Source organism: Quercus lobata, chromosome 12 (assembly GCF_001633185.2).
Source record: "Quercus lobata isolate SW786 chromosome 12, ValleyOak3.0 Primary Assembly, whole genome shotgun sequence".
NCBI lineage: Eukaryota > Viridiplantae > Streptophyta > Magnoliopsida > Fagales > Fagaceae > Quercus > Quercus lobata.
This window is the reverse complement of record NC_044915.1, coordinates 27,329,918-27,474,096: the sequence shown is the minus strand read 5'-3', so window position 1 is coordinate 27,474,096 and position 144,179 is coordinate 27,329,918. Positions and strand designations below refer to the sequence as shown.

Here is a 144,179-nt window from a genome sequence, read left to right as displayed (position 1 = left end):
CCTCCAAATGCCTTTCAGACATTTTCCCCGAACTTGAATCCCTCTAAAACCACAGTGTCGTAGGAGAGCTCCATGATGGGCGCCAATTGTAGGCTCCAAAGACGGGCTTGCTAGGCCAAACCACTATTTGGGCTCACAATTTATTTATCTGGTAGGTCTAGGTATCCTACCTTGGGTTGTTCTAGGCTAAGGGACCCAATAAGATCATTTTTCTCTCTTTTTCAATGTTATCTTCTTCTCAGATCCTCTCCTGCTCTCTCTCTCTCTCTTTTCTTTCCTCAAAATTGCATCCCTTTCCTATTCATTCGTTTCTCCTATTTATAGCCTTTGTTAATGGGGTGATCATCATTATCTTCTTCCTTAGTGCAAAGAAAGGTCCAATGTCGATGAACTAAGTGGATTTTTAGGTACGAGTGGCTTTGGGAACGGTTTCCACTTCAGTAAATGTGTTCGGCAGCGGAGTTTCCTAAGGTTCTACCGAGCATTTAAATGGCAATGTGACCGGACATGTATCTAGTGCCCGGAAATGGTTTCCCAAGCAACCTGTGAGCGAGGCGTACGCAATCCACTTTTTAAGTATCTGGACAACACTCAGATTGGTAGTTATTGTGGGTTTAGGCCGGGGCTTTTGTTGATGTGAAAGTTGGAGCCCCGGCCCATATCATTGATTCATGGTCCAAGGCCCAATATGAACTTGGACATTAGGTGCCATACAGTAACTATCCCTCAAACTTAAAAAGTTTTTTTCCTTGATTAAAAATTGTTTAAAAAATAATCTTTTTAATTTTTTTTTTTTTTATGAATAGAATATTTGTAATTCTGAAAATTCTCCCCCACACACACCATATAAAAAGGCTTCAACAATATTGCAAATTTCATATACATCCGAAAGCAAACCCTTTACCAATATATTGAACAATGTTTATTACAAAAATCCATTCCTCTTTTTACTTGCTAACCTTTATTTTCCTTACGCAAAGTGCTTTTGGATTGGCCTATAAATGTTTAAGCGTGCAAAATTCCACAATCAGTGACCTTTATGGTACAAATTTGAATGAGCTTTTCAGTTATCTTTCCTATGAAGTCCCTGCCAATGGTTTTGCACGCGGCACAAAGGGTCATGATGCAGACAAAGTTTATGGGCTTACCATTTGCAATGTTGATATCGAAGAGAAAGATTGCCAAAGTTGTATTGCTAATGCAACAAACGAAATTCGGTCACTTTGGCCATATTGACCATGAGACATGGTTCTTCACAAAGGACCCGCAAAACTTGACTAATTGCCAATCGATTCGCCAAAAGAAAAGTGAGTGGTTGACCCAACTTGCTGGCCAAGCTTCTATAAACCCACCAATGGTTTTATTCGGAGAATTGGATATTGGAGAGAATAACAAACTCAACGGGTCAGTTCAATGCACTAGAGACTTTTAAAGCTTAGACTGTATGAAGTGCCTCAGTGATTCAATTGGGTTTGTTCCAAAATGTTGTGACTCGAGTAAAGCAGTGCGGTTGTTTAGTGGGACTTGTGAACTTAGATTTGAGGCTTACTATAACAAAGCTTAAAGTTGGAAGTTGGAGTATCCTGGGATGACAATAATAAGATGTAATGTGTATTTGGAATATACTACAACTATAATATATAAGATGGTGGGTGATGAACTTTAGTACTTTAAGATACGGTTGGTGATAAACTTTTTTCCTATATTGCTTGTGTTTCAAGTTTTATCTGAACTAGTGCACAATTGAATAAGATTTGCTGTAGTTCCTTTAGTTTTATTTCTCACGAATCATTAACCAGTTCAATGTATGAAAAAATTCAATAAAATGCTTGTTTGGCCTTATTTTTCACTAATCATTAACCAATACGAAGGAAAAAAAAGAAAAATCAACAAAATACTCGTTTGGCCTTGTGATTTTTTAAGGTAAATGCTTGTTATTCTTCTATTCCATTGTTTGGAAGTTTTAATGGAAAGAACATTCGTTCCTCTGTATTCTCTCAAAAGAGTCAAACTCTCAAATTTTCAATGAATTTTTTACTAAACCTTCCAAAATACACTTATATATTCAGCTCTTTTATTTTAAAATAGAGATCTAATAGTAATATTATTATAAAATAATTTCATTTATTTTCCTCTATATTACTCTCAAACAATGTTACCTACGCTTCATTCTTTTCCATTCTTTTATTTTAAAACATTCAAATAAGAGTACTTAATTTCATTACATTCTCTTAAAAGTTACTATGGCTTTGGAGTAGAGTTATGGTATGTCTTTGTGTTTGAATCTTTTTCCCTCTTCCTTGTATGTGTATGTGTGTGTTTTTCTCCCCCCCCCCCCCCAAAAAAAAAAAAAAAAAAAAAAAAAAAAAAAAAACGGTAATTGTCTCACATTGCTTAAGAGAATGTGTTGTATGTAGTATAACTTGTAACTTGTCTCACTCTACCTTAACAGTTATCATGACTTTTGAATAGAGTTGTAGTGCGACTTTGTGCTAGAACCACTTTCCCTCTCCCTTGTGTGTGTGTGAAAGTTTGTTTCTCAAAAAAAAAAAAAAAAATACATTACATTCTTTTATTTTCCATTCATTTCCCTTAATTAAATACAATTCATTCTATTCCATTACATTCCTTTTTATGAATTTCCAATTTTAAAGGAAGTGTGAGTGCCATGTGTTCTCCCAAATACCACTTTTTTTTAAGACTACCACGTAGATTACCTAAAGCATGTATGATTGAAAGTATAATTCTTGGCCTTTCTATGTAGAAAATGAAAAATAAAATTCATCATCGGCCAATTAATATATTTCTTGATTAGTATGGATATTGTTGGTTGTGAACATTTTAACGTGTTTCTCTCTTTTTTCTCAAAAAATAAAAAGTGTTTCTCTCTATAAAATTAATAGTACCGTCATTAATAATAATAATAACAATAACCTTAACAATATAATCAAATTATTTTTGGTAATTTATTCCAAAAAGAAGTATTTTTAGACCAATATTATCCTAATAGGCAAACACTTAACTGTGCTTTCAAAAATAAAAACCATATTTTTCACTTTTTTATCAAACACTACTTATTTGTGATTTTAAAAATTAAGTTTTCAAAATGTACATTCTAAAATTACTGTTTTTTTAAATTGCACATTTTAAAACAACTAATCCAATCGGACCGAAAATACAATATGCTCTAGGTTGGTATCAATTAATTCAAATAATAAAGTCTCTTGTTATTATAAATTTTAAAAATTTTACGACTTTCCTATGTCACACTCTTGGGGATGTTGAACTTCATTGATGGGCTATGTGGGGATGACAGTATCTTTGTATTCACTACCTACCACAAGGATCAACTTGACCCTGCGTTGTTAAATCCTGGTCACATGGACATGCACATTCGTTTGGCCTATTGAACCATTAAGGGGTTCAAGCTCTTGGTTTCCAATTATCTTGACATTCATCACCCACTCTTTTGGAGAGAGTGAAGTGAAGTGAAGGCCTAATAGAGAATGTAAAGGTCAGTCCTGTAGAAGTGGCTGAAGAACTCATGAAAAGTGATGATACTGACGCTCTTGGTAAACTCTTAAGGGCATCTTTATTATAAGAATAAAGTACAAGTTATGTGTTACAATAAACCCAACATTGATATGTATAGTAGGTTAAACCCGAGACTAACTATACACTTAACTACAATTAATGAACTTGTAATACAAATAGGAGACTTGACCTTTGCACAAAGAACGATTAAACTTGGGTCTATAAGGCTAACATATCTCTAATAATATGAAATTTGCCGATATATTTTAGTTCACAAATGACTTTTTTTTCTTTTCTTTTCTTTTTTTTTTTTGTAAAAGTAAGGTGTACGGTAGGATCATGTATTCTAGACTTACCCAAGGAGCATATAATTTACATATTAAAAAAGAAATTTGGTTATAGTACAATTACAGTACTTAATTTTGAAATTATAGTTGCCTTGGACCTTAATTATAAATTTTAAAAAAACACGGTATAGTTGAAATCGTTTCTGAGTTTAAATCTTAAAGAAAAAGATAATTAAATATTGCATCCCATAATTTGAGGTTGGTTGTAAATTAAACTCTTTACATTTGACTCTCCAATTTTAAAAATATTTCAAATTTAAACCATAAACTAGTGACAATGTCAATGTTCCTTTTTTTGTCAAGACTCATTAGAATATTGTCATTAACACACCCCAAAAGACATTGTTTAGAACAGATGCCATCGCTTTTTAGGCGGTTTATTTAAATTTAAATTTTTTTTAAAAATGACAGCCTACAACAAAAATGACATTGATTATTGTTAGAGACGAAGGTATAAATTGCATGTTTTGAAAATCAAGGGACTAATTTAAATTATCTCAAACTTAAAGAGTATATAAAATTATAAGGCTAAAGTGTAAAGCATATTCCTAAAGTTTAGGAGTCACTGAATTTTGCCTCCTAATGTTTCAAAATTTTGATCCGAATCTCTAATGCAATGGGACATTTTGATTGGTAATCCCACCATGAATTTTTTTTGCTAATGTTTCTGTTAAGTAGCTTAAACTTGTGACGTGTTATTTGATCTAATTAAATTGTGACATGTAAATTTTATTATTTTATGTTGAATAAATAACCTAAAAACTTTAAATAATTAAAATTAAATTCTATAAATTCAAAATTATATAAACTAAAATATTAAAAAATAAAACAATTCAATTTTTTGTACTTAACATTTTTTAGGTATCCAAAAAAAATAAAAATAGAAATCTCAACATAAAATCCAACCCAATTCCATCTCAATTAATCCTCAAACAAAAATAATCAAAATAATTAAAGAACAAAAATAAAACAAAAATCACAACTACACCATAAACCATAGAAGTTGAATATGTTCTTTGCCGGGCTTCTTTGGAATTTTAATCTCTACAGCTGGATAATAAAGTGGATGGGATGGCAACATCCCATTAAAACAAAAGGAGATCTACCGCTAATTTAGTAATGGATGCAAGTCAAAAATTTATTCTAAATAGCTTTCTAAGCTAATAGTCAACTATTATGTTGTATGTTAATATTGAACAACTAAGCTAAATGCATATTTGGAAGAGTTAGTAGAATAAGGATGCATTAAGATTCAGATCAAGTAAATTAGAAGGGCTTCATTGTTATTGCACTTTATACATTTTATAAAATTCTTCTCTAAGAAGTTTAGTTCTAAGACAATTTGATTACTGGAAATGCTAAAATAAAAGGTTTGGGGTTTTTGAATAACATAACTTTAAAGCCATAATAAAGATACAACTTGATTTTTGAATTTTGTATTGAATTTTTATCAACCATTGATTTAGACCAAAAGCTTGCATCTCCCTATTATTTTTCATTTAATTTTGGGAATTTGAGCCATAATAAAGATACAACTTGATTTTTGAATTTTGTATTGAATTTTTATCAACCATTGATTTAGAGCAAAAGCTTGTATCTCCCTATTATTTTTCATTTAATTTTGGGAATTTGAGAGGCACTAAAATGTGAGTTCTATTCAGTTGATTTACCTAATTAGTAGAAGCTTTCAATCATGAAATTGATTTTCTTTTAATGTATGTTATTTCTTACCTTTTTTTATTTCATGCTATATTGAGATAGGAGTTTGGGAAGAGTGAAGAGCATTGAAGAGAAGGATTTTGTCCAAGTTAGCTAGGAGATTTTGGCTGAGCATGGGAGTGCCTCAAGCTCTAAATGATTTCCTTTCTCTTGATCTTATGGGCTGGTTGAAACATAACTGCTTGTGCAGCAGCAGTATACATGCTAATGGCCTTCCCTGGAATGCCCAATTTCCTTTTGCTGTGTGGCTGTTATGGAAACAGAGAAACAAGGAAATTTTTGATAATTCCCTCCTCAACCCGAAACTAAAAAACCTTTGCATTCAGACTACAAGAGAATATTTCTATTGTGTTAGCAAAGGCCAGAAAATAAAGTGACAAATTTCTATTCAAGTGCGATGGAACAAACCGCCAATGGGCTGGTTTAAATTGAATACCGATGGTGCCTCTTTTGGCAATCCGGGCAAGGCAGGTGGGGGTGGTCTTATACGTGATCATCATGGGAGTTGGGTAAAAGGCTACATGAGGAATATTGGGTTTACATCCAATATTATAGCTGAGTTTTGGGCTTTAAAAGATGGTCTGATGCTTGCTTCCCAACTAGGCATCACCCAACTGCTTGTGGAGCTAGATGCCAAAGTAGTTGTAGACCTGATGTTTTCTTCAAAATTGGTCAATAACTCCTACTCTGCTCTGCTCAACGACTGCAGGTACCTTCTTCGTCATTTCAGCCAAGTCAGGATCAGCCATGTTTACCGGGAAGCGAATAGATGCGCCAATCATCTCGCTAAAGGAGGCTGCAACATGATAGGGACTTTTGTAGTTTTAGATGCTCCTAACTCGGATGAGCTTTGTATCAAATTAGAATCTGATGCTTATGGTTTGTACTCTTTAAGGCTTTTAGCCAATACTTCGCCTTTTATGGCTAGCTAATCAATGCATATTATCCTTTTCAACCAAAAAAAAAAAAGTTCCCCAAAAAGACCAATTAAATCATAATTAATTTATTAGTAAGATTCAAGTGATTCATTATATATCCACTTATATTATTTTCCTTATTGGTTTATTTAAAATAATCTAATTTATTAAATTTGGATATGCAATAAAAAGCAAATAAAATCTATGAAAGCTAAAGGCATTGTCAATAAGATAAGCGTAGCTATAAGTTGAATAATATATATATTTTTAAGGTAATTGTTATTATTTAATTGGCATATTCATGAACATATTACTTGAGTATGAATATCTAACATTACAAGTTAAGAATAAGATTAAAGAAAAGTTGAGATATCTTGACAAAGACTCTAAATTAGAGTTCAAGAATGAGCATGTGAGAATTCTAAAAATTATGCCAATTTGACAAGTAACATTCATTGGAAATCACATAAAGTATTTACCTTTGAAACTTTTAACATGCATTACTATATAGTAAATTTCGTTATGAAACCACTTTTGTTCATCATATAATGCTAGTTTCAATAGATACTTAGTGTACCCCTGTTCGTGTTCATATAATGGTTAACAATTTAAATGAAAGACAAAAATTTGTCATTCAAGAGTTGGGTTTAGAATTTTTTGGATTTAATGTTTATAACACTAGATAAATATTTATGCAAATGGTTAATTGATAATTTTGACCTAAATTTGTGCAAATTGGATCTTTGTGGTAAGATGTTACCGATATCCATTGGAGATGTAGAATATAATCTAAGAACAAAATCAAAGGGGGTTGATGTAACTACTATTGCAAGTCCAAAAGAGATAAATCATATAAGCCAAAACATGGGCTAAATTGGAAATGGATCTACCGATTAACCTTTTAGAGGGAAGTTGTAAGAGATGGAAACATCAGGAAATGAATTTGTGGGTTATTTTTTGTTATTTGTATTAGTTACTTTATTATGTCCCACAACAAAACCTTATGTCAAATGGTCTTTTATATCAATACTCCATAATATTGAAGAGATTAAAAACTTGAATTGAGCAAAGTTTGTGTTGGATTTTCTCAATCAAGGTGTGGGTAAATATAAAGACAAGAATCGTGTTAGCATTAATGGTTGCGTGCTACTCTTAATGGTAATTTGTAACAAATAATTACATTCAAGAATACGATGTTGTTTATTAAATTTCTATGACTCTTTTGATTAAATTTCAATGACCATTTTATACATATTGCAGTTGTTTTATTTTGAGCATGTTAACCTTGAAATGAATGTTGAACAATTGTCCAAGTGACTTTGGCCATGTTTTATTACTGGGGAAAATAAGAAGTTAAGCAAATACATGGCCAAAGTCGTTTGGACACGTGTTCAACATCCATTTTAATGTTAACATGCTCAAAATAAAACAATTGCAATATGTATAAAAGGATCATAAAAATTTAATAAACAAAATCATATTCTTAAATGTAACTATTTACTACAAATTACCATTAAGAACAGCATGCAGCCATTAACGCCAACATGATTCTTGTTTTTATATTTGTGCCCACCTTGAATGAGAAAATCCAACGAACTTCGCCCAATTCAAGTTTCTAATCTCTTCAATATTACGGAGAATTGAAATAAAGACCGTTTGACATATGATTTTGTTGTAGGACATAATAAAGTACCCAATAAAAATAGCAAAAAACAACCCACGAATCCATTTCCTAGTGTTTCCATCTCCTTCAACTTACCCTCTAAGAAGTTAATCAGTATACTCCCTTCCACATTTGGTCCATGTTGTTGGCATATATGATTTATCTCTTCCGTGCTCACAATAATAGATACATCAACTCCCTTTAAATTTAATCCTATAAATATTATACATCTCCAATGAATATCAGTCACATTGAACCAAAAATATCTAATGCATACAAATTTATGTCAAAATTATCAATTGACCATTTGCAGATATCTCCATCCAATTTTATAAAACTTAAATCCAAAAAACTACCAAACCCCAACTCTAACTAACATATTTTTGTATTTCATTTAAATTGCTAACCATTATACAAACACAATTAGGGGCACACTAAGTATCTATTGAAACTAGCCTTATATAATGAACAAAAAAGGTTTCATAATAAAATTTAATACGTAGTAATGCATGTTAAAAGTTTCATTGGTAAATACTTACTTTACATGATTTGCAATGAATGCTATGTGTCAAATTGCCATAATTTTTAGAATTCTCACATGCTTCCTTTTTAAACTCTAATTTAGAGTCTTAATCAAGATTCCTTTACTTTTCTTTAATCTCATTCTTAACATGTAATGTTAGATATTCATACTTAAGTAAGATGTCCATGAATATATCAACAAAACAATAACAATAACCTAAAAAATTTAAGTATTATTCAATTTACAGCTATGCTTATCTTATTGACAGTGCCTTGAACTTTTATAGATTCTATTTGCTTTTTACTGCAAATCCAAATTTAATAAATCAAATTATTTTAAATATAACAAGAAAAATAATATAAGTGGATATATAATGAATCACTAGAATTTTAATAATAAATGAAATATGATCCAATTAGTTTTTTTTAGGGGACTAACTTGGACAACATCCTACTCTTCAATGTTTTTCACTCTACCCATACTATTAACTCGATATGGCATGAAATAAAAACAACATAAACAACAATATATGTTAAAAAAAAAAAAATTTCAATTTCACGGTTGAAAGGTTCTACTATTCAAATAAATTAGCTGAATAGAACTCACATTTTAGTGTCTTTCAAATTGCCAAAAATTAGATGAAAAATAATAGGGAGATGCAAGTTTTTGCTCTAAAAAAATGGTTGATAAAAATTCAAAAGCCAAGTTGTATCTTTATTATTGTTTTAAGGTTACGCTATACAAAAAGTCCAAACCTTTTATTGTTGCATTTACAATAATGAAATTGTCTTGCAACTAAACTTCTCAAAGAAGCATTTTATAAAACATATTAAGTGCAATAATAAAGAAGTCATTCTAATTTAATTGATCCTAATCTTAATACATACACATTATTCTACTAAGTCATCCAAATAAACATTTAGCTTTGTTGATCAATATTAACATATAACAGAGTAGTCAACTATTAGTTTAGAGAGCTATTTAGAATAAGGGTCCGGTTTGCATCCAATACTAAATTAACAATAGATCTCCTTTTATTTTAATAGGATATTGCCATACCATCCACTTTATTATCCAGCTATAAAGATTAAACATAATTCCACGTCATTTATTCTTTTTCTTTTCTTTTCTTTTTGGTTTTTGATGATGTGCTCATTTTTTCTTTAACTTTATTATCCATCTGTTAACCTTTTAAAAAACATTAATAATAACAACAAAATAACATTGTCAACAATGTACTTGCTAACAAAACATTTTTATTATGAGTTACAAAGTATTCTTTTAGTCTCCAAAGAAACTCAATAAGTAAAAAAATTAGGAATTAGGTTATAGGAAAATAATGCTATTACTAATGCTTGACTGCACTCAATGGAAAGTAACCGAAACAAACTCAACTCATAAGAAGTCATAGGGCCATAGGCACTACCAAATATATCCCCAAACAAATTTTTAACAAGTTTTGGCCCCAAGTGGAAGGGCAGGGGAGATTCAAACTAATAAATAGTCACCAAATATATTCACAAAGTGAAATTTCCATTGATGTAAAAGAAGATTTACAAAGACATAAATGCAACTAATTGTATCAAATTGCAATTGTTAGCAAAACATTCTTATTATGAGTCACAATGTCCTACTTTATTCTCCAAAGAAACTCAACAAGGAAAAAAAAAACAGGAATCTTGTAGCAGTAAACAACTTCCTTGGTTTAGGCGGTTGGTCTTGGTCCTAGCATATGCCTATTGTTGTTGTTCCATTATTGTTGCAATTTTGTGATTATGTATGACTACCTTGGTTGTTTTAATGAGTTGGCATGCTGTTTGCTAGGACAACTCTATCATGGGTTTAAAAAGAAGGCATGCCAAGTACTTGAGGAAAGTTCTCATTGAATTTCAAATAAGAGCTTCTCTGTTTGGACCATGTTTTGGTTCTTAGTTGTTGTTACATCATAGCATAGTTTGATATTCAGAAACCTCATTATGGACATTCTTCTAGTGTTTGGGTTTTTTTTTTTTTTTTTGCGTGAATATTCAATCCCACATCTTCAATGAAACTCAAAATCTTAACAGACTCTCATAATCCAAATCAACTTTCAAAACAAAGTTAACAAACAACACCTAAATCAATTAATAACATTGGCGGATCAGTAACAATGAATAAAAGTTGAGAAAATTCACTGTATCTCATGCGCTAATAGTATAAAATAAAATAAAAAATAAAAAATAAAAAAACACCTTAATAATCCGTTCATTGATACTAAATCAATTTAGTCGAGGAAAAAGAGAAAGAGAAGGGACCTTTTTGACGGACTCAACGCTCTAGGCTAACACAGTCGCCGGGGCAGTGAGCGGCTGAAATTGAAAAGTACTCTGTTTTTTCCTCTTTTGTTGGTCTTGCTCGCGCCTCTGGGTTCTTATGATTGATTTTGGAAGAGAGGAAGTACATAAAAAGAGAAGAAGCGTAGAGAGACAGAAGCGTGGAGAGAGTAGACGACTATAAAGCGTAGAGAAAAAAAAAAGTGGGGTAGAAACCACATGGTTTGTTTTTTATTTTTTATTTTTTTAGGTTTTAATACATGACCTGCTTTACATGTAACTAGCCTCGTCATATGCATTTCGTGCGTGTGAGTAGATTTTTTTTTTTGGGGTCATATTTTGTAGAAAAAAAACTGTGTTTATCTTCTGTATATATTAAGAGGGTTCAAAAAGTTAATTATTACTTTTTTTCCTGTAAAAAATACCACTAAATTAATTAACCAACAACTTAAAAATGGGGTTAAAATAGTAAATTGACAAAAATAATAAATTTCTACTTCTATGTTGAAATGTCTTCCTATTTCTAATAAACTCCTACTTTTATGTTAATTTAAATTCCTACTTCTACTTTCTAACTCCCTACAAAATAGAGTCACTCGTTTGTTAGTTTTAAAACTCCTCCAATCTACAAAACTCACCTCACATATTCATTTTTTTTTTTTTTTTTGTAATTGGAAAAAGTAAAAATCTCAAATTATAATAAATTCATATTATTAATTTTTACCCAAAAAATAGAAGAGTCTCTGAGCACGCGCGCAAGCGCGTGCTCAGAGGCTAGTTTTATTTTATATGTATATAATTTTTATTTTGAAAATCTAATTTATAAGTGAATAAATTGATAATTCCTTGGATATCAGTAGGTTGACGTGTCTCGAACGATGGTGATCTTTGGGCTATTTCCTGTAAAACAACACTAGGTCAGAGGAGACCGATGGGGACCGGCCAAAAGTCCTCCGATGATTAAGTTAGTCACTTTCTCCTCTCTGTAAGGAAGGAGTAATTTCTTAGAATAAAATTTTCTGAATCTCTTACCCTTCATCGGTGAATTCTTATATAGTGTGTGGAGAACGATTATCTGTTTAATAACCGTTCCCAATGTCTCGGAGTCCGGAGAATTGGGGATAACTTCCATAACCGCTATGGAAGTTACCTAGGTGAGACGGGCCATTCCATGATGAACTCGTCCATCTTATATTGGAGACGGACAAGATCGTCTTGGACGGCTTGCCCTTGCCCGCATGATGATGGGTAAGATTACCATGGGATCTCGTCCGTCCAAAGACGGACGAGGTCGTCTAGGACGCTTGGAACGACCACTTCGCCTGTGGTTTGTCATATCTTCTCTCCTTTGGACAAGACATATGGACGAATTATGGAGTTGGATGTTTTTCGTGACACCATCAGTTGCCCCCTTGTCCATGTGGGTCGTCCAATGAGTTGGGTGAACTGCTGACACGTCCTTGGACGTATATAATTGGCGAATAAATCAGTGCTCTACGTGTCATTTTTCTATTAGTGACTGATCCCGTCGATTAGCTTTCCGAGGTAGATGACACGTGTCGTTCTTGTATTGGTAGAGTTGTTTCAAATGCCCAGGTCAGCATCCTATAAATAGTGGAATGCCTCCTTTAACCCTTCTCATTTCAGAGATTTTCTTCCTTGACATCTGTCGTCTATAGCCTCGTCTAGGAGTTCCTCCGCGTCTAGAGTTTTCTTCTGTCTAGAGCCAGGTATTCTTCTGCTCTCCGTCTTTAGGTTTTTAAGTTTCTTGTCAATGTCTGCTGCTTCTTCGTCCACTGATAGCCTCAATAAGGTTATAGACGAGTATTATGAGGACAGTAGTGATAGATCTAGTTCTAGCAGTGCTAGTGACAGTAGTGGAGGAAGTACGGACGAGAATTACTCTTCTGGGGCTCTTGGGTTCCCTATTGAAGTCGTCCAGGAACAACTTAGAAGAGCTTTTGGCTCTCAAGCTGGCACTCCGTCCAGAGCGCATCCGTCCAATACTACGGACGAAGAGGAGACCGTCTTTAGTTGTGCTGTAGGTGTTTATTCTAAGACGGATGAACAAAGATTGAACAGTCTTAAATCTTGGTACCAAATTCCGGACGAGTTTAACCCTAGGCTACCCGTCCATGGAGAGTGGTGTTGTGACCCGCGTTTTGGAATAGGCGTCTATGAGTCTTACTTTCTGGGTGGCCTTAGGTTTCCTTTAAACGCCTTTGCTAGGGAGCTGCTAGGTAGGTTAGGCTTAGGTGTTTGTCAATTTAATCCTAATGCGTGGAGATTTGTTATCTCCATGCAAATTTTGTGGAAGGAGGTTTTTGGTGAGGATCGTCCTCTTACTGTGGACGAGTTCCTTTATTGTTATAAACCTTTTGGAATTAGTCAATCTGAGGGTTTTTACCAGTTCACTGCTGGGGGGAATGATTGCAGGCTGATTAAGTCCCTAGCTTCGTCTGATAGAAAGTGGAAAACAGAATTTATCTTTATTTCAAGCTTCTGGGCAGGGAACCCTGTGGACGTTGGCAGGGATCCCTTTCCTCCTTACACCGAGGACTTAGGGAACCTTCGTCTAGAAGGTACGTCCCTTCCCCTTGTTTATTTTTTATTTTTTTATTTGATCCGTTTACAATTTCTAACCTTTATTTACTCGTTGTGTTGCAGCTGCTGAACGTCCGTCTTTGAGCAAATTCCATCGTGACCGCGTCCATAGGGCTCGTCTTTATACAGACAGGAGCTTTCGTTCTCTTGTCACCCTCAGACGTTTAGCTAAGTGGGGTTTAGGTCCTGAGCCGTCAGACGAAGCTATTGCACACGAGGTTACTGTGCGCAAGAGTAAGTTTTCAGCTAAGTTTGTTTTAAGTTTTTTCTTTAAGTATACATTCATGATCTGTTTGTTATCTTGTTTTAGGAATGTCTACAATGAAAGAAAATAAAGGGAAAGAAGTCCTAGGTGAGGGGAAACGTCCTGAGGTTCAGGTACGTCCAGCGGCTGGGGACAAAAGGAAGTTCCTGCCCAAGAACATTGATTTGGAAGGGCTCCCCAGTGGTCGAGGCAAAAGAGTCAAGCAGGGCTCGTCCAAGGTAGCTAAATCCAAACCTTCAGAGTCTTAGCCTTCCATTCAGGTAGTTGATGTTGACTCGTCCACTCCGGTTGAGTCCACTCCGTCCAAGACTCCTCCGCCCAAAACTCCTTTGTCTAAGCCAACTGGGCCTGGCTCGTCCCAGCCTTCTACAAACATTATTGAAAATGAGGATTTGGCTTGGGAGCGCTTTCAGTTGGCCGTCCTGGACGAGGACATAAACATGTGTTATAACATGGGCTTGAAGGAGTTTGAGCATTCTGGCGTCCATGACCTCTTCAAGGTATGTAAATAATTTCTCGTCCTTGTTCATTTAACAACCTTTCTTCATTTAAGCATCCTATGTTGTTTTATCTATTCGTAGGCCATGTCAAAGTTTATAGCGACGTCCAGACAGGCAACAGAGCTGGATAAGACGAGGATCTTGTTGGAGACGAGAATTCAACAAGTGAATGCTGACTGTAAGAAATGGGCTGGGGTTGCTGCAAAAGCTAAGGACGAGGTCAATGAGCATAACAAGCTGATTGAGGAGCTGAAGACTGATGCATTGGAGAAGGATACCCGCATTGATCACTTGCAAAAGATGAACGACGAGCTGAATGCTCGTCTCTCCAAGGCAAAAGAGGACGCTGTGGCTAAATTCAAGTCGTCCAAAGTGTATACAGACACTCTGGATCGCAATTATGCAGCTGATTTTGAAGATTTCAGAATGGACGCTATTGAGAACTTCCCTGAAGTTGACTTTAGCTCAATCAAGCTTAACCTTGCTGCTGCCACAAGCTCTCTTCTTCAGACCGGCTCTGATGACATCAATGTGGAAGATGACGCCAGTACTTAGCCTCCCTAGGACGAGCCTGATGTCAATGCTCCCCCTGCTTAGGATGAGACCTTTAAACTTAGTAGCCTTTGTTTTCTTTTTTGTTTGGTTTCTATTTGGTCCTCTGTTTTAGGACCTTCTTTATGTAACAAGAATACACTATCCACGTCCATGGTTTTAGGACGGGTCTTTTAAGCAAACCATTTCAGTTTTTTGAACTAATCAAGGGTTTTTGGACGTAGGATGTCCACCCTTTGAATGAAGTTTTATTTTCTTTGCATGGACAAGTGATCTCATTTTCTTTGCATGGACGAATGCTGCTAAGCTATTTTAAGTCAACCCCAGCTTTAGCTCGTCCATGTCGAGAATACATATTCCTCATATTGTTAGTCTAACTCGTCTTAGTAGGTAGTATTTTTATCCAGCTTGATTCGTCTTAAGACTTACAAGCTGATTTTACATACCATCCTACTTATTTTGCCCAACTTTTTTCTCTCGTCCAGAGTTTGGATTGTTTCTGTTGGCTTTGCCTCGTCCATGATTTGGACGAGTGTAGTTATGGTTTTTTCCTTGCTTTATTCAAGAAAATTTAGACGTTACATCTCTGCGTCTAGAGATTTTATTCGTCTTGGATCTTTCAATCCTCTTGAGGATTGGCTTGGACTACAATATCATGGAGATGTAAAATTCACACAACATTTTGTACATAACATATATATTGTTTACAGATAAGGCATATGCACACTGATGCCTTTTTATTTAATAAGTACATACTTCATAACTTCGTCCATAACCATGACACAACCATAATAAGTAATAAGGTAGTAGTTTCAAACTTCAAACACAAATAGCATCAAACATAGTAGTATCAAACACAAACGGCATCAAACATAAGTAGAACGTAAGTAGACAGACAAGATCCAGGCTCGTCCATAGGTCCACTTTTACTGATAGTACCTCCTCAAGTGTTCCACATTCCAAGGATGTTCCAACTTTCTCCCGTCCAGGTAGTAGGATCCTTACCTTTTACAGTTGATAACTCTATATGGTCCTTCCCAGTTTGGGCCCAACTTCCCATGTGTTGGGTTTTTGGTTGACAAAGAGACCTTTCTTAGGACGAGATCTCCTATGTTGAAACGCCTAGGCTTCACCATCGCATCATACTGCCTAGCCATAAGGTTCTTGTACTTTGCTGCCCTGTGTTCTGCGTTTGCTCTTACCTCACCTATTAGATCGAGGTTCAGACGGAGTTGGTCCTCATTATCCTTGTCTTGATACATCATCACCCTGTGATTAGCCATATGTACTTCTGCAGGTATGACTGCGTCGCTTCCATAGGCTAACTTGAAAGGAGTCTCCCCTATAGGGGTTCTCACTGTGGTCCTGTACGCCCATAAAACTCCTGATAATTCATTTGGCCATACTCCCTTTGCCCCCTCAAGCTGAGTCTTGATGATTTTCAATAAGGATCGATTTGCAACTTCAGCTTGGCCTTTGGCTTGGGGATGTGCAGGCGAGGAATAATGGTTCTAAATTCCAAAGTGTAAGCAAAAGTCCCTGAAAAGTGCATTGTCAAATTGTCGTCCGTTGTCAGACATTAATACCTTCGGCACTCCAAATCTACATACAATGTTCTTCCACACGAAATTTTTCACATTTTGTTGTGTGATATTTGCCAATGGTTCAGCTTCCACCCATTTGGTGAAGTAATCGATGCCCACCACTAAAAACTTTATCTGCCTTGTGCCCAGAGGGAAGGGACCCAAAATGTCCAGTCCCCATTGTGCGAAGGGCCACGGTGCCACCATTGGGGTGAGGTATTCCGATGGTTGCCTGGGGACGTTACTAAACCGCTGGCACTGGTCGCAGACCTTAACGTATGCTTTAGCATCAGCTTGCATGTTTGGCCAGTAATACCCTACACGGACGACTTTGTGGACAAGTGATCTGGCTCCTGAGTGATTGCCACATGCCCTTTCATGAACTTCTCTTAGTACGTAGTTTGTTTCGTCCGGAGCTAAGCATCTAAGGTAAGGTTGAGAGAAGCCTCTCTTGTATAGCACTTCATTCATAAGGACGTATCTAGTTGATCTCACCCTCAACTTCCTGGCTTCGTCCTTCTCTTCTGGTAGTCATCCGTCTTTCAAGTATGATATAATGGGGGTCATCCAATTTTCTCTGCTATCCACCTGTTGTACTTCCGGGACATCTATACTTGGCATATACTGAACTTCACCTGAGTTGTCCATTAATTCATTTGCTGAGTCTTCTTTTGCTATAGTATCAACTTCCACATTCTCCTCCCTTGGGATTTGAATGAAGTTTTCAAATCTTTTTACCAGGCGCATTACCCTACTAAGGTATTTCTTCATTCGTTCTTCCTTCACTTCATACATCCCATTTACTTGCCCCATGATCAGTTGAGAATCCCCCAGGACACATATGGACTTGACTTCCACAGACTTAGCCAATTCTAGCCCTTTGAGGAGGGCTTCATATTCGACTTCATTGTTAGTTGCTTGGTACTGTAGACGGACTTTATGTTTCAGTTTATCTCCTTTTGGGGATTGTAGGATCACACCAATTCCTCATGCATGCCGTGTAGACGAACCATCCACGTGGACGACCCATCTCTTACTGTCCTCTGTCTCATTATGACTTGGGGTAAACTCTGCTATGAAATCCGCTAGTGCTTGAGCTTTTATGGAACGCCTTGGTCGATACCTAATATCAAACTCACTGAGCTCTACAGCCCACTGGATTAAACGTCTAGCAGCTTCCAGTCTATTCATTGCCTTCTTGAGCAGGTGATCTGTCATAACATTAATGACATGTGCTTGAAAATAATGCCTCAGCTTCCTAAAAGCGGTGATCAGTGCGAAGGCTAATTTCTCCATTTGTGGATACTGTCCTTCCGCTCCCCTCAATGCCTTGCTTGTATGGTACACAGGTCTTTGCACTTTATCTTCTTCTCTTATCAATGCTGAGCTCATAGCATGCGGGGTTACCGTTAGGTACAAATATAACTCCTCTCCCTCCACTGATCGACTCAGCAGCGGTGCCACGATAAGGTATGCCTTCAAATCTTCGAAAGCTTTTTGATACTCGTCGGTCCATTCAAATGCTTTTTTAAGACCCTTAAAAAATGGCAAACATTTGTCAATGGCTTTAGAGACAAACCTGTTAAGTGTGGCTACTCGTCCAGTTAGGGATTGGATTTCCTTGGTATTTTGCGGTGGCTTCATGTCCAATATTGCTTGAATTTTATCTGGATTTGCTTCAATTCCCCTGTAGGAGACCATAAAGCCAAGGAATTTCCCTGACGATACTCCAAAGGCACATTTGCTAGGATTCAGCTTCATGTGATACTATCTCAGTGTGTCAAATGTCTCCTGCAGGTCGTCTAGATGCCTTCCCTCGTCTTGACTTTTCACCAGCATGTCATCTACATAGACTTCCACATTCCGCCCAATCTGCAGATAAAACATGTGGTTGACCAACCTCTGATATGTCGCCCCTGCGTTCTTTAAACCAAATGGCATTACCTTATAGCAGAATAAGTCTTGACTGGTGACAAAGGATGTCTTCTCTTGGTCAGCCTCGTCCATCCTTATCTGATTGTATCCCGAAAAGGCATCCATGAAGCTAATCAATTTGTGGCCTGCAGTTGAGTCTACTAACTGGTCAATGCGTGGCAGCGGGTAACTATTCTTAGGGCAAGCCTTGTTCAGATCAGTGAAATCTACGCACATTCTCCACTTGCCATTTGCCTTTTTGACCATTACTACATTGGCCTGATGATTTCGATTCTAGGTCGTTGGGTTTCTTAGAAGTTGTTTGGTTCCTGTGGAAATGAAGGGGAAAGATGTGAAAATCAAATTTGGATGTGCTTTAGATTTTTTTGGTTATCCAAATGTTGAGAATTTATTCATTTATTTTAGTGTGTAGATGGGTTTTTGTGGATCGTCTGAGAGCGCTTTTTTTTTTTTTTTTACATTTTCTTATTGTTGATTTTGATGCTGGGTTATTCGGTTTTTGTTCAATTTCATAGCCTTTGTTTGGTTCCTAAGAGAAAATGAAGGAAAAGTTATGAACATCAAATTTGGAGTTTTAGTAAACAGAAGGGTTGTTTTGGGCTAAGTTCACTAGCTTTTTATTGTTATTATGATTCTCTTTTGATTTATGACATATCATCTTCATAGAAGCGAGGGAGTTGATAGGAGTTAATCGTGAATTGAAAAATGCCAATTTCATTGTCTGCATCATAATTAATGAGTAATTATTTATTTATTTATTTTGAGAGTAGATGGAGTTTATGGATGATACAAGAGTGATTTTCATTATCTTATGGATGATTTTGATAATGGGTCATTCATTATTTGTTCAATTTCATAGCCCATTACCTCTTTTTCAATGAATGCTATGAAATTTGAAAGGCATCTCTCAGGATCAATGATGAATGATTTTCAGCTATGACTATTCTTATTTAATATTTTCTGGTTATTCGTATTTTTTTATTTCAAGTATTTTAGATTTATATCTATCAATTCCTTTCTCTACAGAGATGAGGTGGGTTCTTTCTAAAATCCTTGACAGCTCTTTCTCTCTCTGTCAATGGCAGACAAGAAATTAGGGTTCTTCACTATAAAAGAAGAGGATTATGGAGGCATAAAGAGAGGGGAGGCATGTACTACTATAGAAAGAAAGGGCACCAAAGGGTAAGACCTTTCTTTTATTTTGCACTTTTATTTAGTTGTTTTCTAAAATTTAATAATTTGTTAAGATAAAGAGAGGCTGGAACCACTACCAGTGAGTTTTTATCTTCGATTTAAGTTTGTTTATTAATTGTGATTAGGTTTTGATATTTTGTTTGGATTGGTTTCGATTTTGGTATTCAAATTAAGTTTTTCTTTTCGCTTTTCAGTTTGACATTTTGATCAGCACGCCCTTAAGTTCAGCTAGGTACCAATTTCGAATCGATCAAATTCCAGATCGCTTAGATCTACTTTGATTCTTTTGTTTTTGTTTTTGTCGGATCTAGGGTTTATCATCTGCTTTTTTGATGAATATATTGCTTTTGTTTATTCGTGGTGTTAGTACTCTACTTTGAATGTTCCAATTTCAATGTATTTCTCCCTCAATTGTTCACATTCTAGATTTCGGAATCCTAATGACTGTGTTACTCGCTAATGGTGAAATAAGCCACATCACTTCCAATGAAAACTTCAAAGTCATTGTAACTGAGATCTGCTCTTCCGCCCTGTTCCGTTTCTTCTCTACAACTCCATACACACAAGGTCAGAATAGCGTGGTTAATTTTCCTCTTTCGGATACTCTCTTTGATGATTTGGCCCACTTTTTTACTATTTGCATGTTCCATTCCAAACCACAGAGGAAAAAAGAAAATCCAAAAGGAAGTGCAAAAAAAAAAAAAAAAAAAGCGAAAACTGAAAAATTTGTTCGTTCTTTGCCCTGTCAACAAACTATTCAGAAGCTATCCCATTCCTTCTCTGCAACAACAGACAATTGAGAAGGTAAGCATGCTTTTTTCTTTTTTCTTTTTTCTTTTTTTTTTCTGTTCAACTACCGTTTCAAATTGTATAAACTACCCACAGATCCTTTTTCCTCTGCTAAATCTAATTTTATAGGGTTCTTCTTTTTATTTTTGGCTACCTTTTACCTTAATTTCCCATTTATTTTTTTTCCCAATTTATTGAGTGAAGTTTTCTTCAATTGTTGTATTGGTTAGATTTTATTTTTGTTTGGCAGATTTTTGTTAGGTTTGCACTTTTTTTGTTTGCCTTTATGTTTTGTCGATTACTGTTGAGTGTAGATTTATTGATGATTTCTCTCAAAGTAAAATTATGGTTTCACTGGAATTATTTATTGCATTTTTTTAATAGAAACAAACAGATAGATAACAAAGATTTTGTTAAATACTGTTTTGCCACATGGTTTAAGGTTTGGCTACCTTTTTCCCTAATCTCCCATTTATTTTTTCAATTTCTTGAGTTCTATTTTGTTCGATTGTTGTATTGATTAAATTTTTGTTTTTGTTTGGCAGATTTTTGTTTGGTTTGTGCTTTTTTTGGTCAGCCCCAAAATTTGAATTGATTTATGCTTTTGTACAGATCTATGTTTTGTTGAATCATTCTCAAAAAAAAAAAAAAAAAAAAAAAAAAATGATTACTGAGAGTACAGTTATTTATAAATTTTTTAAGTAAAATTATTGGATTTTTTATGTTAATTACCGAGTTTTTGCAGATTGAACCACATTTTCTCTGATCGCCTTTGTTGTTTTTCTTCTTGATATTTAATTTTATTATTATTTCTCTATTGATTTATGTCTCTATCGATATATATTATTTCATCGTTTTGCACCTTTTTGGCTTAATTTATGTGGTATCATTCTATTTTTATAGATTAGTCCTTAAAATTGTTGGAAATTTGGAATTGCCTTAATTTTTTTTTTTACCCTTTTTTCCAGTAGCCTAAAAGAAGGTTGGAATTCTCCTTAAATTTTTTTTCACTATGCTTTGTAATCGATTTGACTTATTTGTGTTTCTAAGGTTTTACTCAATTTCAAGCCAGTTTTGTATATTTTGTTTTTGGTCCCTAGCATAGTGTTTCATGTACTGTAATTGTTGATTTTATAATTCACATGATTTTTCATATATGCGTGCACCCACCCTTTGCTGTTAGTTCTTAAGTTTTTATTGAGAATTTTGCTTCGCAACCCAATGAAGAGATAAAAAGAAGGTAGTGGGCTGATTTTCTATAGACAAGTAATGGAATTCTCAGGGATGTGCTTTAGCAATACAACATTTTGAATCAAAAGAAGGGGTCACATATTAGGTTTTACTTGCTCATTTATTATATTTGTCATTTGCTCTATTAAGTTTGACTCTTGAAATATTTAAAATACCTTGAACTACTCAAATGTATTTTTTGATTGGGATCCTTGGAGGAGGGTACCAACTGTAGGTTTCACAATAGTAACTTTTTGTAATACAGTTTCTAGAATTTCAAAGGCCACTATTTTACGAGCTTATGATTTACAAATACTATAATGAAATGCAAGAATAACCTACTAGGGAAAGCTTACAACAAACCAATACATTATCAACATAAACTTGCTAGAATTATAATCTTAACTTCAATGTTTGTGACTAGACTAGCACATGAGATACCTAATACATCAATTAAATAATTCTGCGCATTGAGCGGGTTAAAGACTATTAGTATAATAGCTGTGTTGTTAATAGAATCGAATTTTGTTGCTCCAAATTGATTTTCTTGCCAATTATAGTCTGCACAATCCACCAATATTATAGAAGAAAGTGGCCTCTGTGATGCCTAGAAGGTAGAAACACTGTATTATTTATTCTAAATTCCTAATACATACATTAGTTAAATCAAATATTTAGTAATTACTTGAGTTCTATTTGACTTGGTTTCTATTAATTTTTGTATTGCTCAGACTTTTAGGCACAGTTTATTGGCAAGGTTTTTTTTTTAAATGTTGTTGTTATTAGCTTTGTTTATTTTGTTTATTCATTTGTTTTTATTGTGTATGTCTTAGTGTCTTGGATTTGAGTACTTATAGATGATTTACTTTTATTTATTTATTTTATGAATAGATGATTACATAATAATGGGTGGAAAGATTCATGAATTCCGTAACTTTGGTGTGCATATAATTTAATATATCTCCTTCTGTAATTTTGAAGTAAAGCCTAATAAATTTGAGGAACCTTTGTGTAATTAATCTTGATTCTTGCTGTCAAAATTAGAAACTGTTATCAACTTCCTTTTAATGACTATTTTTGACTTTTTCCTGTAGTCTCTCTTTACACTATTCCCCTATTTTTACTATCCCTTATTGAGTACTTATATACGAAATAGGACATAGAATTATTTTAGTGTTATTAAACTTCAATTTGGTTTTATTAGACATTCAGATTTCTTGTTGTTTACTTCAAATAAACCTATTATGTTTTTTGTTTTCAATGATATTTTTATTCTCATGTGCTATTGTAGATTTATCACTGCTTTGTTTAGGATATTTGTGTCACATTTGGTTTGCTTTTGTTTAGAGTATTTGGGTTAATTAGTTTTGGATATTTGCCAATGATGTTTTTGAAATAGAGAAAAAGAAACACAATCATGCCTTACTTTTCCTTTTTCTTAAGAGATGAATGGTGATAGTCTTAAGTTTGGAAGACACAGTATATTTTTTCCACAGTGTTACCAATTGAGATAACCTTAATAGAAGCTTAAATTAGAGATATGCACATGTTTTTATCCTAGCCATTTTGAGATGTACATATATATTCTTGATTACCTTCTTGATATGTAGTTGATATTTTTGCTATAACTGTTAAAATTATGCTTTAATCTTGATTTGGTGTACTTTACTTTCTATTGCATTCATCTTTTAAGTTGTATTGTAACTATTGTAATTTGATATTGTGGTTAACATAGTTCTATGGTGCATAGACTTATATTAAAAAATGATAAATTATACTATTTCACAATGTTAAAACAACGTTTTGTTTTATAGTTCTTTCAATAAATTGAAAACTAACTATTTGAAATACATAGCAAAGGCTTGCAATACAGGATGAAAAAAAAAAAAAAAACTTGTGATACAAAGATAGAGAAGGAGAAAAAAAAAAATCCTTATGACATAGATATAGACCACCATCCATTCCCTCGTTGGACTTAGACATTTTTATAGATTATGAAGATTACAAAAAGATTGGTTACAATTTTGGGTCTTCACTGTAAATGAACGGAATTAAAAACAGTTATATGTAACTAATCTTAAAGATGTTGTTGGGATCAAATCAATATAATATTGAACATTGTGCTGATATTTAAGTTTCTGTTCTTAGCAATTTAGTTTTGATGCTGTTTGTTTTGTAATAAATACGTGTTGTTCATTCTGTTATTCGTGTTTGTTACTAGTGTTCTTAAAAAATTCTATCACGTATAACTAATTGGCAAATACAATTTTTAACAACATTCTATGTAATTTTTATCTATTTGGATCAGTACATCAATTTTTTGCATCCACATCCAATTGAGGGTTCCCTAGCAAGTGTGTAAGTGATTCTGCTGATCACTGCTAAGTATATAAAAGATCTTATACTCTACTTATAAGTAGATTAAAGTTCTTTTGAGCTATTAGCGATGCTTTCTCTTATTAACCAATAACTTTATCAGTGTCACATACATTCCTTTAGACCATTTTAAACCTGGCAGATTTAAGGTGTTGTTAGTTTCATTAACGTTTGTAATATGCCATTACTAAAATTTAATTGTATTGTATAAACTACATGCCTATAATATAATTGACAAATAACTAATTGATCTATCAACAAATATGCCTAAATATAAATTATATTGCATAAACAACAAATATAACTAACATATTGGTTTGCCAAAAGGAATGATTATTGATTGTGGAAAATTCAAAGTGTGATGAACCTTATCCTTGTGATTATCAAAAATTTGTCGTTACGTTTCATTAAATATATAAAAAAAATTAAAAAAATAAAAACAAAAACAAAAAAATTCCTTTTTAAGATTTCAAATTTTCATCCCTTAAATTTTGAATCATCTACATTTTCTAATAAAATTTGCTAAATTATAAATTAGAACCATCATTTCTAACTGAAAGTCCCCGCATTTCTACATCTAATCTACCAAACAATACTTGCTAAATAATAAAGCACAATCTTTCTTGTCCAAAACATATTTTATGTCACTGTGATGAGAGTGAACCATACTTATGTGGAAGCAAACAATATAATAAAATAAAAGTAAAGCATCCACTGATGACACATCTCATAGCTCCCACAAATAAATTATACAACTTCAATCAAACTATACTCATCTAAGCTAGAAGATAGACAATACAAACAGTATTTCTTATACGCTCAACGCATAATTCACCTATGCACACAAACCACTCTTATGCCAATTATTTATAAGCACTTACAAGTAAAAACCCAGTTGATAAGCCATATCATATAAGGTTTGCTAGCCTGCTCGACTGAAATTGTGCATAATCATCATCTCCGCTTCCCCTCCTCCTTTCATCTGCTCTATCTTACCCTACCACTCATTCTCATCAACAAATATATATATATATATATATATATATATATATATGTATATATATATATATATATATACTACTAAGTTTTGTTAATGAAATTTTCTGGTTAATAATATGAATTTAGACTTAACTGAGCCTTTTAAACATGAATAAACTCATAATTAATAATATATCTACATACTAGTTTTTATAAAAATGGAGAACAATTTGATCATTCCATCTATTTTGACTAATAGAATGCTGAAGCACCAAATTTTTAGGAATTAAATCAAATTAACAACATTTTTAAGAGATCAAAATCAAACTAACCCAATATTTAAGGGACTAAAATCAAACCATTCTCATATTTAGGAGACCATAATCAAACTTATTCCAAATTTTAGTGACCAAACATATACTTTTCTCTTTTTTTTTTCCTAAAAAGAAGTATATTTGTATATATTTAAAATATACATCAAAATATATATGAACATGTAAGTGTATATATAATAAGTGTATCCATTTCGTGCATGTAAACGTGTGTGCTCGCATGCATGAACTATGTTTGTATATGTAATGCATATTTTACATATTTAGAGATACCAGGTTTAAAGACAGAAGGAGATGGTTTGGCTTGGACGATGACAAGCCTGAAAATAGGGTTTGAAGCAAAGGGAGTGAAAAACTGCTTCAGGGTCCAGTCCAAAGCAAATGTGCTGTGTTCTTTATCATCAATACCAACCACCATCACTTGCTTCTCAACAATGGCCATTGCAATTATGTTGGTTAAGTTGTTCTCTTTGGCAGTCAAGAGTGCTTGGACTAGCTCAGTTAATTGAGGATTTGATGAATGAAGGCAATGAGAATACTGAATAGAGATTACTAGTCAGACTATTTATACAAAAACTGAAACTTGTGTTTGTACCTTTTGGATAAGTTTATAAGTACGAAAATATTAGTTGTAGACAGGTAGACCTTACACTTGTGTATGCTTTTAATTGTATATTTAATTTGAATAAGTTTTCAACAAAAAAATTTGAATAAAAGTTATTAAATTATAAATATGACAACTAATTATGATATTACCCATTAACAATTTCACATAAAAGTGCTAAGTATTTAGTTTTCTTATTCAGCAAAATAAAACTAAATACTTAAAAAAATATTACAGTTTTTCTATTATGCTTAAGTGGGTTGCAGATATTGGACTTTTTAAAACCATTACACTCAAAAAAATATTACAGTTTGTCTATCTGCAACCCACTTAAATTGTAAAGAATTTAGTTTATTTAGCCTCTAATTTAAGACTGATTCAGTGATGTAAAGGATTCCTTGTGAGTTGTGACAATCAAATTCTCAAATTAAGTTGTTTATTATTCTAGCTAGAGAAGAATGTGTCACCTTTCATATTGTTGTCAATTTGTCTATTCCCATTGTTAAACTTGTAGCATTGCCATATGTCAAAGAACACTAGTATTCTACTATATTCAAGTGATATAACCAACAATATACAATTTTTTAAAAAGAAAAATTGTGAAAATTTTAGCTTCTTATTTTGCCCCCACTTTTCTTGAAGCTGCATACATGAAAATATCTGACAGTATATCTCAAAGGCATCTCTTGGCTCTTGCTGCTTGTGAAGGAAAATATATTATAGTAGAAGAATGGATCTTGAAAATGAGAGCTAAATAAAGTACTCAATGTTTGATTAAATCTTTATGGCTGTGATTAAGTGTTTAATTATATGGTATTAAATTTCTTAACGTATTTTTTTTTTAAATTATAATTATATTTAAAAAGAACAAGTGGTTTGCTTTGATTTTTCTAGTAATAGTTGATCAAATCTGCTGGCTCATTACCATGAGGGCTATAAAATAATACAATGTTCAAACCCTTTTCTCTGTCTCCCTTTTTTTTTTAATTGTATGCTTAAGGTCTTTATATATATAAAAGAATTTTTTTTTTCGCAAACTAGAACGACACTAAAAAACACTGTCAAATACTCCAAATGAAGTATATATAATTGATATCGGATGTAACTTAAATATAAAAAGAGCAAGTAGTTTTCTTTAATTTTTGTAATTATGATTGATCAAATCTGCTGGCTCATTAGTCATTACCATGTGTATTATATGCATGTAATATTCACAATTGATCATATCCAATATAAATGACATGAAGGTGAAATTAAAAAAGGGTATCATTATCAAAGTCACTTTTGAAAGAATGAATTAAACGAGAAATAAAAATGTCACCTTCAAAATAAAAAATTAATAATCGTAGAAGGAGGGGTGGAGAAGAAAATAGTTGAATGTGTCTAAACTTTAAAAAGGTCAAAATTTTACACTTAATTAATCACTTGAGGCAATTTTTCCCCCTATTTTCAAGTTTATATAACTATTCAACCTCCACTAGATGGAGAAGTACCACTTTTGAGTGAAGGAGGAGCAGTAGAATGCCCTCGATATGCCATCCACTTGGAGTAGATGCTCCTTCCCCCCACAATATTCAAATAGAATTGTTCATGTTAGGGGATTTAGGCCCTAGTTTTGCTAATTAACCAATTAATAAGCTGAGCATATTAATTAGTCCAACTATAAATGTTCAAGGATTGGTCAATGTAATCACGCATAATATTTCATAAAATAAAAAATAGTTGAAACACATGAACATGCAATATGATAATGTAGGGAAAACCAATGGAACAACTATTTCTAAGTAAAAATTACTACAAGTCATGAGGGCTTAACCACCAACTCCAAGAAAAACAAATCCACTATATAAAATCAAAGTTTACAAATAGAATAGTTATATTCTAATCTGATACCTTGTATAGAACTTATTGACGTTACCCAAAATAGCTCTAAATTCACAGACTCTTCTATAGATTTGTGACTTTTGATTGATGAGTCCAAATCTTCTGTCCCACTTTTCTTGCTCCACTTTCTACTCCACCAATAAAAACTTGTCACATATTCACCTAACTAATTAAATATTACCATTATTGACTTATTAATACTACCATTATTAATTAATGGTAGTAATTAATTAATTAAGTGAACATGTGGCAAGTTTTATTGGTGGAGTATAGGGTGGAGCAGGAAAAGTGGGATAGAAGATTTTGACTCTTGATTGATCTGAGCTAGTATCAAAATTCAAGAAACTTCAATTCTTGTTGGGCTTGAATCCTCGGTCTTGTCTTGGACTTGAACCAAACTTCAAACACACTCAACACTCACTAAACACATAAAACATGAATACATTTTATCATGACTTGCTAAATTAATCCAACGGACTGAACAATTCATCGACACAAAATTCATTGTAAATATGGTATAAACTATAAACATAATGAACACAAACTTTCAAAGAAAAATATTACAAAGGAGTTGTAAACCTATTAAGAAGAAGATTAAGGGTGCAATTGAATTGGAGAAGGGTAAAATAGAATTGTAGAATGGAAGCAAGTGTGGTTTGAAGAAAACAGTTGCACAAACAAGGCAGTGTGATCAAAGCAGAAACCAGAAGAGGCTTAAGGTGTGGTTGAAGAAATTACTTGCAATGTTGAAGAGTTAAGCAAAAGCATGTGAGTTACACGTGTGAGAGAGTAGTTAGTTAGTTAGTTAGATGTAGAGTGACACTTATCCTAATCTTATTGGAGGAGAGTTTTAGGGAATTCTGTTAAAGTTTGTTAGAGTTTTTCTAGCACTTTTGCTCCTTTTTTGATCTGTAGCTACTAGTATAAATAGATGTTAATGTGTGTAAATTAGTTAGTCTTTGTAATTCATAGAATTTAGCAATAAAAGTTTCTCTTTTTCACTCAAAATTTTCTCTCTATTTTCTAGAGCTTTCTTGAACTTTCTGTAATTTTCTTTCTTGATTTGAGGCTTCTTGTTTTAGCTTGTGATTTTAACATGGTATCAGAGCGTTAAACAAGTTCAGATCTTTTTTTTTTTTTTTTTGCTTGAATTCTTTGAATTTCATCTTGTTCTTCTTCAAGCTTCAAAGCTCCATTAGTGGCATCCACTGAAGAAGCTTCAAACAATCAATCTTCTTCTACTATGAATGAAGATTCTGTCAATCCATTCTTTCTTAGTAGCAGTGATAACAACATAGTTCAACTAGTGTCTTAGAAGTTGATTGTTACTGATGTGTTATGTGTTCCTTCTTTTATTTAACCTCATATCTATTAGTAAATTGAAAAAATCACAATATTGTTACCTTATTTTTCTTGGATCATTTTGCTTCATTCAGGATCTTGCTCTCTGGAGCACGATTGGTCTGGGTAGAGAGCAAAATGGAATGTATCTGCTGGATAACAAGTACAAGGATTTGTCTTCTATCCCAGCCTCTACTCACTATCATTCAGTTTCTACTCATTTTGACCTTTGGCATTTTAGACTAGGGCACCCTTCAAGTGGTAAACATGAGCTTGTAAATAAGATTGTGTCTTTTGTACAGTGTAATAAGACTGCTCATTATGACATTTGTCCAATAGCAAAGCAAAAGAGATTGCCTTTCTCTTCTGGCACTCATGTTTCTAATTTACCTTTTGATCTAATTCATTGTGATTTGTGGGGTCCTTTTTCCACTCTTATTGTTGATGGATACAAGTATTTTCTTACTGTTGTTGATGATTTCTCTAGATGTACTTGGATTTATTTGATGAAAACTAAATCAGAAACTCGAGTTCTATTGCCATAGTTTTATGCTTTTGTTAAAACTCAGTTTAATAGGAAAATAAAGTGCATAAGAACAAACATTGGCACTGAGTTTCTACTAAGAGGTTTTTTTAAATCCAAGGGCATAATGCACCACTTGAGTTGTGTTGAAACCTTTCAACAAAATTCAATTGTAGAGAGAAAGCATCAACACATTTTAAATGTGGCTAAAGCACTTAAATTCCAATCAAATATTCCTTTAGAATTTTGGGGAGATTGTGTGCTCATAGTTGTTTATACCTTATCAATTGGTTACCTTCTTCTGTTCTTGCAAATAAGACACCCTATAAAGTTTTTTTTTGGATGGTTACCTTGTTTTTCACACCTTAGGGTGTTTGGATGTCTTTGTTATGCATCTACACTAGCATACAACAGGCACAAATTTTTACCTAGAGCCACTAAATGTGTGTTTCTAGGTTATCCTTTTGGTGTTAAAGGTTATAAACTAATGGATCTTGCTACACATTCAGTATTCATCTCAAGAGATGTGCACTTTTATGAGTCCATATTCCCTTTTCAATCTCATGTTCTTCCTCAGAACCTTGATCCTTTTGATTCTAATCCTTTGACAGATGTGCTTCCTTCCTTTGAAACTAATCCTTCTTTTATCACACCTATCTCCTTAGATTTTATTTCCTCACCTACTTTTTCTAATAAGCATCTTCCCATTACTGTTAGTGATTCTGCCGTAGATACTATTGCTACTACAGAATGTGTTCCTCTAGTTGCTTATGTTAATGATGTTACTTCACCATCTCCTGCACTTGATTCACCCATTGATCCACCTCCTCCAATTACTACTATACCTTCCACTCAACTTAGAAAATCCACTAGGGTCCATAAACTACCTTCTTACTTGCAGGACTATTCTTGTTCTTTGCTTACCACTAAACCACCTTCAAGTAGTCCTTATGATATTGCATAGCACCTTTCTTATGCTAACCTTAGCACTTCCCATCAAGCTTTTGCTCTTGTTGCTAGTGTTGAAGTTGAACCTAAGTTTTACCATCAGGCTATGCTTTCAAAGGCTTGGCAGGAAGCAATGGATAAGAGATTTCTGCTTTGGAGCTCAATCATGCTTGGGATGTTGTTCCTTTACCCCTTGGGGAGGCTCCAATTGCGTGTAAATAACCTTGATGGTTCAGTGGAGAGGTACAAAGCCAAATTAGTGGCTAAAGGGTATACTCAGCAAAAGGGGCTAGATTACTCCGAAACCTTTTCACCAATTGCTAAATCAGTCTCAGTTAGGGTGTTGTTATGCATTGCTGCTATCAAAGGTTGGTCTTTGCATCAGTTAGATGTTAACAATGCCTTCCTTCATGGTGATTTAGATGAGGAAGTGCATATGTCTTTACCCTAGGGATTTCACAACAAGGGGGGCTGCTCTAATGCTACTATTAGACCTCTTGTATGTAGGTTGAGGAAGTCTCTTTATGGCTTGAAGCAAGCCAGCAAGTAGTGGCATGCCAAATTGTCAACAACAATCATTGAGTTAGGATTTGTGTAGTCCAAATCTAAGTATGCTCTTTTTGTACACTCAAAGGGTTCTTGTTTCACAACTCTTTTAGTGTATGTTGATGACATATTGATCATTGGAAATGATTCACAATGTGTAGCTGATTTGAAGAAGCTTTTAGATATTAAGTTTGGGATAAAAGACTTAGGAGCCTTGAAGTATTTCTTGGGTTTAGAAGTGGCCAGAAATGGGAAGGGTATAAGTCTTAATCAAAGAAAGTATGCATTAGAAGTGCTATCAGATTCAGGAATGTTAGGTTGCAAGCCCATGAGAACACCTATGGAACAACATCTCAGATTGTCCAAGGATGAGGGTGAGTTAATTGATGATCCTTCACAATATAGGAGGTTAATTGGAAGGTTGATGTACCTGACCTTGACCAAACCTGACATCTATTATGCTATGAACAAATTTAGTCAATTCTTGAACAAGCCTAGGCAGCCTCACATGTTGGTAGTAGTTAAGGTTTTGCAATACAGTATGCATACTCCAGAGTAAGGTTTGTTTTTCTCAGCAAAATTAGATTTCAAGTTGAAAGCATTTTGTGATGCAGATTGGGCTAGTTGCCCGAATACTAGAAAGTCAAACAAGATATTGTGTATTTCTTGGAGAGAATTTGATTTCTTGGGGATCAAAAAAACAAAATACTGTGACTAGGCCTTCAGTTGAGGCTGAATACAGGTCAATGGCTTCAACTTGCAGTGAAATTACTTGGTTTTTCTACTTGCTTGAAGATTTTAGAATTGAGCATTCAAAAGCTACAATTCTCTATTGTGAGAACAAGGCGGCTTTACACATAGCTGCAAATCATGTGTTCCACGAGAGGACTAAACATATTGAAGTGGATTGCCACTTGATTAGGGAGTAGATATAGGTAGGTATGATCAAAACTTTTCATGTGAGAACTAATTTGCAATTGGTTGATGTATTCACTAAAGCACTTGGTGTACCTATCTTCATTGACCTAATAAGTAAGCTAGGCTTGATCAACATTTTCAGTACCAGCATTACTTATCCAAAGTCACTACAAGACACAGAAGTTATTTCTACAATAGAAGCAGCTTTGGTCTTGAGGGGGAATGTTAAGAAGAAGATTAAGGGTGCAATTGAATTGAAGAAGGGTAAAATTGAATTGAAGAATGGAAGCAAGTGCGGTTTGAAGAAAACAGTTGCACAAGTAAGGCAGTGTGATCAAAGTAGAAACCAGAAGAGGCTTAAGGTGTGGTTGAAGAAATTACTTGCAATGTTGAAGAGTTAAGCAAAAGCATGTGAGTTACACATGTGAGAGAGTAGCTAGTTAGTTAGTTAGTTAGATGTAGAGTGACACTTGTCCTAATCTTATTGGAAGAGAGTTTTAGGAAATTCTATTAGAGTTTGTTAGAGTATTTCCCGCACTTTTGCTCTTTCTAATCTGTAACTGCTAGTATAAATAGAGGTTATTGTGTCTAAATTAGTTAGTCTTTGTAATTCACAGAATTTAGCAATAAAAGATTCTCTCTTTCACTCAAAATTTTCTCTCTGTTTTCTAGAGCTTTCTTGAACTTTTTGTGATTTTCTTGATTTGAGGCTTCATTTTAGCTTGTGATTTTAACAAAATCCACAAATGGATATTTGTTTTTTCTTTAGGCTGCCTTAGAAAATGCATAATTAAGAAGTTAATGTCGGCGGGTGAGAGGACAAACTTGTGTCAACTTTAACAGTTCTCAGCATAACAATTTATCTAGATGCCATTAAAAAAGTTTTTTTTTTTTTTTCGAGGTGCCATTGATTTTTATCCAAAGTCACCTTAACAAGTCCGACAATAGTTTTAGAAGCAATACAGCTTTCCACTTATTCTATTAAATACAAAATTCTTTTTAATCTCATGCAACTCTTAAAGAATTTTTTTATGAGAATGAATGGAGAAAATTGTAAGTAATGGCATCTAAATTTTTAAAGCTGATAACATTGTTCTCCGTAGTTGGTTTTAATTTCTTATCTAAAACAACAAAACACAGATCAAACCAAACACAGAGATCAAACCCATAAACCAACACATATCAAACCCAAATCAAACCATACAAGCATAAACCAACACAAACCCAGTTATCTAGAGTAAACACAACCCAACCACAGCCACTTGACCCAATTTTGAAAATGGAGCCACAACCACCTGAGCTAATCTAAAGAGAGAGGGGAAGATGAGTTCAAGAGGGTGAATGAGTTCAAGGAGCTCAACCATGGAGGTCCAGAGAAAGAGACAGAGAGAGAATAATATAAAATTGTGTGTTGATGAACATTGTCTTTTTTGACAAATTGTGACGCAGGACGGTTTAAGTTGAGTTTAGCTATATGTTTTGTGAGAAGCTAAGTTGTTGAATTTGGTGTGAATGCCCACATTATGTAGAGGAGCTATGCTAGCTCACCCATGATATTTGATTGTATGGTAAAAGGACTGGGAAAGTGCTTTGGTCCTTTCATGATATGTTTATAGTTTCACAGTTGATGACCATGGAAACATGCCTTGCTTCAGAGATGCTGTTATCAATGTATAAAAATAAAATACACCTGCTCTTTTTGACAGTTGGAACTTGGAATGCTTTTGTTATGGGAAACAAATTCCTATCAAACGCTTACAATGAAATATCAGCATATCATTCAAAGTTGAGCAGAGTAAAACATGCCAGTTCAAGAGTAACTGTCAAATGCGAAGATAGAAAGACACTTTGTACATCATCAAATTTGTTTTTAAGTACAATCCCTTGACTGATCCAACTGCAATACATTTTTATGTGAAGCAGGTATGGTGGCTTAGTGTTTGATATTGCGCCTCTTCACAATCATCACCGTGCAGTGGGCATGATGAGCACAGTAGTCACTGACACTGCCTAAAACAGCCCTGCATGAAAATTAAATTGATTGTTAAGACTTCAAAGTTTCATGGATGAGCAACATATTTCCACCAAAAGTTTCTAAGAAGCAAAAAATGAATCATAAGTAGTAAATGGTAACATGTTATTGAATTCTTGCTTGTTAGAGTTAACAATAGAAGCACCTGTTTTGATCAAGATCAAATATCAGACTAATGGCAGAAAATAAATAAAAAAGTTCACTGCTAACTTCTTTACAATTTAACAGTTGTAAACCATGACAGCAAAAATAAGAATAAAGGTTTAGAGCAATACCTCTTGATAGCTCCATAGCCATGACTACCCACAACCAAAATGGATGCATGGTGTTTCTCCACTGCCTCACAAAGAACATTCCTAGCATCTCCTTGCACCACCTCCACTTTCACATCATGCACCTGCATACATTTGGAAACTTTAAAAGAAGTTGCCCGGGCTGGGCTCAAAACTCTTGAGTTTCCATGTGTAAGACATGACAATTTCAGCATAAGATACCAAAACACTGGTATTATGTATGAGTATACTCACAAGTATATATGTATATGTGTATATATACATACTTTTAGGGATGAACTCACTATTATAATGTGAGCATTATATGCCATTTGATAAACCATCCACCACTATCACATTGCCTCCAGAGTGCTTAACTTTGAAATTACAAAATTTACTTAGATGTTGGTCAATGGATTTCTGGTTTTTGTGGGTTTCTTAGGTGAAGTGACAAACAGTGGTATCAGCATTAACATCTTGGTTTGAATTGAGTCAATGTGCATCCCTTTCATTTGTGATCAGATTCCTCTGCTATGATCTCTCTGTTTCCTCAACTCCCCAAGCTACATTTGTTTTTCATTTTCTATGCCTGGATTTTGTGCACAAATTGACAAGTTGACCATGTACAGTGATTGCGCACATCCACTCTTTCAGATGACATTCTTTAATTGCTTTCCATTACTTGAATTTTGATCTTTTACTTTTGTGAGAGGGGTTTGAATTAGAAACTCATTGAGAATCAGTTTTCTACTTGTCAACCTAGCTAGTAAATTTTCCAAAGACCCTTACCACCGGGTTAGATTCCTAGTATTAGATTATTCAGCTTAATCAATATATGCATAAAGAAAAATCACTAAAATTTCATTTATTATTATCATTATTATTTTTTTAACTTTTTAAAGCCATTGAATTGTTCAATGATAAAATTTTGAGACCAGCATATGATCAAACGTATCATGTCAGCATTATATAAACATGGTAAAGCAGATATCCGTAATATTGACTTTTAATATTGCCAAAGTGCTTTGTAACACATCTGTCATCTCTTAGCGTTTAACGCCAAGATTCAAATCCTTTCATCCCCAATTATCGAGTTAAAAAATTTTAATTAAAAAAAAAAAAACCTATATTTGAAAATTTTAATAATTCAGGAAAAAAAGATTAAAGTCCCAAAATAAAATTAAAAATAAATAAATACCGATTTTCTGTCGCAAAGTCCCTTGGCCGTTTCAATAATTCGAGCAGTGATCTTCTTCAAATCAGCCTCCACCATCGGTAAAATTTGGGCGCCTCCTAAAAATTATCCATCACAATCAATAACAATTCACTCAAATAAACCAAACTTACCCAAAAACAAAAACAATATTCCACGTCTATAAATCCATTTCTAGCTATATAATATCATTTCGAATCATTTTTGTTGTTGGGTATTTGATGAAATAAAACATGAAAAGGATGGAAGTTTTATTTTATACCAGGTCCGGCGAGACTTACGGCAGAGGAAACAGTGGGTTTGGCGTGGACGAGGACGAGCTTGAAAGGATGGTTGGAGGCGTAAGGTGTGAAGAAGTGTTTCAGAGTCCACCCCAAAGCGTAGGTGCTTTGCTCGCTATCGTCGATACCTACCACCATCACTTGCTTTTCTGCTACTGCTACTGCTTCTGCTTCTACTTCTGCTGGGCTTGCCATTTTCGAATCTCTCTCTGTTGAATTGAAGAGTGACAATCAGAGCTTTTGCTGATTATTTATTTCAACTAATTTTTAGAATTAGTTGGCATTTTGCTTTATAGAAAGAGAGAGGAGACATATCGTGCGTTTGGAACAGGAATATAAATGGAAATTAATTTGACCGTTAAAAAGTTTATTTTTACTATTATTTATTCTATTTTAATTAATTTTTTAGTAATAATTTTTTAATTCCAACAAAATAATTAGTTTCGCTGGAAGCCACTGCTGACAGCTAATGAGGAAAACGACGTTGTCGTTTTCTGGTTATCCACGTAACTCATTCGATGCTTTCATGATTCCCGGAAGCAAGTTGCTATGAAAATTCGGGTGAGGATTGGGTTAGCGGCCACTTGTTCTGGATGGTTGAGATTATAATATGTATCAACTTTTCAACACATATCATCATCTAACGTTCATGTATACTATATGCACTGAACCTAGCCTTCAACTGAAAAATTCTATTGCATTTTGTCAAAGGATATATTTTGCCAGCTCAGCTTCCAATCAGTCCCCTATATTGGAAAACGCAATCTGCGTGCTCGCTGTTTGTTTTCAATTTTCCTACATTTAATTTATGAGAAAAAAACATTTTTTTATTATATATTTTACTTAAAACATTAAAAAGCAATTGTTGGGTTTTTAATCTCCGAAATAGTTTTTATTTATTTATTTATTTATTGGGCACAAGAGATTAATGGAAAAAAAAAAATAGTTAAAGATTCATTTAGAGAGGTCAACTCTTATTATTTGGCTAAGATACCGATTATTTTATTTTACTCTATATTTTGTGTGGATGGGATTTAAACATTGGAGTTTCTCAAAAAAAAAAAAATTTAATATTGAAAAATGCTAAAAACACAACCTATTTTACAAATTGATAATAGTAAATTTATCTAAAAACCAAAAGGAATTGATTACATCAACAGTTTGTAAAAATATTGTAAAATAGTTGTGACTATAAGGTTACTCTTTAAACCATTTAGGAAAACCTTATTTGTTGTAATATCCTATCTTTTCAATTACTTAGTTACTAGTATCCTATCTTTTTTCAATTAGTTAGTTACAATTGACATAAACAAATTCCTTATTTAGGACATTTCCTTTGTTGAGGGTGGTGTGAATTCTCACATTATGTAGAGAAGCAATGCTCAGGGGCGACACCACCTTATGGCCAGGGTGGTCCCAGGACCACCTTGAATTTTATATTTATCTACCTGGAAAAAAAAAATGTATACATAATAATTTAAAATTTTATATTTATCTACCTTTAAAAAAATTTTGGGAACACCTTGAATTTTTTTATGCCAATAAAATTAAATTTGGTCCATAATTTGAGTAACTTAACAATATATTAGGGTCTTTCCAGCAAAAAGAGCCACATGCTTTTATATTCTTTTAAGCCTATACTACAACTTTACTTTTAGTTTTTGCTTTACATGACACACTGTCATTGTACGACTATTTTTCCTCAAAAACATTATAATATATATTATACAGCTAATTGGTCAAAGTCACGTAATTTAGCTTTTTTCACTGTACAACTACTTTTCTTTTTCTGATAATTTTGATTAGAAAAAAAAAATAGTAATTTTAGTTAATTAAATGAATAAACTTAAAAAGTTACTTAATTTTTATATAACATCAATTAATTCATTATATATAAAAAAAATAAACTTTTTATTTTTATGATTATAATTAAACATGTGATTATTGTCCATTCTAAGGAAACTTGATCAAATTTACACGAAAAGTGTCACTAAATATTATATTTTTACATTTTGCTATCATATTATTAGTAATTAACCTATTATATTTTAATTTATATAATTTAAAATTTTATTAATTATATTATTTATGATGTCACCGGTTCGACCAATGGTTGGATCTCGGACCAACCAAAAAACCAATAACCAGTCCCAAAACCAGTTCTTTTACCGTACTGGTTTATAAAACCATGGAAAAAAACAAAAACAAATAATAATAATTGAACGAAAATCTAAAAAATATATATATAATAAAACTACTAACAAGGCCCAAACCAAATGCCAATAGAAAAGCTCAGTACAAGTTCAATCTTATCTCAGACTAAGACTATCACTACTCCAACACCAACACAATTACGTTTTTAATTCAACAAATATTATAAAAAAAAAAAAAATCCTCACTGCCTTAGTGCCTCATGGATTCACAAGTCATTAAACAATTTAAACTAAAACTAAATCAAACCTAAAGGCTAAAAGGAAATAAGAAACTTATTTACTCTCCACAATCATCGTTGTCCATCCCTGTTTAGCAACACTAACAACAACCACAACTGAACTCTAGAAGTTTTATGTTGTAAAACTTTATGTATTTGTGTTTTTTTTTATTATTGTTGTCAATATATAAAATTTTCTTTTTATTGGATTGTGTAATTTATGCTGGTTGAGAGGAAAAAATGGGCTTTTGCCCTTTTCGAGCAAATTAATCAGCCTTTTGCCCTTCTTCCCAAACTAATTAGGGAAATGCCCCTCTTTTGAAACTCGACTTTTTTAAAATCGAATTAAACCTTATAGTGACATTTTCAAGGACCTATAGTGACGTTTTTAAGGACTTATAGTGGCGTTTTGTAATTTGATATCCATGAAATCGAGTTATAGGCAATTTTATTGCCTATAACTCGATTTCATGGATATCAAGTTATAAAACATCACTATAGGTTCTTAAAACGTCACTTTAAGTCCTTAAAAAATGTCACTATTGGGCTCTAGATTTTTTTTTTTTTTTTTAACTCGATTTTGAGAAAGTCGAGTTTCAAAAGAGGGGCATTTTTCTAATTAGTTTGGGAAGAAGGGAAAAAAGCTAATTAATTTGCCCGAAAAGGGCTGAAGCCCATTTTGTCCCTGGTTGAGAAACACCCTGAAAAAAATTCTTGGAACCGCCATTGACTATGCTAGCTCACCCATGATGTTTGATTGTATGGTAAAGGACTGAGAAAGTGCTTTGGTCCCTTCGTGATATGTTTATAGTTTCACAGTTGATGGCCATGGAAACATGCTTTGCTTCAGAGATGCAGATATCAATGTATAAAAAAAATGCACCTGGTCTTTTTGGGCAGTTGGAAACTTGGAATGCTTACTTGCGAGTGCAAGTATCACTTACGGGAAACAATTCCTAATTGAACGCTTACAATGAAATATCAACATATCATTCAAAGTTGAGTTGAGTAAAAGATTCCAGTTCAAGAGCAACTGTCAAATGCAAAGATAGAAAAACACGTTGTACATCATCAAATTTATTTTTTATTATGTATGATCCCTTAACTGATCCAACTGCAATACATTTTTATGTGAAGCAGCTATGGTGGCTCTTAGTGTTTGATTTTGGGCTTCTTCACAATCATCACCGTGCAGTGGGCATGATGAGCACAGTAGTCACTGACACTGCCTAAAACAGCCCTGCATGAAAATTAAATTGATTGTTAAAACTTCAAAGTTTCATGGATGAGCAACATATTTCCACCAAAAGTTTCCTAGAAACGGACAATGAATCATAGGTCGTAAGTGGTAACATGTTCATGAGTTCTTGCTTGTTACAGGTAACAATAGAAGCACTTGTTTTGATCAAGATCAAATGTCAGACTAATGCAAAAAAAAAAAGTTCACTACCAACTTCTTTACAATTCAACATTTGTAAACTATGAAAACAAAAATAAGAATAAAGGTTTAGATCAATACCTCTTGATAGCTCCATAGCCATGACTACCCACAACCAAAATGGATGCGTGGTGTTTCTCCACTGCCTCACAAAGAACATTCCTAGCATCTCCTTCAACCACCTCCACTATCACATCCTGCACCTGCATACATTCGGAAACATTAAAAGATGTTGCCTGGGCTGGGCTTAGAAGCCTGAGTTTCCATGTGTAAGATATGACAATTTCCGCTGAAGATACCAAAACACGGGTATTATGTATATACTTGCAAGTATGTATGTATATTTGTATTTATAGATACTTTCAAGGATGAACTCACTATCATAATATGAGCATTGTGTGCCATTTGAGAGACCATCCACCACTATCACATTGCCTCCAAAGTGCTTAACTACGAAATTGCAAAATTTAATTCGGTGCTGATCAATGGATTTCCGGTTTTTGTTGTCCGCTTAGGTGAAGTGCAAACAGTGGTATCAACATTAATATCTTTGCTCGAATTGAGTCAATGTGCATTAGTGCATACCTTTCAATTGTGATCAGATTCCTCTGTTATGATCTCTCTGTTTCCTCAACTCCCCAAGCTACAATTTTTTATTTTTTATTTTTCATTTTCTATGCCTGGATTTTGTGCACAAATTGACAAGTTGACCATGTACAGTAATTGTTCACATCCACTCTTTCGGGTGACATTTTTTAATACTTGCGCTCATCCCATCCGAACCGCTTGACTAATATGCTAGCTTTTCATTACTCGAATTTTGGGTGCTTGGATATCATTTATTTGCTAAAAACTAAAAATTTATTACTGAAAATATTATAACAAAATAATTTTTAAAAATATGAATAATGCTATCGGACCCATAAAATACTGTTGCTGCGTTTGTTGAGGGTGGTTGATCCATAAATAATGTCATGAGACCAGCCAAAAAAACACAAAACGTATATTCATCCCTAAGCAAACGCACATTTAAGGCCTGTTTGGATACGTTTATTACTAAAAACTTAAAATATAAAATTTATTACTAAAAATACTATAGTAAAATATTTTTAAAAGGTGAATAATACAGTAAAATCTAATTTTTGAGTCGTATTTGCAAATTTTATAAACAGTGCACAGGACAATAAAAAAGGCAAACGTACACGCAAAAAAAGGCAGTACGCAAACGCATACTTATCTTTTAATTTTATGAGAGTCCCATTCATTGAGAATCAGTTTCCTACTTTTCAGCCTAGCTAGCAAGTTTTCCTATGACGCTTCCCACTGGGTCAGATTCCTAAGGCAACAAGAACCAATAAATGCTTAAAGATAAAAAAAAAAAAAAAACAAGATTAAGATTCTCAAAATAAAATTAAAAAAAATACCGATTTAGTAAAGCAAAGTTCCCTAGCCTTTTCAACAACTCGGGCAGCGATCTTCTTCAAATCCGCATCCACAAGCGGTAAAACTTCGGCGGCTCCTGCAAATTTCCATCACAATAAATAACAATTCTCACTCAAATTAACCCCAAACAAAAAAAAAAAAAAAAAAAAAAAAAATCTCCGAAAATAAGAATTTATACCAGGGCCGGCGATGCCTATGGCGGAGAAAGGAGTGGGTTTGGAGTGGACGAGGACGAGCTTGAAAGGATGGTCGGAGGCGTAAGGTGCGAAGAAGTGATCCAAAGTCCACTCCAATGCGTAGGTGCTGCGTTCGCTATCGTCGATACCTACCACCATCACTTGCTTTTCTGCTACTGCTACTGCTGCTTGGCCTGCCATTGAGAATCTCTCTGTGTGAATGAACTTAACTTTGCTGTTTGTTTGTGGAGTGTAGTTTAGAGATTAGGAGTAGTTTGAATTTATAGAAAGAGAGCGAGAAATGGACGCTTTTCTCTTTCTGAAAGCCACTTTAATGAGGAAAACGACGGCGTCGTTTTCAAGCTATCCACCACGAAACTTCATTCGATTCCCGTAATGTTAATATTAGTGCTATGATATGTCATATGATATAAAAATTGCTATTGCTTTTCCTTTTTGCCAAAAGATTTTGCCAACTCAGCTTCCAATCTCGATCAGGCTCCTATACCGGAAAACGCAAACTGCGTGGACGCTATTTGTTGTCCACTTTCTTTTCCTACGTTTAATTTATGAAAAAAAACAAATACTATAATAAGAATTAAGAAAGGATATCTTTCTTTAAAAACATTATTTTGCTGGCTCCTCCGAATTCATTTTTAATGTGTTTATTGCACTATTATATTATATTGCCCTTCTAAGTTAACTCCAGAGTCCAGCCCCATTTATTCTTTAGGATGGATTGTACTTATATATTTTTCAGGTTATTTCTCAATTCTCACTCACTAGTTGATTTACTCCTCCTCCCAACGTCACAAACTAAATACAACCAAGATTGAACCAATAAAAGTGCTAACATTGACCCATTAAAAATTGATCTCTGATAACTAAATTACAAATCCTAAGGCCAAAAAATAACTAAATTGCAACCTAAACACAACACAGCACTATATATATATATATATATATATATATATACCACTCACTCAAAGACAATTCGAATCTTCCATCCTCACAATTTGAACCTTGAAAATGAAACCTCTATTGCACTACATGTTATTTACTTGTCTATAGAAGTTGATTTCAGATTTTTTTTTTTTTTTAAACAATATTATTTGAATTTATGGTATCTATTTTATAATGATTGTTTTTAATTATTTGGCCAAAACACAATTTTTTTTAATAATTCGATAATCACACCTTACAACAATAAAAGGGAGCAAATAATGCCAATAAACATACCAAGAGCGATAATTATTCGGTGCAATAATAAAAATCTGGAGTTGTGGTTGTAAATGTGTATAACCAACACTAGGGGTGTGTTTGGATAGAACTTATTTTGTTGAAATTGAAAATTGAAAACTGAAAACACTGTAGCAAAATAATTTTTAAATGTGTAAATAGTGCCGTGAGACCCATTTTTAAAGAAAAAGTTGATAAAAAGTGAAGTTTGTGAGTCCATAAACAGTACATCCGTGCACTGTTCATGGAAGAAAAGTCAACATAAGCTGCTAAAAAAAAAAAAAAAGTAGAAAACGTAAGAGAAGAAAACGCAACCGTAAATTAAGTTGGATCCAAACATGCACTAGATAAGCATGCCAATAATTATCAAAAAAAAAAAAAAATTGTGTGCAGGTGTGTATGTATAGTATACCATAGAATGAATCTAAGAACCAAGATTTTGCATGTGAGTTAAATATAAGTGATGTACCATGACTTTTTAGTAGAGTTGTGGTGTGCTTTTGTGTTAGAATTCATTTCTCTCTCCTCTATGTGTGTGTTTGTTTCTCAAAAAAAAAAATATTTATATATAAGAGGTGTTGGTCCTGTTGGATTAATGACAGGTTTGCTTAGACATCTCCTTTCCATAACCAACAAGCATTGAGCTGGACCATGGCCCAAAAAAAATCTTTTTTTCATAGGTAGGATAGGCCCTAGAAAAGGCCCAACACTTCAAATGACGCAAAAACGATTAAGAATGGAGATACTCTTCCAAAGACAAAGCAAGTGGGATAAAAGTAAAACAATTGTAATCATAAAACAGCATTTCCTATCAAAACTTTTTAATATCAGTTCCTTAATAGATATTCAATAAACATTTTTTTTTTTTGGAAGGACAAAATTTAATTATAAAATTGGTCGTAATTTAAGACTACAACTTTACTCAATATTTTTTATTGGGGCTAAATTTTGAAAAAATTACCACTGAATTACATTTTTTTCTTGTATCCTCTATGTTTATGAAATTTCTAAAAAATTAAAGATGTTCGTATGTATATAGGGGTTGTCTTGATAAATATATTAGTGCTGCAACTTGGCCCCCCAAACAAAAATTCCTGGCTCTGCCCTTGAGCCTAAGATTACAACTTTATTCAATAAAATAAATGTTACTACATATTTTGAAAATTTAACCATTGAATTGCATGTTCAACATGCTCTTAATACACATGCCAAATTTCATGTCAATCAGATATTATTTACTATATAATCTATAAACTTATATATTATGCATAATTTTAAACTATAAAAACTTGCAATTTAAATAATTTATTGATGGCATAGCTATTGTACATATATATATATATATATATATATACATATACACACATACATGTTTTTTTTTTGTTTTTTTTATACACACATATATATATACACACTTTTTTATTTGATAAGTTATATATATACACAAACCTAGCAAAAAAAAAATATATATATATATATAGAGAGAGAGAGAGAGAGAGAGAGAGAGAGAGAGAGAGAGAGAGAGAGAGAGAGAGCTTAGTATTTTCAATCAAAATTATGTTTGATGGTGATCTTTCATAAAATAAAATTCATTTTTTCCATTTTCATAGTGAAATTCTTAGAAAATTTCATTTTAAATACAAATTATAAAATTTTATATTGAAGTAAGTAAAAAATCTTTCAATCGAACTAATGAAATTTTCAAAAATATGAATGATCCAAAACTTGGAAGAATAAATTAGTCTCCAAACATATTTGAAGCGATCTTGCTCTAACCTATTATGTGGCAACTAAAAACACATTTCATGTATAGTTTTAATGACAAGATTTTTTTAATGAGTCAATGACTTATTAGTCGCCACATAATGGGTTAAAAAAGATAGATTCAAACATGTTGGATGCCAAACTTTATTAAATATTTAACAGATATAAGAGCACATTTTACAATAAAAAATAAAATTACGAAAAATAAAGTTATATCTTTATTACTATTAGACCAATTTTTTTTTTAAGAGCATCATTGGACTAATTCAAATATTTGGGGCGGGGGGGCTAACTCTTATTTTTATAGACTAAATTTTGAAAACATTAAAATAATTATATATATTTAAAAAAAATTCAAAAATTGTTTATATAAACATTTCAAAACTCTAAAATTTTATTTTTCTACTTTTACATATCTTGTTTTTTAAACAAAACAAACTAAGGAAAAATAAGCTATACCCAACGTACATAAAACCATAAAACAAACAAACAAAAAGTAATATCTTTGGGAATGCCCAAAAAAATCCTAATTCATATCATCAAGATTTATTTCATTCTAGTTCTGGGCCTTTCTACCTTTTTCTCTATTGGGCCACCTATGAAGTCATTGGCGGACCTCAGATTTATGAAATAAGTACTCCTGGGCTTTTGGTCTGAATTAAATATAGGCCCAAGTGGTAGTGAACAGAACCACATTGACAAAAGGATAAACCCCCAATACAAGCCCAAAAGCCCGTCATATCACCAAAAAAAAAAAAAGGGTATCCCATCAAATACCACCCATATATCAAGTCAATGTACGTAGCACAAGTTTAACAATCTTCATTAGGCTCAGTCCCTCTCACTACTCACATCAAAGATCAAACCTAAGGCAGTGTAATATTTTAATCTGTGTTTCTTTTCCCATTTACAATTTTTCTTTGTTGGCCATACTTATCCGAAGTCAATTTCTCTTTGTAATCTCTTTGTTGGCCACAATTATCTTATAGTCAAGTTTTCTGAAATCACCACTGAAATCCAATTAGTCATCAGTGCCTCAGTGGTTTGCTTAATTGAATCTTATCTCCCCCACCCACTGGCGGCTCTACTTGAATGTGAGGGTGGTCTCACTCGTCAAAAAAAAAAAAAATTATACATACAAAAAAAAAAATTATATAAATAACTATTTTAAACTAATATATTTTGTGACCACCCTGACTTAAAAAAATTGAATGTATATAATTTAAAAATATATATTATATATTAAATTAACTTATTTTGATTACTCTAATAAAAATGTTGAACACCTTAACTTGAGAATCATAAGAATTTGAATTCAATAAATATAAGAGTAATGTTACATCCACAACATTTTCACAATAATTTCACAGTAAATCTTATGTGATAAACTGTTACTAATTCTAATCCGGGTACAATATTGACATGATTTACCCACTAATTACTAGTTAACAACTTGTTGCATAAGATTTGTTATGAAATTTTTGTGGTTACTTTATTATTCTCATATCAGCATTTTTACTTTGCAATTTATCTTTTATTTGTAATATTTCATGTATTTGCATGTTTTTTTTTTGCAACGTTGATATATTCAAATTGTCTTTTCATTAAATTTTGTATAATTTAAGTTTCTTAGTCACCCACCCATGTGATCATACACTATCACTTTTTTTGTGTGTTATTAAATAAGAAAAGTGCACGTTATATTATTATTAGTGCACTGGCATCAAACACCCACATTTAATGCTCTTACTTACTGCTCCACATTTTTATTTCAAAACGTAATTATGCCTTTTATTTTTGGATAAAATAAAAGTAACCATGCCTTTTATATAGCTAATAAACAATGTGAAACAAATTTTTAATTACTAATATTCATCTAAAAATGGCATTATTAAACAATGGATGTGAGCAGAGTCGTAGAGAGAGTCTTTATTAAGATAGCAAAAAAGTTGTAGGTAACGATGCCGACTGGCAAGTGGGTTGTTCTAGTATGACATATGCTATTAGCGAAGCAAGCGATGAATTGGTTTCAAAAGCATAGCTTCTGCTGCAAATGCACTAAAAGAGAAGCCTATATGCAAGAAGTTTTGTTGGAAAAGGGTATCTTAAATATCTTGAAACTGTCATAAGTGCGTTTTTAAGAAAACTATACTCAAAATGTGTACTAGTTGCAGTTGTTTAATGGTGGCTTCATTTTTTTTTAAAGAAAGTGCAAATTGTGGGGTTCTGCTACTGTGTAGGAAATCAGATATGCCATTTGTGTGGTTACTTTATATAATACTTGGCAAGAAAGTAGCAAACTAAAGTGCAATTTCTTGATTTTTTATTTTTAAATTCAATAGAATCTATGTTGATTGTTTTTTACCATTAAATTAGAACGCCAAGACGGTAATAAGTTTTGTTTGGGTAAGGTGAGATTTGTACCCAAATTCTTTAGTTGATTTTATCAATTTTTTGTCATTTGAGTTTACTAAAACTCCCCCACACTAACTAAAATCCTTTTCTAACTAGAGAAAAATGTAACAAGAACAATAATGAATGATATTGGTTGAGATTTAGCGCATTTTTTCCGTACGAAAACTATGCTTATTGGTTCAAAAAACAATTAAAGAGAGAAATAGAATTTGCACATTGCTCTAAATAGGAAGGACCACTTTGCTTTGTTAAGTGGGCCCCCCATCCTATTGGATGGTTACAGTTGAATTCAATTGGCCATTGATTACAAACAGTGAAAGAATAGAAGCCAATTTGAGTTTCATGAACAAAATTTGCTTCTTCCTTCTGCTACAGCCTCTCAAACAAAAGCATCTTGCATAATAATTTGCAACTTGAAAGCAATAGAAACTGGGATTGGCCTGGCAAAGGATAAATTAGGAAGAAAAAACATGGTTATTAATTTCCACTGCTTCCATATTGGCCAGGACCCAGGAATATTATGTAGCAATCTAACAACTATTGCTCCCTCAAAGACTAGATTGGCTTGTTGGACTTAAACTGTAGAGTTTGAAAATTGGGACTCTTTATCATGTTCACAGAGAAACAAATAGCTTAACAGAATGTTTTTTGACACTATAGGAGACAATATCACTTCTAGTCTTCTAGACAGATGAGCTCCCTGAGGGGATCCATAACAAAAATACTTATGGATGTAATTATTATTGAGAATTTGTTAGCAAAGTACTTAGTTTGATTACCCTGAGAGGAAAATTATTCTAAAAGCATTAGAATACATGAGTTATCTTCTGATTTTTTTGCTTAAGGATTGCCTAACAGAGTCAACTCCTGTTGTTTATTTTAAATTCCTTATAATTTAGAGGTGGATATGTATGTATAGCTAAGCAACATATGAATCAATATAATTAAAAACTAGCTTATAATCTAGTGCTTGCATACTCATTGATTCATTAAAAAAAAATCAAAATTAGATTCATATTAAAGTTTATACCTAAGCTGAATCTTGTTTATGGTGATTTTTATATTTTTGTCAACTCTTAAAAATATCTTGTAAAGGTATTGTTTTATAGAATATGCAAATTTGTTTTATGTATACATTTTTCAAATAAAATATGGTCAACCAATTTTTTAGAAAATAGTACACTTGGTATACTTCTTCAATGAAATTCATATATGAACTAATAATAAATTTTTGAAAAAAAGTCTAGATTAGTTTTAAATGGACTAAAAATATAAATATTATTGTGAGTACACAACTCGCTATTAAGCAGTTTTTGTCCGCTTTGTGTAGTAGCGGTACACTCATGGTTGCTCCAGAAGCTTATAAACCATGAGTGGGAGGGTTCTCTAACCGATGTGGGACTAAGGGTGTCAAGCCTCAAAGAAGGTGAAAATCCCAAAAGACCACACTCGGGGCCGAGGACAAAACCGTGAGGGACTGGCTCCCCAAAGCGGACAAAAACTGCTTAATGGCGAGTTGTGTACTCACAATTATTATTACACATTCAAAGTTTTACATAGGACTTTTTTAATAAATATCTAATTGAGTGTTTTTTTTTTTTTTTTTTTTTTAAAGTTTAGATTTATAAATGATAGGCTCAATGAGCCTCCTTGCCCAGACAAACCCATTAAGCACCTTCATCCATCTCTCCACCTTGTGGACAAAGGAAGGTAAGCTATTAATAGAGGATTTAATATCTCAGACAATTACAAACTAGCTATCAAACCATTGGAAGTTCATCAAATCCCACATAAATGAGCCTAGAGGCGTTACAAAAGAAGCACTAAAGCCACAATAAAGGCCACAATGGCTAGAAGCAATGAAGCCATATATAAACACTCCTCAGAACCAGACAAGGTACATGCTAATATACACATACACCGTAGCTCTGATACTTCTAGTTCTCATAACTTCTTTTAGCCTTAATATGCTGACTTTACCATTAGAGACTCTGTGGTTGACACCCCATCAGTGACCATCCAAAGTGGATTCCTTTCACGACATTGCAGGTACAGAGACGAAGTGCGTGTTGACCTATTTGGACAATCCTACTCGACTGACGATTATAGCATCATCAATAAATATACATATAAAGACAATTGATACAAAATTTAAAATGTAATGATATTTGGCATAAAAATTAAAGCCTATTTAAAAATTAAAGATCCTTAGCATCAAAGCAATGGGTAATTAGAAAAACATTTGGCACAAAATTATAATGCAATTAATTTTTTTTTTAGAAAATGCAATTAAAAATTTTTGGATTTTTGATAAAATTTTTACTTTAATATATTAATATTATATAATATGTAATGTAAAGACCTACTAGTTGGTTTATAGCCTTCTGGTATACATTTGGATAGAAATGATTTCTCTTGAGTTTTTTTTTTTTTTTAGTGCCTCTTGCACTATTCATGAGACATGAACAGTACATTTAGGCTTATGAACAGTAATCCGAACGTACACAGTAAATTTTTATTATATTTTTTATTTCTTATTTTTTAATTTTTAACAAAATAAACAGTATTTAAATAAACTACTATAACTTATAGTCTTCAGATATTAATAACATGGGGAATTTCCAAATTGGACTGTACATGAGTAATGAGTGCGCGACATAATATAGTGGCTCAGCCTTTTTTAAACATTTGAATAGACTTAGAGAATCTCTTTTGCTGAAAAATAGAGTTCAGAGAATCTTCTTTTGCTTTCTGGTCTGTCGCTGATGAAATTTCTAAGCAATAATATATCGGATTATCAGAATAGGGAATGAATTTACAGCCACCCATACATGTTACAACTTTGGAATATGACTCGTACAAAGAATATATAAAAAAAAATTATGAGCATAGCTTTGAACTGCTGACCTTTATTAAATAGGAAAAAGAAGAAGAAAAGAAGTGGCACAACTGCACAAGCAGAAATCATCATGACATTGATTGCTCACCACCAGTAATAGACTAATTGATTGTTCAAATGCATGTATGTATTCTATCTTCTTCGTTTTTCTTTCATATCTAAACTTATATTATTTTTTCATCTCCTTTATTAGCGTATCATTTTTTGCTACTTCTAATGATACTAATTTCTACTTCCTTGACTTGAATTAAGTTACTCTTCTTCTTCATAAGTGCTTTAATTATATTACTCCGCTTCATCCATTTTGCTCTTATCTAATTATTTACAATCTCATTATTCTTATTATATATCCTTATTAATTATTAATCTAAAATATTGTATTTGTTATTTCTTGACCATTAAGTTGTACAACTCTTTAATCTTTATTTTGTCATATTTTAAACTTACATTCCATGTAGTCAATTTTAAACCTAATTTATATATAGCCTTTAAATTATAAAGTATCACTTCAGGTTTCTAACTTTGAATTGACTCAATGTTTAGATCCATTCATTACAACTATATTGATTGCAAAAAGAGAAAAAAAAAATATATATATATATATATATATATATTGTCGGGAGCGTTTTTTGTACGCGTAGCCACATGCCTTTGAAGGTGTAACTTTGTTAGGCACGGATTTGTTTTGGGGAGGTCAACCCGAAACTCGACATTGGACTGCATAGACCAATGGCTACCGGTGTATTTTTAAGCCTACAAAATAGATAAACCCCAAAGTCTTAGAATCATGATAATGGTTGAAATAAATAAATAATATGCTTAGCATGATAGCTTTGATTAAATAGTGAGTTGATATGTTATTATTGTGTTTATTAAGTGATGTCCAATATTAGAAAGTATTTAATTAGGTATCCAATGTCTAACAATGGGACGAGTCCAATAGACCATGTTTAGTTGCGATTCATGGTTCATATTCAACATGATAAGGTATGTCCGACAATAGTCCATGTCCAAATAATATATGTCCAATGGTAGTTCATGTCCAAATGATACAAGTCCAACAATGGTTTATGTCCAAGTAATATATGTCCATTGGTGGTATATCAATTTATTAATATGTATGTTTATTATTAGTGAGACCATGTTTATTAAATGGTGAGATAATGGTAAAATGATAATGAGTTAACATATACTCAATAATATAATTTCAAAGATGGAGAAAACATTGACTTATCTTTTATGTTTTTGACTCCAACTGTGTAGCATTACTTTGTTCTTCATGTGATTTGTGGCTCTAGCCGTATAATGTTGGTGAGCTTCATAATTTGTGGCTCTAGCCTTATAATGTTAATGAGCTAATAAGATTCCAACAGTATAATGACATTAGTTGAGTGGTATAATAATAATGAACAAAATATAGTTGATAATATAAGTTTGAAGGTAAAATATAATGACTTATTTTCATAGTTTGGAGCTCCAGCCGTAGGACAGCAGTGGACTTAGACATTTCAGCAGTATGATAGAATGAGTCTAGTGATACAATATGATATTACGAGTCCTTCCATGGCAACTTCATGATTGAAGAGGAAAAATGGGTGCAACTGGAGGGAGAGAGAGTATGTCCAACCGTGTGCATAGGTTGGTTAAGTTTATCTCCTTTCATCATACACTTAAATGACTCTCCCCATGTAATATTTTTTTAGTTTTTAGTCAAATATGAGTGATATTGCCTTCCATAGGAAGGGTTTTTGATTTTATAATTTTTTTGTCTTTCATAAGAAAGGGCTTTTAGTAATAAGTTCTTGAAAGAGTGTTTGATTTTTTTAAGATGTGTGGAGATGGTAAGGAATATGTATATATTGTAAGATATGATATTTGTAATATGTATAGGAATCATATGTAGATACTTTGTTGGATATGGATCCTGTATATGTATAATTTTTGAGACATGAAGCTTAGAGATATATGAGAAGTATGTATGGGTATTTTGTGAGGAATGTGTTTTGTAAAATAAATGGAAGTATAAGATAGATAAATGAGAAAGGGCTTTTAGTAATAAGTTCTTGAAAGAGTGTTTGATTTTTTTAAGATGTGTGGAGATGGTAAGGAATATGTCTATATTGTAAGATATGATATTTGTAATATGTATAGGAATTATATGTAGATACTTTGTTGGATATGGATCCTGTATATGTATAATTTTTGAGACATGGAGCTTAGAGATATATGAGAAGTATGTATGGGTATTTTGTGAGGAATGTGTTTTGTAAAATAAATGGAAGTATAAGATAGATAAATGAAGGTTAAATGCTGTTGGGATTGTTTTTTGTATTATGACATTTGTTATGTTGCTTTCTAAGAAGGGGGATTTTGTATGAGAAATAAAGAATGAGATGAAGATGTATTTTTGGGCAGCAAGATGATGATACTTCAGAATAATGGAGTGTGAAAAAGATGGATAATGGGTAATGGTGTTGTAATATGCGTGTTGTGTTGTTATCTATGAAGAGAGATTTTATAAGAGGGATGAAGAAAGATATGGAGATCTTTTAGAGATATGGCAGTAAGATGAATGGAGTTTCAGAATATTGAAGATGAGAAAGGGCTAATGTTTAATGGTGTGCTCTAAGAAGAGATAATTTTTGTAAGGGAGATGGAGAAGTGTAAAAATGTATATTTTGCAGCAAAATGAGTGAAGTTTCTACATAAGAGGGTGAGATGGATCAAAGAGGGCGGAGATCAGAGAGGGGGGTTAGAGAAAGAGAGCAGAGAGAGAGTAAAGAGGGCCCTTTAGTGTGTAGCTTAGTCCTCTTTATATAGAGTCAAGCTATGTAACTAGATCAGAACTAGTTTAAAGGAAACTTAGCAAATCAGGAAAAAACTTTGACAAAGTAAGTGGTCTTTTGTTTTTTGGTCAAAAGAAGAAAGTTTGAGATTTAATGGCTGAAATTATAGCTGTAACAGCTGTCAATCACAGCTGCTACAGTTGGATGATGTCATCCGAATGACATCATTTGTTTGGAGGAAAATATATGGCATTAAATTCATGATTTGACTAAAGATGGTGAGATAAGCTTTATGAGATTTTTCTGATACCACAGCTGGAGCTACTGCAGAATGTACTGTAACTGTTCTAACTTCTGCAGAAGGTGTTTTTGCTTTTGCTGGAGCTATCTACAGCTTAGCTGGAGCTGTTACAGCTTCTGCAGAAGCTGTTTGCAGCTTCCGCTGGAGCTGTTTCAGCTTTTGCAGAAGCTGTTCAACTTCCGCTGGAGCCGTTTTTGGTATTTTCGGCTAAGTTTTCTCTTTTGAAAAATATATTTGGTAAAGTTTTTGAGATGTAATCATGGTCTTTTTGTATGTTAACCAAATCTTGGAGAGTAAGGAGAGCATTTTAATGCTAGATATGAGATATTAATATATATTTAGTCATGTGCTTGGAATTGATTTAGATGATAGTAATATAATTAATATGAAATACTATAATTATCTTTAAACTTATATTATATGATGAACATTAATTTTTATGTAAAGAACATGAGGAGTTTTATCATTTTAAGTATTATGTGATATGAGAGGCTTACCCAAATGTTATCTATCGCACGCTAATGAAATGAAACCATGTGGTGTGAAAAATTTGTCCTCAACATATATATAATCCATAGGATTTCATACTCATTGACTCACACTAGCTAGTTACAACTGACACATCCTTAATATATAAACTTAAAATACTTTTTAAGGAACTCAATTATTTTCTAAAAACCTTCTAACCTCCCTGAGTAATTTATCATACGTTTTCTCTATGTCACTAAAAACCATCATAAAACCATATAAAAATCAGTAAGGGTTTTTCTTTATTTGTCCATTAAATGTCTAAGTAAAAAAATGCTTACATGATAATAAATTACACTGATCATGACATAAAATCAAATTGATTATCCAATATTATTATTGTCTTTATCATCATATATATTTCAATGATTCTCTCTTTAATTTTTATAGTATGACTCAATAGTTTAATTACACGGTAATATATTGAAATTACACATTCTAAAATATAAAAAATATCTGTGTTTGTCATACATTTTGTTTACAATTAGTCTGATCCAAATTAAGCTCACGAAAAAGATGAAGGTTGTGATTCATTGATTGTATAAGTGTAAAATTTTAGTAACCTTATTGTCATAAGAATAATATATAAGGCCATTACTTTAATTACGTAGGAAAAACAAGTTTTGCTTCCTCATAGATTTGATTGGATCCCTATCAAAAAGAAAAAAAGGGTTTGATTGGATCGTATAGCAAAGTGCGTTGGTTCTTTCACCATATTTATTTTTAATTGAAATCATATACATTATGACTTTTCCTAATTTAATGAATTCATCGTCTAACTAGTGCGTTTCTTCTTACTCTTTGTTTGTGCTTAATTTGAAATAATATAAAAAGGCATAATGGTAATGCCTAATATGCATACATATCTAAAGTGTCTATTGAAACCAAAATGCATACATATTTCGTTTTAAAATAAACACTACTGTAGCTAGAAACAGAAATCTAGGTGGGGTTGGTGAATTAATATATACTAGCAAGGGATAGACAGGTGGGCTGGTGGAAATAAATAGAAATTAAACAAAGAAACAACAACATCAGCAATAATTATCCCCCACTGTTCATATATTTTTGCACTTTCCAACTCCAATTTTCGCTTCTGAATCTGACTTAAACTTAACTAATTGCATCATCATGTAATTACTCTAATAATAATATGGTTGGTCTTAGAAATTCATGTCATTGGTAACAATAGTGAGAAACAGGAATGAACACCTAAATGAGTATGTTACCATCACACATATATAATACATACAATCTCGAAAAGTAAATGATATAACATCGGAAAGAGTGGCTAATGGTGGTGTTTATGCCCTTGCCTAATGAGCTTTTTAAATTATTTTATTTTATTTTATTTTTTCTAAAAAGGTGGCATCATAGTCTTTGGTTAAACTATTTTGCTCTTTGTCTATAAAATACTTTGGAAACTTTATAGACCAATAATGGTAATGCGATGAATTGAATTGAACCGAATCTTTCAAAGTTACATCACATTCCAAACCAATACACCTCCATCGGATAAGTTAAACTTTATTGAACATGCATAGATTTATGCCCGGTCATCGATTTAACGTGTGACATGATGAAATAGATTAGAGATTAGTATCCAATGACTTTGGTTGCTTGTAACACTAATGAGAAACTTCGTCGTTCCAAGTTCCATCTAAGTCAATTAAGATTGGATGGTGATGACATATATACATATATGCGGTTACTGTGTAGGTGCAGCTAGCAGTCATTTTCATTGGATTTAGGAAGAGGAAAAATGACTAATGGCAACATTTCCGTATAGAACAAGTAATACAAGGGAAGGCTAACAGCGCTCACGAAAAGCTTCCAATTGTAATAGTGGAGGCACTCACATGTACAGTCTGAGCTGGCTGCTTTGCATAAGTGTGAGTGGTAGTAGATGATAGATCCGTCGGCAAAGCTTCGCTGTGAGCCACTGAAACTGGATGCAAGAAAGGCAACGCGTCACCAACCACCACGAGAAAATACATGGCTAAAAGCAAGCAACAACCTTACATTTGGCAAAATAGTTTGACATTTTGTCGACTGGTTCCCATTTCTGGGTTCGTACTTATCTTGAAAATGAACATGAACGTGGTTAACATGCAAGCTAACTTTTATAGCGACTTGGAGATCAAGTTCACAAGATGGTAAAAAAATCACTTCCTTGTCTTAATATACTAGTATGATCAAGGAGTCGTATTATATATATTTCATCCGTAAGTAGTTTTATGATCGAAAAATGCAACGAATTATGATGAATGAAAATTATTAATTAAAAAAAAAATTAAATGAGTCTCTAAGCACACACTTCTATAGTTTAAAATTTACGTTCTCGTTTTCTTACCACGCACGCCACGCCAAATTTTATCCGATCCATAATCTATACTCATTAGATTCATTTGAATTGAGAATAATTAAAAAGCAAAAAGAGAAAAGTTGAAAATTCTTGGGCTTTAAAAAAGCTGGGGCCATTATGTAAAGTAAGAAAAATGTTATATACTAGTTGTTGTGATTGTCGCTAAGTCTGGCCAGGCAATCCCCACTTTAAGTTAACATGTCGATAATCTGTGTGTGTTTGTTTTTCAGGAATATGAAGGCAGTACTGCCGCTATCATCAGCTTTTTCTACAAACTGTCAAAATTAACACGAACCACAAACTAGAAACCGTTTTCCCACAACCATAATTTTCGTATTCTGTATTCACATGTCACGGAAGTCACTTTCCGCGTGGCCAAACAGCTTACGTACGCTATTTTAGTTCTTCATATTATTCTTCCTGAATTTATTGCACAGATGTATAGAATTTGAAAGAAAATTATCTGGATTTTGATTTTTTATTTATTTAATGATGTGAGAAAAAGTATATATAGACAATAAAATTTATTGATGAAATATTATGCTGATTTTTTTTTTTTTTTTTTTATCAAAATGATTTACATTTCATTCACTAACTTGGACTGCTATTACATTATTGGAAATAATGATATATAAACTTTATTAATATGTTTTTTTTTTAGGGGAATTGATAGTAGATTTTATTGAATAAAATTAACGATACAATGGGGAAGAGAAAACATAAGCATTCGTTTAAAACGAATGCCTCTTTCTCTTTGACAAAACTTGTAAGTATTAAAACAAACATGAATACAAGAATTGCTAATATGTTGATTTGAAATGATTATGGGCAAGATTTTATTTTATATGCATAAATTGCTAGTGATTTTGTTAAATCAAAATTTTCAAAACTCTAATTTATCATGTATTTTATTTATGCCTGGTTAAAATTTATATCATGAAGCATTAGAAAATTTTTGTGCGGTCGAAGTAAATTGTCAAAAATGGAATAGAATATGATTCATTTTTGTGTGGTCGTTATTAAAATTGATTTAAACAAAACATTGGGTTTTAGATTACTACACGGAGAATTACAACTTCTTCAATTGAGCCATTGAGGTGCATAATGTATTAAAGTAACAATCTTTCAAAAAAGTTAGCAAAAAAAATTAGAAAAGTACAAGTTCATACTTCATATACAAAAATGAAAAATACACTACTCGAAAATATTTGGAAAAGTAAATGTTGTATATCTTCCCAAACTCACACAATATCTTTGCATCAAGTGACTTGACTTGCAGTTTACAGATTTTTCTCAAATTTTTTTTTAAATGTGACTTTACACCTATTTTATACAACGAAAATAATTCAATAATATATTTAGTTGCATTATACCTTTCATTTACAAAAATATGCATGTTGATCCAGCACATGAAAATGAAATCCACGTGTATGTGAAAGAAATGCGTAATTAATAAGATATATGAAATAATTTTTCACGCAAACCTATATTTGATATGTCAACTATACTAGTGATGAAAATGCATCTTATAAGTAAAATAAAGATCAAGTTGCATCATGTTTATCTTTTGATAATCTAATCTAGTCCCACCTAATCCCAAGTTGCATTATACCTTTCATTTACAAAAATATGCATGTGGATCCAACACATGAAAATGAGATCCACGTGTATGTGAAAGAAATGTGTAATTAATAAGATATATGAAATAATTTTTCACGCAAACCTATATTTGATATGTCAACTATACTAGTGATGAAAATGCATCTCATAAGTAAAATAAAGATCAAGTTGCATCATGTTTATCTTTTGATAATCTGATCTAGTCCCACCTAATCCCAATTTTATTTTTCTATAATTAATTATTAATCTTGAGTTTTGTAATTTAATTAGTATCTTTGTATTTTTTATGGAGACACTTAAGACTCAAATCTTTTACTCCCAACTATCAATGAATCAAAAATAAATTATTAACCTTTGATTGCAAAGTACAAAAATTATGCAATTGAAAAACCGGAAAGCAAAAAAGTGGTATTGATTTAGTCTTAACTTTTTACTAAAATATTTTATCTTGTAGGCCCTTTTTTAGTGACAATTATTAGATTTCAAGTTTCAACCCAGATTTTTATTCATAGAGAAATGGAGAATGACACTGATACACAAAACCTTTTTTTTTTCCTTCTTGTGGTACTTGGTGGAAGTTTTTAAATTTTTTTGAGGAACAACTTGGTGAAAAGTTGGTTCAAGTCTTCAAGACTTTTAAACTTGCGGAGAAATTTACGAGAAAATTGACCTTTTCTCATGGTGACCGTCATGTCACCCTCTCTTATCCCTTTAGATACGTACTCTCCAACAAGTTTAAACATTTCACATATCAAAGAGAAGCGTCTTGAGTGAGAATTGAGAAAGCCACTCAAAAAGAGCTTTTTATAGCGTCAGACAAAAGCTAAGGATTCACCTTCATTACTTTTGTCGGCTACAAATATATATATTTGTCTCGTCAAGAATCAATCTTGATTTATCCCCATTTTTTTTCACAGTGGAATTACATGAAAACATTCTTGAAGGAAGGGAAGGAGATTTATTTTTATAAGTGAAAGATGAAGTTTTGTAAGCAATACCAGGAGTACATGCAAGGCCAAAAGAAAAAGCTACCTGGGCTTGGCATCAAGAACCTCAAGAAGATCTTAAAGAAGTGCCGGAGTGATTTACAGTGTCACAATGGCATTGATGGGGTCCTTGGCAACCAAACATGTCCTGACCATTGCACAGGTAATTTGAAAAAAAAGAAAAACTTTTTTACACATTTTTGTTTTAATTTTTTATACTACAGTTTATATACTTGGATTAATTTTCTGGGTTCTTGTTCTTTTCCCTAATCTAGATCGGTCTTTTGGCTAATCTGTTGGATTTTACAAAGGTGGTGAATTTTTGCATGTGTTATTCGTCGCAAAATTTTAATCTGAAATATATGTTGTCCATAAATTGCAGTTGTTATTTTTAAGGAATAATCGTACATGCAATAGAGAACTCTCACAAGTGGGCTTTTTAGGTAAAAGCCAAATGATGTATGATTCCTTGTTTCATTTTGATGTGCCTTCAAGATCTTCTTGACTTTCTCTTTTCTCAGGATTAATGATGTTCTTTTTCTTCTTTACTAAAATCGTATAAAAAAAAATTTATAATGACAGCCAGCTTTGTGTGTGTGTGTTTCTTTTTTTAACTAATTTTTTTTAAAGGTAATTGATGAGTGCAGAAGAACTTGTCAGAACTAGAATCGGTTGCGCTAGAAGAGACAATGAAACTGCAGGCTCTAAAACATCTTTGTGGTGAAAATTTTGTTCTTAGCTTGATCACCTTTTGTTTGTTTTTGTGTGTTGTGGTCCAAAAATGACTGCTGTGTTTTCATTCCGAAACCTTTAAAGAATTTCCATAAAGATTAGATGCCATTCTGGATTAGAAAAGTTCTATTATAAGGAGGGGAAAATTGTGTTTTGGGAAGCCATGGTACTTGTCTATTGTCATCCTGTAATCACCATTCATTTTCATTATTAATCACTTGAAAAAAAACTTGGCTCAATGTTTTTACTGAAAGGACTGAACTACAACTTTAAAATATAATTTTGGTAGATAAATACTGATCTAGATTTCAACATCTTAAGTACAACAAATGAGACTAAACAACTTAAGGGTTCCTAATTCCTATTTTTCTATGGATATTTGCAGTATGCGATGGAACCTTCTTTCCTTCTCTTGTCAAGGAAATGTCTGAAGTAGTAGGTTCCTTTAACAAGCATGCACAGAAATTGCTTGAGCAACATCTTGCTTCTGGCTTTAATAAGTGCTTTATGTGGTTCAGAGGCAAGCAACGAAAGAACCAACATGTTACCTTAATCCAAGAAGGAAAGGAACTGGTTACTTATGCACTGATAAATGCCATTGCAATTCGGAAAATACTAAAGAAATATGATAAGGTATATACATATCCTACTCTGTGAATTGCATATTAATTTCAGGATTTGGTTATATACTCTGGCTTTTGTTGTTGTGTATAAATTTACCTCAATATCATTTTTGAGCATAGGTTCATTACTCTAAGCAAGGTCAGGCCTTCAAGACACAAGCCCAAAGCATGCACATTGAAATCCTTCAGAGTCCCTGGCTCTCTGAGCTCATGGCTTTCCACATCAACTTAAGAGAAAGCAAGATCAAATCTAGAAACGCACCTGGATTTTTTGAGGCATGCAACCTCACGTTTAATGATGATGGCAAACCATCACTTACTTGTGAGCTATTTGATTCAGTCAAAGTTGACATCGATTTGACTTGTTCTATATGCCTGGTAAGTTTCCATTTTTCATCTTTAAGGAGGAAAATGACCAGCATATTGTGTACACAGGACTTGCATCAATCATGCGAAATTGTGATCCAGACTTAAATTAAACACATCAACAGAATTTCTGGGTTTGTGGATGTGCAGTGCACAACGTGATCTTTTTTGCTACGCCGATGAGCTATAGCTCAACTGACACTTTCTTCTCCCATAATAATGGGATAAAGGGTGGGGTTCTGGGTTCAAGACCCAATGGGCTGCGTGTGTAGCTTACCAATAAAAAAATAATATTTTTTTTCAACTAGGATAAATTCTAATACAAAACATTCACTACCAATACTGAAAGCTTTATTAAGATCCCTTTTTAAAACACAAATTTGATCATGAAATAGCTTAGGCCCTATCTGCTTCCTAATATTAACTCTTGTGCTTTATTATAAATTTCCCTTCTGGCCTCAATGCAATAATATGGTTGGGTTTTAGATATTCAGGCTCCAACACACTGTGTCTGGATTCAGTTCTCTCCTATCCTATAGTTTTAAAGAATCATATTTGGTCAGTGTAAAACATCCATGATTATTAGTTTTATGGAGGGACAGTGCTCTGTCATTATTCAGTAAGGCCCTTCATTAATTGGTTTTATTTGATTTTTTTCCCCTAACAGGACACAGTCTTCGATCCATATTCCCTCACTTGTGGCCATATATTCTGCTACATGTGTGCTTGCTCATCTGCATCAGTGTCAATTGTTGATAAGCTAAAGTCAGCAGAGCCTAAAGGAAAATGCCCTCTGTGCCGAGAGGTAAGTTAATATCTCTATAGCCTTTGCTTCTTGGTTCATTCCAGTGACAAAACGGTGGGGTTGGATTGGGGTAGGTCCTAAATTCAAGCTTTGCAAACCAAAGTATCTTTCTATTGTTGGACTCAGATAGGTCTTTCTGTTGTTAACATATGTAACTTACAATAGCAAATGAGATATTTTCTTTCCTTTAGCATCTCTGGTGATGTTGCAGTGCTGAGTTGCAATGCACCTTTGCAATAAAATATTAAATCTTCACTATTTAATTCCTTCTGTTGATTTCAGGCTGGAGTTTATGAAGGTGCTGTACCCTTGGAGGAGCTTAGAATTCTATTAAGGCGGAGGTATGCATTTTTTGGTTCCTTCCTTTAAGTTATTATACCTCTTGTTTTAATAAAAGTTAGCAGGATTCCATACCAAGAGCCTTGTAGCTCAATGGTATTGCCTAGTTCTCTCATGGGGAGAACCTGCGTTCAAATACCCCCAACATCACTTGTTGCAACTTGTAAGCAGAAAATGTTACTTCGATTCCATTCTCAAATAAGTTACTTTCCTAGCTTTCCTTTTTCTAAACTGGTGGGATATGGTGGTGAATGGTGATGACTGATGAGGGTGTAAATTGAAAACATAGAAAAGAAAATTGATAAAAGATTGAATGGGCACATGTTGCCATGTTGTTACCTCTTGCAAGTTCCTTACTTTAACATGCATATTTGAACAGGTGCAGTGAGTACTGGGAGGAGCGGCGTCAGGCAGAGAGATTAGAGAGGATGCGGCTGATAAAACAGCACTGGGATAACCAAACAAAGGCAATGATGGGTATCTAATTGGGTAATCCTGTTACTTGGCAGTGTTTTCTATGGGAAAATTTGGCATTTTTATAGGTATCAAATTGGGCAATCCTATTACTTGGCAGTGTTTTCTATGTAAAAAAGGGAAAATTTGGCATTTTTATGGGTATCTAATTGGGCAATCCTGTTCATTGGCAGTGTTTGCTATGTAAAAATTCAGATGTCATAGACATATCCGTAAATAAAGAAAATTGTAGCCAGACTTGTAGCTGGGTATGATACTTGTATATTGCTTGCTTTGGAATAAATCAGATGTACAGCTTTCATGTTTACTTGTTACAATGAGTTTTTATTTATCGGAATTGTTTGTGATGGTCCGGCTTAACCAAATGGAATACAGTCTGAAATCTATATTGGTTTACAGTCATAAATGGAAGAAGAAAACAGTTTTTGACATAGCTTCTCAGCATAATTCAGCAGCCAAAACGGCAGCAGCGAGCTCAAATTCAGGATAAGCCCCCAGCATTTAGGCTAGTCCAGCTGCTCCAGCACGAGCCAATTAAGGCAATGTTAATAAGCTACAAATTTACACACATTGCCATGATTGTTAGAGATTTAAGACTCTTTGTTCTATTAAAACAGTTTATAGATAGAAGACTCAATCTGCCATGTTAAGTCAGATTGACATTTGCACCCTGACCTGAATGGATTAGTTGCTCTTGCTGCATATATACAACAGCACAAATATAAGAAGACCAATCACTGAACAGAAATCAGTGGGGAAAACTTAGGTACAATACTTTTGAGTGTTGTAAATTTGATTCCTCAATCAAATTCAAATACCTTGTTGCACTGACCAAAATTATTTGCCCCACTCTTAATGTTTCAGTTCACAATTTATACTCTACTATACGCCTATACCATTGTCTCATAACCTTTGAGACTAGTTAAGCACGGTTAGCGAAGTTACCATATGTGGAGGTGGGCTTCCATGCAGTTGAAAGGCAAACCAGCTTGAGATAGATTGGAAAGGCCCATCACCCACATACATGCCAATACAATAATTAAACCTTGTCAATGGGCTGGGCCGGCCCCTTTTTACTTGGCCCATGGGTCTAATGGGCTGGCCTTAACGGATTGTTGACAAGTCAATGGGTTGGGTTGGGCCGGGTTGGAAGGAAAAACCCTAGCCCATGGCCCTACCCATGGGCAATGCCCATTTGGGCTTTAGTGAGTTGGATTAGTGAGGTGGGTTTAATAGGCTACCCATGGGTATTTTTAATGGGTCTTCAATGGGCTTATAAAAATTTAACCAAAAAAATTATAATTATATATTATTACAAATTATCAAATTGAACAATTAAATCTACTAAAAAGAATCTATTAAAAAAAGTACTAAGAAATACCTCTTGAAAAGTGAAAATAGTTGCATCACTACAAAATGTGTACATCCCAATTAGGTTGCCACCCACACGCTTGTCTATCATTTGCAATTCCCAGTCTATTTGTGTTAAAACATCAAATAATTTTATTTAAGAAAAAATTGAAAAACTTGTTACATAAATTTTATAACTATTTGCCAAGTATTATCTTGAAGTGGTGGATTGTTGGTCATGTCAGTGGTGGACTTCTTGGCAATCCACCCGGGCCTTTCTAACTTCAATCGCTCAAATGCCTCTGCTTCTTGTCATCTTGTGTCTACTAAGTTCCAATCCTTTAAGCACACAAGTGCCTTAACAGTCTCGAGACTAAGACCACATCTCTTGTCAGGTACAACTCTACCACTTGCAGAAAAAGATGCTTCCGATGCTACCTTCGAAACTGGAACTGATAATATTTCACGAGCCATAATGGAAAGTATGGGATACTTACTTTGATTTGTTTTCCACCAGCCCAATAAATCTAATGATCCTTCTTCATTAATTTCAAGTAAATGTTGATTTAAATAACGTTGAAATTCCGATAACCCACCTGATGTTACTAAAAATGCTTGTTCTCTTCTTCTTTTAACCATGTGATAAGCATTTTGTTCTTCTTGGTCACCTAGAAAACTAGTAGAGGACAAAGAGCTTCTTGTGTTTTGTGTTTGGGCACCAATTTCAGAATTTTTATAAGCATTTCCATAATAATCAAATAATTGTGTCATTGAATTTTGAAATGATTGTATGGTCTTTTGAATTTTTTCAACTTCATCATTATAAATTATTTCTAAAAAAAGCATTCAACTCTTCAATCTTAAATCTAGGATCAAGAATAATAGCCATTTCAAAAATCTAAGGAATATCTCCCCAATATTTGTCAAATTTTTGTCTCATTAAATCTAACGTTTCATCAAATATTCCAAAAGTTTGCCCATAAAATTTTGAAAATTTTGCACAAATGTTAGTCAATTGAATTATAACTCTACAAGATGTTGGATAATATACACCACAAAAATTTTTTGTTGAATCATCAAAAACCTTTAAAAAGTCTCTTACAAGTTCTGCTAACATCCAATCATGTTCTTCAATTTTTTCTAAAGGACAACGTGAATTTTTAATATAAATTTAAAACATCTTTATATTTTATTGTTGAATCTAAAAGAAGATAAGTAGCATTCCACTAATGAGGCACATCAATATATATATATATATATATATATATTGTTTCTTTTCAATTCCATACAACATTTTATATACAATTCATATCTTGCTTGAGAACTATTAATATTACGAACAATATCTTTTATTTTTTTCAACAGATGAGGATAAATTTGATAACCCATCTTGAACAATTATATTTAAAATATGTGCACAACAATGTATTCGAAATAATGTACCATGTAAAGGTAAGCTTAATGTTTCTTTTAAAAACATCTTTGATGTATCATTATTTGTTGCATTATCAAGTGTTATTGAAAATATTTTATCAGTAATCCCCCAATATTGAAGTTCCTCACTAATAAGATTTGCAATGTTATATACCATGTGTGGAGATTCCAACATTTTAAATGATATTATTCTTTTATTTAAATTCCAATTAGAATCAATATATTGAGTAGTTAAAGAGAGAAAACCCAATTTATTTCTTGTTGTCCACAAGTCAAAATTTATACAAAATCTACCACTATGTGCATGCAAAATACTTTTTAATTTTTCTTTATAAAATTTAAAACTCTTCATAATATCTCTTTTTGCGGTGGATGCAGAAAATCCTTTATATTGTGGAGTAAAACCACGTTGCACCATTCCTATAAAATCATGTTTTTCAACAAATGTAAATGGGTGTTTAGCTCTAACAAGATATTCTACTACTTCATTACGTGCATTTGCATCAGTGTAAATAAATGTAGTTAAATTTCCCTCCTTATCTTTTCCTAATTGTTGATAATCTCTAATATCCATTTGATGTTTTCGCTTACAACTTAAATGGTTAGTCCCCGCACTTGGGCCACCAGCCAGCTTGTCACCACATTTGCTGCATATAGCTTTAATTTCTTTTGTTTCATCTTGTTTTATCCTCTCTACCCTATCAAAAAAATTTCCAAACTTCACTTTTTAATTTTTTATTAGTAAAAACTAACAAAAATAATGTCTACAAATAATGAGACAACAAGTATATAATAGAAGTTAAGAAAAGATGTTACCCAATCAATCGAATTTTGAGACAAATAGCTTCCACAGTTCCACTCCAATTTGAAGAAGTTGATTTTCAAATGCAATTGGATGCTCAAGCCTCCAAGTTCCAAGCCTCCAACTTGAAGAATTTCATTATTTGATACTTGTAATTGTATAAATATAACTATAAAAAATATAATACTATTATTCTATAGAGTATATAACTATAAGAGGGCAAAAATAATAAGAGATGAAAATTGAGAATAGTCTAGGGAGAGTTTGAATTTGAGAGATTTTTTATGAGGAAAATGAGAGAAATATGATAGGTATTTATAGATTGGATACTTAAAATATATATATAAAAAGAGAACTGACTTTTGTTCAAACGGTAAGCATTCTTAAAGGAAATATTTAAAGAATCAAATATCAATTCTTAAAGGAAAGAATTTCTTCCAACGGTAAGATTTCTTTTTTTTTTTTTTGTTTTGTTTTAAAGGAATTTCTTCTATAATTGTAACTTATAAAGAAAGAATTGGAATTTATCAAAGGAAAGAATGACTTTCTTTCCATAGGCACAGAGGTCAGATGGCAACGACCATCTTAGTAACTTAGTTTTAAAAATCAAAGCTACTAAACTAATACCAAAATATATATTTATTAAGTATATTGTATCACAATCACTCCAAGTATTTTGTGGTTAGGTGTGTGGTTTTAAAGTTTTTATAATGTCTAAAGTTCAATCCCTCACCAACCCCCCCCCCCCCCCAAACCCCCAAATTATTTTGTTATGAATTTTGGGCAATGAGTCAAGCTACTAGGTCTGGCTAATATGCTAGGCTAACGAGCTGACCCACCGGGCACCCATGGGTAAAGAAACCAACCCATAGCCTGTCCCATTGGGCTACTGGGCTGCCCATGGGCTTCAATATTACCAAGCCGGGCTGCCCATTAGCCTAATTATTTTGTTATGAATTTTGGGCAATGAGTCAGGCTAACAGGTCGGGCTAATGTGCTTGGCTAACGAGCTGGCCCACTGGGCGTCCATGGGTAAAGAAACCAACCCATAGCCTGTCCCATTGGATTACTGGGCTGCCCATGGGCTTCAATATTACCGGACCGAACTACCCATTAACCTGGTGGGCTAGCATGCTATTAGGCTAGCCTATGGGTCATGAGCTATTTGATGACCCTTAACAATAATGAATGAGAATTTTTGGCCGCCCAATATCCACCCCATATGTAAGGATTTAGTATCTTGTGTTACTTATCACTCTCACATGGGAGTGGAGGTCAACAAAAGCTATTGCAGATTGATCGAAGCCAGTGAACTACGAGGGCATGCAGCCGGTGGAAGGTTATCATCTTCACTTGGCTCAATGTCAAATTTAATTTTGTTTGGGACCAAAGGGGCAAAATAACAGAGCTGCGGGGAGCTGTGTCTTGATGGATCTTCTAGGGCCTTGGAAGTTAGAATCTTCCTGATAGTGTTTCTCATGTGAGCAGGAAGGATTCCAGGTTGTAATAGTTTTCTATTAGCCAAAAAAGTGAAAAACAACACACCCCCTCTTTTCAGCCCTAATCTGCCTACTCTTCCACCACCAGGCCAAGGTCAATGCCACCATTCATATATATCCATATGTGCAGGATCAACACCAAAAACCATGGATGTTCAAAGACAAATACATAATCTTAGAGGGCTTTATTAGCCCCCACGTAATGGGAACTGAACAACCAAACCATATCCAAGTCCAGATGAACTAGTGAGAAAACATCATCAATTAACCAGAGTATCATATTACAGTAGAATCATTTTTGTTTTCTTTTCTCTTCTCTTTTGAACAAAGTTAACATCATACAGCAAATTGAGACAGCAAAAAAAAAAAATTAGCGCAGTTCCAATGCATCCTAAAGACATTGCTGCTCAAAAAGGAGCCATTCTCAGCTAGAAAGTATTAAGGGATTCCTTTCAGCTTTTTGTAAGTATTAAGGGATTCCTTGTATTTCCATACATATTATACCTTTTGCAAAGTTTCTCCAGAGTTGCAACTGAATGCTGCATGGCATTTAGCTTTGAATCCATGAACATCCTCTGCCAACAAAAAAAAAAAAATGCTTGAGCAAGGGAAAGGGCTGATTTCACAAAATTTTAAGATCCAAAATTGTGTCCTACCTCATAATCGTCTCCATATTTCTCAATCAGTCTACTGATATGAACACGCTGGATTGTGGTCAATGGCAGAGGAGGCGCAGATTTCCCATCTTTTCGCTTCTTTCCCAGTGCTGATTTCAAATCTATACAGCCGAAAAAGAAGTTATTGAATCAAACATTATCAAGGAATGCACTTATCCAAAAAAAAAAAATTTATCAAGGAATGCTAAAGGACAGGACATATAAAAAAAACAGCGAAAGTTTTATAGAGAGAAATTTATACATTTTACATCTATAATATGAAAAATAGCAAACCACCTACATTAATCACTTCCCACCACAAGCTCAAATTATTTGATATCAACCAACAGGCCTCTAAAAGCAACTCATCCACATTCAGAGAGTCCAATTTGAGGTGTAGAACATCATCTATATTAGAAGAAGATTGGTTAGGATTTCATTCACTTTGGACAGAAGATGGGAATATTTGCTTCTCCTAAACCATTTCAGCTTCTAAAAAGGGCTATTCTACTGATTCTTACACATCAACTAGACGGAGTAGTCAGAAATTTTACTAGTGACACAATAAGGTGGCTGAATTCAAACAATTTCAATAGAGAAGGTATACTTCAATATTACTATTATTATTTCCTTTTGATTGGTCAGTAAAACATGCACTCAATGAGTTTTGCACTCATTGAACTGAGCTCATTGGCTCCAATAAAAGCTAAACTTACCGGGTTCAGAAAAGTTCTTTATTCTTGGGAAAAAAAAGTGCTAAATCAGCGGGCAAAAGCAAAAGGTCACTTCACCCATTCCAACTGATAATTATTATCATCACAAAGTTAGTGCTCGATATTTAGCAGGATTTCCCAGCAAATAGAAATCAAACACAATATGTTTAAAACAGGGCATTCCCAGCACAATTAGAAAACTAAAATAAACTTAAAAGCTCAAGTAACCAACACCCAATCATGCATAAATTAAAAAACTAACCCATTTCACCTCGAATATGAACAAGCCCCCAATTTTACTACAAAGGTTTACAAACTGGCATGGCAATAAATACGAGTGGTGCCACATCAACAACACAATAAATAAATACACTTTTTTGCTTTGTCTATTAGCTGTAACATTACTCAATACCTAAGAAGCACGGACACGGACAAGGGTACGACACAGTAAGACACTAGTCGGGCACCCCAAATGAAATGTCTGTGCTTCCTAGCTCAATACACTTATATAACATTTATAATTCTGCCTTACAATACTACAACGATCACATTTTCTTTTCAAATTTTCCTAGACTATATGAAACATTTCAAAAATCAAAAAATAAAAAATCTTCAATTTCCTATATTACATTTAAAAAAATTGAAATTTTTTTAATTGCAAAGTTGTATTGTAGCATCTCTAATACGAAACATTACTTTAAAAATAAAATAGTGACAATTTATTTAAAATTAAATAACTGAAAATTGGAAAAGAGGGAAAAAGATTAAAGAACAGACCATCTTCTTCGAGATCGCTGCCGGAGTCGAAGAGCTCGAGCTCATCGGCTTCGGCTTCGGCTTCGGCTTGATCGGACGGCTGAGTCGGCGGGACATTAAGAGAGTCGCTCTCGATGATGTGAGAGGTGCGAGATCGGACGCCTAGAAAGTTAGGGTTAGAAACGACGCCGAAGGACTTGTAGTTTTGGATGACGCTGGCCTTGTCGTCCCAATTCGAAGGGTCTTGATCGACAATGGAGCGGAGCTTTGGAGGAACGTTGAAGGCTGGCTTGAATACGTGTGGGTTTTTCTTCAATTGACCCACTCGGACCTTTGACTTCGACCTCTTGTATTTTCTTCGTGACCCTCCCATCTCTCTCTCTCTCTCTCTCTGGTTTGTATGGCTTGCTAGGGCAAGATGAAGAGGAAAGGTAGGGTTTTTTGTTAGGGTTTATCAGTTCAACCTTTTAGGCTAGGAAACGAGTCCGAAACGGTGCGTTTTGGTTTAGCACGTATGGAGGAAATTAAACGAATATATTGATTAAATCAAAGGACTAAAGCTGCGTTTGGATTGCGCTGATTTCCAGCGCGTTTGCGTTTTTTCACCTTTTTTTTTTTTTTTTTTTTCACACGTGTTTTTTAGACTTGTGGTTATTGTTTATGCACTGTTCAATGAACAAATTTTGACTTTTCAAACTTTTTTCAGTCAATCAGTGCACATCATGTATTGTTTATGGATCCACAAATTTCACTTTTTAGCAATTTTTTCATTAAAAATGGGTCTCACGATACTATTCACACATTTAAAAATTATTTTGTTACAGTATTTTCAGTTTTCAGTTTCAGTTTTCAATTTTCAGTTGTATCCAAACGGAGCCTTATTACAATTATGAAACTTAATTCGGAATTATTTTTATTTTGGTCCCTTAAATAAGTTAAATTTGAGATTTTTCATTTTCATTTATTAAATTGATTCAATTTTTAAAATGGTTGTTCGTACATTACCATAACTAATTTGACCATTAAATGCCAACAAAAACAAATTCTTCTATATACATGGGTAATTCTACAATACTCTTTTTTTTGGGATATGGTACCCACTAATAGGTAACCTGCTATATCAGATTACCAAAACATCACATTTGATGGTACCGTCCTTATATTATGTAGTACTAACATCACATGTGATTGTACTTTTGTCACATTTGGTGGTTCTTTTTTTTTTCTTTTTTTTTCTAATATTTGATGTTACCATCCTCACATTATGCAGTACCAACATCATATGTGACTGTACTTTTGTCACATTCAATGGTTCTTTTATTTTTTTTCTCACATTTGATGGTACCATCCTCACATTGTATAGTACTAACATCACATGTGATTGTACTTTTGTCACATTCGGTGGTTCCCTTATTTTTTCTCACATTTGATGGTATCATTCTCACATTGTATAGTACTAACATCACATGTGATTGTACTTTTGTCACATTCAGTAGTTCTCTTATTTTTTTCTCACATTTGATGGTACTATCCTCACATTGTGCAATACCAACATCACATGTGACTGTACTTTTGTCACATTCAGTGGTTCCTTTATTTTTTTTCTCACATTTGATGGTACCATCCTCACATTGTGTTGTGTAGTACTAACATCACATGTGATTATATTTTTGTCACATTCGGTGGTTCCCTTATTTTTTTTCTCACATTTGATGGTATTATCCTCACATTGCGCAGTATCAACATCACATGTGACTATATTTTTGTTACATTCAGTGGTTCCTTTATTTTTTTTCCTCACATTTGATGGTATCATCTCACATTGTGCAGTACTAACATCACATGTGACTGTATTTTTTTCACATTCGGTAGTTTCTTTATTTTTTCTCACATTTTATGGTACTATCCTCACATTGCGCAGTACCAACATCATATGTGACTATACTTTTTTCACATTCGGTAGTTTCCTTATTTTTTCTCACATTTTATGGTACTATCCTCACATTGCGCAGTACCAACATCATATGTGACTGTACTTTTATTACATTCGGTGGTTTCTTTATTTTTTTTCCTCACATTTTATGGTACCAGCCTCACATTACGCAGTACCAACATCACATGTGACTGTACTTTTGTCACATTCGATAGTTTCCTTTTTTTTTCCTCATATTTGATGGTACCAGCCTCACATTGCACAGTACCAACATCACATGTAACTATACTTTTGTCACATTCTGTGGTTTCCTTATTTTTTTCTCACATTTGATGGTACCATCTACACATTGCGCAATACTAACACCACATGTGACTGTATTTTTTTTTTACATTCAGTGATTCCTTTATTTTTTTTCCTCACATTTGAAAGTATCATCCTCACATTATGCAGTACCAACATCACATGTGACTGTACTGTCACATTCGATGATTTCCTTATTTTGTCTTACATTTTATGATATCATTCTCACATTGTACCATATCATCATCACATATAACAGTATTTTTGTCTCATTTAGTGTTCTCTTTTTTTTCTTTTTCTTTTTTTCGTTTGATGGTTACATTCCCATATTATAGAGTACCATCATCATATCTAACTCCACTTTTCTCTTATGGTTCCTTTATTTTTATTTTTTCCCTCATTGATGGTACCATCTTCAGATAGAGGAGTACTCGATTCCGAGTCTCTAACTTTCTTCTTCTTCTCTCTCTCTCTCTCTCTCTCTCTCTCTCTTTCTCTCTCTCTCTCTCTCAGTTTTTCTATAGTCTATGCTTCTCTCTTCAGTTTCATCTCTCTCAAATTCTTCTCGTCCAAACCATTCACAAGAACCTATCTAGAGCGACGATTACTAAACAAAACCCTAAGCAAGACCCACAAAAGAAGAAATAGATCCCTAAGCCATGAACGGTACCTCACCAGCTCTAGCGAGGGAATTGTTCTCGCCAAACAATAAAAATCCATTGTTTATTTTCTATACTGCGTTCCCTCTCTCTCTCGACCGTGCTCTCTTTCCTCTCTCTTCGACTTCGCTCCATTTTCAGAAAGGACCTCACCATTAATTGACCTCGCGAACACAGGGAAATGGGTTTTACACGGCGACGATCGAAACCCATTTCAGGTGCTGTAGAGTTGGTTTGAAATATCCCCAAATTTTTTTGATTTGTGCTTCACTTTTTCACCAAAATTGCTTGATGATGGCATTTGTGAGGTTTGTTCTTTCCAAGTTGACTTTTTTTCCCCCTCTGTTCTGTTAGAAGAATTTGATAAAGTTCGCGTTTTTATTGATTTTTCGTGAGGATTTGTGTTTGTTTGGGGTTTTATTTTAATGGGTATTTATCGTTTTGGTGATTGGTCGTTTTGTTTAATGTTATTTAATTTTGCATGCGTTTCATACTTTTGGTATCCTCTGTTTGGTTGCTTAGAATGTATTGGGAAAAGAGAATAAAATGGAATCTCAAATTTCAATGTTTCGTGTATGACTTGTGATTGATCATGTTCTTGCAGAAAGAATTGGAGTTTATAGGAATGATTGGCTTCTGGGAATACACATAAACATTTAGAGTTTGTGTTGGATCATTAGCATAATTGGCTTAATATACTGTTTCTTATCAGATTGAGTGAGTTCTTTCCAGTTTCGATTTGATTCTTTTTAATAATAATTTCAATAAAAGCTAACATAAAAATTTAATCGCTCTATTATTATCTATGAAGCACGGGTGCGTTTCGGGACTCGAGTGCAGGTGCGGGTGCGGGACTCGACAATTTTGAAAAAGGTGGGTGCGAGTGCGGCAGGACTCGGCGATTAAAAAATTATTAAAAATATTTTTATAATATATGTTTAATATATTGCTAAGCATACTTTTACTTTTTCACATTATATAAACAAATACCAAATTTAAGAGCAATAGTAGATAACAACTAAAACATGATGTTCATAAATTAAATATAATCCACAAGATTGAAACTAAAACATTCCATGATGTTTGGAAATTAGAATACAACTCATAAGTTTGAAACTAAAACAAAATAAAAGATAATCAACAAGACAATCAAACACAAATATCATCATCCTCAAGATCAATAGCTTCACTTCGAACTTTACTTTCACTAGTAGTAGCACTAGTGTTAACATTTCCAATAACTATAGCCTCCAACTCTGGCTCATCAAGTGTAAGAGCTGCATTCTCAAGAATTCCAGCTCCTCCATGCATGTCGCTCTCATTCCAAGAGTCTCCTGCAATATCCCACATCTTTGTTGCGGTATGTATGTACTCTTCATTGCGCCTTGACAAGAGTCGAAGATTAGAATGCACATATACCAAATCCTTAGCGCGTGCAGGAGCCATTTTGTTTCTTTTTAAGGAATGAATGAATTTGTACGTGCTCCAATTTCTCTCAGCACATGAGGATGAGCAAGGTTGTCCAAGAAGTTTAAGGGCAAGGGTTTGAAGAGTTGGAAATGCGAAGCCATGGTATTGCCACCAAACCAAAGGTAGTAAGGTCCACCTATCCGTCAAGGCACTTGGTGAAGGAAACCTCCCTCCTGAAAATTTAGCAAACTCATACTTCACCACCGTTAAGTCATTCTCATCTTCAAAGTATCGCTCCAAACACTTGCTTCTTTCCATAGAAATTTCATGATCCCGATGTGGAGGGATGCGTTTTGGATTCTTCGAAATACCTAGTTAAAGATTAAAAAACAAATATAGATCAAACGTGTGTTTTACTAAAAGGGTGAACTAAGGAAAATAGATAATAAATGTACTTACTTAGGATTTAAGGAATGAGCCAAGCAAATGCAGAGAGAGCACACCTAAAGGTTGAACTCTGAAGCAAATGCAGTGTGCACACAGCACTCACTATGGACGGAGCACACAGAGATGAGGGACGGAGCACACAGAGAAGGCAGAAGGGAGATAAGGGACGGAGTGAGAGAGGAGTTTTGGACAAAGTGTGAGGGTCTGAGGGGTCTGGGTATTTAGGTTAAGACCTTAAGTCAAACGGTGCGTTTGCACCTTTTTTTTTTTTTTTTTTTTTTTTTTTTTGAATTTCGGCCTGACTCGGCCGTTTCGGCCGATACGGACCGAGTCGGCCCGATTTAGGCCGCGTCGGCGCCGATTTCGGCCGCGTCAGCGCCGATTTCGGCCGCATCAGCCTGAGTCGGGATCCGCCACGTGGCGCGACGCGGCACGACGTAGGACGGACGCGTGGTCTGCGGCGTCCCTCCCGCGTCACCGCGTCCCGCCGCGTCGGACGCGGGTGCGCCGACCTGGGAGCCGCGTCCGTGCATCCTTGATTATTATAAATATTAATTTCAATAAAAAGAAAGATGGTAATCAGTATGCACTGTACCAGACTACACCTAAATGATTACAAACTCATATTTAGGGAGTCAATGAAATCTATAAAAAAAAAAAAAAAAAATGTTAGGAATGAATGTTGACAATAGTAGTCTTCCATTCATAAGAACATCTCAGCATAGACTTTTTGAGAACATGAATAGGATGTTCAACCCCATCAAAAGTCCTACTATTACACTAACGCCACAGTGTCCACATAAAACATTACGGGACTGCCTTCCATATTTTGCCACCACTATTGACTATGGAAATTTTCTTTCCAACAAGAAAGCATTCTGGGACACCATCTTTGGCATAACCAAGAGTCTCCAATGATGCAAATATCTTGGGCTAGATATCCTTGCCACTGAACGACTCTAAAGATCAGTTTCAAAATGATTTTTTCTACTTCTTTTATTGTTTTTTGTTTCCCTTTACTTTGATACGTTATTATGGGTAGGTTAACTAACAAGTTGCAATTTTATTTGCATTAATTTCTCCTTTCATGTCGTCACTTAACAATTAAAGGAACTATTTTGTTTTTTTAGTTGCAAAATTTAAGTTTCAGACTAATATTTTAAACTACCTTCTTATCCATAATTTTTATGGGCTTTTAGTAAAATGTATTTACCTACTTAGTGAAAGTCTTTGTTGGTTTCAGGGGGGCCTTGCTGCTACAGATGTTTTTGCGGTTGAGTGGATTCAGACTGGTGTTATTCACTTTGGGATGACAGTCTCATATTTTGGTTTTGTTAGTGATTGTAAATCATGATCCTTGGAATTGCCTGTTTTTAAAATCTTGACTTGTATTATGGTCAATTAATTTCACATCAGGTCTACATTCCAAGTAGCAAACACAGTGAAATAGAGCACATTCACAATTTGGTGCTACAAGTACCTGCGTTTTGTTTTTTCGTGTTTCTGGATCACCTGTATTTTTGAATTTTCTTGTTCCTTGAAGTTTGCTTTCTAGTGAAGTTTGAAGAAGAAATGCTTTGTCACCATGCTTTTAAAGTTTCAGACTTGTAAGCGTGTTTTACACTTGATGCTTGCCTTACATCATTGTCAGGCATTTACCCTAGAAGTGATTCATAAGCTTACTTATTTTGTTAAAAAAAGAATTGGTGAATACATTTTGTGGTTAATTTCACACTATGCTTAATTGGGTGCTAAAGTAGGAAAAGGAATAAATTATTGTTTTATAATTCTAGACAATAACGTCCTCAACAATGCATACTAAATTATCCTAATGCAGTAGACGATTAATTTCAAATATTTTTCCATTTGGGAGCTGGAGATATTTATATTTTTCGTTCAAATTCAATCAATGGTACAAAACAATGCCTAAGCTTATTTTTTTTTGGTAATGTGACATATAAGTACATGTGTTTGTACTATCAAAACTACGAATCTAAGTTTATTTGCAGTCTTTAGAATTATCTATATGGTTGTTTGAGCTAATTATGGTGGCTATGACTCTTTTGGTAAATGAGTGAACATTAATCCATGTATGATGTAGTCCACTATATCATATGGTAGTTAATATATGTGAGCTTTTCATGAAATGACATGTTTCTTCTTCTTCTATTAGCATGGTCATACTGCTTCCAAATTATTTTCTATTTTTATTAAACATGTGAACATGATTGAATCGATCTTTTAGCACAGTTCTAGACCTGCCATTGCCTGTTAGCCTGTTAATGCACATATATACTCCCTTGTTGCACTAATCCATTTTAATTGGTGTCTCCAAGAAGTGAGATTGATTCTTATTCTGTAATCATTGTTCGTTCTGCAGTGTTTGAATTTAAAGCAATGATTTGTTGTCAAAAAGATGCTTATTTTGAATCTCTTGTATACAGGATATTTTTGTCATTTAGAGTGCCTGTAAATTAGCTAATGTTATGTCTGATTAGCAGTCCTTTGATAACATTGAATCATATTGATTGCACTTTGATCCATTATTTTAGTTTTTAATGATAGATTGAGTAGTGAAACAGGAATACAATTACCAGCTAAATATTAAATGGAACGAGTTACTTTCTGTCAATAGTTATGTATCACATGCATGTTACAGTAATAATTATCCACAAAAAAAAAAAAAAAAAAGCATGGTTCAGTAATGTCTGATTAGTTTTTGAGTATTTGTTGCTCGTGTGTCTGTATTTCGACTTTGTTGCAGTGTTGGAACTTTCTGAGAAATATCAGAAGCGCTTTGGTCCTCTGCGTTATCTTGTTGCTGGATTTCTAGTTCTTATGCTTGCCAAAGTACAACTATGAAATGGAATATCTTCCAGCATCAAAAGAGGATCGAGAGGGAAAGTTCTCAGCTGACCGGGAGGTAGTTGACATGTCAGAACTTTACACTGACATTATGAGGAGATCAAGCAAAGACAGCATTCCTAGAGCCTCTAGTCTATCTAGTATTGACTCAATAATAACCCCTAGTCGAATGTCTGGAGAAGATTTGGATACAACCTGCAGTAGTACCCATGCTAGCACTGAACCATCTGACTATGTGCGTGGCCTAGATCCAAAAGCGAAACGCCTAAGGAATGACTCATGGCTACATGATCAAAAGGAATCTATTTTCAAAGTGGGCATATCACATTAACAAAAGTCTAATCGAGTAATGTAATAAGGAGGGCGTGTTATAAAAAAAATAAAAAGGAGGGTCTTGAAGTACTAGGGGTGTTTCTCTCTCCTTGTTAAACCCTTTAACCTGATGGTTATACCTTTTATGATATAAATAAAATCAAGTACAAAAAAGTCTAGGAAACATGGTCCTTATATATCAACTAATAATTGCTCCCTAATGGGTTGGTTCTTGTAAATTTGATTGTGCTGGTATTGGAAATGAAATTAGGAGCCGAGGTAGTAATATGGAATGATGGCATTTACTGTGGTTTAACTGGGCCATTCCCAAACATTCATTTGTTAGTTGGATGCTTATTATTACTAAGCTTTCAACGAAAGCTAGAATCTTGCAACAGGGTCTTCCAAGTTCTAGTGGATGGTTTGTGTGTTTTCTGCAGCTCTGGCATTGAGTTCAGGGACCATTTATTTTTTGGTTTTTCTTTTACCAAGAGTGTGAGACCAAGAAAACATGGGTGAGGTTTAAGTTTATATTTTTTCTATAATAGAATTTTAATTGTAATAAAATTTTAATTTGTTAAAGATTAAATGTATAACATTGATTTACTAATTAGCAGTTCTTAAAATGTTGATAATAGACTTTTACTTGGAGAAGAAGTCAAAAGATTGGGTTTTTATTTATTTATTTTTTTTATTAATAAAAACTTTTAATTTGAATAGATTTTAAATTTGTTGAAATATTTAAGTTTAGAATTTTTTATAATAGACTTTCAGTATGAATATAATTTAAATTTGTTGAAGTTTAAATGTAACTGCCAAATGTGACAAAAGTACGATAAAATGTGATGATGGAACTGTCAAATATGAGGAAAAAAAATTTCAAATGTGACAAAAGTACGGTAAAATGTGATATTGAAACTATCAAATGTGACAATGGAACTGTCAAATGTGAAAAAATAATGCTCCCATGGAATGTGACAATAGTACTGTTAAATGTGATGTTGGTACTACCCAATGTGATAATGAATCTGCCAAATATGAGAAAAAAAATTATGGAAAATTAGGGTACCATCGAATGTGACTAAAGTACAGTCACATGTGAAACTATTTCGGTAAGTTTCTAGGTTTTGGAGGTATTACGGTCATTTTATTCTTAAGTTCTAAGCATATTTAAGTAATTTTTTAGGTTACGGGGTCATTTCAATCATTTTTTAGATTTCAATGTCATTAAGTTAGTGTAGGGACACGATTTTTAACGGCCCGGGAACGACACTGGGCTCGTATGTAAAGGGCCCGCACAATATGATTTGTAGAGAGTGGGATAGAAAGGCTGGCCCTTGGGCGCTGGGCTTTGGTCTGGTCCTGGTTTCATGAAAGCTCATACCAAGATAGGTTTGGACTGTGTATCTGAGCCTTACATCGATGTAGTCTGAAAAGTTTGGCTCCTCGGAATTAGTTCGAGGAGCATTACATTCTCACCATTCTTCCTCCTTTTTCTCCTTTCTCCGAGGCCTGCTCCTTTTTAGCTCTCTTTTCCCCTTTTATACTAGTATTCAATTCCCCTTCTTCATCTACGTGTCAGTTTCTCATTGTTTGGGGCAATTACTCGTCCTATCAATCCTCACGTCAGAGTGGTTGGGAAAAACTGGATAGCATGGTATGGGGTATGGGTTTGTCAGGTACTGGGCTCCACATTAAGGTGTTGGCAGCTTTCTTCCTTATGTTGCTCTTGTACTGAATCTGTCATTTTCTTCAGGCGTTTTTGTGAGATGTTGGACGTAAAGTCGTCCTCGGCCACATCCTTGTGCCTTCAAGGAGCTTTCATTGCGCGTCCTTGGCAGTAGGGCTCCTCGGCCTGGGCTTTGGGCCCTTAATACAAAGTGGGCTGGGACCTCAGATTTTAGGCCCCACAATTAGTTTTTAGGTTCTAGTAATTTTTGAGGGTTTCGAAAGTATTTTGGTCATTTTCAAGTGTTTTGGAGTATTTTTGGTCATAGGTTTATGTTTTTTGGTTATTTCAATCATTTTTTATGTTTTAGGGTAATTTTGGTCATTTTTTTTAGGTTTTAGGGTCATTGGGTCATTTTTTTAGGTTGTAAGGGTATTTTGATAATTTTTTAGGTTCTAAGGGTATTTTGGTCATTTTTAAGTTTTATGAGGTTTTTTAGTTATTTTTTAGGTTTCAAGGGTATTTCAAAAAATTTTAAGGTTTCAAGGTCATTTCGGTAATTTTTAAGGTTCTATAGGTATTTCGGTCATGTTTTAGGTTTAAGGTGCATTGCAGTCGTTTCTTTAGGTTCTAAGGGCATTATTGTCACTTTTTAAGTTAAAAGGTCATTTTAGTCATTTTTTAGGTTTCATGGTCATTTTTTTAGTATCTAAGGGTATTTCGATTATTTTTTAGGTTTAGAGGGTATTTTAGTGACTTTTTTTAGATTTTAAAGTCATTTTGGTCATTTTTTAGGTTTTAAGGATATTTCAATAATTTTTGAGAGTTTCAGGGTCATTTTGGTAATTTTTAATTGTTAGTATGTGTTTTGATAATTTTAGAATATTTAAGGGTACTTTGAGAATTTTAGAGATTTTAGGAGTACTATTTTTTTTATATACATTCGTCGATTAGTAGGTAATTTGGTAGGGTTGGGTTGGGTTAGCTACGCCTATCTCTCCATGTGTTGTTTCTTTTCTCTCTTTATACACATGCTTCTTATTTTTTGTATGCAATCTTTTATTTCTGTTTCACACTAAGATGCCGTGATGAGTTTTGTTTAAAGTGTTTCAAAAATACAAGTTGTCAAAGTCTTTCTTGCCATGAACTCTCTTCTTGCAAAGTTTTTCAAGAGTTTGTGTCAGGATAGATTTTATTGTATTCAACAAGTGAGTATGAGTTGAGTGATTTATGACTTGTCTCAGAATTTTCAGATTTGATTTTCAGCCCATGCTTATGTATTTGTGTAGGGTTTCTTTTCTCACAACCCAAGACATATATAAGGCTTATTTTAAAGGCTGTCACATAAGAGAATACAAGGAGAACACATGCAAAAGGTGACCGATGCCTTATTCTCTCTGAAAGAAGCTATTGCATCTTCGCGCCTTAGGGTTTTGTAACCAAGTGCTTCTTAATCTTTATTGTTGATGAAGTGAAGAACTTTGCAGCTAACATCTTCTTCAAGTTGGTGAGTTAGTCACGTATTAGAAGCCGTGCATCATTAGTTAGTCACGTACTAGGATCCGTGTAAAAAGAGTGGCGTTCATATATTGAAGAGTTCAGAGGTTCTGAAGCGGTAGAAGGTTTTTGCTGTAAGTTCATCTATGGGGATTGTAGAGTCTAGGGACAAAGGTTTTGTACTAGATCTGAAACTTCTCTTTATTATAGTGGATTGCTTTTCAGGAAAGTTTATCCCCAGGTTTTTTACTGTGAAAATAGTTTGTTTCATTAGCTTTCCTAGGTCATCATATCTTGTCTTATTTAATTTTCTGTTGTGCATGATATTAATATGATATTGATGTTAGTTTGATTTAACAAGGTTTATTCATAATAAATTTAATTAATAACTTGGGTTTAAAATTTGTTAATTCTATCAATCGGGTTCTAAATTTCCCAACAGAAAGGTTTTGAGTACGTACGTTTGATTGGGAAATTGACGAAAGAATGATGATTTACAACAAGTGTACTAGAATTGAATCTTAGAGAGAAAAAATCAAACTGGAAATATGGAATTGATAGGGAAAAAGAGAAATAGTGCTCACTACAATATGAAATAAGAAAGGATGGCTAATAGTGGCTCCTTTTCACAATATATATATTCTATTCAAAAGTTAGTGACTCCTTTTTATTTTTTTTATAATAATAACAATATAGTGGCTATAAAGTGTCAATTGATTCATGACTATAGAGTGTGAGTTGACTCATGAGTCATGGCTTAATGTTACGTGGTTGGAATTTTCCTTATTGCAATTTTCCACCGAGGGTGTCCTACGCGTTTTACAATTTTCTGCAATTTCCACAAAGAGAGAAAGTGGGAATCTTTTTTCTTTTTTGACAACGCGCATTCATGTGCAAACATCTTTATCACTGCAGCTTCATAATTCTGTGACTTCTATCCTTGAGCTTAAAAAAAAAATTAAAAATTGAGTACTCTCTCACAATTTATTTTTTTCTTTTGTTGTATTTTTTATTGTTTCTTAGTATATAAGCGTGTCTTACACTTAAACTTCCTGTAAGTAAAAGTATACTTCGCGTGTTGGTTGAAAAACGTTAAAAAAGGTCTGTAAAATACGAAAATATATAAGTTAAACAAAATTAACGCAAATCTGTTGCTGTCAAATATTGAAATGAAAAATTAAAATTATTGTTATTATTTATAGGCATCACTGCATTTTTTGACATTATTCATGGGTCTCATTGTACTATTTTAACTAACTTTTACTTTTATCTATAGTACTTTTAACAACAATTTTTCAATTTCAGCAAAATCAATGGTATCCAGACACACCCGAAAGTGAGAAACTACACATATAAAAGATTAAAATAATCTTAAATGAAACGTAATGCCCTCAAAGTCAAACACAAAGAATCAGTTTTAACTTTTTAATATTATTTTAAAACAGTGCTACAATAAACAATATTTTTACAACAAATTTTATGCGGTAAATTATTACTCATTTCCTTTTAAAGTTCATAACTTATATCATTTTTTTTCCTATTATTAATAGGTTGACACATAGTTTTTATTATCAAATTATAGTGAAAATTATTCTTTATTTTATTAAGGAAAAATACTAATGCCACATACTATTTTATAAATCTTTTTACAAACTACTGGTGTGATAAGTGATATTAGTAAGTAAAAATATGTATTAATGACGGGCCCGAATGAAAACTTGTAAGAATTTATCATATCATAGTCTCACATTAACTGTTTGTAAAAATGTTGTAAAATTGTTTGTGTCTTTAGCATTACTTTTTATTAAATTGTGAAACTCACAAAAAGTTAAACATAAAAGCTACCACAACCTATTGCCATGCTTCATCCCCTCGCTAGTACACCCCAATAATAATTGTAAGTGAGTAACTAAGTGTGTATATATATATTGTATTTATATGATAAATATTTTTGTATTTTTTACACAACCTTTTAAAAATAAATGTTTAACACCTATATGACACACGTATTATTTATTTTTCTGTTTCCATATTTTTATGCTGAATTTTTAAAACGCACTTTTATTGGAAGATACCGAATTAAACCTGTTTGTATGTTTATCATAATATATGCATACCGTATTTTACTAACTATAGACTTAACTCTCAAGTTGATGAAATTTTATTTATTTTTTATTTATAATTCTACTTTGTGTTGATACGTTTTAGTATTGTATTTTTTAAGTCTCCGTCACAACTCCCCTCTTTCCCTCTTATTATTTATGTTGATTTTATTTTGGATTAATATTTAGTTATTTTGAAAATGGAGGTTGGAGTTTATATTCAAATAAAATATACATGGTTATATATTTAAATGTACCTATAAATTTTTTTGAGTAATAAATTATTATATTGTCTATCTTTAATTCCTTTAGTTTAATTTTAATTTTTGTTAAGATAATATTATAATTTTGTGGTAAGTTTTGATTATCATGATAATCTCCTTAAGAGAAGAAGAAGAAATTTGTATAATATATTTGAAACTTAGAAAGTTTAGATCTACCAAAAAAAAAAAAAAGAAGAAGAAGAAGAAGAGAAGGAATATGGTACGCACTATAATAGTAGTTAAAATAATATGGACCACCTTTAAAAAAGCAATCAAACACACCCAAATATAAAAATAATAGAATTTTATATTTGTATAAATAGAGCAATGGAAAATACTTATAGACTTTCTTCAACAAATTTTAGAGAACAAATTAGACATTATACTATATCACAAAATAATTATATATTCCCACGCATTGCATGAGTCTATAATGGTTCTACGAGTATACAAAAAATCTCAAGACAATAGATAAAGTCTCATGCAACAACATCAAAACATATTTTATGTCCAAAAGGCATATAACACCCAAAACAATAAAGAAAAAAGTTTACCTTCAATTAGTTTGAAGGAAAATTCTTTCAACTCATTACGTGGCGATTAATAAAATCATCCACATATATTTTTAGTCATAGGACAAAATTTGGATACAAACTTCGTTGAACCAACAATAGTAAGATGACATGCGTCACTCTCATGTAGGGATGGAACTAGGATTTAGAGTCTCAAAGCACTCGCATCAGTGCTTGTATAATAGAAAATTTATCACATTTTAGCTAACCAAGCCCAAAATTCACTCACATCAGACTATGCCAAATTGTGTAAAAATATATTGTTACTACAATATCCGTGTAAATTTACACTAGCATTATTCATGTTGTATTTAGTTTTTTTATTCTCTCTTTACATATGCCAAGGATGAAGGAAGAAAGTGGATGGTGGTTGTTATTTGTGAAGAAAGAGAAACAAAAAATAATAATAATAATAATAATAATAATAATAATAATATTTTAAAGAAATAGTGTAAAGTAGATAATCTGATGTGAGGTGTTTTCGAAAAGTGAATATATAAAATAAAAAAAGTAGGTTTTTTTTTTTTGTTAAAATAGATAGAAATTTTTTCATGAGCTAATGTGAATAGGAGACCAAAGTATGAAATAAAAATCATAACACCAATTTTTTAATACATTGAAATACACTAGTCTATTAAAAGATGCAAATCAATGGTGCAATCAGTAAAGTGTCACAAATTTTATTCTTAATATGAAAAAAAAAAAAAAAGGAATTACATGAAATAATTTTATTCTTCATGGGCTACTTTTATAAGTTGGATGGGCTGATTTTGTAAGGCTGATAGCTTTTAGGACTGAAAAAGAATAGTGACTAGGCCTATCAAGCTCTCTTTCTTATTGATTTATTTAATAGTAATTATAATAATAACAAATAAGAATGATAATCACTAGGTGCATTAAATTTAATAAGAAATTGATCAATTTTTCTTACAAAGAAACAAAAATAGGGATGACTCTGCATGCAAAAGTTATTTTCAAGTTTGTATGGAAATAATGGAATGGAACCTTAGCTTCGTGGAAGCTATTTTTTGACTCATGGCTTGAGTCTTGAGCTTCAATTGGATATGAAGGTGAATGGAACATCTTTCATAGCACCCACACCAAACTTGTCCATTACTGTCGGAAGCCTCTTACCATTGAATATCCAAGTAAGTTCTTTTACCCTCCAATAACTTTTCAAATTATAAAAAGAAATTTATGTTCACAATATTTTCACAACAAATTCTAATAGACAAGTTATTACTAGTTGTTATTGGTGATAAAAAAAAAAAAAAAAAAAGTAATTTTAGTAGGGGTTTAAATTAAAACCAGTAAAAACAAACCATCAAAGATTTGTAGTAAAAATATTATGTACGTAACATTTTTCTTTAATAAATTCTTTAAAATTTTTGTAACTTAATTGATATTTACTAATGGAATATATTGGCCTAAGTGGTATAACTTCAAGTACAATGTCCTTAAAAGTTGGGCATAGAGGTTGTAGATGCAACAGCTAATATTTAGTAGATATTCTAAGCAATCTTTTAACAAAGAAAAAAAATTACACTTTCTATTATTTATAGCAAAAGGTATGTGTTTTAATTACCCCACCCCTTTGTCAATTTAATAGAAAAAATAAATAAATTCATGAGTTCAATTAGAGCATTCACACAAGCTCATAGAAAATAATATAAAGCCTAAAGAATCCAAAAAATCACCAACATCATATCATGAACTAGTTATGCAAAATAAAGGGGCCGTTTGGTAACGTTGTTTGTATTTTTTAAAAATACGTGTAAGTGAAAAAGTATGTGAAAATGCATGTAATGTTGTTAAACATGTTGCTAAAATGCTTGAGCAAATACACAAGTCAGTAGCTTGTGCAAGATAATTTTTTATTATTTCTTTACGTTTTTTGAGGACCACAAAAAGTGAATAATAGTTATGTGTGAAAAGAGAAAAAATAAAAAATAAAAAATGATATTTTAATTAAATAAAATATATAATAAATAATTAGATTTTGTTGACTCATGACTTGAGTCATGGGTCAAGGCTTCAATACACCAAACATGTCCATTATTATTTTTGGGAAGGGGGGGGGGGTGTGGGGGTTATTCTACCCAAGCTTTTCAAATAGTTAATAAATTTTTTATTGCCAACCTTTGAGCTCAACAAGGTGGTATTTATTGAAGTGTCCAAAATACATAGGGTTCAAATATTTTGCACCCAACCCAAACAAGTTGGTATTTGTTTTATGAACCTATAATATGCATGTCAGAGTATTGGCTCAAAGAGACGCTAATGACCATACATGAATGCCAACATTACTTCATTGTTGAATGGCATAGTTTGAATGCTACATACCCTATTAGTTGGAATTCTACTAAGCAATTAAAGCCAATGGGTATTTCATGAGAAAATGCTAATATTAAGGAAAAGTAAGTAAAAAAAAAAGATTATATTTTTTTGTTTGGGACACATTAAACCCCACACTTTTAAATTGGACATATTTTAAACCACGCACTTCCATATTTCATAAATAAGACACTTAAAACTCCAGATTTGAATTTATATATATTTGTGGAAGTACGAAATTTAAAGTATCTCATTTAAAAGTTAAACTCAGTTTGGAGTTTAACGTATCCTAGGAATTAAAATTACAAGATTTTTATATACATTTCCCCAATATTATTTTTCCTTTCAATTCATGGTGCTGTGTACATAAACATTGTTACAACTTACAAGTTGTATTTTACTTTTCTTGTCCTGTTTGAGCCATTGTTTGTTGAATAGCCACGTCTCAAACTTCACGTCAATTGATTTGATCAGAGATCCCTCTTCCACAAACTTTCCTCAATGCCATTTTCAACCAAGGGTGACAAGGTGTCCTACACGTTCTGCATTTTTCACAAGGAGAGAAAAACTTCACGTCGATTGATTTGATCAGAGATCCCTCTTCCACGAACTTTCCTCAATGTAATTTTCCACTGAGGGTGATAGGGTGTCCTACACGTTCTGCATTTTCCACAAGGAGAGAAAATCTTCACATCAATTGATTTGATCAAAGATCCCTCTTCCATGAACTTTCCTCCATGCAATTTTCCACCGACGGTGTCCTACACATTCTGCATTTTCCACATAGAGAGAAAGTACGAACAACTTTATCACTGTAGCTTCTCAATTCCATCTAAGAGCTTAAAAAAAAAGAGGTGAATACTCTCTCTTTCACAATTTTTTTTTCTTTCTTTTGCTGAATTTTTTATTGTTTCTTAACCCTCAAGTTGATGAAATTTTATTTATTTATTTATAATTCTACTTTGTGTTGATACGTTTTAGTGTTATATTTTTTAAGTCTCCTCTTTTCCTCTTATAATTTATGTTGATCTTAGTTTGGATTAATATTTAGTTATTTTGAAAATGAATATTTAAGTTTATATTCAAATGAAATCTACATGGTAACATATTTGAATGTGCCTACATATTGTGTTAGTAATAAATTATTATATTGTTTATCTTTAATGCCTTTAGTTTATTTTTAATTTTGGTTAAGATAATTTTATAATTTTGTGGTTAGTTTTGATTATCATGATAATCTCCTTAATTAAGAGAAGAAGAAATTTGTATAATATATTTGAAATTTTGAAAGTTTAGTTTTAAAAAAAAAAAAAAAAAAAAAAAAAAAAAACAAATTAGGAAAACATAATGCACTATAATAGTGGTTAAAGAATATGGACCACCTTTGAAAAAATATCAATCAAACACACCCAAATATAAAATAATAGAATGTTATATTTGTGGAAATAGAGCGATGGAAAATAGTTGTAGAAATTGTTTCATTTTTACAAGGAACAAATTTTCTTCAACAAATTACACATTATATTACGTTCTTGACATCAGTAACATAAACCTTTAGTCTCTCAGCTATTTGACTTAATGCTCTGTTATGATCAAGTCGTGTTAGGCACGTGATGTTTTTCTCTAGGATTGAAGGAGCAAATTCTTTCAAGATGAGAGCATTGGTGTTTGTAGGGTTGGCAACAACTAGCACTTGCATAATAAAGCAATGGAAGGGCATCAACGTAGGAAACAACATTCTTCTCAAAAAAAAAAAAAAAAAAAAAAAAAAAAAAAAAACACTTGAGAAAAATATTAATTCAAAAATTAGGTGCATAACAGTGAAGATTAAAATTTAAAAAAAAAAAAAAAAAAAAAAAAAAAAAAAAAAACTCTTTAAAGATTTCAATCTTTCAACATTTGTAATTGTTAGAAATCTGACAATATGATTGATTATGAATAAGTTGGAAACAGACATATAGGAAATCTGGTTTTCATTGAATATGTTCATTAATGAGTTGGAAACTGTTAAACTACTGATTGTCCCAAAAACTTAAGTTTTTGTAAAGAGATTATGCAGGCTTATTGGGCTTGCTATAAGGTGCAGTTTCCCTGAGTGCTTGACCACACCTCACCAGTGGAGTAGTAAAACCGGTCTGCACAAGGTGCGATGCAAGATACCGGTTCTGTGTGGTTAGTTCGGTGAATTCCTCAATTTTCTCAAAATCCAAACCCAGAATTTAACACTCCCAAACCACAACATAATCATTAGATAACCCAAATATTTTGCGCAAAAAAAAAAAAAAAATACATGAGAGAAAACAAACAAAATATGCACAAATTCACAATCTCTCTAAAAAATATACCATTTCAAATCACAAAAAAATAAATAATAAATAAAAAAATAAACTAAACCTAAGTCATAAAAGATGAAACAAAACTATCAAAGGAAAATAGATTAACAAACCTGATAGAACAAGGGGGAGGGGAGAGGGTGAAACTCCAAGAACAAAGCATCAAGCAGTAGAGAATGGTGATAGACTGACAGCAAGTGGCGGAGGCTGAAGAGGGAGGGGAGAGAGAGGAGAGGCGGAGATGCTTGGGTAAGAGAGGTATGAAACTGATTGGGATGGGGATAAAAAATATTTAGGGTTTATAAAACGACAAAGTTACAAGTTTTTTTTTTTTTTTTTTAATCTAATACCAAAACGACGTCATTTTGGAACTGACATTAAAATTAATATCAGTCTCAAACGGCGTCGTTTTGGTATTGTAGAGTTAAAATTTAGAAACCCTACATCTTTATCTCATTCTCTCTTGCGCCGTTTCCCCTTCTTCCTCATCCTTCCTTCCTTACCTCTCTCATACTCTCACCTTCTCTCTACTGAAAATCTGAAACCTATAGTAACTTCATATATAAATGGGTTCGGTTAACGTGTGCCCTAAGGGCACACATTAAAAAATTCATTTTTGGAAAAATTTTATCGGGAATTGAAAAAGCTGTCAAAACTTTTTCAATTCCCAATAAAACTTTTTTCCAAAAATGGTATATTATTGTGTGCCTTTAGGGCACACGTTAATAAAATCCTATATAAATTATACAGCATATAAATAAATATATATATATACACACACACACACACACACCGGTTAGTTCTTGCCTATGTCAGTATCTCTCTTTGAAGAAGCTAATTTCTTCCTACAAGATGGATCATCTGCTTATGAATACACGACCACTCTTCTCACTAACCTACCATGCCATCTTTCTTTTGTTCCTCTCTTTATCCATCTCAAAATTTTCCTTAGCTACCACACTTTCAAATGAAACTGATAAACTTGCACTGCTCGAATTCAAGTCCCACATAGATAGCCCTCTTAATGTCCTGGCTTCTTGGAATGACTCTTTCCATTTCTGCCACTGGGTTGGAGTCATTTGTGGCAACAAACACCAATGAGTCATCGGTTTGGACCTAAAAAACAATAAGTTGGTAGGTACCATATCACCCCACATTGGAAAGCTTTCTTTCCTTCGATCCCCCGACCTTGCAAGTAACTCTTTCCATGGTGGAATCCCCTCAGAAGTTGGTTACTTGACCAGGCTTAGAAATTTGAACCTAAGTCATAATCCAATATTGGGAGGGAAAATTCCAATCAATCTTTCTCATTGTTCCAACCTACAGTATCATGATCTCCAGTACAACGATTTAGTACAAGGAATCCCTTCAGAACTTGGCTTTTTGTCAAAACTTCAAATACTATTTCTTGACAACAATCATCTAAGTGGAAGGTTCCCACCTTCTCTAGGGAACTTGTCCTCTCTCCAAAATCTTTCGTTTGTAAATAAAAATTTGGAGGGAGAAATCCCAAATACAATAGCCCAAATGAAAAGCTTGACATCTTTTATTGTATCAGGAAATCATCTTTCTGGTGTGTTTCCACCTTCCCTATACAATTTATCATTGCTCACCAGTATTGCCTTCACTGGTAACCTCAACCCCGACTTGGGCATTGCTCTTCAAAATCTGCAGTTACTTTGGATAACAGGAAACCAATTTATAGGAACAATTCCAGTTTCATTTTCCAATGTGTCAGACATTCAAGAGCTTGATATCCCAGAAAATCAATTTACAGGAACCATTCCCATGAGTTTCGGTAATCTACTAAATCTTCAATGGTTTAATGCTTATTCTAATTAGGGGTGTCCACGGGTCGGTCCGGGTCGGGTTTATGCCCAACCCGCGACCGACCCAATGACATCGGGTTTCCGACGAAAAGACCTACAGCCGACCGCGAAAACCCACGGGTCAAGTCAGATCGGACCCGGTTGGTCGGCGGTTAGGTCAGTCGAAGCTGAAAATATGCTGTCAGAGGTTCAAATTGGCGGCAACTACGTGTTTTTTAGCCGGATCTTCACCGGATTTGAGCAAAACCACTCGATCTGAGCAAAATAACACCATATCTTTGCCGGATTTGAGGAAAACCCACCGGATCTTAGCCAAAAATTACCATATTTTCGTTGGATTTGAGAAAAACGCACCAGATCTGTGCTGTATTTGAGCGAAACCTAGTAAACCGTAGCTGGATATGAGCAAAAATGAGGAGATCTGAGTGAAAATCAGTATGTTTTCGCCGGATTGGAGGTAGATTTGGCCTTTAGCCGGTCAGATCGGGTGGCTCGGTTTTTGGAGAAGGAGATCCGCCATCCGACCCGTTGGCATCGGTTTTGAACCTCTGAGACCCGCTGCCGACCACCTCTCTCCTCGGTTTTGACCTGGAATCTAACTTGTTAATAGGGAATATTCCATCTTCAATTAGAAAGCTCACAAACTTGAACAGGTTGCACTTGGATGAAAACAAATTGACTGGGGTGATCCTGTCTTTCGTTGGCAATATGACTCAATTACTATATCTCTCCTTGTTCAATAACTGCTTAGAAGGGAGCATACCCACTAGTCTTGGAAGGTGTAGCCACCTGCAATTTGTATTCCTTGACCATAATAAATTAAATGGCACCATACTTGAGCAACTTTTTGGCCTTCCTCTAGTCAAAATTGATGTGTCTTATAACTCATAGAACGGTTTTTTACCACTAGATTTTGGAAACCTGAAACTTCTTGTTCAACTAGACGTTTCATACAACAAATTTTCCATAGAGATTCCAGCCCAACTAGGGGACTGTTTGGCCTTAGAAACACTTTATATGCAAGGCAACTCCTTTGAACGAACCATTCCCAACCTAAGTAATTTAAAAGGTATTCAATATCTTGATCTTTCCCACAACAACTTGTCCGGCCAAATCCCAAGCTATATGGCTAATTTTCCCGTGTTGCAAACTTTAAACCTATCTTTCAACAATCTTGAGGGAGATGTACCTATAGAAGGGGTCTTCAGAAATGCTAGTGCAGTTGAAGTCAAAGGCAACACTAGTCTTTGTGGGGGGATCCAAGAGCTACATTTTCCTGCATGCCCCATTCAAAGATCCAAGAAACACAAAAAGCATTTTGCTTATAAATTGATACTGGCAATAAGCATTGCAGCTACTTTTTGCTTGACATTGTTTTCTTTGATGGCTCTTTCCTGGTTGAAAAAGTCGAAGAAAAAAAGCCTTTCCATTTCCACCTTTGGACCCTCCTACCAAAAGATCTCTTATACAGAATTACACAATGCAACTGATGGATTCTCTTTGGAGAATTTGATTGGTTCAGGTAATTTTGGTAGTGTCTATAAAGGAAAACTTGGTCCAGATGAAACCCATGTTGCAATCAAGGTACTCAATCTTCTAAAGCAAGGAGCTTCCAAGAGTTTCATTGCCGAATGTGAAGCCTTGAGGAACATCCGGCATCGAAACCTCGTTAAGATTCAGACTGCTTGTTCGAGTATTGATTTTAAGGGCAATGATTTTAAAGTTTTAGTATATGAGTTCATGCCAAATGGAAGCTTGGAGATGCAGTTACATCTTGAAGATGGGCTCAAGCAATTGAGAAGTTTAAATCTTCTTCAAAGAATCAACATTGCTATAGACGTGGCTTCGGCTTTGCTTTATCTTCATCATCACTGCCAAACCCCTATTATTCATTGTGATCTAAAGCCAAGCAATATTCTTCTCGATGATGATATGATTGCTCATATAAGTGATTTTGGTTTGGCTAGACTCCTTTCGAAATCTGGGAAGGAAGCTTTTCTTAATCAATTAAGCTTAGCAGGGATTAAGGGAACTACTGGATATGCTGCTCTAGGTAATGTATCATGATTTCACTCAATTGTAAAAGTATTAACGTATAATGAATGCATCAATAATCAAAACAGGGATGCCCTGTATAGAATATTTATATACATCTTCACCTAGGGGCGGTGCTACAGCTTAATCAAGGGGTTCAAATGAACCCCCTGACTTCAAAAAAAAAAAAAAATATATATATATATATATATATATGTGTAAAATATTAAAATAATTATTTTTTGTTAGTTTAATACTTTAATTTATTCTTAAAAATATTTTTTTCACACCCTGACTTAAATCTTGCACACCCTTATTACAAGTATTTTCGACTATAAGAGTAAAGAGTACGTGTTTGTGTAATTCTTTTTTATAAGTTTATATTATATGTGTGTGAGTGTGTCTAATATTGATTGTGTACATTACTTTTTGTTATAATGTTATTTGTGTAAATTATGATGTATGTGGTTGTATGTGTGTACAGTATAAATATAATATAACTTTATAATAGAGAGGGTTTTTTTTTTTTTTTAACTTATGTGTGTATTATTATCGTATTATAATAACTTTTTGTTATAAAGTAAGTAAAATTCAAGAAAAAAATTGTAAAGTTAGTGATTGTTCAAGCATTTGATTGGTTAAGTAGACACGTACACTTTATTTGTTTCAATGTAAAATATTTTCAGGAAAATATTTTCCAATTTTATAGTGTTTGTTTTGCAGTAAAATATTTTCAGTCAACTAAATCAACCTAAGCAAATTTATGTAAAATATTTTACACTTAAAATTTTGGGAAAACATTTTACATTTGCTCAATCCTTCACACCCCAATACTTATCACTCCCGCACTTTGATGAGAATGCAAATTGTCATATTTTTCTCTCTTAATGTTTAGTCTTTTATATTTATTTGGTGCCTAAATATACTTATTATTCTTATATTTTGATTTAGGATGCAAATGGAGGCATTAAGTGCATAATGTAGCTAATTGGGTGATTCTGAACAGCTTTGACATTGCTTCGTAATCTGGGCATAACTCTCTCATCCAAGATCCGATTGAGATGATTCAAGATGCTATGGAACGCCAAGACAAAGCTCTACAACTCTCATGTTTTGAGTTTTGAGAGATACGGGATGCATCAAGGTCGAAATCGGGCTTGAAGTTGCTGCACCTGCACTGCTGACGTTCTGGAATGTTACTTTGCCTGCAATTCTAATACGCAGATCTGATGGGGTTTATTTTCAGAAGCTTCCAGATCTGGTGTACGAAATTTCCAGCTGAAAAACACCACTTTCCTAGTTATATTAAGACTTTGTTTTATTTTTAATATTTTTCCTTAATTAGTTAGATTTGGATATTATTATTGAGAATATTTTAAGGAGATTTTGTAGGCTTGGGAAAGGGGGAATTAACGTGTAAAAAGGGGAGGAGAAATCAGAATTGGACACAAACGCCTCTCTTTCCCCTCTTCTCTGATTTTTTTTCATTTGAGTTTTCATCATGGCCCTGCGTGGCTAAACTTTTATACTTGGTCGAAGGAAACTGAAGCCTCAGAATCAATAAAACTGTGAGATCTAATTTGTTTTTATTGTTCAATTTATGCTTTCAATATCGGATGTTCTTCTGTGCGTATTTTCATGATTGTCTCGTTTAATTACTAGGAGGCCTACTAGTTTATTGTTTGTTGCAATCTACTGCTAGGTTAGATATCAAATTCATAATTGTTTGATCTCTCTAGCTTGTGAAGCAACCAAGATTTAATGATTTGCCGCGTCAGGAATTATTAGATCTTAGGAAGAATGCTCGACTAAATTAAATGCAACCGCTTGTGTTTGTGTTGTTTAGTTTCATTGATCTCTCTAATTCTTAAGGCTGCTAATAGATTAAACCTTTAGCGCTTATCTTGGGTTGTTTAGTAGTTAGGGTTTATTAGATCGCTTGTTTTCTAATTAACTACGACTAAGGAGAGATAGGAAAACTGTTCCGATGGTGAATATTCAAAGTGTGAATTGATATATACTTGCATCGATGATCAATTGTAAAATTCTGATGGTGGATGTTGACTTAGACCAAGGTTTTTTCTTTCGATTAATTCTGATACTTTAATTTGAATTGTTCCTTACTTGTTTTTTTTTTTTTTTAATTGTTTTCATTATAACCCCCCCCCCTCCTTGTTCACGTAGCATAAAACTAGGTTAGATACTCTCCGTGGGAATGATCCTTACTCGCATTACTTCATATATTTTTAGGAGTATAGGTTTTATTTTTGGTTGCCTGCGACAGCACACCACACTTTCGCACTAAAACTCTCCTCTCGTATATCTCTTCAAAAAAATCCAGCCACCCTCTTAGAGGGAGTCAAAAACTCAAAGGGATTTTAACTTTTCCCTTCCGTCTTCTCTTATCTTACCAAAGCAATAGGAATAAACATTGTTCCAGAGGCTACATGTATTGGAATTATGCCAAAGTGATGATTTTGCTAAGTTCATCATGCAGAATAGCAGCTGAACTCTGCCACTTCCGCCTTTAATCTGGGGAAATCAGGGTTTGGGTTTGATATAGAAAGGGTTAGAGACAATTAAAGTTTGCTAGTGGAAATTATCCGGAATAAAATTAAGAGTTTAATTGACTTATAATTTATTCACAGATCTGATTTAATATAATCTTTAGATTGATGAGAGAGAGAAAGATTAAAGGGGCAAGTCAGAGTAATAGAGAGATGGTAAGGAAATCATATGATACCATGAGCTGTCAATTCTCAATAATCTATCTACCACATACAGTTAGTTACCTTGGAGGTTTATTGGACCAAATAGTCTTATTGAATTGAGTAGGGGCCAAAAGACTAGTTTTGGGGTACAATTGTGCATAATTCTTCTCTGACCAACCCATTGCTACAGCATCAGTTGAGCTGAACTATTCATTTTTTATAAGTATAGAATTTATCCAGCCAACTCCAATTTCTTATTGTTATACCACTCAAATAAAAAATGTGGCTGGAATTATGATGATGCAAGGAGCCAACAGTTAATGGTCATTTTTTGGTCATTGATTTGATTTTACCGGTTTTTTTATTTCCATTTTATGTTGTGCCAAACATTGGAAAATATTTTACACAACATTTTCATATACATTGCCAAACACTGTAAAATGAAAATATTTTCCCGCAAATATTTTACATGTAAAATATTTTACCTTTGCAAATATTTTACATGTAAAATATTTGAGATTAGTCATTTAGTCTAAAATATTTTTATAAAAATAAAGTCAAATAGATAATAACAACTATATAAAAAAAAAAAAAAATGTTAGACAAACTTAACAAAATAAAATGGTCATAGGCTCATAGCTATCCACATTGGCAATAAATACTTGTAATGAAGTATCATGTAACATTCAAAATTTGAAAAATTGTAGAATAAAATTATAAAACTTCACATATTATTATTATTATTTGTCGATAATTCGATATATTTAAGATTTTTTTTATTAAATTTTTTTTTATGAACCCCTTAAACAAAATTCTTGGAACCACCACTGTCTTCACCAAATCACTAGTTTAATAGCATTGAGTAAGAATTGTTCTTAGTGTATGAAAGTACTCTAAAGTTTTGCAGAGTATTGAATGGGTAGTCAACTTTCAACTAATGGGGATGTGTATAGCTTTGGGATCCTCTTATTGGAGATGTTAACTGGAAGAAGACCCACCGATAAACTATTCAAAGATGACCTGAACCTTCACAACTTTGTTAAGTTGGCATTTCCAAGACGAGTGATGGAGATTGTGGACCATTCAATTTTCAACGAAGTAGGAGAAAATGATAACATGGTTTCAAGTTGGAGTGACTGGACAAGTGGACAGACTGAATGCTTGATATTGGTCTTTCAAATTGGACTTGCATGTTCAGTACAATCTCCTATAGACAGAATGGACATGAATAGAGTAGCCCTGGAATTGCTTTCAATTAAAAGGCAAATTCCTTTGGAAGCTTAACGTTACAAGCAAAGCCCAAGAATAGGTATCCACAGTAGTTAATCAGGTTCTTATATTTATTTAGTTATTCTATAGTCAAGGGTATTTTAGTAATTATATAATTGTTGGGTATGGGCTGGGTTTTCTTCTATTAATAAGTAAGTATTATTTTATTTATGGGTTTATATGTATGGTTTTTTGTTTAATTCAATTAGTAAGTTGTCTGTGTGATATGCGGATAATATTGTAATATTTTATGTAAGATCGTTTTGAAGAATATTGTACATATATTATAGCATAATTGTTAAAGAACTTTGTTAGTAATGAGTTCATCATAAAAAGAAAAAAAATACCCGTAGGAGTTTTGGCAACTTGATAGTGGTGAGAGGCCAGCATAACGACGGTGGTGGCCTCTCAGATTCCTCTCTTGCTCTCTCTTACAAATGCTTTGCCAATCTTAGGTATTTTATTTAGGTAATAGTGAAACAATGCATTTTATTTAACAATCCTTAGGACCTTATCTGGTTAGTTAGACTAGTCCTTGATTTTTTTTTTCTTTTGTTTTTAATACTAAAACGATGAATATGCTAAAAAACATGAAGAAGAGAGAAATGAGTGGTGTAAGCTTAGGTAATTAATGAGATAACAATAAAAATAAGTTAATTTGATCTTTTGGGTGATAGTAAAAAAATTTTAATGCAGAGAGTTAAAAAAAAAAGCCTAAATGCAAAATTAGAGGACCACATGACAGGACCTCATAAACTTCCACATATGTTACTGCGCTCATGTTGAGCCACATCAATGTCCATGTTATTTCCATTTTATTTTATTTGTCCTACAATTTTAAAATGGTTTTTTAAATTTCAAAATAATAATAAATTTTAGAATAATAGTAAATCTATATAATAAATCACAGCCCTATCTCTACCATAAAGCCCACTTCTTATCTATTTAATTCCACTATAAAGCCCAAAACCAACGCCTTTTCAACTTAAGAATAAACAGGATATTTGAAACCGTGAAAAAGGGTTTCACAAAGGATTTTGAAGAAAGCGTGGGGAACGGGAACAAAAGAAAAGGACAATCAGACAGTTTGAATTTCTCCCACCTCTCTGCTCTACAGTTACGCATCATTTCAAGGACAAACAGACGGTTTGAAATTCTGCTCTACAATTTCACATCGTTTCAACCTAAGGAAAACCAAAACATTTGAAACCATGAAGGGAAGGAATCTAATACCATTTGAACCTGTGGCAATCTCCCCACCTTCCTACTCCACAGTTTTGCAGTAACGGTCGCCTATCTGACTTCCTTCCTTCTTGTCTTCCTCTCCTCACAGTATATAAATACTGACAGAACCTGGATGATTCGGTTAAGATATCTCTAAATCCCAGCTCTTTTTGTGCTCTATTCTTTTGCTTAATGTTTTTTGTTTCTCTTTTTACATTTTGTTACTACTTCTTTCGTGTTGTCGTATGGATAATTGTTATGCTGAAATTTTTATTGCTGAGGTTTTTAATTGGAGCTCTGTCTTTTGGTTCAATACTGACAGAAACTAGTGTGGGTGTCTCTAAAATCTTATATAAGTTATATCATATCTACTCACTCAAGTGCATCTATGAGGTCACCTTGCAATCCGCAGCAGCATGCTTGCCCAAGGTCGAAGCTTGAGCCATGTACATAGACACATTTTTAGACATCATATCCGTCCTTTCCATACCTTCCTTCTGTGGGAATCTACCAAGCATAATAGCAATATTGATATCTTTACAAGCTTCAACAATGTCCGTGGTAGCAATCACACTTATCCAAAAATATTCAAGAAAGTTTAAGAAACCTCAAGGGAGAGAATAATTCTATCTACCTAGAATTATCTCTGAAGATAAGAGACATACCTTTCAAAAGGGGAAAGGCAACATCAATGAATTCCATTTTTATCCCATTCAAGGCTTCATCTACTTGCTCGATATTATCAAACAAGTGTAGAGTCACAGGCTGATCAGGACCCAACATGACTACCCTTGCAATCATTGGAAGGATGGCATAACCCATTTGCCTTGTTGAACAAAATCAAAATTTTGATATACACACTACACAATTGAAAATCAAATACACTTGGTCCTTGATATAGTGACATGTAACAACAGTCATCTTGATATAAGACACTCTTTTCTTCCAATTTTCCAACAATTTGGAAAAGACTTCAATGTATACAATAATAATGATTATAACAACAACAAAACAGTTACAATTTTAAAGATTTCTTTAGATTATCTACAGAAAAGTCATTTAAACTCATCTATATTCTATATAATACTAAAAGTTGAAGCGTAGCATTTAATGTTGCTGCGCTTACGTTAAGCCACATCAGCAGTCATGTCATTTCCATCCTCTTTTATATAGATTTAAAATAGTTTTTGACAATTTTAAAATACTAATAAATATAAAATATTTTCCAGCCCTATCTCCACTTAAAAACACTAGGCCTTTTTATTTAAACTCAAATTGGTGATGAAGTGAAAATTTTTGCAGCCAATATCTTTTTCAAGTTGGTGAGTTAGTCACATACTGGGAGCCGTGCATCATTGATTAGTCACATACTGGGATTCGTGCAAAAATGGTGGCATTCATATATTGAAGAGTTTAAAGGTTCTAAAGCGGTAGAAAGTTTCTGCTGTAAGTTCATCTACGAAGATTGTAAAATCTAGGGACAAACGTACTTATCAAAAAAAAAAAAAAAAAAAAAATCTAGGGACAAAGGTTTTGTGCTAGATTTGAAACTTCTCTTTATTATAGTGGATTGCTTTTCAGGAAGGTTTCCTCCCAGGTTTTTTACTGTGAAAATAGTTTGTTTCATTGGTTTTCTTAGGTCATTATATCTTGTCTTATTTAATTTTCCGTTGTGCCTGATATTGACATGATATTGATGTTAGTTTGATTTAACAAGGTTTATTCATAATAAATTTAATTAATAACTTGGGTTTAAAACTTGTTAATTTTATCAACCGAGCTCTAAATTTCCCAACAAAAAGGTTTTGAGTACATACGTTTGATTGGGAAATTGACGAAAGAATGATGATTTACAACAAGTGTACTAGAATTGAATCTTAGAGAGAAAAAATCAAACTAGAAATATGGAATTGATAGGGAAAAAGAGAAATAGTGCTCACTACAATATGAAATAAGAAAGGATGGCTAACAGTGGATCCTTTTCACAATATATATATATATATATATATATATATATATTCTATTCAAAAGTTAGTGACTTCTTTTTATTTTTTTATAATAATAATAATATAGTGGCTATAAAGTGTCGGTTGATTCATGACTATAGAGTGTGAGTTGACTCATGAGTCATGACTTAATGTTACGTACTTGGAATTTTCCTTATTGCAATTTTCCACCGAGGGTGTCCTACGCGTTTTGCAATTTTCTACAATTTCCACAAAGAGAGAAAGTGGGAATCTTTTTTCTTTTTTGACAACGCGCATTCATGTGCGAACATCTTTATCACTGTAGCTTCTTAATTCTGTGACTTCTGTCCTTGAGCTAAAAAAAAAAAATTGAGTACTCTCTCACTATTTCTTTTTTCTTTTGCTGAATTTTTTTTTGTTTCTTAGTATATAAGCGTGTCTTACATTTAAACTTCTTGTACGTAAAAGTATACTTCGCATGTAGGTTGAAAAACGTTAAAAAGGGTCTGTAAAATACGAAAATATATATAAGTTAAACAAAATTAATGCAAACCTGTTGTTGTCAAAGACTGAAATGAAAAATTAAATTCCTTTAGTTTAATTTTAATTTTTGTTAAGATAATATTATAATTTTGTGGTGAGTTTTGATTATCATGATAATCTCCTTAAGAGAAGAAGAAGAAATTTGTATAATATATTTGAAACTTAGAAAGTTTAGATCTACCAAAAAAAAACCAAATTAAGAAAATGGTATGCACTATAATAGTAGTTAAAATAATATGGACCACCTTTAAAAAAGCAATCAAACACACCCAAATATAAAATAATAGAATTTTATATTTGCATAAATAGAGCAATGGAAAATACTTATAGAAATTGTTTTATTTTTAGAGGGAACAAATTTTAGAGAACAAATTAGACATTATACTATATCACAAAATAATTATATATTCCTACGCATCGCATGAGTCTGTAATGGTCCTACGAGTATACAAAAAATCTCAAGAAAATAGATAAAGTCTCATGCAACAACTTCAAAACATATTTTATGTCTAAAAGGCATATAACACCCAAAACAGTAAAGAAAAAAGTTTACCTACAATTAGTTTGAAGGAAAAATATTTCAACTCACTACGTGGCGATTAATAAAATCATCCACATATATTTTTAGTCATAGGACAAAATTTACATACAAACTTCGTTGAACCAACAATAGTAAGATGACATGCGTCACTCTCATGTAGGGATGGAACCAGGATTTAGAGTCTCAAAGCACTCGCATCAGTGCTTGTATAATAGAAAATTTATCACATTTTAGCCAACCAAGCCCAAAATTTACTCACATCAGACTATGCAAAATTGTGTAAAAATATATTGTTACTACAATATCCGTGTAAATTTACACTAGCATTATTCATGTTGTATTTAGTTTTTTTATTCTTTCTTTACGTATGCCAAGGATGAAGGAAGAAAGTGGATGGCGATTGTTATTTGTGAAGAAAGAGAAACAAAAAAAAAAAATCAAGAAAAATTAATATTTTAAAGAAATATAGTGTAAAGTAGATAATCTGATATGAGGTGTTTTCGAAAAGTGAATATGTAAAATAAAAAAATAGGTTTTTTTTGTTAAAATAGATAGAAATTTTTTCATGAGCTAATGTGAATAGGAGACCAAAGTATGAAAAAAAAATTATAAAATCAATTTTTTAATACATTGAAATACACTAGTCTATTAAAAGATGCAAATCAATGGTGCAATCAGTAAAGTGTCACAAATTTCATTCTTAATATGAAAAAAAATATGGAGTTAAATGAAATAATTTTATTCTTCATGGGCTACTTTTATAAGTTGGATGGGCAGATTTTGTAAGGCTGATAGCTTTTAGGACTAAAAAAGAATAGTGACTGGGCCTATCAAGCTCTCTTTCTTATTGATTTCTTTAATAGTAATTACAATAATAACAAATAAGAATGATAATCACTCGGTGCATTAAATTTAATAAGAAATTGATCAATTTTTCTTACAAAGAAACAAAAATAGGGATGACTCTACATGCAAAAGTTATTTTCAAGTTTGTATGGAAATAATAGAATGGAACCTCAGCTTCATGGAAGCTATTTGTTGACTCATGGCTTGAGTCTTGAGTCATGGCTTCAATTGGATATGAAGGTGAATGGAACATCTTTCACAGCACCCTCACCAAACTTGTCCATTATTGTCGGAAGCCTCTTACCATTGAATATCTAGGTAAGTTCTTTTACCCTCCAATAACTTTTCAAATTATAAAAAGAAATTTATGTTCACAATATTTTCACAACAAATTCTAATAGACAAGTTATTACTAGTTGTTATTGGTGATAAAAAAAAAAAAAAAAAAAAAAAAAAAAAAAAAAAAAAAAAAGTAATTTTAGTAGGGATTTAAATTAAAACTAGTAACAACAAACCATCAAAGATTTGTAGTGAAAATATTGTGTACGTAGCATTTTTGTTTAATAAATTCTATAAAAGTTTTGTAACTTAATTGATATTTACTAATGGAATATATTGGCCTCAGTGGTATATCTTCAAGTACAATATCCTTGAAAGTTGGGCATAGAGGTTGCAGATGCAATAGCTAATATTTATTAGATATTCTAAGCAATCTTTTAACAAAGAAAAAAAATTACACTTTCTATTATTTATAGCGAAAGGTATGTGTTTTAATTACCCCACCCCGTTGTCAATTTAAAGGAAAAAATAAATAAATTCATGAGTTCAATTAGAGCATTCACACAAGCTCATAGAAAATAACAAAAAGCCTAAAGAATCCAAAAAATCACTAACATCATATCATGAGCTAGTTATGCAAAATAAGGGGGCCTTTGGTAACGTTGTTCTAGTAACGTTGTTTGTATTTTTTGAAAATATGTGTAGGTGAAAAAGTTTGTGAAAATGTGTGTAATGTTGTTAAACATGTTGCTAAAATGCTTATGCAAATACACAAGTTAGTAGCTTGTGCAAGATAATTTTTTATTATTTCTTTATGTTTCTTGAGGACCAAAAAAAAGTGAATAATAGTTATGTGTGAAAAGAGAAAAGAGAAAAAATAAAAATTGATATTTTAATTAAATAAAATATATAATAAATAATTAGATTTTGTTGACTCATGACTTGAGTCATGGGTCATGGTTTCAATTGGATATGAAAGTGCTTGGAACATCCCTACACCAAACATGTCCATTATTTTTTTTTTTTGGGGGGGGGGGGGGGTGTGTATTCTACCCAAGCTTTTCAAATAGTTAATCATTTTTTTATTGCCAACCTTTGAGCTCAACAAGGTGGTATTTCTTGAAGTGTCCAAAATATGTAGGGTTCAAATATTTTGCACCCAACCCAAACAAGTTGGTATTTGTTTTATGAACCTATAATATGCATGTTGGAGTATTGGCTCAAAGAGACACTAATGACCATACCTAAATGCCAACATTACTTCATTGTTGAATGGCATAGTTTGAATGCTACATACCCCGTTAGTTGGAATTCTACTAAGCAATTAAAGCCAATGGATATTTCATGAGAAAATGCTAATATTAAGGAAAAGTAAGTAAAAAAAAAAAAATTATATTTTTTTGTTTGGGACACCTTAAACCCCACACTTTTAAATTGGACATATTTTAAACCACACACTTTCATATTTCAAAGATCCCTCTTTCACGAAATTTCCTCAATGCAATTTTTCACTGAGGGTGACAGGGTGTCCTACACGTTCTACATTTTCCACAAGGAGAGAGAAACTTCACGTCAATTGATTTGATCAAAAATCCCTCTTCCACAAACCTTCCTCAATGCAATTTTCCACTGAGGGTGACAGGGTATCCTACACGTTCTGCATTTTTCACAAGGTGAGAAAACTTCACGTCCATTGATTTGATCAGAGATCCCTCTTCCACAAACTTTCCTCAATGCCATTTTCAACCGAGGGTGACAGGGTGTCCTACACGTTCTGCATCTTTCAGAAGGAGAGAAAAACTTCATGTCAATTGATTTGATCAGAGATCCCTCTTCCATGAACTTTCCTCAATGTAATTTTCCACCAAGGGTGACGGGTGTCCTACACGTTCTGCATTTTCCACAAGGAGAGAAAATCTTCACATCAACAGATTTGATCAAAGATCCCTCTTCCACGAACTTTCCTCCATGCAATTTTCCACTGAGGGTGTCCTACACATTCTACATTTTCCACATAGAGAGAAAGTACGAACAACTTTATCATTGTAGCTTCTCAATGATACTTTCTCTTTCACAATTCTTTTTTTCTTTCTTTTGCTGAATTTTTTATTGTTTCTTAACCCTCAAGTTGATGAAATTTTATTTATTTATTTATTTATAATTCTACATTGTGTTGATACATTTTAGTGTTTTATTTTTTAAGTCTTCTCTTTTCCTCTTATAATTTATGTTGATCTTAGTTTGGATTAATATTTAGTTATTTTGAAAATGAATATTTAAGTTTATATTCAAACAAAATCTACATGGTAATATATTTAAATGTGCCTGCATATTGTGTTAGTAATAAATTATTATATTGTTTATCTTTAATGCCTTTAGTTTATTTTTAATTTTGGTTAAGATAATTTTATAATTTTGTGGTGAGATTTAATTATCATGATAATCTCCTTAATTAAGAGAAGAAGAAATTTGTATAATATATTTGAAATTTTGAAAGTTTAGTTTTACAAAAAAACAAATTAGGAAAACATAATGCACTGTAATAGTGGTTAAAGAATATGGACCACCTTTGAAAAAATATCAATCAAACACACCCAAATATAACATAATAGAATGTTATATTTGTGGAAATAAAGCGATGGAAAATAGTTGTAGAAATTGTTTCATTTTTACAGGGAACAAATTTTCTTCAACAAATTTCAAAATACAAATTACACATTATATTATATTACAAAATAATTGTATATTCCCACGCATTACAATGTTCTATAATCGCTCTACGCATAGTCTACAAATATCTCAAGACAATAGATAAAGTCTCATTCAACAACATCAAAGCATATTTTATCTCCACACAAAAAAAGGCATATAACACCCGAAATAGTAAAGAAAAAAAGTTTACTTGAAAGAAAATTCTTTCAACTCACTACGTGTTGATTGATAAAATTATCCACGTATACTTTTAGTCATAGGACAAAATTTAAATACAAACTTGGTTGAACCAACAATAGTTAAATGACATGCGTCACTCTCATGTAGGACAGAACCAAGATTTAGTGTCTCAACTCAAAGCACTCGCATTAGTGCTTGTATAATAGAAACAATATCACATTTTACCCAATCAAGCCCAAAATTCACTCACATCAGACCATGCAAAATTGTGTAAAAAAATATTGTTGCTATAGTATCCATGTAAATTTATAATAGCACTATTCATATTTTAATGGAATATAGTGTAAAGTAGATAATTTGATGTGAGGTGTTTTAAAAAGTAAATATAAAAAATAGGTTTTTATGTTAAAATAAATAGAAATTTTCGCATGAGCTAATGTGAATAGGAGATAAATTATGAAAAAAAAAATTATACAAACCAATTTTTTAATACATTGCAATATGAAAAAAAAAATTAAGGAATTAAATGAAATAATTTTATTTGACATGGGCTACTTTTATAAGTCAAATGGGCTTAATTTGTAAGGCTGACAGCTTTTAGGACTGAAAAAGATTGGTGACTAGTCCCACCAAGCTCTCTTTCTTATTACTTTATTTAATAATAATTAAAATACAAAAAGAATGACAATCACTCGGTGCATAAAATTTGAGCTACTGTTTTCTTACACAGCATGACTCTACAAGCAATAAAGATAAAGTGAGAAAGCAATGAAGAAATTGATCAATTTTTTTTACACGGTACTAGCCATTTAATTGAACGTGTTGGAGGTTGGGATGAGAAGTTGTATTTTTCATTGATGTTCAAGTGAGAAAAAAACAAAGATAGGGACGACTCTACATGCAAAAGTCGTTTTTAAGAAATAATGGAATGAACCTTAGCTTTGCGGAAGCTATTTGTTGACTCATGACTTGAGTCATGAGTCAAGGCTTCAATTGGATATGAAGGTGCATAGAACATCTTGTACAGCGCTCACACCAAACTTTTTCATTATTGTCGGGAGCCTAGTACTAATGAATATCCAGGTAAGTTCTTTTACCCTCCACTAATTTTTCCAATATTTAATAAAGAAAAATGTATATTCATAATATTTTTACAACAAATCCTAAGTGGCAGATTGTTATTAGCTGTTTTTGGTGGCAAAAAAGTAATTTTAGTAGGGGTTTAAATTATAACTAGTAACAACAAATCACCTAGGATTTGTAGTAAAAATATTATGTACGTTGCATTTCTCTTTAATAAATTCTCTAAAAGTCTTGTAACTTAATTGATACTTTCTTATGAAACATGTTGGTCTAAGTGGTACATCTTCAAGTACAAATGTCTTGAAAGTTGGGGATAGAGGTTAGGGCCGACTAAACAATAGATGCAATTAATGCAATCGCCTAAGGCCCTCACTTGTAAAAACAAAATTATATATAATATATTTATCTATATATTTTAATTACCAAAAAAAAAATTAAGTACTTTTATTGGTCAATAAAATGCATTAAAAATGCCACCTTGTATCCTAATAGATAATTAAAAATTTATAGTAAGAGAGTGTGAATAAGAAGAGACAAAATAAAGGAAGAAGAAGAGAAAGAAGAAGAATAATATTTATGTAGAGGGTAGTGGGGAGATGAAAAGAAGAAGAATAGTACTTATGTAGAGGGTAGTGGGGAGATGAAAAGGTAAGGGTGGAGAAAGGTTGGAAAAAGTGTAAATATTAAAATAAAATAAAAAGTAAATGTTAAAAACAATTATAGGAAAATTGGAAAGAAAATGATAATGAGATGGACGTTGATATGGCTCAACTGGAGCGTAGCAACAATAAATGCTACGCTTCAGCTTTTAGATATATATAGATTGATATGTCGACTTTAATGTACAACTCTTAATCTAAACAGTAAATTTCCAAAGTCAAATCACCATTTTAAGACACTATATATGGTCTCACTCATTCACATGGATTTAGTCCAATAAAACAAATTAGACGTATTATAAAATTTGTATTACAAGCTTTGATGTGACTGACTTGATCAAAGATTGAAGAAGGGTAATCTAATTAATTAAGAAAACTCTAGAAATACACTTATTTTCACTCCCAAACCTTCAATATGCTTTAGTCTTAGCTTATGATAGTGCACTCAAATTTACTTTTTTATCAAATATCTGTGGTAGTCTCATTTGTATGTGCTGATATCCAATGACAAGTTACACCCAGTACTAAATTACTAGTTAATATGAGCAAAACTCGTTCACTATTCCAATGAATATAAATTTAGATATATAACCACTAAACGCCCCAAGAATATTATATATTATATAAACTATAAAATATAAATTATATAGCAATGAATTTCTTATATATAAAAAAAAATTATAGAATTAATAAATAGTAAATAGAAAGTAATAATAGAAATGTTATCTATTTACTTATTTTGAGAAAATTGTTAAGTTTGTTCTCTATATATTCGCGTGAGAGTTCCTGCCTATGTCAGTATCTCTCTCTGAAGAAGCTAATTTCTTCCTACAAGATGGATCATCTGCTTATGAATACACGACCACTCTTCTCACTAACCTACCACGCCATCTTTCTTCTGTTCCTCTCTTTATCGATCTCAAAATTTTCCTTAGCTACCACACTTTCAAACAAAACTGATAAACTTGCACTGCTTGAATTCAAGTCCCACATAGATAGCCCTCTTAATGTCTTGGCTTCTTGGAATGACTCTTTCCATTTCTGCCACTGGATTGGGGTCACTTGTGGCAACAAACACCAAAGAGTCATCGGTTTGGACCTAAAAAACAATAAGTTGGTAGGCACCATATCACCCCACATTGGAAATCTTTCTTTCCTTCAATCCCTCAACCTTGCAAGTAACTCTTTCCATGGTGGAATTCCCTCAGAAGTTGGTTACTTGACCAGGCTTAGAAATTTGAACCTGAGTCATAATCCAATATTGGGAGGGGAAATTCCAGTCAATCTTTCTCACTGTTCCAGCCTACAGTATCTTGATCTCCAGTACAACGATTTAGTACAAGGAATCCCTTCAAAACTTGGCTTTTTGTCAAAACTTCAGATACTAATTCTTCGCAACAATCAACTAAGTGGAAGGTTCCCACCTTCTTTGGGGAACTTGTCCTTGCTCCAAAATCTTTCGTTTGCACATAACAATTTGGAGGGAGAAATCCCAAATACAGTAGCCCCAATGAAAAGCTTGACATCTTTTATTGTAGCAAACAATCATCTTTCTGGTGTGTTACCACCTTCCCTATACAATTTATCATTGCTCACATTTATTGACTTGAATGATACCAACTTCACTGGTAACCTCAACCCCGACTTGGGCATTGCTCTTCAAAATCTGCAGATACTTTGGATAGGAGTAAACCAATTTACAGGAACAATTCCAGTTTCATTGTCCAATGTGTCAGACATTCAAGAGCTTGATATGCCAGAAAATAAATTTACAGGAACCATTCCTATGAGTTTTGGTAATCTACTAAATCTTCAATGGTTTAGTGCTTCTTTTAATCTTCTTGGAAATAACTCAGTTGATGATTTGAGTTTTCTAAGTTCTTTGAACAATTGCAGCCAGTTAAACTTTCTGGATGTCCGCTACAACCAACTTGGAGGTGAGCTGCCTAACTCCATAACAAACCTCTCAATCCAATTATTATGGCTCGAGCTAGATGGCAATTCTATTGGTGGGAGCATACCTACACGAATATCAAATCTTGTTAGCCTAACTAAACTTGGCCTGGGATCTAACTTGTTAACAGGAAATATTCCATCTTCAATTGGAAAGCTCACAAACTTGAACGCTTTGTACTTGTATGAAAACAAATTGACTGGGGTGATCCCATCTTCCGTTGGCAACATGACTCAATTACTACATCTCTCCTTGTTCAATAATAGCTTAGAAGGGAGCATACCCACTAGTCTTGGAAGGTGTAAGCCTTAGCCATAATAAATTAAATGGCACCATACCCGAGCAACTTTTTTGCCTTCCTCTAGTCCAAATTGATGTGTCTCATAACTCCTTGATCGATTTTTTACCACCAGATTTTGGAAACCTGAAACTTCTTGTTGAACTAGACGTTTCATACAACAAAATTTCCAAAGAGATTCCATCCCAGCTAGGGGACTGTTTGGCCTTAGAAACACTTTATATGCAAGGCAACTCCTTTGAACGAACCATTCCCGACCTAAGTAAGTTAAAAGGTATTCAATATCTTGATCTTTCCCACAACAACTTGTCCGGCCAAATCCCAAGCTATATGGTTAATTTTCCCGTGTTGCAAACTTTAAACCTGTCTTTCAACAATCTTGAGGGAGATGTACCTGTAGAAGGGGTCTTCAAAAATGCTAGTGCAATTGAAGTCAAAGGCAACACTGGTCTTTGTGGGGGGATCCAAGAGCTGCATTTGCTTGCATGCCCCATTCAAAGATCCAAGAAACACAGAAAGCATTTTGCTTTTAAATCGATACTGGCAATAAGCATTGCAGTTGCTTTCTGCTTGACACTGTTTCCTTTGATGGCTCTTTCCTGGTTGAAAAAGTTGAAGAAAAAATGCCTTTCCGTTTCCACCTTTGGACCCTCCTACCAAAGGATCTCTTATAAAGAATTACACAATGCAACTAATGGATTCTCTTTGAAGAATTTGATTGGTTCAGGTCATTTTGGTAGTGTCTATAAAGGAAAACTTGGTCCAGATGAAACACATGTTGCAGTCAAGGTACTCAATCTTCAAAAGCAAGGAGCTTCCAAGAGTTTCATTGCTGAATGTGAAGCCTTGAGGAACATCCGGCATCGAAACCTCGTTAAGATTCTGACTGCTTGTTCAAGTATTGATTTTAAGGGCAATGATTTTAAAGTTTTAGTATATGAGTTCATGCCAAATGGAAGCTTGGAGATGCAGTTACATCCTGAAGATGGGCTCAAGCAATTGAGAAGTTTAAATCTTCTTCAAAGAATCAACATTGCTATAGACGTGGCTTCGGCTTTGCTTTATCTTCATCATCACTGCCAAACCCCTATTATTCATTGTGATCTAAAGCCAAGCAATATTCTTCTCAATGATGATATGATTGCTCATATAAGTGATTTTGGTTTGGTTAGACTCCTTTCAAAATCTGGGAAGGAAGCTTTTCTTAATCAATTAAGCTCAGCAGGGATTAAGGGAACTGTTGGATATGCTGCTCCAGGTAATGTATCATGATTTCACTCAATTGTAAAAGTATTAACGTATAATGAATGCATCAATAATCAAAACAGGGATGCCTCGTATAGAATATTTATATACATCTTCACCAAATCACTAATTTCATAGCATTGAGTAAGAATTGTTCTTAGTGTATGAAAGTGCTCTAAATTTTTGCAGAGTATGGAATGGGTAGTCAACTTTCAACTAATGGGGATGTGTACAGCTTTGGGATCCTCTTAACTGGAAGAAGACCCACCGATAAACTATTCAAAGATGACCTGAACCTTCACAACTTTGTTAAGTTGGCATTGCCGGGACGAGTGATGGAGATTGTGGACCATTCAATTTTCAACAAAGTAGGAGAAAATGATAACATGGTTTCAAGTTGGAGTGACTGGACAAGTGGACAGACTGAATGCTTGATATCGGTCTTTCAGATTGGACTTGCATGTTCAGTACAATCTCCTATAGACAGAATGGACATGAACAGAGTAGCCCTAGAATTGCTTTCAATTAAAAGGCAAATTCCTTCGGAAGCTTAATGTTACAGGCAAAGCCCAAGAATAGGTATCCACAGTTGTTAATTAGGTTTTTATATTTGTAGGGTCACGATTCGTGGCGGACCGTAACAGTGTCGGGTTCGCACGTAAAACGGCCCTAACAATATCATTTGTAGAGCGTGGGTTTGAAAGGCTAGGCCTTGATCGATAGGCGATGGGTTTTTCATGGCGTTCATACAAGGTTAAACGATCGTTACCCCTAGAGTACTTCTCTTGGAGGTGGGCTGGGAGGCTCTCGTTTTTGGCCATTTTTTCCCAGCCCCCCTTTAGGTTACTTCTTTTTCCTTTTTATATTCGCCTGCGTTCATTGTCCGTCGTCCACGTATAGGGTCAACCTTTCCAAAATTGATACTTGTCCCATCAACCCATATTCAAAGTCGTTGAGGGTGGTTGTAAAAGCCAAAGGCTGCGGCCCTGTCAGGTTCAGAGCATAGAATGGCAGTGAGAGCAGCTTTCCCTGGATATTTTAGATCTTTCGTCCTGATTTCGGTCCTATACCGTTTTTACCCTTCCTTCAGGGAGGGGAACTTTGGGTCTGCCGAGGACTGGGCCGTCCTCGGCGATATCCACAGGCTATTTTGTCGGGCTTGGGCCATAGCCCTCCTCGGCTTGGGCCATAACCCTTCTCAGCTTGGGCCTTCGGATTTTTCCCAGGTAGACGGGCCCGGCCCATAAATCATTTGGGCCCCACAATAGCCCCTCAAAACCCGGCTATCCAACCTCTTGGTTGGAAAGGGGGGTTTTGGCGATGCCAAACCTCTTCCTACGGCCCAATTAATTTGGCCTTTTACTAATGCTGTCGGCTCCTCATCTGTCCAAGAAACGCGCCGGTTTATGAGGCAGCCTTTTGATTTCGCGCTTGACGCGCTTGTATCGTTTGGGGTATCCAAAACACGTTTTGAATGATCACTATTTACGAGACTACTTTAATTCGACGGTTTATTTTGATGGGGTGGAGAAACGGAACCGGCATGTTTGTGTTGACAGATCCCTTTGGAGATCTGAACCTATTAAATGCCTCCCGCTCCCCCCTCTATATAAGAAGGAAGAGAGGAGGTTATTGTTTTTATCAAGAATCCCTTTTCATCTCCCTGAGACTCTGAAATACTTAGCCTCCCTTAGGATTCGGTTTACCCACTAGTTTATACACTTAACCGTAAAACACTTTACCGTAACAACAAGGGATGCAAAAGCCCCACCCCTCCCAAAAATGCCACGTTCCGATAAAGCTCATCATGGCTCGATCGGGACAAGGATGGCGAAGACTCAAAATCAACCTCATCCTTCTTTTAGTCAAAATCCGAAGCAGGGACTCGTCACGTCAAACTTTCAACGTGACTGAGTCGAGAACACCCAAGATCATTACCATCCGGCTCCTCACGAGCGTACCTAGTATGGCTCCAGTGTGTTGGGAGTCAGGATCGATGCAGGGACTAAGCGTCTCTACTTCTTCCTCTCTTCCTTCACTGGGGCTATTCTTCATCTCCCTTTCTTAGTCTTCCCAGCACCAGTTCCATCCTGGTGCTTTCACTTCTCCCTCTTTTGCTCCTTTTTCTTTCTTTTCATCTCTTCTCTCTTCTTCTCCTCCTTCTTTACTCATGTCCTCCATCTTCTTCATTCATCTCCTCCATCTTCTTCATTGATTTCTTCCTTACTATTTCCTTCTCCGCCATTTCTTCCCAAAGAAGGTTCTTATCATTATATGAGCAGTATCGAGGCAAAGATTGGAGAGACTTTGAAAACGAGTTTAGAAGACGCCTGGGAGTTTAGTTATCTGTACTACGGATGTAACTATCGCTTAGGCAGTTCGCATTTTGTATAGGCTCGTTCGAGCCCTTCTTTGTACATTGTAATAATTTTTCGTATTAATAAAAATCGTTGTTATTTTATTTCGCATGTTTTGTCTCTATGCTTTTTTTTCTTTTGGATCTACAAACGCTGCTCGGCATATTAATATAGCATCTAAATCAATGACGGCTAAGACCAAAAGATTTGATAATAAAAAGACGTCGCCATAACTTTAATAGAAATGCTTGACATAATAAGGCCGATCAGTGAAGAGTAATACTTACCCCATGCTAGCCGAGGAGAGAAACGAAGGCTTGATGTCATGTAAGGAATAACCATTTGAAGATATAGCACCCACCAAATGAGCGGCCTTTTGATATGACTAAGTGCTGGGGCTTTCCACCCCCTTTCCTTACACCTTTATTGGCCTTAACCTTTTATGGTGTTTAAGCCGTGGATGAAGTGACCTGACATTTTTACCAAGTAACCCATCTTACGGGATTCAAACCTTTTCTTATCCAAGTATTTGGTTTCCCCATTGGCTTGGGTCCGAGGACCATACAAGGCCTTAGTTCTGTCCAAAACTTGTAATTTTTATAATTTTTTGTACTTGGTTTCCCCATAGGCTTGGGTCCGAGGACCATACAAGGCCTTGGTTCTGTCCAAAACTTGTAATTTTTATAATTTTTTGTACTTGGTTTCCCCACAGGCTTGGGTCCGAGGACCATACAAGGCCTTGGTTCTGTCCCTGGGCCCATATGCTGAACGGGCCTGGGCCGCGAATTTACTGGGCCCACAAATTAAGAGGTGTTTTCATAACCTTTGATCACGCGGTACCTTTTGGCGTCCCAGTGTTCGAGGTGCACCCTCTCGAGACTCCTTTATCCTCAGGGTTGCAGACGACGTTGGAAATCGAGCCAGAGACATTTTGTCTGTAGCGTTCCTCGGGACGCTGCGCGTATTAAATGCCATCGGTTTACTTCTGGGTATAAATGGGATAGGGGATCACTTTACTTGCACATGAACTCTCCCGTTCCCTTCAGAACTATATTTCTTCCATATCCGCGATCTCTCTTTCTAGTGTCACTGCCCCAAAGCAAGATGTTTGAGGCTTGGATAGGGATGAAAGGTCTCCGCGTGCTTCAGAGGCACCGAATCCTCCAGGTGATATGGTATGGACAAGGATGGCACAGATTCAAGCCAGTCCTCCGCCTTGACAAGAGGAAGATGGTATTCCTCCTTCTTTTAGTCAAAATCTGAAGCAGGTTCTGGTCATACCAGATCTTTGGTATGTCAGAAAAAGGAATTTCCGCCATCAGCACTGTCTACTTTGTGGTAGGCAGATTTTTGCGGGGGCTTCCCAACTTCCGGCTCCCTGCACCTTTTCTGTAGATGGTGTTAGCCTGAGGTCAGGTTCTTTTGCTGCCTGAGTTACGGGCGTGCCAAAGCATGGAAGAGGAATAAGGTCTCGAGGCAGAAGCCAACCTCTCCTCTGAACTGCCTCCTCGGCTTTATCTTCACTCTCTTGTATTCTTCGTTACTCACGTAGTTAGCTTCGATGTAGGTTTTGTTTCAGCTTTCCATTGTACACTGTACTGTTCTTTTGTCTTAATAAAATATGGGTCTATTTCTCTATACATATTTTTCTTCTCCGTAACCACTACTTTATGCATGAATATTAAATATGAGCTTGCTCTTAATGATATTCTAGGCAGAGAAACGCCTTAACACAGATTCCTACTAGTTTAGACTTACAAATATTATCAAGCGTAACAAGATTAATCATCAATAAATTAAACTCCTGGAACTAACCGGGATAACGGCTAAGTGCTGCGCAATGCGTGCTAGAGCGATGTCCGAGTACGATAAACTCTAAGTAATTCGTCCAAGAGGGTAGCCGAGTAGCGAGGGGCTTTGGTTGCGCTTTTGGATAATTTGTTGCGCCGTATCGCATCAACCCCTTTGATATTGGGGGATCAGAGGGTAGACCGGGGAACCCACGCAATCAAGGTATTAACCCATCTGTTAATGCGGAGCTCTCTTCAGATGAGTTTTGAGGTTTATGTGCCATAGTTTTTTTTTTAAATAGTGGGTTCCCCATCCAGGTAGTTGGATTCCCCTGAGGCTTGGGTCCGAGGACCATGCAATACCTTGGTTCTGTCCAAAACCTAGTTTTCATTACATCCAGGTAGTTGGTTTCCCCTGAAGCTTGGGTCCGAGGACTATGCAATGCCTTGGTTCTGTCCAAAACCTAGTTTTCATTACATCCAGGTAGTTGGTTTCCCCTGAGGCTTGGGTCCGAGGACCATGCAATGCCTTGGTTCTGTCCAAAACCTAGTTTTCATTACATCCAGGTAGTTGGTTTCCCCTGAGGCTTGGGTCCGAGGACCATGCAATGCCTTGGTTCTGTCCAACACCTAGTTTTCATTACATCCAGGTAGTTGGTTTCCCCTGAGGCTTGGGTCCGAGGACCATGCAATGCCTTGGTTCTGTCCGAGGACCATGCAATGCCTTGGTTCTGTCCAACACCTAGTTTTCATTACATCCAGGTAGTTGGTTTCCCCTGAGGCTTGGGTCCGAGGACCATGCAATGCCTTGGTTCTGTCCAAAACCTAGTTTTCATTACATCCAGGTAGTTGGTTTCCCCTGAGGCTTGGGTCCGAGGACCATGCAATGCCTTGGTTCTGTCCGACACCTAGTTTTCATTACATCCAGGTAGTTGGTTTCCCCTGAGGCTTGGGTCCGAGGACCATGCAATGCCTTGGTTCTGTCCAACACCTAGTTTTCATTACATCCAGGTAGTTGGTTTCCCCTGAGGCTTGGGTCCGAGGACCATGCAATGCCTTGGTTCTGTCCAAAACCTAGTTTTCCATCATCCAGGTAGTTGGTTTTCCCAGAGGCTTGAGTCCGTGGACCATACAATGCCCTGATTCTGTCCAAAACCTAGTTTTCCACATCCAGGTAGTTGGTTTCCCCAGAGGCTTGAGTCCGTGGACCATACAATACCCTGGTTCTGTCCAAAACCTAGTTTTCCATCATCCAAGTAGTTGGTTTCCCCAGAGGCTTGAGTCCGTGGACTATGCAATGCCTTGGTTCTGTCCAAAACCTAGTTTTCCATCATCCAAGTAGTTGGTTTCCCCAGAGGCTTGAGTCCGAGGACTATGCAATGCCTTAGTTCTGTCCAAAACCTAGTTTTCCATCATCCAAGTAGTTGGTTTCCCCAGAGGCTTGAGTCCGTGGACTATGCAATGCCTTGGTTCTGTCCAAAACCTAGTTTTTCATCATCCAAGTAATTGGTTTCCCCAAAGGCTTGAGTCCGTGGACCATACAATGCCTTGGTTCTGTCCAAAACCTAGTTTTCTCTTTGCACGGGGCCTTGGCTGGCCTTTAGCTTTAGGAGAGTTAGCTACTCAGCCAAGCCCCTTGATTTTATCTATACGGTTAACGTTACCAAGCGCCTAGTTTGTTCTTTACGAGGAGCTTTAGCTTTTAGGGGAATTAGCTCCTCAGCCAAGGCCCTCGTCAAGAAACGTAGCCCCTAGTGAGATTTTATACCTGAACTCTATAACCAACGGTTAGAAATAACAGAGGAACTGTTTCAACCTACCACCTGCGCCAACACGCAAGCCTTTCCCACAGACGGCGCCAATTGTAGGGTCACGATTCGTGGCGGACCGTAACAGTGTCGGGTTCGCACGTAAAACGGCCCTAACAATATCATTTGTAGAGCGTGGGTTTGAAAGGCTAGGCCTTGATCGATAGGCGATGGGTTTTTCATGGCGTTCATACAAGGTTAAACGATCGTCACCCCTAGAGTACTTCTCCTGGAGGTGGGCTGGGAGGCTCTCGTTTTTGGCCATTTTTTCCCAGCCCCCCTGTTGGTGCACCTTCCTTTTTATTATATAGTCCGTCTTGGTTGATCCTGACCCTCCACTTGTAGGTCAGGCAGGAGCTTATTTCTGTATCCATCCCATCAACCGTCCCATCTAACTTTCTATTAGTTGCGTGGATCGAAGTTTACACCGTCCAAATGTCTTTTCTCATTAATCAACTCTGGGTGTCGGCAGGTGCATTTACTGAAGAGGGGACGCATTTTCCTTGGTCCAATTTCACACCCCGCTTCCCTATGGGCCCCATTCCGTTCACATCCCCTTGGGGGGGGCTGTTTGGGGATTGCCTACACCATGGTGTTGATCTTTCCATCGAAGCTCTGGAATGCCGAGGACAGGGTAAGTTCTCTGCCGTTCCCCTTGCTACCTCGGCCACTGACCATTCGTCTTCGGCAAGAAACCTCCTCGGCACAGGCCCTGGGCCCAGATAGAGTTTGGGCCGGATTGCAAACCTCTCGGACCCACAATATTTATTTAGTTATTCTATAGTCAAGGGTATTTTAGTAATTATATAATTGTTGGGTATGGGCTGGGTTTTCTTCTATTAATAAGTAAGTCTTATTTAATTTATAGGTTTATATGTATGGCTTTTTTGTTTAATTCAATTAGTAAGTTGGTCTATGCGATGTACGGATAATATTGTAATGTTTTATGTAAGATGGTTTTAAAGAATATTGTACATATATTATAGCATAATTGTTATAGAACTTTGTTACTATACCTATGTTACTATACCTCCCATTTGAAAAGTTTAAAGTAGTTTATCAACCCATGTTTCCAAGTAATTTAAACATGTGAAAGTGGTAATAAATAAACATGTTGGATATGTTGAGATACCAATGACCGTCAGCAACATGTCCTCTGACTGGTCTCTCTCCATTTCTGGCGGTGAAAGTCGCATGATTGACGTCTAGATATTGAGTTATAGAGTGATTTCCCTAGATGATTACGTTCTTGACATCACTAACATGAACCTTTAGCCTGTCAGCTATTTGGCCCAATGCTCTGTTGTGATCAAGTCGTGTTAGGCATGTGATGTTTTCCTTTGAGATTGAAGGAGCAAATTGTTTTAAGATGAGGGCATTAGCGTTTGCTGGGTTGGCAACAACTAACACCTGCATAATATATGCAATGAAAACGCATCAACTTAGTCAACAATATCAATTCCAAAATTAACTGCACATCATTGAGGAAAATAAAAAAACTCTAAAATATTTCAATCTTCCAAGATTTGTAATAATTAGAAATCTGGTTTTTGCTGAATATTTATATAATATTTTTTTATAGATTACGAGGGTAGTAAGGGGATGCATGTTGTCAGAGTTGAACAAATAAGTTGGAAACAGACTTGTTGGAAATCCGTGTTTTCACTAAATATGTTCATAATAAGTTGGAAACTAGACTTGAAAAAGCACAATTATGTTGTCAACAATAGCACATAAAGACACAACGTTTGAAAGGATTAATGACAACGTTTGAGAGGATTAATAAACAGACACACAAATATTTTGAATTTTTAAGATTGTCCTAAATGGTACATTTTGATAACAGTTTCTTTTTCTTCTATTTTCAGAGTGGCAGAGGGGGCTGGGGAACTAGTTATATGGTTACATATACTTCTCTAATCTTGACAGAGAGGACAGACACTTCTCTTTTGTGACTTCGAAATATTTTCTTTCTAGTGAAATAGTATTTAAACGCCATGACATATAAAGAATATCTGATCAATTAGTCTTAAGATTTAAAGGAACTCTAGATCAGGTTGCTCAACAACGTTACTAACTTGAGTACTAGCGTCTCTCCGGTGACAATAACTAAGATATAAACATTCAGATTGCATCAACAACCAAAGTAGGTAAGGTCAGAGAACATGCCGAAAGGCATGGTACAAAGCAATTACTACTGAATAGAATAGAAGCAATAGATCCATGCCAAAGAGTATGAACAAGAAATGATAGTGATGTTAAATTAATGATTGTCCCAAAAGCTTAAGATCTCAGGAAATAGTGAGTTTAATCACTTAACCATAATTTTAACATTCCCTCTCACTTGTGGCCCTAAACTTCCTCTTAATAAGTTGGGGCCCAACAAGTAGGAATTTAACATTTTATAATAGGAGTTAGAGTGAAGATAGGGATCGAGCTTAGATCTCCTATCTTGATACTATATTAAATTACTGATTATCCCAAAAGCTTAAACTCTCAAGAAATGATAAGTTTAATCACTTAACCATAGTTCTAACAAGTGAGAAGAGGAATGTACCAGGACATATTTTTACAAGCTAATGGTAACAGAACAGGATGCTGAAATCAATAGTTTTTTACAAGCTAATGGGTGTCTCTAAAATCATATATCTACACTCTCAAGTGCAGTTATATGGTCACCTTGCAATCTGCAGCAACATGCTCCTCCAAGATCAAAGCTTGAGCCTTGTAAATAGACGCATTTGTAGACAACATATCCTTCCTCAACGTAATTTCCTTCCGTGGGGATCCACCAAGCATAACAGCAATATTGACATCTCTACAAGCTTCAACAACGTCTGTGGTAGCAACCACACCTATTGAACCATATTCATGATACAATTTAAGAAACTTCAAGGGAGAGAATAATTCTACCTACCTAGAATTAGCTCTCAAGATAAGGGACATACCTTTCAGAAGAGGAAAGGCAGCATCAGTCAATTCCATACTTATCCCATTCAAGGATTCAGCCGCCTGTTCAATATCAAGCAAGTACAGAATCACAGGCTGATTAGGACCCAGCATGATTCCCCTTGCAATCATTGGAACAATGGCATAACCTATTTGCCCTGTTGAACAAAATCAAAATTTTGAGCTACAGATACAAAAACTAGATATTATCATGTCTAGAAGAAAGAATCGCCAACATATACAATTGAAAATCAAATACACTTGCTCCTTAACATAATTACTGACATGTAACAACAGTCATATTGTTGTAAATCAAGCTTTTCTTTCAATTTTCATTCTTTCCCACTATTTGGAAAAGACTAAAATGTATATTAAGATAATAATGATTATAACAACAGCAAAGCACCTAAAACTTTTAGGACTTCTTTAGATTATCTACAAAAATGGCACTTAAACTCATCACAAAGATAATCACGAATTTAAACAGTTGCATTAAGAATTATATCACAGAACAGCATTGCAGGAAGTCGTGAACTGAATAGAAAACAGGATTTCCCAATGAAGTTATGGATAATTTTGAAGATAAATAATTAAAATATTGTTTGTAGATAAATTTTGAAAACATTTGTGACCAAAAAACAAAAATGTCATGAAATAAAAGAACCCATCCATTTGTTTGTTTTCCAATCAAAGGAAAAAAATGAGAATGAAACTTCCATTGAATGTAAGACCCACTTTGAACCACCTCAACCAAGCTAAAATGGTTGTGCTAGACTTAGTTGAGAGGTGCTTTTGCTTTCTTTATCATATAATATAAGATTCATAATAAAGAATAAATAAATATTTCATTTTATTAATTTGAAAATCATATTTCATTTCCCACATTTTCTAAGCTTCCAAAACAAAAGAGTACATATATTGAAAATAAAGTCATATAATAAGGAAGGAATGGTATATATACCAGCCACGCCAGCAACTGGAACTGTAACTGGGTTTTTTGCCATTTGAAAAGTATGGTTCTTCAAGCTAGAGAACTAGAGAGAGAGAGTAGAAGTTGAAACATGGGTGATATATATAGAGAGAGAGAAAACTATGGGATGTGGAAGCAAGATGGAAGAGTGACATGCAGTAATAAAAAATAGAGATGAGAGTGATGATCGATGATGATGAGAGAGCAACCTCTTACAATTACAAATTGTGTCACCACCATGCAATGTGTCAACATGCCAGTTACAGATTGTGTCACCATGCACCATGCAATGGAACCTTTTCCTTAATAGCAGTGAACAGAATAGATGCAAATACACTTCCAGAACGTTTGAGATATTATATTTAAAAAAACAAAAAAAAAAAAAAATTTATGTTCATCATTTTTTTTCTTCATATAATTAAGAATGTGATGCTACCTAGGCTTTTACTCATGTCCTTCAAATACATTAAGTCTACCATCTGGGTGTCCCTAGAAAAATATAAATAAATAAAATGTTGGACTCTGTAATTGTTTTGCTTTAAGATGACCGACTTGGTCTAATGGCACCTCCCTAAATAATAAGTAACAAAAAAAATGTGTGGTTGTAAAATAAAAAAAAAATAAAAAAAGTATAGGGATTCTATTTCTTGGGATAAAAGCCAAATTTACTAAAAAAATTAAAATATATTGCTAATTTTTGCAATAGTCTTGTAAAAATATATTATATTATCAATTCAATCATATAACGACATTCACATCCAGTTTCATAATATGTTTGGCTGTCAATATGTGATTAAATTTCAGCATTTACACATAACACCACATGTACTTGCTAAAAAAATAGGTTTACTACTTTGTATAACTTGACTTGTATCATGGTGTGCACATGGTGTGCACACCATGATACAAGTCAAGGAAATGGAGATCTTATCTTGATGGCCACATTTGGACCATCATATTATTTTGTATAACTTGACTTGTATCATCTACAGTAGGTAATGATACACCGTCTTTTTCTACGCATTTCAGGAACAAGGCTGGTACATTCAAGTGTGTCATAAAAATACTGTTACCAGGTGTGTATGATATGCTGATCACTGACAAGCATAAGTGTTCTAAACAAAAGTGTAACCACAAAGTAGGACCCAAAAAAGAAGTATAACCATGAAGATTAAGGAAGATCAAACAAACATTAACTTCTAAATTTTCTATCATTACTAACATGGAGTCAAATGCTACAATTGGCAACCCTCACGAGCAGCATTAGGAGAAAACATTCAAAACTAGTCTATACATAATTTCATACCAGGTAAATGTGAATGTTACAATTGTGAGATGGAGAAGAAATAAGTGCAATTTCCACAGGGGGACTAGAGGTGAGGTTATTGCCATGACGTAGACTATATTTCCAAAATCACCACTTACTTTGGTTTGTCTGAGAGGGTTATGAGAGATTTGAGTACCCCTGGACTGATCCTGTCAGCAATGGCACCTCTTTCTGAAATCAAAAGGGACTTCTCTTTCATATAGCTCTGTAGTCTTTTTGCAACAAAGTCAAGTTGTGCTTGATCTACATTACAAGAACAAGGCCCAAATTATCCACAATATTAATTATCTTATATATAAAGTGAAGAAACATTTTTCTTGACAATAATGACTATCAAGATCAAAACACTATCAGCAACATTGAGTAACTTAAGCAATAACATAAACCATTAGATAGAAAACTAATTTTATTTTCTATGAACCAACCACTTGTAAGATTATAAATGAAGAAAAAAAAGTATGTGGATAATTTATAATTTTTTTAATTAGAAAGTTGGGTCTTGAACCCATTACCTCACCTTCAGCCTTGCTATTATAAGGAAGGAGGTTCCATTTGAGAATAAGGAGAATTAATTATCTCAACAACACTTGATTCTTGAAGAGTCTGTCCTTTATCCCTTCTCATAGGCCACCTGGATGACTGGTTTACTGCCAAACTGAAAACAGTTTTTAGCTGCCCATTTTGTAAGCAAATGCAGCTAAATGTTATCAAAGAATCCTAAGAATCCTTTCCTGTGCAACTTCACAACATTGTTCCACTACCTTGAATCCACTCCTTTCAGGTGGAATTCTTTTCCCATGATGGAGCTATATTAGCAGCATATCCAAGATATTGATACTATTTGGTCACCCATGAAACCCATCCAATAATTCTTTAAAATATCATATATTTGGGCAGGAAAATAATTTAGAAGAAATAAATCATATTTGATGGTCCCCAGATACTTGTATACATGTATCAACACATTTTGAACCTGAAAGCAGTGCAGTCACACGCGAGCTAGGCACTCGCCTAGACGATCAGGCGAGGTGAGGTGCTACTAAAGCACCATTGAAGCCTACGAGGTGCCTTTAGTAAAGTGCTTGCCTTTAGAGCCTAGTTGAGCACCTTAAATAAGGCTGTAAGGTGCTTGAGGTGAGAGCCTCACGAAAATTCAGTAGAAAAAAAAGGCGGTTTTGTAGTTTGGCAAAAAATGTTAGTCCTATACTTGAAATAATTCAAGTAAGGGGTTACTCTCGCTCTTGCTTTCTTTTCTCACCTCTCTTTCCCCGCATAGAAATATCGTCTTCCAGAGGGTTGTGCCTCACTGTGTTATGTGGTGCCTTTGGTAAGAACGGAATGTGAGATGCTTTGAGGGAAATGAAAGGTCTATATTTGAAATTAAATCCCTCCTTCATTCTTTGCTGGATTGGAGTACTGCTTAAATTTCTCCTCCCTGTTCTAATTTATCTGATTTAATTTTAGTAATTTGCGAGTTTGATGAACTGCTACTCAAGAACACCTCTAGTGTACCTGGGTATTCTCTTTTTTGATTGATGAACTTTTGTTACTTATAAAAAAATTATAATAACAATGCTAAGAGTTGTGTTAATATCAATAACATACACATTTGGTCCAATTAGCTTTAGCACCTTAAACGGTCCAGCACTGCGAGCTTGCAATTTCCTAACTATTCCTAAAGGATACTTCTCAAGCCTAAATAATGAACCATGACATAATCTGATATGTTAAATTCTAAATGTCGATGATGAGAATCAACCTAAATTTTATATTGTTTATTGAGTTTGGTTAATGTGTGCCCTTAGGGCACACATTAAACCATCTATATTTGGAAATATTTTCTTGGGAATTGAAAAAATATTGATAGCTTTTTCAATTTCCGAGAAAATATTTCCAAAAATGGATAGTTTAATGTATGCTCTTAGGGCACACGTTAGTAAAATCCTTGTTTATTACTTGCTTGAATACATTTGTTGATGTCATGATGCAAGTCATGGACAAGCCATCCAAAAGCTTTGGTTGACTCAGACACTCAAACATGAGGGGATATGGGGAGGAGACCTAAAGGTTTCCTAGCCTACCAACCATGCACAACCTCAAACAAACTCATGCCTATGATTCTATTGATAGAGCATTGCATGCAAATCAGGCCGTAGGGAGAATAGAATACAAGTTCCTAGCATGTTCACCTACAAGACACCTTAAAATGTTCCTAAGGTTCTTATTAACAACCTCAGTCTGGCCATATGTTGCAAGATGGTAAGCCGTAGAGAATTTCAACTTTTTTCTTTCTATGGGCCAAACAGTTTTCTAAAAATAATTCATTAACCCAATGTCTCTATCAGACTATGTTTTTGGGGAGGCCATATAGTTTGACAATTTCATCGAAATAAAGTTTGACAACCTTGGAGACATTAGAGGTCTCAGAATAGGGAATGATTGGGCCATTTTGGATAACTTATCCATAGTCACAAGAGCAAAGTCATGCTTCCTAAGGGTGCAAGAGAGACCTAGCACAAAATCCATGCTTACATCCTACCTAGGGCAATCTAGCACCAGTAAAGGGGTGTAAAGGCCAACATTTTGCTTACAATGTTTGGCCAGTTGACATTGGCAACTCTGGCCAATTATCTTGGTGACATCTCACTTAAGGCTTGGCTAGTAGAATTGTGCTATAGCTCCTCCATGGTCTTATTGGACCCAAAATTCCCTGCAAGCCCACCCATGTGCACTTCCCTCACTAGGAAATCTCTCACCCATGTGCACAAAATATAGAGCTTGTTGGCCTTAATTAATGAGCCGTCATCATAGTGATAGCTCAATCACATTGAATCCATCAAGCCCTCTTCCAACTTCTCAATCCAAGCCACACAAGTCTCCTGAATTCCCTATTCCGTGGCCCAAGCCCATCCCAAGAAAACAACATCATTGCTTAGAAACATGAAGAGACCAGTGATCTTATTTGGTAAAGGTGCGGCATTTTTTACTAGATGAATTCTTAGCAAATGGGGATTGACAATGATAAAGATTAGTTGCGACTTAGGGAAAGTGAGATTGGAGAGAGAACCAGGAAAAAAAAAAAACATTATAGGCTTAACAGGCAATCATTGTTAAGTCTTAAAAAAAATCATGTGATTCTAGCCTATCAAATAAAAAATCATGTGATTCTCATAAGACCCAATGGCAAGTGGCTTATTTTAAAAAATGCCAGCTAGTAATTTGGAGGAAAAATCTTGCCTCATAAAACTAACCATAACTTGTAAAATAGAAACCCAAGTTAAAAATTGTTTTAAGCCTAGAATTCTTATAACTATATCTTTAAAATCATACGAATCTTGCTTCAATCGGACTTTGATAAACTACTGCTAGTCCCAAAAGCTTAACCGAATAAGAAATAAGTGAATTTAGTCACATAATCATTATTCTAATACAATCCCTAATGTACGGACCCAATTTCTCCCTCAATAAGTGAGTACCCATGGAATTTTTAATTTTTAAAGGGGAGGTGGAGCCTTAATAAATGATAAACTATCACCAGTCCCCAAAACTTAAACTAATAGGAAAGGTGAATTAAATCACTTAACCATTATTCTAACGAACTTCACACATTTTCCCATAAAAATAAAATAAATCTTGGATAAAAAAATTGCAAAGCAGTGGCAAATTAATCTTCCATCACCACATCATAAATATTAGATGTTACAACGACACAAGAAGGAGATTCATCTAGATATCAGTTTGTAATAGGACACAACAAAATCTTGATTTTGTGATCCAACTGTTATAAACTCAATCTGACCTTGCATCCAAGATCATATGGCATGCATTTAGGGAGAGTCACAATGCTTTTTCTAGCACAAATTGCAAACCGGGCATTGTAAGTTGTTAAGAACTGCTATAAGACCAACAAAACAATAGCCTTGACAACAATCACCATTTTTTTTGGATATGTAATTGACAACAATCCCCATTATTGAAATCAGGGATAAAAACCAATATATCAAGCCAATAATACAATGACATTATCATGGAATGTTTGATACTTGAACATATAAAACATCTAGCTATTCCTTTATTTGTAACTAGTTTTTTATTGGTAAGCTACACATGCACCCAATATATATATATATATATATATATATATTTTGTAACTAACTTCAGATATCAACTTATCATTAGACAAATTTAGTTGACCATGTGAATTATCAAAACAGGGTTCTGAGTTCCAAGATACGGGTTCAAGAATCCAAAACAATCAATCTAATACCTATTAGTATCAGGCCTGTCATTGCTTCTTAATTGGTCGTATTCTATATATTACAAGTATCTCTAACAAATTAAAATTTTAAGCCTTCTCTATTGTTTCTCAAATGAATCCAAAATGTTATTGTTTACTAGGGGAACAAACAATGCAGAGAAATCAAATTTAAAAACTTTAATTTATTTGTCCTGGATGGAGGAATTCAAAATTTAATTTGGTTAGATTACCAGGAGAGTTGGAATAGAGCTATTGTTTGACTTGAGTTAATATTTATAGAAAGAGGCTTACTTACGGTAGTATGCAAGTAATATTTGAGTAACAGAGACAATTTTCATATGGACACGCACGCGTGTGCGCACACACAGACACACGTATATATTACAAAATCACCCTCATGACAAAAGAGCACAAATTCTAGAAAGAACAAAAGTTTCATTTCTGATGTATGTTAATTTTGTATTTCTTCAACAACTCAACATACTCAAAAACTTAGTAAGCGTAGGAACTCCTTACTAAATCACCTCATTTGGTATGTGATGAGTGTGTGTATATCTATAACTACCATGTTAAAAAGCAACTTAAACACGCAATTGCAATAAAATAAGAAAGGTTTGAGAAAAACTTGTCTCCAAGATGGTATGAGCAGCATGAAATGGAATCCTACCAATGAGATCAGTCCCAGGGAACATTATCCATGTCCGCTCATTAGAGTCATGGTTGCCACAGGTGGTACATACCTCCTTCACCAAGGGCCTGGATTCGGGAGCCCCAATATCTCTCATTATTGACTCAAAAGGAGATGGAACGCTAGTTTTTTCGTCCGAACCCTCTTCCTCAATGCAGTAAGCGCCTCCCTATTCCCATTCCTCACTCTGTCATTTTCAACTAGCTACATTTTCATCAAAGGAATCAGTAACCCTTCATGTCCTCACAAAGAAAGTAAGATTTATCCATCACACATACACAGGCACAAAAAAGAAAGAAAGAAAAATAAATAAAAAGCTATATTACCTCCTTTAAAGTAAAAAGAAGAAATAAATTTTTCTTTTTTTTATAGGTGTTGAAGACATTGAGTTTATGTTAATGTAAAATGGTCAAGAGGCCCAATATATTGTAAGCCCATGTAGGGCTAACCCTAGCTCTTATACCTGCCCTATATGGTTCATTGTAATCAACACTTGAGAATACAGTAAAGATGTAGCCGCCATGGCTATATCCTGTGGATGTAGGCCGTTAGCCAAACCACGTAATCCCTTGTGTTTTCTCTTTGTTTTGCTACCACTTCTCTATATTATTTTATTCTCGTCTTTAACAACAGGTAATAATAATTTATTAAAAAGAGGCTACTTCATGTAAAATGAACACGAAAAGCCTAAAGAATTACAAGAAATTAAAAAAATTATCTACAAACGGCAGTGCATCTAAAAACACAACAATAGAATCCCTATTCGTAAAACCCCATGCCTTGAGACCAACCAAATAAGGAACTAGAAAAAATACAAGCAACTTATTTCCTGTGTGATTCTCATCCTTGAATATATGCCTATTGCGTTCTCCCCATATAGTCCACATCAAACTCAAAGGAAACATTTTCCATATGTCTGATGAATGTTTACCACCCATTTTCTCCAACCAAGCAATAAATCAATCACCTACTCTGCTAAACCCTATGCATCCCAAAAGATCGGAAAACAAAACTCCACAAGTCATAGCCCACCTTGCAACCAATTTTTCTCTCCAAATCTCACCTATTTTGAAGAGAAAATTTTTGTTTACTTCCAAGGAAGAATTTTGAATTATTTTCTTCTCTAATTCCTTTCCTTTCCCTTCCCCTTTCTTTAGGTAAACATAATTTTAATCAAAGAGGGAAAAAAACAACCAAACAACAACAAATTAAAATTTTTTCTTCAAGTAAATAAAAAATAGGGTTATTAACTCAACCGAGCCAAACAACTTGTATTGGACTTAGTTGAGCTTTGCAATTTTGCTTCTCAGTTCCCTAATAACAGCAAAAATTTATAATTTTGTGTTCTTAAGCATTAATGTTTCAATATTGAGTTCTAAATTAACAGACTTGTCTTAAAAGAGTAAATAGAAGTTGTCCTCAAGCTTCAAATGTCAAATGTCTTTGTATTTTCCCACACTTTCTTAGTAACATAACAAAATGCTCCAAACAAAGCAGTGAGTTTGAGAAAAATACCTGATGGCGAGCTAAAAGAAGATGCTCAGCTTCAGTTTCAAGCTCAATTAAGCCCTCTTGGAATTGTTTCATAGTCTCATCCATTTTTAAATTCTAAAAAGAGAAACACGCACACATACAGAGAATAGACAACAAAAAATTTAAAAAAAAAAAAAAAAAAAAAAAAAAAAAGCAAGATTTTGACAACTGGACAAACCACTCACTGTTGATCCTGGTTTGAGCATAACAATCAACTAAAAGCCCTAAAAGACATCTGCCTCTCAGTTCTTCCTTCTCGTGCACCGAAGCCCCTCAGCGCCTCTCTTTGCTCTGTTCTTGCCTTGTCGATGTTGAGCGAGTCACTCTGCTGTAGATCAGCAACAAAAGAACCCCTGCCAGCAACCCCGAAGCTCCCTCTCCCCCTCCGTCATAGAAAAAAATTTCTCTCTCCTTCAGGATTTGATTTCTCTCTCTCTTTCGGTCTTTCTTTCTCAGTTCTTTTCTCTTCTTTTTTTGGTCGGGTTTTATCATTTTTGCAATTTTCACATTATTGTTTAGTAATTGACTATTTCTAATTTTATGGGTTTTTCTATATGGGTTTAGTAAATGTGTGCAAGAGATTTCTAGTAAAGTTGTTTGTATTTTTTGAAAATACGTGTGGGTGAAAAAGTGTATGAAAATACGTGTAATGTTGTTTAAACATTGAAAATTGTTGTTTAAACAGCAGTAACAAATGGCCCTTGACTAATTGTTTTATTGTTTAGTATTTGCTATTTGGGCAAAACTTAGGTACAGTACTTATGTGCTGTTTCTTAGATTCTCCTTTTAAAATTGGTGAAGACACCATTTTGATCCCTACATTTTGGGGTTACAATCAATTTGGTCTCCACATTTTGATAGCAATCAATTTGGTCCCTGTTATTTTCAATTTACAATTAGTTTAGTCCTTACCGTTAAATCATTAATGGAAAATGCTTATGTGGCTAAATGTTTAATGCTGATGTGTCAAAATTTTAATGCCACATCAGCGCTTACATAGCAAAAAACACACATCAATTTTAAAAATAGTTTTTTTTTTTTTAATATATACCAATTTTATCATTTTTTTTTTTAATTTTCTTAACACTTCTCAGTAACAAAACAGATTTTCACATCTTTTTTCAATTTTCTTTTTTACTTTCTTAATTTTTTTTAGTTGTCAAATATTTTCACCACTTAACCCAGATCCACTAGGCCACCACATCCCAAATCACCACCACCACCTCAAAAGTTTAGCACCACCACTAATCTAGATCCACCATCACCAAACCCAAATTACCACCACCCCAACAGTCCATCCCCACCACCAAATCCAAATCCACCACCACCAGACCCTAAAATCAAATTTCAACCGCAACTAATACATATTTTGAACCATTAAACAACCCAAACCCTCACACCATCACAGATCAAAGGAGAGACCGAGTCGGTAGTCCAAGAAAAGTAGAGAGAGGGATAGAGCAAGGAGACCACCTCAACGGTGGCTCGTGGTGGTGAATGGCAAGGGAGAACTGCAACTGGCCGTGGTGGATTTGTCGCCATCAATGGTGCCACTGTTGATGAGTGAGAGCGACTGACTGATTTGGACCTTCTTTGCTTAGGCTTCATTGACGACGACGGTGTGAGCATGTAGTATTGTGATGGAAGACAAACGAAAATGCAGTGATTTGAATTTGTGGTATGAGAGTTTGAATGTGCGTTAATACTTGATATTTTTTTTATGCTTGAATATGAATGTCTGATGATATTCCTTTAGTAACAAGTGGCTACGGTTTTAGCAATTCCATACAAGGAACTTTTATTTTGTTTACATTTTTTATTTTGTTTATTTATTTATTTTAATTAAAATAGACGTGGTATGATTTAATGTTAATTAACATTTTTTTTATTGCTATTTAAGTAGTCACATCAGCAGCAAGCATGCCAACAACACACACCATTAGCTACGTAGGCATTTTTCGTTAATGAGTTAACGGCAGGGATCAAATTGATTGTAAACTAAAAATAACAGGGTCCAAATTGACTACTACCAAAATGTAGGGATCAAATTGACTATAACCCCAAAATGTAAGGACCAAAAAGTATTTTCATCTTTAAAATTCTGTCATATGGATTTTTCTTATGGGATAGAAGTGAATTTTTTAATTAAGTAGCCACATAGCTGAATTTGAAGAGGGGAACCTAAGGAACAAAACTTAAAGTACTATACCTATGTTTTTTCCTTGCTATTTTATGAGTGATATTGTACTTCTTTGCGGTTCTTAGTTAATTTAAATTCTAAAATAAATATAAATTAAGTCTAATTTTTTTTTTAAATACCTAAATATAAATATTAATTAATTAATTGTCATTCCCTAGACATGTCATACCCTAGTTTTTCAAAAATTGCCGTACACTGTTGGTGTCCATGCAACCTAGCTTGTATTATCAATGTGTGTAAAATTGTAAATTACATCAAAGCACTCTTATATATACAAGTGGTAGCCTAAGAAAATATCACTAACAAACTAACTAATTCAGTAATTCCTAACTAATCACATGTGGAAAATGTGTAGACTAAAATAAAATGTACAAAATACAAAGACAAATCCACAATACAATTTCTAATAGGCCCCCTCAAGAGTCAAGATGGAGTGTACACACATATGAACCTAGATGAAGAAGAAGAAATCCTGCATGGCAGAAGTAAAAGGCTCAATGTGAGCTCCAAGATGCCAAGATCAAGTGCAACGCGAAGGTGCCAGTGAGAGGCGCGCCACTGATCGCAGACAAAAGATGGCAAAAAAGGGCAACAACGGAAACTAGAATGACAGCTGCAAAAACACCAACACTGGCTGGAGAACAATAGACCCAACAAAGTATTGCCGGCAAACACCAACACATCAATGGAGAACAACAAAACCGGAAACAAATCCGGAAGCAACGCAGAACTTGCTGCAGAAACCGGAAACAATGCAGAACTTTCTACTAAAACCAGTAATGATGCAGAACTTTCTGCGTAAAGGTGAGCCCCATGGCTCCAAAAACATGATGAGCACCAGGGCTCCAAAACAGAGTAGAGTGCCTAGAGTACTAGACATGGATTGACAGAACCTTTCAAATGCAGTGAGGTAGCAAACCATAAGTCTAAAATCTGGCATCAAATTCTTAGAAGACATGCCAATACCAATGGCAACAGAAACCAATGAAACCCAGCTGCAAATTGGGTAAACCACCATAGCAAAAACAAAGTGCAACATCCAAAGTTGCAGAAAGAGAAGTAAGCATCCCAACAACCAAGCAACCACTAGCCCCTGTGAACCTCACAACAGATGCAGTAAGTGCAGGAAAATGCACAGCGAAAAGATGAGAAGCTCTTTCCAAATCTGTAGCACCATACCAATGTGGAGGGCAGCTTGATGTCACAATCTCATAAAACTGACCACAAGAGGCAAGCCAAAAGAATTGAAGCGCAGCACCATGTTGTGATCAAGACCCGCTGTAGAAATGAGTTAAAAACCAAAGGGGCATGCTTCAAATCTCAAGAAAAACAAACTCACATGCTTATCTCCACACTAGGACCTTCAAGCATCAATAACATGCTGGCCCAAAATCATATATGTTCAGGTCATAGTTTGCTGAGTGGAGAAACAGCACCAAGCATTCTCTTTGGCAATTGATCAAAAGAATGATCTTCAAAATGGCTAACATCCAATCTCCAGGTGAATTTGGCAAGAATTAACAGAACCAACTAGGAAGGAAGTGGATATGAAAGAGATTGTAAATGAAAGATAGTAAGAATCAAAAACAAGGATTTTGGGTAAACAATCAGATCAAAAGATTGAAAGAAAAGGCTTTTCTTTTGGGAATAAAATCCTAAGTTCCAAAATGGAATATGAAATTCTCTGTTTGCACCAAAACTATGATGCTTAACAATGTAGTCAAGAAGCAGATTAAACAAAAGCTCACAAAAAATGATACCTTTAATGTGTATATAGGTCAGCAAGGTTTAAGAAAAATAAGAGGGAAGGGCTGGAAGACGAAGCAAAACCTGTTCTTTGAATAGTCAGAAAACTCACAGACCATAAATCTTCCACAATCAGTCCAACAATTAAAGAACTCCTCCAAGCCCTAGATTGAATATCAACCATTAGTAGAGACTCAAATGAAGGAGATTCCACAATAAATGTACAAAAATACAAAGACTATTATACAATATAATTTCTAATAGGGTTTTACCTTGCAATGCCGAGAACAGTGGAGAAGAGAGGAGACGAGACCTTTTGCTTTTGTTCCTTCATATCAATGAGCAAGGTAAAGTTTTCTCTCTAATCTTGTGTTTGGTTGCCACCAAGAAAGTGCAAGAAAAGATGGCGATTTCTTTTATTCATTTTTTTTGCCTTTTAAATTCATTATTTTATATATATATATATATATATATATTTTTTTTTTTAATTCTAAAATGGACCTTTTCAATAGGAAGATCAAAATGAAATTTTTTGGGTTTTTGGGTTTTGATTTTGGGGAAGGAGAGGGTTTTGATTTTCAGGAAGAAGATGGTTGCATGAGAGAATCTGAAAAGAAAGCGGAAGACATCGGGTATTTTTGGGAGAGAAAAAAAGGGTATTTTTTTAACTGAAATTTTTGGGCTAAAAATAATTATTATCCGTTTATAAATTAGAATTTTAAAATAAAAATTATATATAAAAAATAAAAACAGGTTTTTTTTTGCTACAAAATAAGACTATTAAGACTCATGACACACATTATAGGTTTTGATTAGAGTTGTGATGTATTTTTGTGTTAAAATTCATTTCTCTTTCTCTTGTATGTGTTTGTTTCTAAAAAAAAAAAAAAAATTCATGACACTCCTGGTTGTATTAGCAGTTCTAAATGCGTAATATTAATGAGAAAACGTCTAAACCTCAAATTGAAATGAATGAAAAATTATGACACTAAAAAAAAAAAAAAAAAAAAAAAAAAAAAACCTCATTGCACACGCAAAGTGCATGTGGTGAAGCTAGTTTTTTAATAATACTGATGTGTAAAAATGTAGGATATATATATATATATATATACATATATATACATACTAGCATTATGCTTATGCCTATGCGATGCACAGTTTAATCAAAATTCATATGTAAATAGTTTTCTTTTTTATTAATTTACTTAAAATTAGATAATAGAATAAATAATAAAAATAAATAAATATTTTACTTTTAAGTTATATAATAAATTCATATTGTGTGAGACTAAGTGATTATAAAATGCATATATATATATATATATATAAGTAATAACTTATTAAAAGAGTGTAATAAATATGTTTGTTTTTAGAATTCATAAGATGATTTATTCTTTTTTTGTATATTATTTTTTGTCAATATTATGAAACAAAATTTGTATGCTTCTCTTCAAACTTGCATGGATTTGAATTTGTCATTTATTTTTTTGCAAAATTTGTCATTATTTAAAAAATAGATATATTAGTTTTTTTTGGGTTACTTTATCCTAATTTTTTTTTTACATTATCTAAATTAGTTTTTTTAATTAAGTTTACGTTAATGTTAATATATATTAGCTATCATTTGATACTTTATCCACACACACACACAAAAAAAAACAACAACAACAATTAAAGTTTAAATTAGACTAAAAATAAAATTGTTACTTTATAAAAAAATTGATACAATACTTATTGTTACTTTATCTAAATAAGTTGATAAGAACAAATACAATTAGAAATATATATTAGTTTTTTTTTGGGTTACTTTATCCTAGTTTTGTTTTTTGTTTTGACGGTATCTAAATTAGATTTTTTTTAATTAAGTTTACATTAATGTTAATACATATTAGCTATCATTTGATACTTTATCCAAAAACAAAAAAACAAACAAACAATTTTTTTTTTTTTTTTTTTTTTTGGAGAAACCAAACCCAAGGCCTGGGAAGAAACTGCATAAATAAACTTAGTGAACATCAAAACCAATTAACTGGGCAATATCCTCAGGCAAAGCATCCAACCAAACCTGAGGCCCCAGAAGGTTCTTTGCTTTTTTAGCTAAAGCATCTGCTACCATATTACAAGAGCGATGCACATGCATAACATCCAAAGTTTGAAAACCTGACAATAAACCATGAATATCCTCAACAATATTAACATATGAAGACAACGCTGCACTCCCTTGCGAGATAGCGTTAATTACTAAAGCCTGAGTCTCCTTAAAAAATGACTCTGTGAAGTCCCAATTCAGCAGCAAACAGAACTGCCCTGCGACATGCTAGAGCTTCCAAATCAGCAACCGAGGTGGATAGAGGAATAGGCATAGCAACAGCTCCGACTGCCTCACCACGCCAGTTCCAAGCAATTACTCCAATCCCAGTTGTGTTCGTCGCCTTGAAGACTGTTGCATCAAAGTTTATTTTGATCACGTCTGCGTCTGGAGGCCGCCAGTGAGGAAGAATAGCAGTTCGAGCTTCCTTTGGATTTTCTTCTTGAGCTGCCAGAAATTCCTGCAACATGTTGCTCGCCGAGGAGCATATATGGGACAGAGGTTGAATAGCACGCCCAAAGCGGAGGGAATTCTGTCTATTCCACAAACTCCAAGCAGCAATCACAAAAAATTCCTTTCGAAAATCATCTTGAACCTGCAGAAAATGGTTAAGTAAATCACAAAAATTTAAGAGGGGGGACCGATGCTTGTTAAGCCCAATATATTGGACTCCATACAACCTCCAATTCTTTGCTGCTCCAGACCACATTCAAGACATCCTTAGGTGCACCATTGCATAGCTCTCAAGTGTCAGAGGTAGTAATTTGTCTTCGGAAGAGATTACTTTTTGTTGGCAAGGCATTATTACAGGCCCTTCAAATGAAATGTTTAATCATGTTGGGTACACGCAGCTGCCATACCCACTTCCAAAAGTGTTTTTGAGCAACCCCTGAAGAACTTCCTGCATTGTTGACTGAGGTCGAAACAACCAAAAGCTTATAAGCATTGCTGGTTGAAAATTCACCGGATGGAGTATAAGCCCAAACCACTCGGTCAGGGGGTTTCCTCAAGCTAAGAGGAACTCCCAGAATCATAGATGCTTCATGGGGAGGAACATATGCTTAACTCTCTGTTTTCCATGTAATCAAACCTGGATCAATTAATTCACTCACCTTAGTCTCGGGCAGAACAGAGGGTAAGGGAGAAATAATAGCACTGCTAGTTCTCACAGGGAGCCATCTGTCCTCCTTTATTCGAATTAACTATCCATCACCCACTTGCCAAACCATTCCTCTTTGAATAACATCTCTAGCACTAATTATGCTCTTCCAAGCATAAGACCTCCTTTGCCTCAAGAATAGAGCAGTTGGGGAAAAATCGCACCTTAAAAACTCTATAGCACAATGAATCCGGATTATTGATCATTCTCCAAACTTGTTTAGCTAAAAGGGCTTCATTGAATTTTTTAATTTCTTTAAAACCCAACCCGCCCACTTCTTTAGCCTTGCAAAGTCTCTCCCATTTGACCCAAGGCACTTTCCTCGAGTCTCCATTATAACCCCCACCAAAACTTGCGGATCAACACTTCCAATTCTTTAATTACTCCTTTGAGAAGTTTAAAACAGCTCATGGTGTAAGTCAGAATGGCTTGGATGACAGATTTGATTAGGACTTCCCTATCCACTTGAGAAAGTAACTTCTCTTTCCATCCTTACAACTTCTTCCGCACCCTCTCCTTCAAATAGATGAAGCTTTGTTTCTTTCCTCTATCCACCAAAGCTGGTAACCCCAAGTATTTTTCATATTGAAGAATTGTCGGGACACCTAGTAGCTATTGGATTCAGGATTGGAGTGGTTAGGATGTATTTGAGCTAAAGAAAATATCAGTCTTGTCCCTATTTATTTTTTGGCCTGAACCTCTCTCATAGATGGCCAAAATCTCTAGGATCTTCTAACATTTTTCTTTTGTTGCACGACACAATAATACACTATCATCCACAAAAAAATAGATGGGAAATCCGCGAACCATTTCTGCAAATAGCAACCCAACAAATCTCCCCATTCACCTCAGTTTGTTGCAATAAACTTTGTAAACCCATTACACACATCAGAAACAAGTCTGGAGATAATGGATCACATTGACGAAGACCCCTAGATGGCTTTATGTTACCTACTGGTTGACCATTAAGCAAAATAGAGTAAGACACAGATCTCAAACATGATACAATAAGCCTTACCATTCTCTCCTCAAGCCCAAGATGAGTCATTATTCTCTCCAGAAATTCCCATTCAACCCAATCGTACGCTTTGCTCATGTCCAATTTAAGAGCCATATACCCCATCCTTCCTTATGTCTTCCTTTTGAGGTAGTGGAGAGTTTCAAATGCCACCAGATGTTATCAATAATAAGTTTTCTCGAAAGGAAAGCGCTTTGTGAATCTGGAATAGATTTGGTCAAAAAAAATTTCAATCGATTAGCTATCACTTTCACAATTAATTTATAAATCATATTACACAAACTAATAGGCCTAAAATCCGAAACTCTCTTTGGATTTTTAATTTTTGGAATGAGAGAGATAAAAGTAGTGTTAATGGATTCCGGAACAATACCTAGTTTAAGGCCCAAAGAACCACAGCAGTGACATCCTTTCTCACTATATGCCAGAATGATTTATAAAAAACTAGAGACATACCATCAGGCCCTGGTGTTGTGAGCGGAGCCATTTGATTAAAGGCTTGCTGGACCTCAATAGCTAGGAAATCTCCACCCATGTTAGGATTAAGATCATCAACCACAGTACGTTGAATGCCGCCTAAGATAGTGCTGAAACCTAATGGATTGGAACTAGTGAATATATCCTGAAAATGCCTCTCCACCATAAAGCTCATTTCATCTCATTCTCCACCCAAGAACCGGCTTCATCCTCAAGACACAAAATCATATTCCAACGATTCCTTTGATTTGCTCTACAATGAAAGTACTTGGTATTTTTATCTCCTTCTTTGAGCCAAGAATTTCTAGACCTCTGCTTCCACATACACTCCTCTTTAGATTGCAACTTTTGAACTTCCTCCCTCAGATGGTGAACCCGAGCTAGATCTATTAAGTACCTGCCACCTTCCTCAGCTGACTTCAACTCTGCCAATTTTTCTTAAGTGTATTACGGACATGGCCAAATGAGTGCTTGTTCCAAGTTTTAAGATTTTCTTAACATGCAAAAATCTTCCTATTAAACTCCCAAGCCGTCCCTGCTTGTTACTCCTCACCCCACGACTTGTGTATGACCTCCTCACAAGAATTATCCTTTAACCACATTGCCTCAAACTAGAAGGGTCGCCCTTTTTTATAAAATAGTTTGAATTCAAAATCTGCACAAAGAAGCAGTGGCTTGTGATTAGAGTGGAAGGCATCCAGGTGATGAATACGGGTAGCAGGGAATCTCAACATCCAATCAACTGAACCGGTGACTTAAAGTTTTGAGGAATGACCAGGAGTTTTCTCGCCTGGCAATTTCAAGGTCCCCATAAAAACACGTAAACTACTAGGCGTCATCAACTCCATGGTCAATAATAACATCAATATGGTTATCAGAATAAAAATGTACATCCACACTCATATTTGATGGCCAGAGCAAAGCTAAGCCTCCCCCTAAATTATGGCATGGAACAACGAAAAGATTACAAAACTGTGTCTTCCTCCCCACTCTTTCCAAGACAACTTTTTTCAACCTTAGTTTCCATCAAAAAAACCAACTTGGGATCTTTGTTACGAATTAACGCAATGAGTTCATCCTCTGTCTGTGGGTTCCCAAGCCCACGATAGTTCCAGCTAAGGCAACTCATAAGGATCGGTGGTGCTAGACCCCAGCAATCACCTTAAAGTTTTCTCTATCATATGAGCTACAAAATTCTAAACACTGTTTTTTACCTCCCAATTGATCAATCATCTCAATAGTAGGGCACCTATCGACGGACATAAGGGCTGCATTCATGGAAGGCTGCCAAGTAGCTCTGGCACATTTCTTCCAATTTTTGGTGGAACCAGCAAAGGCCACGGGGACAGTGAAAGTCATCAGATTAGTGCAGTCCTGCAATGGAATAGAACTATACTTCGGAGCATCTAAGTCTATCAGTTTGGAATTAAATAAACCTGAATCAACTATACTTCTATCCTGCACCTTATCACTAATTGAAAGCCCATCCACTATCTCCTCCAGTTGGACAGAATGATACACCATATTCCTGATGGTATTCAGATCCCTAACAAAATCTCCCGTGGCATCATGGGACACCTGTAGATCACCATGAGGTGAGGTTGGCTTGGATGTCGTGGAATCACCTATTGAGTTTTTTGCATCCATTGCAGAATCATTATCCTCTTTAGATTCATCTTTGTTTGAACCTAAACCACTGTTACCAGATTGTGTGTTTTATGACCCCTTATAATTCTTATTTTTTCGCCACCATGGAGCCTATGTATGTGAAGCACTTGAGATCATAGCCACCATCTTCCGAGTATATTGTGTTGGATCTGCTTGCAGCCACTCCCCATATTGCTGGTCATCTTTTCACAAATTCTCCTTACCCCGAAGCCATTTTTCACAGTCCTGTTCCCCATAAGTAAGGCGACCACACCAATAACAAAAATTAGGTAGGCGTTCATACTTGATACCTACCTACCCCAGTTGTCTCCCTTTTGACTTAAGCTTGGAGCAACATGGTAGGGGTTTTGATATATCTAAGGTAACTCTGACTCTCAAAAACTCACCCCCAGCACTGTCATCCTCCGAATCAGTAACCTTCACCACCACACCGATCGACTTCCCAATCACCTCCCCCGTTTCGCATGTCAAACTCTTCTTGGGTACATTATGAAGTTGCACCCAGAAAGTAGCATGAGAATAATTCAGATAAGGAATCCGATTCCACATCCTCAACTCATTGGAATGCCACTAAGTTTTTATCATAAGACCAAGCACGCATTCAAGATCCAGGACGTCCTCAATTTCAAACAACAAAATATTTTCCCCCACATCTCTAATCTTTAATTCACCGATTGTCTTCCATAGAGGTTTGAAAGTTCGCGCAATAGCATCCACGTTTACCACCCTCTTTGAAAAGAATCTACCAGCAAGCCTATGAATCACATCAGCCTCCTATCATGGAACTTCCGCCCCTCCTTCCTCTTCTTTAGTGAGAACCGATAGTCTTCCATAGAGGTTTGAAAGTTCGCGCAATAGCATCCACGTTTACCACCCTCTTTGAAAAGAATCTACCAGCAAGCCTATGAATCACATCAGCCTCCTATCATGGAACTTCTGCCCCTCCTTCCTCTTCTTTAGTGAGAGAGAAGCAAGACCACAGATCATCCAAACCAGCCATTAGAGGATGCAAAACATCAACAGATGAAAGCAAAAAACCAACAAACTACACCATTGCAAACACCACCTTCCTATCAGACCTAAGTAGAGGCTGAAGGGAACGAAACCTAGACTAGGCAAGGGACACAATTCTACAGGCAGTTGGGAAAGGAGTAACCCTAACCCTAGCAACAAGAGAAACTTTTAGTCAGGGGGATAAAACAACAATTAATGTTTAAATTATGCTAAAAGTAAAATTCTTACTTTATAAAAAAATTGATACAATACTTATTGTTACTTTATTCAAATAAGTCAATAAGAACAAATAGAATTAGAGTCTTACTTAAACTTAAACTTGTTTGTTAAATGGATTAGATGAAGAATTTGGATTGTAATCAAATTAAAATTTTTATCAACTTAGAAATTATAGAAGAAGAAAAATTATATATATATATTTTTAAAAAATCTAAAAATCTAAAACAATTTCTGCAATTAAAGATGCATTAGAACGTGTAGTGTAGTAATTAAAAAAAAAAAATGTTGCTTTTTTTATAATACACTACACGTAAAAAATAAGAATTAGATGAAGAATTTAGATTGTAATCAAATTAAGATTTTTACCAACTTAGAGATTATAGAAGAAGAAAAATTATATATATATATATATATATATATAAATATATATATATATATATATATATATATTTAAAATTTAAAAATCTAAAAAAAATTCTGAAATTTGGTGAAGGTACGTGACGCAACCATGACGTCTAAGCCCAACTTTTATTATATAATATATGATACACACACACACACACATATATATATAATGTAATTGAATTAAAATATTCCTCTTACACCAAAAATTAATTGGTATTTGAGCTTGATAATAAAAAGTTCAAATCTTCTATCCCACTTTTTCTGCTTCATTCTATACTTTACAAATAAAAACTTGACACATGTCCACTTATTTAATTAAATTCCAATTTTTTTGCTTTTCTTGTTTAAGATACCTAAAATAAATAATAAATAAAAGCCCAACACATTCTCACCACCATCGGTCACCATAGGCAGAGATCACCGGTGTCATCAATGTTGTCAATCTAGGCCACAACTGTTGGAAAAACATAGTTTATATCGCATACAAAACATACACAACGGAAAATTAACGGATGTCCTTCACAATTGATAACATGTACTATATAAATTTCAGAATTTAAGAACAAGAAAGTGTACCTTGATGCAGTGAAATTCAAAACTAAATATTAGAAACACTTGGGAACACTTTTAATCTTCACTCCAATTCCAATTATGCCCAAGAAGTGTAGTCTCTCAATCAATTTATATGTATGTGTTCAAAGGAGAATAAGAGAGTGGCTTACACTCACATACACACCATTCATACATTCATAAAAACCATGTACTAAATTTTATATGTTTCTTTCCTTATATATAACTGATTATCTAATTGTGCTAGCCTTTTGGGCCATTCCAATTGGGTTTTAGTATGTGGCTTGGAGTGGGATCAAAAGAGACAAATAAGACACTAGTTCCAATGGGTTTTGAGCCTTTCTGTCAACTCTTGATAAACTCAAAATTACCATTAATTATATAAAATATCACTATATAAATATAATTACACTCTAGGCCTTATTAATAAATTATATCTCAAGGCTTTATTATACATTCAACCCCTTCATTAAAATGTTCGTAGTAATACAAAGTCATGAATGTTGACTGTCACTTTGAAGATTACTACATCTTAATCTTTGAGTATCCGGTTTAATTCTTTAAGTTATTCATCATATATTTATGAAATCCAATTTCATAAATATACTTTAGTAACTTCTTACTAAAGTGGTTAGGCCTAACACTCTGAATAACCAAACCTATTAAACTTATCTCAAGGGAATATTTTATATCTTTGTTAAGAAATTGTGAATTCTATCTTGAGAATATATGTTCCCTCAACATTAAATGTGGCTGCCCAACATACTGAGATTTTGATCGTAACTTTAGATCTCCATTTGATATATCAAAACAACCTACACTTCATGATCATATTCATTATTCTCTCAGGATTAAGAGTTGATATAAATAGAAGTCGTGAGATTTATTATTCATTTAATAGTCGTTAGTAGGATAATAAATCTCACAATGGTCCAGTTCAATATGTCTTAACACTTAAAACATATCAACTAGAAGTCTCCACTTCCATGATCAAGACAAATCATCTTAATTGATATGTTATAGTCTTCACAGATGAAATGCCCAATTTCATCACTAACTACAAACTAAAATTCTGAGTTTACAAAGAACTTGTGATTTATATCTTCTGTGACTAAATCACATAAATTACATACTATATATCTCATAAACTATATGATAATGTTCAAATATTCATGTTACCATTATTTTAGATAATAATAAAACAACTTTATTAATTACAACATAATATCATACATAATGTCATACATAGCATCATATAATAGGATTTTAGGGCACTAATCCTAACAATCTTCCACTTGCCCTAAAGACTATTATGCACTAATCTAACTCTCATTCCTTCCAAATGTGATTTAAAAGTCCTTTGGGGCAAGGTTTCAGTAAAGGGATCTGCTAGATTATTTGCACTATTAATCTTTGCTACTATTACATCTCCTCGAGCAACAATGACTCGAATGATGTGATACTTTATTTCTATGTGCTTTCTTTTCTTGTGATTCCTTGGATCTTTGGATTGTGCAACCGCTCCACTATTGTCACAAAATAATGTAATAGGAACTTGCTCCATTCTCATAACACCAAGATCAGAAAGGAATTTCTTGAGCCAAATAACTTCCTTTACCGCTTCACAAGCAGCAACATATTCAGCTTCTATGGTGGAGTCGACAATGCAAGTTTGCTTAACACTCCTCAACTTATGGCTCCACCTCCCAAGGTGAATACACAACCTGAAGTGGACTTTTTGAAATCAAGATCTTATTGAAAATTAGAATTTGTATAGCCAATGGGAATCAAATCCTTACTATGGTAAATAAGCATATAATCTCTTGTTCTCCTTAGATATTTGAGAATATGCTTTACAACTTGCCAATGTTTAAGTCCTGGATTTGATTAATATCGGCTGACCATGCCAACTGAATAACAGATATCTAGTCTAGTACAAAGCATGACATACATGAGACTTCCCACTGCAGAAGCATAGGGAATTTGTCTCATCATATTTTCTTCCTTAAGAGTCTTAGGCCTTTGGTCATTAGATAGAAGAACTCCATGTCTGAAAGGAACCAATCCTTTCTTGGAGTTTTGCATGTTCTATAACCTTATCTATATATCCAGCTTGTGACAAGCCTAACATTCTATTCTTGCGATCTCGCCAAAGCTTAATCCCTAGGGTATGAAACGAGTGCGAAACAGTGTGTTTTGGTCTAACACGTATGGAGGAAATTAAATGAATAAACTGACTTTTTTTTTATACTAAATTACAATTATGAAACTTAAAATTTGGAATTATTTTTATTTTGGTCCCTTAAGTTTGAGATTTTTCATTTTCATTTATTGATTTGAGTCAGTTTTTAAAATGGTTTTTCCATACATTTCCACAACTAATTTGACCATTAAATACCAACAAAACTGGTTGTTAATTTTTTTTTTCGTATTTCTCTCTCCCTCTTAAGGTCAAATTAGTCACAAACATAAGCATAATAGCAACAACAAAAAAATGTTCCGTAATATTGATAATTTATCTATCAATGCATTAATCTTCATGATTTAAGGCTATAGTATCTCATTTCTTTGGTCCGTTTGGATTGAGGAGGAGGGAGGGTTAGTTGAGTAGATTTTACTCAAAATTAGTCTATTTTCGATCAATTCTATTCTACTCCCTTCCACTCCCCCTCCCTCCCCTCTCAATCCAAACAGACCTTAAAGGAATTGCATAAATGATAAACCCACCAAGGAAGGATTTTGAGTGCCCAAGATATCTCATTACTCATTTGTCACACTCTTTCTTTTCCCTAAAAAAAAAGTTACCCCATTACTTAAACCATGAAGATTAATGCATTGATGGATAAATGATTGAATACTAAAACATGAACAGCAAGATAAGTTTCCAAAGTTGCCCCTGTGATGGATATCAAATTAATTGAGTGTAGGTGTGTGTTAAGTTCCATATAGGACATATATTGGGTTGATCTAGTCTTTATAAACAACTACATGTAGTTTTGATTGTGACTAAATTAGCCTTTTATAGGTATAACGTAGATATGACTAGAACTTTTCCTGGGGACATTGCAAATGGTATCAAAGTCAAGCTAGTAATCTTGTGTTGTCTTAGTGACACTGCTCGATGTGGACCATGATGAGATTAATCTAGGTTTTATAAACAACTAAAAGGAACATTAATTTTGAATAACCTAATTCTTATAGGGTATAACATAAATGTGACTAATGCTCTTTCCAGGTTATTACAAACCCTTTTGTTTTCCAACGCATAGTGTCTATAGCAAAAAGGGTCAAAAATCAACATTTATTAAACTCTTATTCATATACATTTTGTTGTCCATCATTCACTAAAATCTATAAATAGTCATTTCCAAAGCCTTAATACCATTCAAAGAAAGTAACAAAGCATTACATTCAACATTTAAAGGGAAGCAAAACAATAGATTTATACGACTTTAGCTTCAATCATTTGATTGATCCCTCCTTTATAGATTTTTCGGGCTTTTCACGTCTTAAGAAGCACGAGTTTCAAGTGTTTGATATCTCCTTCCATGAACTTTCCGAGCTTATCACGTCTTTAGAAGCATGAGTTTCAAGTGTTTGATATCTCCTTTCATGAACTTTCCGGGCTTATCATGCCTTTTAATGCATTAGCTTCAAACTTTTGATCCCTCCTCCATGCAATTTTCGGGCTTATCACACGTTTAGAAGCATTAGCTTTAAACGTTTGATCCCTCCTTCCATGGATTTCCGGGCTTATCACGCCTAGAAACTTCTTAATGATGTGCATCACGCAGTTGCTCTTAAGTAACCCTCCTTCTATGGATTTCCAGGCTTATCACGCCTAGAAACTTCTAAATGATGTGCATCATGCAGTCGCTCTTGAAGAAAGTACTAGGTCAACTTTCAACAAATGCTAAAAGCAGAAGAAAAGAAAATAAGATTTTCTTTTTGCCATGTAAAGTAGAATTAAGATCCATATGTAGTATTGATGGAAATGAACAACATACTTTCCCCAATACATTGCTTACAAATTATTGGTCCTCTTGAAAATATAGACAAAAGATTTAGGTAAAAATAAAAATTACATTTTTAATTTTTATCGAATGATAAATAAATAAATAAATAATGGATGAAGTTAAAAAATAAAGAAATCTCGAACTTGTAACATCCTTCTTAAGTTTATCTTCGAAATTTTTTTTCAAAGTGACAATGAGAAGATTATAAATATGCTTGAAGCTCCTTGAGGATGAAACATCATATAACAACTTAAACACCAATTTATTTTCCAACAATGCCTCAAAAGTTGGTTACAGAAGAATTAAGACCCGAAAATCATAACATCCACAAGATTGAAACGCCCTCAACTATTGCACCAGTTTCTCCCAATGAGAAAATTTCAATGACAGCCAGCGTGATTAAAATTCTAACTTTATTCCATCTTCTATCAAACAATGAAAGAAGTGATACAGTTTCCGGAACCAAAATCTAAAAAAAATAAAAATAAAACCTTCAAATATTAACCTTAGCAAAAACACTTTTTTTTTTTCTAAACTTTAAATACCAAATCACACCTAAACCTAAGTCTCACAAAAAATTTCTAGTTTTGTACAAGACAATTCCAATAATCCCAATCAAAACTATCCCTAAAATTTTGAAAGATAAATCTCTCTCTCTCTCTCTCTCTCTCTCTCTCTCTCTAGAGATTTATTAGAAAGAATTATTTAACTAGATGGATAAATGGAGTAAATTGACAACAAATGTCAACTTTAAGGATAAAAATAACAAAAAATAAAAAAATTTAGACAAAAATAACAATTAACTCAAACTTAAAAGATGTAATTTGTATTTTTGTCTAAAAAGTTTCACATTCACTTAGCACTAGCATTAGCTTTGCCAAACCAAATACTATTTTGACATACCAAAACTTACTTTATTTATTTTAACACAGCATTTTATAATATACCTTACATCATAGGTTCTATTTTAACATTCTCCACATTAAAATA

General features: G+C 34.0%; 6 protein-coding genes and 2 pseudogenes across 9 annotated transcripts; 2 read left to right on the top strand and 6 right to left on the bottom strand.

The window, feature by feature from the left end:
* Window positions 1–33,839: 33,839 nt before the first annotated feature.
* LOC115972247 (universal stress protein PHOS34-like) lies at window positions 33,840–36,251 on the bottom strand. Its single transcript, XM_031092461.1, has 4 exons — window positions 35,897–36,251; window positions 35,620–35,714; window positions 34,425–34,546; window positions 33,840–34,138 (listed from the first exon to the last, which is right to left on the bottom strand). Exons 1-4 carry the CDS (start codon window positions 36,108–36,110, stop codon window positions 34,051–34,053), a joined length of 519 nt encoding a protein of 172 aa, XP_030948321.1. The 5' UTR covers window positions 36,111–36,251; the 3' UTR covers window positions 33,840–34,050.
* A 3,052-nt stretch (window positions 36,252–39,303) lies between these two features.
* On the bottom strand, window positions 39,304–41,792 carry LOC115972246 (universal stress protein PHOS32-like). Its single transcript, XM_031092460.1, has 4 exons — window positions 41,406–41,792; window positions 41,209–41,303; window positions 39,866–39,987; window positions 39,304–39,586 (listed from the first exon to the last, which is right to left on the bottom strand). The coding sequence occupies exons 1-4, from the start codon at window positions 41,602–41,604 to the stop codon at window positions 39,499–39,501; spliced, it is 504 nt and encodes a 167-aa protein (XP_030948320.1). The 5' UTR covers window positions 41,605–41,792; the 3' UTR covers window positions 39,304–39,498.
* Window positions 41,793–57,948: 16,156 nt separating this feature from the next.
* On the top strand, window positions 57,949–61,952 carry LOC115969896 (probable E3 ubiquitin-protein ligase BAH1-like 1). Of its 2 annotated transcripts, XM_031089531.1 has the most exons (7): window positions 57,949–58,469; window positions 59,424–59,671; window positions 59,782–60,039; window positions 60,695–60,832; window positions 61,115–61,173; window positions 61,551–61,673; window positions 61,739–61,952. In XM_031089531.1, the coding sequence occupies exons 1-6, from the start codon at window positions 58,298–58,300 to the stop codon at window positions 61,654–61,656; spliced, it is 981 nt and encodes a 326-aa protein (XP_030945391.1). In that variant the 5' UTR covers window positions 57,949–58,297; the 3' UTR covers window positions 61,657–61,673; window positions 61,739–61,952. The 2 variants fall into 2 exon arrangements, with proteins under 2 accessions (XP_030945391.1, XP_030945390.1); XM_031089530.1 differs by having other exon boundaries at window positions 57,951–58,469; window positions 61,551–61,952.
* A 5,017-nt stretch (window positions 61,953–66,969) lies between these two features.
* LOC115970707 (nucleolar protein 16) lies at window positions 66,970–69,342 on the bottom strand. The gene is made up of 3 exons (XM_031090293.1): window positions 68,877–69,342; window positions 67,387–67,508; window positions 66,970–67,305 (listed from the first exon to the last, which is right to left on the bottom strand). Exons 1-3 carry the CDS (start codon window positions 69,226–69,228, stop codon window positions 67,183–67,185), a joined length of 597 nt encoding a protein of 198 aa, XP_030946153.1. The 5' UTR covers window positions 69,229–69,342; the 3' UTR covers window positions 66,970–67,182.
* A 17,391-nt stretch (window positions 69,343–86,733) lies between these two features.
* LOC115971290 (malate dehydrogenase, cytoplasmic-like) lies at window positions 86,734–97,568 on the bottom strand. The gene is made up of 4 exons (XM_031091113.1): window positions 97,283–97,568; window positions 97,020–97,194; window position 93,763; window positions 86,734–86,913 (listed from the first exon to the last, which is right to left on the bottom strand). The coding sequence occupies exons 1-4, from the start codon at window positions 97,441–97,443 to the stop codon at window positions 86,741–86,743; spliced, it is 510 nt and encodes a 169-aa protein (XP_030946973.1). The 5' UTR covers window positions 97,444–97,568; the 3' UTR covers window positions 86,734–86,740.
* An 8,607-nt stretch (window positions 97,569–106,175) lies between these two features.
* Window positions 106,176–109,524, top strand: LOC115971287 (annotated as a pseudogene). The gene is made up of 2 exons (XR_004087294.1): window positions 106,176–108,941; window positions 109,118–109,524. The product of XR_004087294.1 is annotated as a putative receptor-like protein kinase At3g47110 (transcript).
* Window positions 109,525–115,904: 6,380 nt separating this feature from the next.
* LOC115971289 (malate dehydrogenase, cytoplasmic-like) lies at window positions 115,905–125,143 on the bottom strand. Its single transcript, XM_031091112.1, has 7 exons — window positions 125,055–125,143; window positions 120,647–120,784; window positions 120,228–120,372; window positions 118,794–118,866; window positions 117,832–117,990; window positions 117,563–117,738; window positions 115,905–116,293 (listed from the first exon to the last, which is right to left on the bottom strand). The coding sequence occupies exons 4-7, from the start codon at window positions 118,834–118,836 to the stop codon at window positions 116,117–116,119; spliced, it is 555 nt and encodes a 184-aa protein (XP_030946972.1). The 5' UTR covers window positions 118,837–118,866; window positions 120,228–120,372; window positions 120,647–120,784; window positions 125,055–125,143; the 3' UTR covers window positions 115,905–116,116.
* Window positions 121,958–127,076, bottom strand: LOC115971291 (annotated as a pseudogene). The gene is made up of 3 exons (XR_004087295.1): window positions 126,794–127,076; window positions 126,591–126,683; window positions 121,958–125,279 (listed from the first exon to the last, which is right to left on the bottom strand). The product of XR_004087295.1 is annotated as an uncharacterized LOC115971291 (transcript).
* Window positions 127,077–144,179: the final 17,103 nt, after the last annotated feature.

Bases quoted from the DNA above. Each gene is read 5' to 3' on its own strand.
- LOC115971289 (XM_031091112.1), bottom strand. From the start codon at position 118,836: ATGGCAAAAAACCCAGTTACAGTTCCAGTTGCTGGCGTGGCTG. The intron at 117,739-117,831 runs GTATGTCCCTTA...ATGGTTCAATAG, and splicing joins TGCCTTTCCTCTTCTGAAAG to GTGTGGTTGCTACCACAGAC. The intron at 116,294-117,562 runs GTGACCATATAA...TATATTATGCAG, and splicing joins ATGTTGCTGCAGATTGCAAG to GTGTTAGTTGTTGCCAACCC.
- LOC115970707 (XM_031090293.1), bottom strand. From the start codon at position 69,228: ATGGGAGGGTCACGAAGAAAATACAAGAGGTCGAAGTCAAAGGTCCGA. The intron at 67,509-68,876 runs GTCTGTTCTTTA...TCGGCTGTATAG, and splicing joins CAGCGATCTCGAAGAAGATG to ATTTGAAATCAGCACTGGGA. The intron at 67,306-67,386 runs GTAGGACACAAT...TTTTGTTGGCAG, and splicing joins AATATGGAGACGATTATGAG to AGGATGTTCATGGATTCAAA.
- LOC115972247 (XM_031092461.1), bottom strand. From the start codon at position 36,110: ATGGCAAGCCCAGCAGAAGTAGAAGCAGAAGCAGTAGCAGTAGCAGAA. The intron at 35,715-35,896 runs GTATAAAATAAA...GATAATTTTTAG, and splicing joins CGTAAGTCTCGCCGGACCTG to GAGGCGCCCAAATTTTACCG. The intron at 34,139-34,424 runs GTATTGCTCTAA...ATTTTCATGCAG, and splicing joins GGCTATGGAGCTATCAAGAG to GGCTGTTTTAGGCAGTGTCA.
- LOC115971290 (XM_031091113.1), bottom strand. From the start codon at position 97,443: ATGGGTTATGCCATCCTTCCAATGATTGCAAGGGTAGTCATGTTGGGT. The intron at 97,195-97,282 runs GTCTCTTATCTT...TTTTTGGATAAG, and splicing joins TTTCCCCTTTTGAAAGGTAT to TGTGATTGCTACCACGGACA.
- LOC115969896 (XM_031089531.1), top strand. From the start codon at position 58,298: ATGAAGTTTTGTAAGCAATACCAGGAGTACATGCAAGGCCAAAAGAAA. The intron at 60,833-61,114 runs GTAAGTTAATAT...TGTTGATTTCAG, and splicing joins AATGCCCTCTGTGCCGAGAG to GCTGGAGTTTATGAAGGTGC. The intron at 61,174-61,550 runs GTATGCATTTTT...ATATTTGAACAG, and splicing joins AGAATTCTATTAAGGCGGAG to GTGCAGTGAGTACTGGGAGG.
- LOC115972246 (XM_031092460.1), bottom strand. From the start codon at position 41,604: ATGGCAGGCCAAGCAGCAGTAGCAGTAGCAGAAAAGCAAGTGATGGTG. The intron at 41,304-41,405 runs GTATAAATTCTT...GGAAATTTGCAG, and splicing joins CATAGGCATCGCCGGCCCTG to GAGCCGCCGAAGTTTTACCG. The intron at 39,988-41,208 runs GTATTTTTTTTA...GAATGTATGCAG, and splicing joins AACTTTGCTTTACTAAATCG to GTGCAGGATGTGATAGTGGA.